Source organism: Mya arenaria, chromosome 4 (genome assembly GCF_026914265.1).
Source record: "Mya arenaria isolate MELC-2E11 chromosome 4, ASM2691426v1".
NCBI lineage: Eukaryota > Metazoa > Mollusca > Bivalvia > Myida > Myidae > Mya > Mya arenaria.
Window position 1 is genome coordinate 25,363,127 of NC_069125.1, and position 131,532 is coordinate 25,494,658.

The window sequence follows — 131,532 nt, forward strand, 5'->3', positions numbered from 1 at the left end:
ACAATTATTAGGATAAATGTTAATATGTTAGACATTGGTCCAATAAATCAGGGAAATGTGTAGACAGTATATCATGGGGAAGCTCACTAGATAAAGTGTCATATAGCAATATGTGAATAATTTAAGTTAAAGAGCTCATAACACAGAAAGACACACTGTGGCTGCAGGAAAGTGTACTTCATATCAAAGCTTCCACCCAGGTGAATGTAATTAGTGAACAAAAATCTTCCATATAGCAAAAGGTGCATACTTATTTTTTAAATGGTATGCCAGATATTAAGCTTGATAGATGAAATTTTTGCATGTTGAAGCATTTCATTATTTTGAAAGGAATGTGTTCGAAAAGTTAATTTGTCTTCTGATGTTGTAATATCTGGTTATCTCCACCTGACTTTCCTTACCAAGACATTTTATTTTTTGGGGGGTTTCAAAACCTGTTTAGTTCATATAACCATAAAATTAAAGATTGACACACCAGATTTTTAAAATACTATGCTTAAAAACAAGCCCTCTTTCACTATCAAGTTGAGACAGCAAACGGTGGTGCACACACCATACGAGATATATGCCAGCAAACGGTGGTGTGCATGCCATATGAGATATATGACAACACACGGTGGGCGCACATCATATGAGATATATGCCAGCAAACGGTGGTGCGCACACCCTAGGAGATATATGCCAGCAAACGGTGATGTGCATGCCATATGAGATATATGCCAACAAACGGTGGTGCGCACACCATACGAGATATATGCCAGCAAACGGTGATGTGCATGCCATATGAGATATATGACAACAAACGGTGGGCGCACATCATATGAGATATATGCCGGCAAACGGTGATGTGCATGCCATATGAGATATATGCCAGCAAACGGTGATCCACTCGCCATACCAGATATATGCCAGCAAACGGTGGTGCACACACCATACGAGATATATGCCAACAAACGGTGATGTGCATGCCATACCAGATATATGCCAGCAAACGGTGGTGCACACACCATACGAGATATATGCCAACAAACGGTGATGTGCATGCCATATGAGATATATGACAACAAACGGTGATCCACTCGCCATACCAGATATATGCCAGCAAACGGTGGTGCACACACCATACGAGATATATGCCAACAAACGGTGATATGCATGCCATATGAGATATATGACAACAAACGGTGATCCACTCGCCATACCAGATATATGCCAGCAAACGGTAGTGCACACACCATACGAGATATATGCCAACAAACGCTGATCCACTCGCCATACCAGATATATGCCAGCAAACGGTGGTGCACACACCATACGAGATATATGCCAACAAACGGTGATCCACTCGCCATACCAGATACATGCCAGCAAACGGTAGAGCACACACCATACGAGATATATGCCAACAAACGGTGATGTGCATGCCATATGAGATATATGACAACAAACGGTGGGCGCACATCATATGAGATATATGCCAGCAAACGGTGATATGCATGCCATATGAGATATATGCCAGCAAACGGTGGTGCACACACCATACGAGATATATGCCAACAAACGGTGATGTGCATGCCATATGAGATATTTGACAACAAACGGTGGGCGCACATCATATGAGATATATGCCAGCAAACGGTGATATGCATGCCATATGAGATATATGCCAGCAAACGGTGGTGCACACACCATACGAGATATATGCCAACAAACGGTGATGTGCATGCCATATGAGATATATGACAACAAACGGTGGGCGCACATCATATGAGATATATGCCAGCAAACGGTGATCCACTCGCCATACCAGATATATGCCAGCAGACGGTGGTGCGCACATCATATGAGATATATGCCAGCAGACGGTGGTGCGCACATCATATGAGATATATGCCAGCAAACGGTGGGCACACATCATATGAGGTATATGCCAGCAAACGGTGGTGCGCACATCATATGAGATATATGACAGCAAACGGTGATATGCATGCCATATGAGATATATGCCAAAAAACGGTGATATGCATGCCATATGAGATATATGCCAGCAAACGGTGATGTGCATGCCATATGAGATATATGCCAACAAACGGTGATATGCATGCCATATGAGATATATGCCAAAAAACGGTGATGTGCATGCCATATGAGATATATGCCAGCAAACGGTGGGCACACATCATATGAGATATATGCCAACAAACGGTGATGTGCATGCCATATGAAATATATGCCAACAAACGGTGATATGCATGCCATATGAGATATATGCCAACAAACGGTGATGTGCATGGCATATGAGATATATGCCAACAAACGGTGATGTGCATGCCATATGAGATATATGCAAACAAACGGTGATGTGCATGCCATATGAGATATATGCCAACAAACGGTGATATGCATGCCATATGAGATATATGCCAAAAAACGGTGATATGCATGCCATATGAGATATATGCCAAAAAACGGTGATGTGCATGCCATATGAGATATATGCCAAAAAACGGTGATGTGCATGCCATATGAGATATATGCCAAAAAACGGTGATGTGCATGCCATATGAGATATATGCCAAAAAACGGTGATGTGCATGCCATATGAGATATATGCCAGCAAACGGTGATGTGCATGCCATATGAGATATATGCCAGCAAACGGTGATGTGCATGCCATATGAGATATATGCCAGCAAACGGTGATGTGCATGCCATATGAGATATATGCCAGCAAACGGTGATGTGCATGCCATATGAGATATATGCCAGCAAACGGTGATGTGCATGCCATATGAGATATATGCCAGCAAACGGTGATGTGCATGCCATATGAGATATATGCCAGCAAACGGTGATGTGCATGCCATATGAGATATATGCCAACAAACGGTGATGTGCATGCCATATGAGATATATGCCAACAAACGGTGATGTGCATGCCATATGAGATATATGCCAACAAACGGTGATGTGCATGCCATATGAGATATATGCCAACAAACGGCGATGTGCATGCCATATGAGATATATGCCAGCAAACGGCGATGTGCATGCCATATGAGATATATGCCAGCAAACGGCGATGTGCATGCCATATGAGATATATGCCAGCAAACGGCGATGTGCATGCCATATGAGATATATGCCAGCAAACGGTGATGTGCATGCCATATGAGATATATGCCAGCAAACGGTGATGTGCATGCCATATGAGATATATGCCAGCAAACGGTGATGTGCATGCCATATGAGATATATGCCAGCAAACGGTGATGTGCATGCCATATGAGATATATGCCAACAAACGGTGATGTGCATGCCATAGGAGATATATGCCAGCAAACGGAGATATGCATGCCATATGAAATATATGCCAGCAAACGGTGATGTGCATGCCATATGAGATATATGCCAACAAACGGTGATGTGCATGCCATATGAGATATATGCCAACAAACTGTAATGTGCATGCCATATGAGATATATGCCAACAAACGGTGTGCGCACATCATATGAGATATATGCCAGCAGACGGTGTGCGCACATCATATGAGGTATATGCCAGCAAACGGTGGTGCGCACATCATATGAGATATATGCCAGCAGACGGTGGTGCGCATGCCATATGAGATATATGCCAGCAAACGGTGATGCGCATGCCATATGAGATATATGCCAGCAGACGGTGATATGCATGCCATATGAGATATATGCCAACAAACGGTGATGTGCATGCCATATGAGATATATGCCAACAAACGGTGATATGCATGCCATATGAGATATATGCCAAAAAACGGTGATATGCATGCCATATGAGATATATGCCAGCAAACGGTGGGCACACATCATATGAGATATATGCCAACAAACGGTGATGTGCATGCCATATGAGATATATGCCAACAAACGGTGATGTGCATGCGATATGAGATATATGGAAATATATGCCAACAAACGGTGATGTGCATGCCATATGAGATATATGCCAACAAACGGTGATGTGCATGCCATATGAGATATATGCCAACAAACGGTGATGTGCATGCCATATGAGATATATGCCAGCAAACGGTGATGTGCATGCCATATGAGATATATGCCAGCAAACGGTGATGTGCATGCCATATGAGATATATGCCAGCAAACGGTGATGTGCATGCCATATGAGATATATGCCAGCAAACGGTGATGTGCATGCCATATGAGATATATGCCAGCAAACGGTGATGTGCATGCCATATGAGATATATGCCAGCAAACGGTGATGTGCATGCCATATGAGATATATGCCAACAAACGGTGATGTGCATGCCATATGAAATATATGCCAACAAACGGTGATGTGCATGCCATAGGAGATATATGCCAGCAAACGGTGATATGCATGCCATATGAGATATATGCCAGCAAACGGTGATGTGCATGCCATATGAGATATATGCCAACAAACGGTGATGTGCATGCCATATGAGATATATGCCAACAAACTGTGATGTGCATGCCATATGAGATATATGCCAACAAACGGTGTGCGCACATCATATGAGATATATGCCAGCAGACGGTGTGCGCACATCATATGAGGTATATGCCAGCAAACGGTAGTGCGGACATCATATGAGATATATGCCAGCAGACGGTGGTGCGCATGCCATATGAGATATATGCCAGCAAACGGTGATGCGCATGCCATATGAGATATATGCCAGCAGACGGTGATATGCATGCCATATGAGATATATGCCAACAAACGGTGATGTGCATGCCATATGAGATATATGCCAACAAACGGTGATATGCATGCCATATGAGATATATGCCAAAAAACGGTGATATGCATGCCATATGAGATATATGCCAGCAAACGGTGGGCACACATCATATGAGATATATGCCAACAAACGGTGATGTGCATGCCATATGAGATATATGCCAACAAACGGTGATATGCATGCCATATGAGATATATGCCAACAAACGGTGATGTGCATGCGATATGAGATATATGGAAATATATGCCAAAAAACGGTGATGTGCATGCCATATGAGATATATGCCAGCAAACGGTGATGTGCATGCCATATGAGATATATGCCAACAAACGGTGATGTGCATGCCAAATGAGATATATGCCAACAAACGGTGATGTGCATGCCATATGAGATATATGCCAACAAACGGTGATGTGCATGCCATATGAGATATATGCCAACAAACGGTGATGTGCACGCCATATGAGATATATGCCAACAAACGGTGATGTGCACGCCATATGAGATATATGCCAACAAACGGTGATGTGCACGCCATATGAGATATATGCCAACAAACGGTGATGTGCATGCCATATGAGATATATGCCAACAAACTGTGATGTGCATGCCATATGAGATATATGCCAGCAAACGGTGCAGTGCATGCCATATGAGATATATGCCAGCAAACGGTGCAGTGCATGCCATATGAGATATATGCCAACAAACGGTGATGTGCATGCCATATGAGATATATGCCAGCAAACGGTGATGTGCATGCCATATGAGATATATGCCAGCAAACGGTGATGTGCATGCCATATGAGATATATGCCAGCAAACGGTGATGTGCATGCCATATGAGATATATGCCAACAAACGGTGATGTGCATGCCATATGAAATATATGCCAACAAACGGTGATGTGCATGCCATAGGAGATATATGCCAACAAACGGTGATGTGCATGCCATAGGAGATATATGCCAACAAACGGTGATGTGCATGCCATAGGAGATATATGCCAGCAAACGGTGATGTGCATGCCATATGAAATATATGCCAGCAAACGGTGATGTGCATGCCATATGAGATATATGCCAACAGACTGTGATGTGCATGCCATATGAGATATATGCCAACAGACTGTGATGTGCATGCCATATGAGATATATGCCAACAGACTGTGATGTGCATGCCATATGAGATATATGCCAACAAACGGTGATGTGCATGCCATATGAGATATATGCCAACAAACGGTGGGCGCACATCATATGAGATATATGCCAGCAGACGGTGATCCACTCGCCATATGAGATATATGACAGCAGACGGTGGTGCGCACGTCATATGAGATATATGACAGCAGACGGTGATACACTCGCCATACGAGATATATGCCAGCAGACGGTGGTGGGCACGTCATATGAGATATATGACAGCAAACGGTGGTGCATACACCATACGAGATATATGCCAGCAAACGGTGGTGCACACACCATACGATATATATGCCAGAAAACGGTGGTGCACACACCATACGAGATATATGACAGCAAACGGTGGTGCACACACCATACGAGATATATGCCAGCAAACGTTGGTGCACACACCATACGAGATATATTCCAGCAAACGGTGGTGCACACACCATACGAGATATATGACAGCAAACGGTGGTGCACACAACATACGATATATATGCCAGCAAACGGTGGTGCGCACGTCATATGCGATTTATGCCAGCAAACGGTGGTACACACACCATACGAGATATATGCCAGCAAACGGTGGTGCGCACGTCATATGCGATTTATGCCAGCAAACGGTGGTGCACACACCATACGAGATATATGCCAGCAAACGGAATGGCTCACAACATATGATATATGCCAGCAATTCCGTGCGCATGCCATTATCATTGACAAGTTTATTTATGATTTTCAAACGGTTTGTTTATTTTTTTTATTTCGGCAAAATATATGATCTTGGTGTGTGTGCTTTGATTTTCTGTAATATATTTTTGCCTCAGTCCTGTTTTGAAGCCGAAAATGGAGTAATTATAGGGGCTGCGAAGCGCTTCTTGACATTACCCGTACAAGCAAAAGTTGCTATTGGCCTTAAATTCGTTTGCGATTTCTTTTCTTCTCACATGTACTGGTGATCTCTCCGACTCCCGCATACAACGCTTTTACCGTGACTTGTAGATGTGATTAAAAAATCAACTTGCATGAGCCTATGCAAAAACTATTACGGTCTGCTACAGGTCATAGGTCTCGCCATAATTCGCCACAAACGCTAGTCGTCTCTCCGCAAACCAGAGATTTTCGTATTTGGATGGAATAAATAATTCGCCATCATTCAGACAGAGAAAATCCCAACGAGTGTAACATCAGTAAACCGTGACAAACAATTTCGTAGAATACTTTCAGATTTCTTTTCGAAACAGCGGTCCGCGAAATGGAAAATGAGTCAGAGGCTTGTGCAAATAAGAAATGTCAACGTCTTAGATTTCAAAGTGTTCATTGTTCAAGAAATTGTTGTATCACCCTTTTCGCATTTGATGGTCGAATAAATCACGCATGTTCATGCGAATACTCTCGTGGTTTGATATCTTTATATCTAAAAACGCAACTAAGTTCGATTCGAAATAGGCGCCATATATGTTTTTTTGGCTTTTTTTTCTATGGTCAGAGATTAATGATACATATATAGAAACGGGCAATGGCAACCATTAAATCATCGGCGACCGGAAACTATGTAAGACAAAATACAAGAGTATTCCCCATGTTAACATATATACCAAATTTCATATTAATGCCTTGGACGGTTTTCAAGTTATTATTAATAAATATAAGACCAATGTTTGTTTCTTAGTTACTAACACAGACGCTATTGGACATTGCTGTATTTTCAAACCATTCCCCAACATTACCAGGACATTTTATGCTGGTTGTACTTTGTTGTCTTGTAGCGTTGTGTCTCTTGTTAAAGGGACTCGCTCATGTTTTATAAAATGCATTTAGTATGATGAAATAAAGTGTGGCAAATCATTACGCATGGAGCCCTTCAACAAATGTTGAAATATGCTCAATTTTTGTCTTTCAGTCCACGATTTTGAACAGCATTAATAACGCTTTACAACAAAGGGGTTTAAGGTTAAATAATCCCTCACTATATCCGAGTTCTCGTGGGCGAGCGGTTTTGTTGTCAGTTTTATCATTTTTTCTTGACTGCATCAGCGTGAGTTCTATGCCAACTAAAACAAGTTTTCTTCTACACTTTTATGGTACTTTTCTCTGCAATTTTGGTATCAAAGAGTATAAACAATCATAATGTAAATAAGTGTTTTCTGATGCATTACCATGAAAAAAATGGTCGAAGAACATAAGAGAGGCGCTTAAAGCGTTTGTTTCGAATTCATCCTACTGCCTTTAAACATAAATAGTGTTTAAATGTTTTAGGCTACTGGGCTTGTCCCTGTAGTTTCCATTGTGGCTTTGTAAAGTGGTTTAGTAAGTCTTAAACAATTGTAGTTCTTCTTGATTTCGTTGCCTTAAATATTAAAGCTGCACTCTCACAGATTTATTTTTTTTGTGCTTGAATTAGCCAATTTGCGTAAATGTCAGGAAACGAGTGATTTAAGACTGCTGACAAATATTAGTTCGCAGTATATTTTGTATATTATTTTCATGTTAGAAAATTAATGTTTTATGCCTTAAACCGTTACTAAAGCTTTAAGAAAAATGCATTTTTCGGGCATTTAACCAAGCAATTCACTGAATTGAGATTTGTTCTATTGTGAGTTCTTTAAAATGACTGAATTGAAGGCAATGATGCCAAAATCAGCTGATTCAGCTACAAAAATATGAAAGTGTCAAAACTTACAATCTGTGAGAGTGCAGCTTTAAACACTGATATCCATTGTGTGTCAAACATCATTTGATTATTAAACAAATAATGTATTGAGGAATGAGCAACCTCTCGCCAGTTAACATGCAATACCTTCACACACAAAAACAACAAATAAGTTTGACAATGCTTACTTATAAGATCAGTTGTTAGGCTATATAAGTGTCTTCTTCAAAGTGCTCTACATTGAAACATGATTGCTCCTCTTTTCATAATATTGTTTTTTGGATGCCAGACCAGAATAACCAAAACTCAATGTTAGACAGACTATATTTTAACCTTTTTTTCTGTAAAACGAAAACACAGTACAGCCATATATTTGATATGATCCAAACTCATGCAAATAGAAGAAAAAGTGCTTTTATCTGCCACTAATCTCTGGATATAAAACTGACTCTCCCAGACTATGCCAAATAAAGCTGTTTATCTTTAAACCCTTCGATATAGAGAAAACATAAGAATGTATGACTTTTGATCAGAAAGACAATACATTCATTCACTATTGGAACCTCTAAGCAAATACGTCCACTGTTTAAGACGTAGAAACTGTAACAAATAGAGAGATAAATCTCAACATGTACCAAAATATAGGTTTAATAAATCAATTTACAATCTAGGGAATCAAACGAGTATTTGAATATTCAAATATTTGAGGGAAAGTATATCTTAACTTTAGATATAAGAGATTCCTTATTTATTTCATTAACACAACATATATAAAACATGCCAAGGCATCAAACTGCATAAAAACATTTAGTAGAAGACATCCCATAATGTGGTGGATTGATTTTGGCTCCTGAAGTAAACAAAAGTGCCTTGAGCAAATTTTTGTCTCAGTCAAACTAAAGATGCACGCTTACTCCCATAGGAGATGTACCTCAATAAATACCATTGTTTTAATTTACCGAAAAGCATGAATAAATATGGAAGAGTGGTTCATATAGAAAGGTGCAGAAAACACAGTATTTCTACCTTATAAAACAACAAGTTGATCACTGTAATCGGCTCTTAATACACGAATCATGCAAATGGAACTGTTTCAATTCCTGAATGGAGAATAGAGAAAATTATAATATTGATTTCATGCTTCCAAGGCACGATTTCCAAAACTTTCAAACCCTCCGACTGATTGAGTTGCGTGAAAATCTTTAAAACTAAGCCATATCAATTTAAATTTGAGGCTGCAGAATTAATAGATTCTATTATTTTGAGATTTCCCTTGGGAAAGCGAAAGAAATCCCAAATCTTGTTTGTCATTCGTCAATCCGTCAAGTTTTCCCTGTGTATATCCTGGATTCCTAATTCAATTAAGCGTGTGAATTGATAATTAACTAGATATGGGACCGTCTTATTCGGCAGGTTCATAAATTGTTCCGGGAAATCTTCGTAGTTTTTATGTTGCAATAGATGAGTTGCAATAGATGAGATTTTCAAAAGAAATGGGATCTGTTTGGGAGAAGATAAATTATGTAATCAAAACTAATGTTCCACTTTTAAAACAGTTCTTTCAAGATAGCGCAAATTTTCAAAGACCTTCATGGTCCGTTTAATTACATTTGTTTTACAATAAAACTCAGAAAGTGTAAATAAAAGTGCTCCACCCTTGAACCACAAAATTTTATGTTCCAATAAAGGTTACTTTATTGATTTTATTGCCTTTAAGAATGCTATTATGTACACATCTACTTTTAAAGTATTTTTTCTGGAACATAGTGTTTGTTAGATTTCATGGAATACTATTCAACCCCCGTCAACCCATCCCGTCCCCCTGATGAAGTTGTGTCACATTATATAACAACTCAAATATAATGCACATGTGTTTTGACTTGGTTATGACTTCATTTCTTTGTTTCTGAAATACAACAATATTTTATAAACTCTCTATTTAACACACAATGTATTTTCTTCAAAAGTGATCTGACAAAAGCAATTGCAATTAAGTTCAGGTATTTTTCATTCTTGAGTATTATTCATTTCAAAAAGTTAACACAAATGCATACAAAATATCGATGGCACCGAATGAAAATGAAAAACCAGTAAATAGATTTTGGCGCAATTTATTTTAATTAACTTTCTTGAATATTCTTAATTTCGCGCTTCTGTTGAGAAAACACTCATTCCAAGAGCCAATCAAAAGGCAAAAAAATCACCATATGATAAAGAGTGGCAAGTGCATTGGATGAATAAAATTCCGGTATTTGCAGGCTTAGCGCAAGACAGTTTCAATTCCATATAAAATTGATTATTACATCAATTTTGTTCGCTTACCCTTAACATTGTTAAAAACAAGAAGACAGGTTCGGAATTTTCACTTATCAGTTTTTTGTCTCTGCTGAAAAGTACCATTTTGGCATTTACTGGTTTTTCATTTGGTGCCATCGATATGCAAATACAAAAAACAACAACATAGAAGTCATAGAAAAACACAAACAGACATAACAGCACAGCAAGTGAAAGATCAGCAGTTTTTAATCAGTCAACCAAGAGGCATAGCTTACAAAAAAAAGCGACTTGAAGAAAGTGCATATGTTTAACGTTCGTCTGTTGATTTTCAGTTAAAAAGAGGCATAACTCGATAATTATTAAATCCAGAATTATGGGCCTTGCTGTACATATGTGAATTGTCAGTCCCAACCTTTGTACCAAGTTGCATTTTAATATCTTGGAAGGTTATTTAAGTAATGGGCAAAGTTAAAAGATTTTGCCCACCAACGAAGACCACGACACCAAGGCTTTAACAATAACTTGCCTTTTTTCTTTGATAAAATGACAAGCTTAAAATTATACAGCCAGAGTTATAACACTTACTTCACACACGTGTAATATCATTGATAACATATATACTAAGTTTCATGGGAATATCTTGAATGTTATTCCCATTTTTCAAATCTTTGCAGATCTCTGCTGCCAATGACACCTTAGCTATGACAATATGGTGGTGAAGTCCTAACTGTGTTCAAGAAAGTCTGAAATGTATCTAAGCAATTGGATTAAAATAACAAGTGATCACAATGCATTCAATTACTTAAAAATAACATCTAAGATTGTTTTCAAATTGGCTGTAATTTCCTGTTTTTCGACAAATTGCTTTGCCACAAATGGAAACATAGTTGTTTCCCCCACATGAATCATTTTCACTGGTGACGTCAGATATTATTATACTGTTAAAAAATTGCAAAGAAACAGAAGAAAGATGATGATTTCAACAGTTTAACAACTAAGCATAACTTAACTTTGTTAGGCCCTGATTTCACGAAACATCTTAAGTTACATGTAAAAGGATAAAGCTATGGAAAACTCACCATTTAACATTTGGTATAGCATGTGATTTTGTTTCGTTGTTCAGTAATTTGTTGACATTTAAAGAAAAATCATTCTCATACACCAGGGTGAAGATGCTATGGTACCATTCTCATACACCAGGGTGAAGATGCTATGGTACCATTCTCATACACTAGGGTGAAGATGCTATGGTACCATTCTCATACACCAGGGTGAAGATGCTATGGTACCATTCTCATACACGAGGGTGAAGATGCTATGGTACCATTCTCATACACTAGGGTGAAGATGCTATGGTACCATTCTCATACACTAGAGTGATGATGCTATGTGTACCACAGATATATCATTATCAAACCTCTGAAGAATAAGAATGAGACAAATATGTAAAAAAATCTTAATAATCTGCTGTTAAAAAAATCAAATTGAAGTAAGTAATTTGGCGAAATTAAATAAACTAATTAAGCTTATTTTGCTTAAGAAATTTTGAGAAACAGGGACCAGATATTATGCCATAAACAATCCACATATATAATTTGCCTTAGATAATGAACACATGAGGTATTGAAAAGATTACTCCTCCAATCAACAAATACAACAACTACTCAAAATATGCGTAGCATTACAGGATTCTTAGCACAAGTTGTTACAAAAATTAGTTGTTGACATAAGCAACACATTGCATTCAAATGATTACAGTTCAATTATTTAAGGGCTGATTTAGGTTAATCCTTGTATTTTGGTCAGTGCAAGGTTATTTAAGTTCAATTAGGCCTTCACTTTTATCTTGGCCCTATATAATAAAACGTTTTCATACGCAGATGAAACCCTATTCTAAAATATGCAATGAAAATATTTTCAATTAATGTTAGCAAAAAAATTAAGTGATCATCCAATAAAAATGGGGAAATGTTTTCATACACAGACGCAACACTAATTTAAAATATGCAATGCAAATATTTTCAATCATTATTTGCAAAATATTTAAGTGATTATCCCACAAGAATGGGGCATGTTTTCATACACAGATGAATTGCTATTGTAAAATATTCAATGTTAATATTATCACTTATTATTTGCAAATTTTCTATGAGGTAATCCAAAAAAAAAAAGTGGGAAAATAACGCTTCAATGATATGAGGTTGTCATAAATATTGGCTGTTCAAAGTGCAGAAGCATCACTGATGTCACATTCATTTTACATACTTAATTATCATTTAACCAAACACAAGCGTCGGTATTGATGTGTCAGAGGTATTCCGATGATGTTGTGTTCTTCCGAATATGAAAGAAATCAGCAGGACTGTTAATATTTAATTCGGACTACAGAAGTGATTTCCTTTACAAATCAAGGGTTCTGCCTAAGAGCTATTCTCGTCAAACATATTACCTGTGGGGTAAGGCAATTATTTTTATAATACATAGGTGGGTGTCATTTTTACTAAATTGGACCCCAAAAAGGGTAAATTTGCTACTGTAGGGGGATGGCATAATTAAGAAGTGCCTTCCCCCCGTGGGTTATATGTCTAAATAAAAAAGCCCTAAGAGCAAAATTAATTATTACACATTTAACACAAACTATTGTGAGTTAAACTCTGTATAAAAATAAATATGTAACATCTCACAAACAAATATGGTAGATCTGATGGTCTTAAAATGATTTTGTACTAATTTCTTTCAATCGTTTGAAAACCAGTCACTCAGCTGCCAGTCGTCTGCTCGATATAATGTCCAAATATAGAAGCAGTTGCCTAGCAACACCTGAAACACCCGCCCTACTATAATGTCATTTGGCAGCAATGACCAGGGCCAGGCAGGTGCGATATGACTACAGCTGTGATCGTACAGTTGGGTAGTGTATTGTGTGACTAGTATTACTACTGCAACTTTCACTAGGAATGGTGATCGCCATGGTGATGAATCCTCGTCTACGTCTGACAGTTCTAGGTCATCATTCTGAAAGTACATGTAATCTCTAAAGAATTTCAAATATTTTCAACTAAAAAATGAAGGCACTAGGGACAATTTTAAAGCTTTTATGGCAGAGACTGGTGTTTTTATTGTTAAACAAATACATATTAATTCTGAACATTCTTTTTATTTCAGACATGACACAATTATTGCAAGAAGCCTAAATGAATTACATACCATTTGGAGTATGATGAAAATTTATTGTTCCCTGATAACATGTTTATTTCTAAGAATAAATACTGCTTACAGACAGCTGTATATTAAATCAATCAAAGAACCAACATTGGAGAAGAGCCAGACAAGCAGATAACAATGCTATTTTGTTTTTGTTGTTTTCTCAAATAGATCAAGGGATATCACTGAACAATGATTTAAAGATGCACTCTTACTCCAAACTAAGATTTACCACAATTAATACAATTGTTTTGATATACCAAAAAGGATGAATAAATGTTGAAAACAATGGTTCTTATGAAGGATATTGAGTTTAGTTTGAAATAAATGTGCTGAAAACACGGTATTTCTACCTTATGAGACTATAGTACATCACAGTAAATCTTTAAGCACCCACCAATAATTTAATATTTTTGTGTTTTCAGCTATTGAAAATATTGTTATAATCTTGTTATCAGTAATTAATATTTCCCATGAATGTATTACTTAGTATTTAAAGGATAATCACTCAAAATGTATGATGGTTATACATGTGTATGTATTGACTTTGAATAAGAGTGTCACTTTAAGTGATAGCTGTAGGTCTTGTTACACAAGTGTGTACTGTATCTTGTAATAACTTTCACAGTTTTAAATCTTAAAGTGACACTTGTATTCAAAATCAATAAATACACATGTATAATAAACATTAATTTTGAGTGATAAACCTTTAACTACTTACTAAATAATGCATTAATTTTATGAAAATATTAATTACTGATAACAAGATTGTAACCATGTATTTAAGAGCTGAAAACGCAAAAATATTAAATGATTGGTAAGTGCTAAAATATTTACTGTGATCTCCTATCGTCTCATAAGGTAGAAATACCATGTTTTCTGCACATTTCTTTCAATTAAACTCGGTATCCTTCATAAGAACCATTGTTTTCGACATTTATTCATCTTTTTCGGTATATTAAAACATTTGTATTAATTGTGGTAGTCTTATAAGGAAGTAAGAGTTCACTTTTAAACAGTGTTTGAAAATGGGCAAGTTTTAAGTTTTGCATGCAGGCTTTAATAATACTTCATCATTTTCATTGAAAAGCAGGTGAGCCGAAATTATCACGCTTCACAAGTTTGTTTTCGCATACCTCAAGACCGCAGTTTCTTATTGTTCTATGCATGAGAAAGACAACGCTGTACAGACGTATGCACAGCAGGGCCATCACCTGAGGGCTGATAAACCGACGGAGAAACAGCATAGCTAGCTTGGCACTGTCTGTAATGTAAAACAGAATTCATACAAAGGCACTACAGAGTGAATACCATTGCTTGCCTGTTGCTTATTTCAGTCAAACTAGGGGCATAATACGACAGTTATTAAAGTGAGATTTATGGGCTTGCTATGCTCACATGTATTGTCTCTGGCAGCTAATTTCATTTAAATATCAGAAATGGTTTTTGAGTTATTGCCACGTTAAAGTTTTAACACAACACCACAGCCGCCACTGCAATTGCAACCTCAGAGAATGTGCACTGAAGTCTCAGGGCAGCACATTTTTTCAGAAATCGTGTTGTTTTTAAGTCTAAATAATTCTCCTACAGGGATACAAAAAATACAAACGATGTCAGCTCAACTGGACAGGCCTGCACTGATATTTTGTTCATGTTATATCCCTGTAAACATTGAATAGCAAAAAATTGTGAATGTCTTTTCCTGTACATTTTTTAAGACAAAATATAAGGAGATTTAAAATGTCTATTAACTTTTATTTCGTCAAGACAAAATCTAAAAGGGTTTAATGTTGGTAAAAACAGAAACTCTTCTAAACTCTTAATTTATCATAATCAATATTCTATAAAGGAACAAATCTTTAGGATAAATTCAACGGTTGAAAGCAAAAGAATCCTAAATGCCAACTAAAAGATGCACTCAGGGATGTTTGCCCTCCCCCTTCCACCTAAATTAGCTCATAAAAACGTCATTTGGTATAAGGGGGATAGGAAATCTAAAAAGGTACTTATTTTTCTATGTGTAAACAGACAAGTTATCTCTTTGCATGCTGTTTAAAGGTAGATTTTGATTTAAAAGCATCTAACATGCATAGGCCGGCAGTTCTTGTATCTTAAGGTATTCAACCCCAGTGTTAAGGTGACATTTGTATGCATATTCATATCAAAACATTCCATGAGTAAAATATGTAATGTTTGACCAAAATAGGTTTACTACACAGCCTTTGTGGCTTTCTTAACAGAATAGAAGGCTGTTTTCATTTTCAGTCGAAAATCAGTATAGAACTGATTTATTCAGATTCATCTATAATGAAATATATTTTTGAAAGTAATTTGCTTCACATAACCCTTATCAGTAAATACTTAATCATTGAATCATACACTTAATCAGTTAACGCTACCCTAAATCTGTTAATCTTTTATCAGTAGACCATATCCTAAAATAAGTAAACCCTATCCTTAATCAGGAAATCCCAGCCTTAATCCTTAAAACTAAATCAGTAAATCCATCCTTAATCAGTCAACCAAATCAATAATCAGTAAACCATAAATAATCAGTGATCCATACCAATTATCAGTGTCATATATTTTCAAAATATATAAATATGTGTTACATGAGTTCAATGGGAACAACTATAAAAACATAAAAATCAACAGCTAATGGGCTTACACAATAATAGGTTTATTTAGGGTTGGAAAACCTTAAAACACAGGCAGCATCTTCTCCATAAATCATCCAAGTCTTAGATAATGCTGTAGCAACTTACATAAACCAGAGTGCACAATGTAAGACCAAGAACTCTGCTTATGCTCAAACTTTAGAATGTTCCTGGTTAATGTCTCAAGAAATCATAAGTGGAATTGTGGTGCATTGAGAGAAAGGCAGGACTGATTAGAAAATGTGTTTTTTCTGATAATAATGCTATAAATATCTTCCTGAACCTATTTACCTGAATGCTAACTGTATGCACATGATAATATTAATAAATAGTTATGCCAAAATAAAATCTGACAGAAACAGCGTAAACATGAGATGTGTAAAATGTATGGATTGCAAGTTTAATTTTTATTATGCTATTCACTATTACATGGGTTATTAAGTTTGAAATTTGGAAAGAGCTGGAATGTGTACATCAAGTTATTTAAGCAAAGTCTGACCAACAAGTATTTGCGATAAATCAGCTTAAAGGGGCCTGCATTAGTTTAATTAATATTATTAAAAGATTATTAAAGTTGTCAGTTTTGGGGACATATGCATCAACAAGACTTTGAATTTGTTTTGTCTTAAAGCAATATGTATTTGCTAACATTGTACACTCTGATTTTGGAAATAATTTTCTTGAAGAAAAGTATTTGAATCAGGAATAATTATATCCCTAAGCGAAGATTCCTATTTCTCCCACCTCAGATAAGTAGATCCAAAAATTTAACCATGCTAGAAATTCTTATCTTGCCCAAGGGCAAAGATAAAACAAGTACCCGTATGGAACTCCTTATTTTATTGTCATAACACAATTACCTCCCTTGTTGAAGACCGTTGTCTGTAGCATTATGGAAACCTTGTCTTGTGGCAATATTAAGAATGCTAATTAATTATTTATTCAAATGGCACCATAATTTTTTTTCACACACACCATTCAAGAAATAATGCTGCACTCTCCTCAGAACTATTTAAAGACCGATTTGACTATTAACATAATCGGAAGCACTGCACGCATATCCATGACAACCACGAATTATCACATATCCAAACGCATTTATTTTCACTACGCACAAAAGAGTTCCAGCAAAAAAATACATTTTTACTTTATTTTGTTTAACTGAGGTGGGTGAAAAAGCATCTACCATAGCCACTCATGTAAGATAGGTTCATCCCGACCCTCACGCAGGGTGTTATGCGGTATCTTGGTAAACCTTGTTTCTGCAAAACACCCTACACTCGGTCAGGATGAACCTATCTTACACTCTCAGCCATGAAAGATACTTATAATCACCCTGCGCTCAGTTACAGTGTTTAGCAAGAGATAAAAATAGATTCCTGTCACAATACTGTCCCATTTTTGCGCTCAGCTAAACACTCTATGATGACACCATAAATTACTACCACTAGGTTACCTCATATATTCTCATATTTAGAATACCCTAACAGCTTCTTTACAGTTTTAGAACACATTTTTGGGAAACTTAATATAAATCTATAATACAGCTCAAGTATTAACATTGGTTAAACTAGTTTCAGTCCCGTAGAGACATGTGTACATTTTACAGGAAAATAATCCATCAAGACGGCTTGATTTTTCTTAAATATCAAAAGACTACTGAACCATCGAAATTACTGATTGAAATACACTATGAAATATATGTTATAACCAACATTTTTCCATACCTAAAGACATATGTACAACTTTGTATGTTTCTGTCCACAACGACCCTTTGGCATGATACCTGAAAAACGAAAACATTATAATACTTATCATGTAAGAAAAACTACAACATGTCATCAATTATACTTGTTATATGAACATTTGCATGGCTGTAGTTTTCTCTCATGGGCTACTGGTGAGGTCGTACCAACAGGGGCTTGTACCAAAGCAAAGTGGCGCCAGATTTAGATAAGGAGTCCTAATTGTATATTATATTGTTAACTGTGAACAACAATATGGTAAAATTATAGGCAACTAGTCATAAAATCAGACTTACTTTTAAGTATACATACATGTTAACATGTTTTTTCACTACTTAACTTTAAATATCAAATGTAAAAAATATAACACTCTTATATTCAGTGATGTTTTACCATGTAACATATAAATGGGACGAATTCTCTTCTAATCCTCTCATGGTTGATTATGTTACATACTTGATGTTCTATTACATGTATGTATATGAACATGTACGTATGAACATGCATGTATATATGTGTATGTTTGTATATGTATGTTGTATATTTATGTACATGTTTGTATCTGTATGTATAAGTTTGTATATGTATGTATATGTACGTATAAGTTTGAATATGTATGTATATGTTTGTATATGTATGTATATGTATGTATATGTTTGTATATGTATGCATATGGATGCATATGTATGTATATGTTTGTATATGTTTGAATATGTATGTATATGTATGTATATGTATGTATATGTTTGTATATGTATGTATATGTATGTATATGTATGTATATGTATGTATATGTTTGAATATGTATGTATATGTATGTATATGTTTGTATATGTATGTATATGTATGTATATGTATCTATATATGTTTGTACATGTATGTATATGTTTGTATATGTTTGTATATGTATGTATATGTTTGTAAATGTAAGTATATGTTTGTATATGTATGTATGTGTTTGTATATGTTTGTGTATGTATGTATATGTATGTATATGTATGTAAATATATGTATATGTATGTATATGTATGTATATGTATGTATGTGTTTGTAAATGTATGTATATGTATGTATGTGTTTGTATATGTTTGTGTATGTATGTATATGTATGTGTGTGTTTGTATATGTTTGTGTTTGTATGTATATGTATGTAAATGTATGTATATGTATGTATATGTATGTATATGTATGTATGTGTTTGTATATGTATGTATATGTATGTGTTTGTATATGTATGTAAATGTATGTATATGTTTGTATATGTATGTATATGTATGTATATGTATGTATGTGTTTGTAAATGTATGTATATGTATGTTACACACAGAGTTCGTACTTTGGGGAATGAAATGTTTTCCAAGTGCCACTACCCTGGACAGATAGGTAGGTAGATGCTATGTATCCGTAATTTTTGTATGTACATGTTTCATATGTTTGTATATGTATGTATATGTTTGTATGTACATATTATGTAAATGCATGTATATGAATGTTCATTTTTGTATATGTTTGTTTTTATTTGTATGTTTATGCCTGTATATGTATGTATATTTATGTTAATTTATGTATATATAGTATTATACAATGTAAAAAAACAAAAAAACTGTGACGATTGCAATTCTAATTTCATAAAATTCATCAAGGCTCAAAACTTAAGGCTCAAAACTTATGGCTCAATACTCAAGGCTTAAAACTCAAGCCTCAAAACTCAAGACTCAATATTGAAGCCAAATTTGCAATGTTATCTTCATCAAGGCTCATAAATTATCTTTTACCATATGAACCCATCATGTGACTCCTTGTACGCATGCATATTTTCATTGTCAGAATTAATTACTATTTTTATCCCAATACACATAAGGCTTTTTTAGTTGTGCCAAGTATTCACTTTTATGTTTCAATGTCGGGCTGGGTGACAAACTTTGTTCACAAGCTGTAACATACGACCATCGTAATCTATATAATACGACCATGGCTAATGACACATATTTTATATCATTGAAGACAAAAATTGCTATGAAGCAGCTTTAAACAATTTAGGCAAAAAGAATATAAATAAGTGAAACTTCCAAGGGTTTTACCTGTACCACGAATTCGGCTTTTGAAGGGGATGATTTGCCAGGGCGATTTCTTCCCTCATCACGTAAACTATCAACATGGAACTCAACGTCACAAACGCCACATCACTAATGATTCCTACATAGAGAAGAAAATCAAACAAATGCTTACAAATTAATTCTCATAAATTAACACTATAAAGTATTCATTCAATGGCTTAAAACATCAAATTAAATTAATTTTCCTATGTTGCGTTGTGTGTCAATGATCAGTTGAAGAGCAAAGTCTAGTGTTCAGCATTTAAGACTCTGGATCAGAGGGTGACCAATGTTCAGTTGCTAGTACTGGATAGGTTAATGAGTATTATTGACCGCCCCGATAACTCAGTGGTAGAGAGTTTGCTTCGGGTTTGGAAGGTTGGGTGTTTAAACCGAAAGATGTTTAAATATGGTACCAGTAGCTCCCTTGCTTGGCATTTAAAGAGTAGTACTGGGAACATGGTGTACTCAGTACTGGTTCAACCCAGAAAATTTGTATCCTGTGTATCGGTGCTTTACACTGACCACATTTAAGAACCAAGAGGTCTTTCCGCAAACAGCTAGGGCATCGCACCCGGATTTTGTGTATCTCGCTCTGTTTCTTCAAGTCTTTTAATGTCTGGATTGGACAGCAGATAGCAGTCACTTCTATCTCATGTCACTTATGGCATTTAAACACAATTTAAGTCATGATGGCATCACAGCTGGGTCAAGCCATAACGCAGCCAATGGGCGCAGGCAGACATTGATAAACCCACATAGAAAAACATGAGTCTTATCATAAACAAATGTAAAGCAAACTTTAACAAGAGCGCCATGGTGTTTCTTATGAATATGTTTGACAGTTTTGAGTTAGGGCCATTCCCCCAAGGTCAAATATTTAGAAATGCTAAATAGTACCTGAACTCTTTTTTTCCAAAAAAACAAATGAGCTAAAAAATTATACATGTATTATGTTTAAAAGCTATAAAAAGAGTGTCCGAGCATAAATGTTACATAAGCTTGTTTGTTGTTAAGAAGAGTAATGTTGAATGAAGGTCACTTATAGCTTGTGATGAAACCTCCCATTTTTGACATACAAACCACCTTGAATTGTTAACAAGAGGTGTGAACAGATATCGAAATTTGTTGTTTTTTATTGTTGGCCAAGAGACATAACTCAACTATCATTTTAGTATTGATTGGACTTGCCACACCAGCATACTTCGTAATTGGTAAACGCTAAGTAGGCTTTGTTTTATGTGAATACCAACATAAATTTTAGTTACGGTAAAAAAATTATGTCTTTGCACAACTTTCCAGAAATATGTTAATCACATGCTCAATACAATGCGTAAATAATACCTGAGGGAATTGGAAAATTATAGTCAATAGGTAATTGTATGTCCAATAGCAGCACAAGCTTTAAGTTAAACATACAAACATCTTTATAGACACATTGAATGTTTTTTGTTTTCATTTATTCATATGCAAAGTAGCCAACCAGTATGCCATTGGTCAGTGGCATGATTTCATTGTGAAAGCAACCAATATATTATCTTGGTTGGTCATAATCATGTGAATTGTTACTCATCAATCTGTCTATTACACGCAGGTCATACATACATGACGACACATAATATTAGTCATCAGTGTCAATATGAGCTTAATAATACTAATACAAAGAAGAAAATTTTTTTCTTGAGTTGACAATACCTCAACTGTTGGTTGTTTTTTTTTAAATATAGCCAAAGTTTTACAAAAATAGTGTTCTTAGGTGAGTAAATACTTGAAAATATTCGAGAAACTGGGGCCCAACCAGCTTAAAACAAGGTTGCCCGTATTAACATACCCTGATGTGACATCCACATCATGTTGTGTGCCGCCAGTAGCACACTGAAGCTGAGAACCAGCATTACCAGCCTGCAAGATAATAATTTGAATGAGTTAAGTTTAAATTAGTTAAGTTTATACTTATATTTTTTAGTTCAATTGTGACAAAAGCTGATAGGTGATATAATCATGCTCAAGTCTGTTTCATTGATAGAAAACAGTACTGATGTCCTTTTTGAGAGGCCATGAGGAAGTGCTTGGGGATCTAACCCAAATCCTCTTTGGTGAGCAGCAGACATATACACCACTAGACCCCTCTTGACATTTTCATACTCACAAACATGCTTGTATTAGAAGGTTGGAATGAAATTTCATTAAGATATTTTGTCACAATTCATGATCATTTTAACCATACTTTCAAAACTTTTGATATAAGTATTTTGATTGGCTTAAAAAATTAAAGCTGTATTCCAACATATCAAATGCATACTCTGTGCTAGTGTATACTTTCATATTTAAGCCTTATTTACCAGAACTGAATGTCCGATCCCTCTGTGAAGATGATAAACACCATGACGGCCAACAACGCGTAGCACCCGGCAGAGAACAAAGTCAGGAGTAACTGTAAAATTGTTACAAATTTAAGTTTTTAGTTCAGACATATGGAAGGGCGCTGCACCCTGTCCTTCTTTGATAGCACTCTTCTGCCTTCATGGAGGGCAGCACCAGCTAAAGTTTGCCTTTATAGAATGAAATGTTTAAGACTGCCAAATATTTCTTCTGTTTCTTCTGTCCTTTTTAAAACATGGCTTAAATCATATAGGTTGATACTTTGGGGACTTAGTATCTTATGGAAAATGAGTTACATGCATGCATATAAAAAAGCACCAAGTATACTACAAGAAGGTCTCAATTAACAGGCAAAACTCCAAAATTGTTAAAGTCAAAGTCATAAGCCCTGATAAAAATACATGTATATTGTCACTAGTAACATACAAACTTACTGTCAAGTGAATATTTTGAACATATTTTAATTATTGACTCATTGGTTAATGTTTGTGCACTAAACTTACACTGACAGTGACACAGTTCATCAACATTTTCTTAAAAAACAACAAAAAAATAACCGACAAGTTAAAAATGTAAGAATTACGAATTCAATCTTCCAGCATCTTTTACCTTCCATTTCCATGCCTCATCTTCATCTTCTTCAATTTTTTCTGCACAGTTCCGACTGAACTGCATCACCAAGTTTAGGGCCAGCACGGTCTCGATGCACAGTAGAACCGGCTCCATTAACCATAGTAACCAACCGTACAGCCACACTGCAGGGTAGGGGATCACGCTCAGAGGTACGCAAATTACCAGAGCTGTTAGGAGGCATGCTTTGCAGTTTGGTATTATGTCTAACTGAAAATACACGCAATAGCGAGCCAATGAAATAATAAAAAAACTCACTCAATGTACAGCTGTTTGTTTTTGCTTAATACCGATTAGATTAATTCCATTTTTAGAAACTCAAGTAACTTGAATGAACAAAAATCACCTCCTTTTTTGTAATTAGTAAACCTGTCAGGTCCAAAACATAGTAAAAACATTGTTTTATTGATCTCAGTCAGCATATTTTTTCTTCTTCATGAACTGTCCAGTCACTAATAATTTTCTTTTTTGTCAGGCTTGGCATCTTAGTTAAATTGTTACAATGCCATGCTTGCTGCATAAAAGACTGGCAGTCTGTTACAAGCACACTGTGCCAAAGTGACCAATAAAAACACATTTTATGTTTTTCTAAGGTATTAATGCTAAAACCCAGTTACTGGAAAAATCAGCCAGACTGTCGGACTGATTTCTATTCAGCAATCAAATTTGCCTGTCATATCTGTCAGACCAACAGCTTTTCGAAAGTCTGCCATAGATCCAAGTGTTCACCTTAGATTTATAGGACAATGCATTTGTGTTCAAGATCACTATGATATTGACCTGCTGACCTCAGAATCAATTGAGTCTGCTAGTCATGACCAACTTCCCTACCAAGTTTTGATGACCCTAAGTCCAAGCAGACTTTAGTTATAACACAGACAAGTTTTTAATTTGAAGGTTACCAAGACCTTGAGCTTTGACAAACTGACCTTAATATCAATATGGATTATCTGCTGGTCATCAATAACCTCGCTACCAAGTTTGAGAACCTTAGGCGCAAGCATTATCTTGTTATCAATCTGGCAAAGGTCTGGTGTCAGCGACCGATTGACAGACAAGTGCATAGCAATATATGTTCAAAGGGGGGGAGGGGGGGAAGGCATTACGATATTTACGCAAGCTCACTTAGACAAAATTGGCAAACTACATTTTTATGTCAGCATAGGAAAACAAACAGACTTAGGCAGTAAATGTGGCATCCTACTCAAAAGTAATAATTACTCTCCCAGCATATTTCATAAACTTAAAGTTCATGGACGGAGTATTTGTGTTAGTTTTTTTTTTATTGATGCAAAACTTAACAAAAACATAATCTGCACACCCTGTTAGTTGTAATAGACGTGTTATACGGGATTCTTCCAATCCCTAACGTCTAAACGGGTTTGTGCAAAAACCGGGGGTGTTTGGAAAATATTGAAATTGCATTAAGTTATTTTGCACAAAACAAGCATTAAATGCTTTAAAACACATTATTTACCTTTCCAATAAAACGAAAGTTTACTGACACAGACAACAATTATGCCAAGCGGAACAAATCGACCCAATCGTAATAACTCGGCCACCTCTGACAAGCTCGAGATAGACCTCGTAAATACAATCGTAACAACTCGGACAAAAGTTTTAAAAGGTTAAAAATCAAATCACATTAATACTTACCCACAGGTACTTGACACAAACTTTTTTTAATGTTCTATATGGGCTATATACTATAATAATCTTAATAAACATATATATAGGCCGATTTTTTATTTTGTGACTTGCCTCTGTGTACTTACCACATACTTCACGTTTGGGATGAATTCTCCAGCTGTGATAAACGCCAAAATAATGATTGACAGTCGTAATATAAGCTCAGTTCCACTGAATGAACCAAAAAAGGGTATAGTTACAAGTAAAACATATGGCAGAAATTCTAAATAACATGAAAAGGGACAAAAACACATTTTCTTTGGTGGTGGGTAATTGTTTACATTTTCACCGGCACGGTTACTTCCGGGTTGACTTTCGCATTTTACAATCTTTCGTTGTAAAAATTGCAATTTACATGGTGTTTTAAGTAAACCAGTCAGCAAAGAAGGCAGCAACCTAGTCTGGTTCCCTGCTTACTGATATTTCAGTTAGGGGAAGGAACTCCAGACTTAAGGAAGTCCAGACTAGCAGCAACCATGATGCAAAATTATGACATTTCATGAAATTGCTTTTTCTTATATATTTCAACTCAACTTACATCATTTCAAGCAACATTTGAGCACTTTAAAAAGTGTATTTTGAACATATATATGTGGTAAGCCAGTTTACAGACGTGTTAATATACATGTATATGTATTGGAATTATATATAGACTATAGTCTACAGCTGAAATGGGAGTGCTCGGTCACCATTATCATTATGGTAGCTAAAGAATTTCAGCGAACACGTTATGTTTAACCTTTTCGGATATATTACTTTTTCTTTACTTTGTAGTAAACATCAAACAAATGAATATCTACATTAAAGTTATGAAAGCCAATACTACCATTATGTAGTCATTCTAAAATGCCGTCCAGGCTTCTTTTTTTAATGATGTTTAGCCTGGACCAGGCTAAACATCATTAAAAAAAGAAGCCTGGACGGCATTTTAGAATGACTATACCATTATGGTACTTAGGAAGTTAAATCAAAGAAAAAGGTGGTTAAAGGGGCGGTCGTGGGTTCGAGCCCCACACCAGGCACACTTTTCTTCCCAGGTTTACTTTAGATATTATTACACAGAATCTGTGTAATCATATCAATGAGACAGATGAAGTCTGAGTGCTTTGACTCATTGGCTCATAGGATTTCAAGGGTATTGCCATATATAGATACATAACATTTTCTATCATAGATTTGGGCATGTTTTAAATTTTAGCTCTGTTTATCTGATTTTCTTGAACTTTTGAATAATAAAATTGGGTTTGTGTTTGTTTTTGGTCGATGAGAATCTAAGGGACTCACTCACTTTTTATAGAAAACAAACATTATGAATTTTAACAAAATACTTAAAGCAATATTAAAACAACTTTGAAAGTTCAAATACAACCTGTATTGTTAACAAATATTAAAAAATGACCGAAAAACTTTTGCCAAAAAGCTTTACTACTGTATAATTTATGAAGCTACAGTTAAACCAGTTTAACAAATTTTTATTGGCAAGTGTTTCATTACCATGTGATGTGGCATTGCCAGTGTACAAATATATTTGTATTTTGTTCAATGCAATTTCCAGATAAAGTCACAGCAAAATGACTACGTTACCAGAGGCAAAAGAAACCGCTGAGGTTGAGACATGTTCAGGAACTTCTGAAGGGTTTATGGGGGCCCTAGCCATTTGGATCAACAAACCCCATGTTGTCAACAGAAGACTATGTGGCTCTCGCACAGATCACCTTCAATCTGTACACAAACCAGAATTTTCTCCAGAAATAGTTGCCGACATCACTGCAAACCTTGGACTTCAATTTAATGTAGATATCGCGGAATGTTCAAAAGCTAATGAAGGTACCAGTAATGATTTAGTTTCATATTTAGAGGGTTCAATGATGGAAATGGAATCTAATACTCAAGAGATTGGAGAATATCATGGCAATCATATAAATTCTCAAGAAGAAAATGAAAATATGGAGTTAGACTCAGCAGCCTCCGACAACAGTTCTCGGTCTGGTGATTTGTTGTCCGATGTTGATGTCAGTGCTATGATTGAGGGTTGTACAGATGATGAAGTGTTAATCATTGTGAGACAGTTGCTGCCAAAACAGCCAGAGCGGCACAGAAATATTCCCGAGCTAATCATTATAGGTAAGATTTATAAATTATTCTGATATGTCATGAATGGTCCGTAAATGATAAAGAACGTTATCACATGCTTTCTGGTGATTTTTAGAGTTTGATCAGTGAAATAAAATGATATTTCACTATTTCAAACACTTTCAGAAATGATTTTATTTCTATTTTATGCATGTAATGAAACAAACAGTTATTTTCCATGTTATTCCAACAGAATGAAACTTAAACAGAAATGAGATTTTAATTTAAATCATAAAATGATATATAAAAAGATATTTAAATTGGTCATTTATATCCATAAGACCACAATTAATAAGGCTAAAAAATGGTTTAGTTGGGGTTACATCCTTTTCAAAAACAGGTAGGTTAAGTACTTTTTTAATTATTTTTTTTACAGGGATGTGATTTGTCCGCAGATTCGCAAAATTTCGCGGATCTAATGGCCCCAGGGACACCCCCCCCCCAAAAAAAAATATTTTTTTTTTTAGCTGATTAAAAAAGATACTAGTGTGCTTTTGGTTGTTAGTGTTGATATACCAGTTTGCTTCAAATTTAAAGTCAGAAGAACCCTCAAAAGAGCTTCTAAAAAGCCAGTTTTTCTTCTACGGCAGTGTGCTTTTGACCCCAAAAGTGCCCCAAGAACCCATGGCCAAAATGGTTTCAGCCCTCCAGCTGCCAATCACATCCCTGTTTTATTAGGCTTTATGTAAGAATATTATTGTTGTCATTGGGGAATGATTTTAAAGATATCTTCAGTATAAAGCTATACAGGTTTTAAACTACCTATTAAAACACATACTTATTTTTTTACCAACAGGGTTGGGTAACCAATAATTACCAAAATAAAAAAATAGGTCTAAATAGTTTTTTGGGCACTTCCTGACTAATTCACTTAATACTCATGACCCAAATTTCTTTTAGCATTTTTTTGTTATGGTAAGATTAAATTTTATGAAGAAAAACAAAAAAGAAAAACCTACATACCTATTCACAACTAAAATGTGTGGAGGGAAAAACCAAACTAACTATTAAAGGGGCAAGACACCAGATGCTCCAAATATGGGCAAATACAGTATATCCTCAAAACAAGCCTAAAATTGTCAATGCGAGCTAGATTGTGGCTGATAAAACGTCATTTTACTTGATTAAAAGAATAAAACAACAATCATGTTGCTGTCTCATCTGAGATTCATTGTTTAGAAATAGCACAACAACCGCAGTAAATTTCAAATTGGGAAATGCTAGAAACTGCAAAAGATGTATGTGTAGTAAGCGATGTGATACATCAGTAAGTAAGATGCAATGCATTTTGCATTGTACACAGCGATGTCAATTTAATGAAAGTTTTTGACAATATTCTTTTTTTCTTGCAATTGTATTATCTAGTGCCTAGCCCCTTTAATTAAATGTTGCCTAATGTTTCATAATCATGTGTATTGTATATATGTGTTCTTTTGCTTCAGACAAAGCCAACTGTAAGGGTACGTTCATTCCCCTGAAAGAGGAAAACTCTTGTGTGGTGCCGGAAATTGTGTACAACTTCTCTTTAGGTACACAGCCAAGTCCATGGTAAGAGTATGGCTCTTTACTTTATGCATTCTGATTCTTTATAGACGTTAATCAGTGATAAATTTTCGATAAACACGTATCAGTGTTAAAAACAATTTAACAGGAAAACAACATTTTCATATCACTTCTGGTTTTGCAACTGTGGCCTATTTGTCTGTCTTTATCAAACATCAGCACGCACAAACCAAAATAATCAGTGATGACATTTCTAGAATGGCTTGATGTCATCATTTGGGTTTTGTTATTAACTATTATTTAAATTACTATTAATTTTAAATGACTTTTAAGCATGAAAAGAAAAGAATAAAAAAAAAAGATTAAACGATATATCAGTTTTATTTCCTCACATGAACACCATATTTTAACATTACTTTTGTGGCTCTGTGACTGGATGAAATAAAATTGATATCACACTGAAACTTGCCCGTTACCTACTATTATTACTCTGTTAATTTGCGTTTCTTCATTGAAATTAAACACGAAGTTTTCCATTTAGCATAATCTTTGAGTAAAAAGCAGCAACAAAATAATAAATATGAACCTTTATAAATCCCAAATCAAAATTGAAAACATATGCAATTAGCAAACAATGGCAAATCCTGATGCGTGTATAACCTTAAAATCTTGATATTAAAACTGATTATATTTTTTTGAATCGTTACTGCAAAAAAATGAAACCAGCAGTCAACAGTATACTCAGAGCTTTTTCCAATGTATGATTAGCTTTGTCAATGAAAATAAGACGAACGAGCATTGAAAGCGGAGACAAACCTTTTCACTTATTGCCACTCGATATGATTTTTGTTGAAACAGAGGTAAAAATGTGTCGGTGAAAAGTACTTATTTATGTTATTTATCTAAAGAATGGAATTCATCCTTTTATTTTTTTCAGCATAACACTCTACACAAGCACAACCGACTGTTCAACAGATTCGGAAAGAAAGCTTTCATTGACCTGGCTTAGGAATCAGCTTCTTCAAAAGCTTGCAAGATGGAGCGAGCAGCCAAGCCTTCGTACACATGTGACCTCACTTAGGCTTGTCAATGTAGCTGAGTACAGTCGCTTGTATAGTGAACTCAAAAATAGATATGGCCTGCATTTTGCTAAGGTACATCATTGTATTGATACTTTAAGAGATCTTATTTAGGCATTGTCATAGCCTTGGTGTTGTCGGCACTCTGGATTGTAAATGTATGTAATTAGGAGTAAAAATGAAACACTTAGTTTAATATTTTTTAATTTGCCCCTATTTCATAGAGTGTATGACTGACTGTTTTGATGGCTGATATATAAGTAACAACCAACTAGCAGTAGAAATATTTGAGAAAAAATATACTAGTTTTGTACATAAGAGCCAGTATTTATTAAATATCTCAAGTAATTTCCTAACTTACATCATTTCCTCAAGTATCTCACTTCTCGTATGATAAACAGTCAAACCCAGTTGGCTTGAATCGCATGGCTCGATTTCTTAGTGGCTCAAACTGGGTGTAAAGGACCGATTTTATTCTGCTTAATGTAAATATTACTGTTTGGCTCAATTTCCTGAGGCTTGAGGTATTGTCACTGGTCCCTGGGTGTTCAAGCCAAAGGGGTTCGACTGAAAAAACAACAACATTTTTTAAATTTGATTTTGAAAATTTAAGGAAGTTGACTCAAGTTTAGACATGACTAAAAAAGTTCTTCCAAGGGCTGCTTATGTATTATCATTATGACTTAGAGTCGACACAAAATAAAACATTAAATTTAATGTCTCATTTTGACCGTAATGATTCATGTATGTTGATGAAATAATCTTGACAAAGATGTCATGTAGGAGTGTATTTTTCAGATTTGGCCAGAGAAAACCAACCCTGAGAAGTACGTTTTTGAGGATGTTGCCATAGCTACATATCTACTGGTAATTATTAGATTTATTTAAGGATTGAAGGCATTTCTTGCGTTTACGTTGTATGAACACACAGTAGGGCACGTGAGCAAATTCCAAGAATCCAAATTATGATTTTTGTAATGTATATCATTGGTTAAAAGGCTTGCTAATCCAATCCAAGTGCAATAATGAAATAAAGAATGAGGTAATAACTCCTTGCATGTTTTACAATGTGAATGTCAAGTTTTATCTATACAAAGGACTAGGCGAATGTAAATATTTTAGTATAATTTATTAACATGCAAACAGCCTACCCTAAATGTCATACAGTAAGATTATTGTACCGACACTGTTATCTTGTGCAAATAGGGTCATGTGGTTTATATACATAATAATAAAATAAAAAATAAAAGTGTTTTTTTTTTACAAAATAGTTGTTACAATCGGGTTTACAAAATAGGGTCGGTTGGGTACATTTTACTGTAGCCACCACATTTCTTTTTTGGGCCTACCCAAACTGTAACCCTAAAATGGCAGTTCAAATGGCAGACCAAGAAGCTTTGTGCTTAGGGGTAGCATTTTGAAATCTTTTACATCAGTGTCTGTAGAATAGGGAGCAAGAGTGTACTAGACAAGATTGAAAAGATTCCATTTGTGGACCTTGGTCATTGTGAAGCTCTTCTGGTTCACATTATATGTAACTCTTGTCGAAAGGATTTATTTGATGGCAGGGTCTTATAAAGCATATTGTATATTTGTTTGTGGAACATGAAGTGACAGTGTACTAGACATGATTGGAAAGATTCCATTCACGAACCTTGGTTGTGGCACTGGTCCACTGGTTCAAAAACTCATGTCAGATGGGTTTATGTGATAGCTGGCTATTATAGAGAATATTTAATTTCATCATAAACAATCATTTGCAGACTATAGTTGTGGAAATAGTCTACTGTTTCTCATACTCCTCACTCCTGTCAGAAGGGTTTATGTGATGTGGGTGTATTATATAACATATTTTATTTCAGTATCTATGAAATTTGGAACAACGGGATACTGGACAAGATGGAAAACAATCATTCGCAGACCTTGCTTGTGGAAAATGGTCTACTGGTTTAAATACTGATGTTAGAAGGGTGTATGTGAGGGGGTTGTATTATAGAACATATTTTATTTTAGTGTCTATGGAATATGGAGCCACAGCGTACGGGGCAAGATTGTAAACAATTATTTGCAAACCTTGGTTGTGGAAATTGTCTTCTGGTTCTAATATTCATGTAGGAAGGATTTATTTGATGGGGGTGTATTATTGAGCATAGTATATTTTAGTGTCTATGGAATACGGAGCGACAGCGTACCGGAGTAGATCGGAAACAATCATTTGCAGACCTTGGTTGTGGAAATGGTCTACTGGTTCACATCCTTATGTCAGAAGGGGTAGGTATTGCTGCAAATCAAGTTTATCAACATCAACCTCCAAGTGTTGTTGTTTTTTACAAATAATTAGATGTTTCATCAGGGCTTATTGTGGGTAAGAAAATTTGTAGTGATTGTAAATAACTTAGATTATAATTATTATAATTATATCAATATTTTTTCTATTATAATTATGATGTATATGAAATAACTGCACAGGATTAGAAATTGTATTAAGCAAGAAAAAAGTTCAAACATTGTGTAAGGTTTTACGTTTAATAATGAAAGTGTCGCTGTCTGAATGGTAGTGGAAACTCAATATGTTGCCTGACTTTTTTTAACAGATAAATGATCTTTTTTGCAAGGATTAAATACAAGTACAGTGATAGTGTTTAGTAATGTATTAGTAATGTAACTATTGAAAAGTCTCATGGGAAGATAATCTAGAAAAGTATATGGCAGATAAAAAAATTAATGATGTCATAATTGAGGATTTTGATAATTATAATATTACTAATATTCATTAAGAGCATTATGCCTTGTATAACCATACCGTAAGTATTTGATGCTAATGGCTCTTTAATGGCCATGACTATACTAGCCAATGTGCATGCACGTATGGCTTAATAACCTGCTTAATAAAACCAGCCAATGAGTTAACAGTAACTTTGCTGGGTTTTTTTACAATTTTTGTTTTTTTTTACCATTCAGTGGTCCATTATTTAGTTTAAATGGACATGTTATGAAGAATGAAGAACAAGTTATAACAACATTATATTAATCTCATTGTACAATGTTATGCCAGTGAGGTCTTGTGTTTTGGGAGAAACCAGAGAAACCCAGAGGAAACCCAATTGTCCAGCATAGAGAATACAAACCAAACTCACTGAATCCATTGGCTGAAACATCAGCGTAAACACTATATCGCTCTATTATCCCCTTTCACTTTCCCTTTCAGCATCCAGGGTATGGGTTAGATGTGAGAAAAAGGAACATTTGGGATCTGTACGGCCCAGGGACGATTCTGAAAGTATGTACTAAGACAGAATAAACACTTGCTCCATCCGCATTTACCAGACTTATCTTACTTTACTTGATATGCAGTCTCTTTTTAGCTTGTGCAAGGAATGTTTGAGGTATAGGCATAGCCGTGGGGTTGTCATCGCTGGTGTGCAAAAACTGGAATGTTGTTCAGAATATGAAACTTGGTACCAGTACACATGTTCACTATGTATGACAAAATGCACTAGCAATATATAGCAAGTCACATAAACATAAAAAAATCTCTTTAATTTAGATTTAAAGCATAGCACTCCCTTGTGATGCTCTTCTTTATCTGGTTTCACAACTCTATACTCATTTATTTAAGCTTGATTGTGAAGCCAGCTCAATCACTCTCGAATCCGCTTCCTGGGCAGAAACCATGATAGTTTCCTTTTTGAAAGTTTAAGAGAACGTTCGCTTAGTGGGTATTGAACTGACACTATCTGGGTGAGAGGCGGACAAGTATACCACTAGGCCGCTCTCACCAAATAAGAACTTAAACATGCATAACTATATTAAAAGCCTTAAATGGTTTTTTCAGGAGGAAAGCATTAAACCCTCAGATGACAGTGTTTTTCCTGATGTTGATTGGCTGATTGGTAACCATAGCGATGAATTGACTCCATGGATACCCTTTATGGCAGCTAGGTTAGTTTAGAATCATCCCATTGAGTTGCTTTGATTAATACATGTTACTGCTATAATGTAGATTGGTCTTGTTTGATCAATAACTTTAGAAGCCTTTGGCCAATCATCACCAAATTTGGTCAGAATGTTTATGGGCAGAATATCTCAGTCAGGCTCAGTCACTCCAGAGTTATGATCCTTGAAATAACAAAAACCCTATGTACAGTGCCCCTCTCTAAATTTGGCTTATTGCCAAATTTTCAATGAACAACCATTATCACCAAATTTGGTGTCCAAAAAAAGGATGGGGATTTCTTCAGGGACAGTTTGCACTCTAGTTAATGTCACATTAACATTTTCTTTTGTATGAAAACAGAATTAGAAGTATATCACATTTAACTCTTGCACCTATCAATATTTTGCAGCTGTTGTGACTTAAGATAGTGTTTGATTCCAATTTACAGGATTTTAACGCACTAGAAAGACCCCATTTTGGGATATAAATTGCGTAGCCTATCTTAAGATATTATATTCTTTGGACAATGCGAGGGATTCTTACAAACCTCCTCTCCTAAATATTAATTAAGACATTAAAAATCTAGTTTTTTGAAATCCTCTGTCAGAGTGAGAATCTTATGTTAAAGGGACTTCGATGTTTTTATGGGAAATGTAAACGAAATGCTTTTTTTTTTGTCATCATGAATAGAATTAAGAGGCAAATTGTTAATACATATTTGAAGATGTAAGCGAAAATGATACCTCTTTCCAAATGGTGTTAATGAAGCTATTGAAAACTATATGATATCTGAGTTTGGATTTACAAGTTGCTGGTTGTTGATGCTAACATGAAAGTTGTGATAGTCCCGTTAAATTTGAGAAAACTGGTGTTATTAAGTTATACTCATATTTCAGGTGCTCCTACACTTGCAAACACTTCATGCTTCCTTGCTGTTTCTGCGATTTAATTCCCGGTTCATTTTTTCCTATGGACAGTGCCGATATGGGAAAAGGCGGCAGAAATTGGGAGGAAATATGGAAGAAAACCTAGATTACATTATAATTTTACTTAACTGCTAAAGTAAAAGGGATTATGGAAAAATGGCATAACGATTGATGGAATACTTTATACATTATATGTTTCAGGTCCTCATACACTTGCAAATACTTTGTCCTTCCTTGTTGTTTCTGGGATTTTAATTCCCGGTTCAGTTTTTCCCGCCGACTGGGCCCCATGCGGGAAGAAAACGGGAAATACAGACAGTACTTGGACTACATCCGGGAAGTTGGGGAAACATGCGGGTTTAATGTGGATGAGGATACATTACGGATACCTTCAACCAAAAGGGTATGTTAACTTTTTTTCTCTCTCTCCCTCTTAGTTTATTTTTTTGTGGAAATTTACGCCTTTTTTTATTTTAGTGTTTAATTGAAATTTGAAAATGATAAACCGGTTTTGCTGTAGTAAAGCATCACTTGATTGATACATACACCAGATTTAATCAATGTTGTTATTTAATACAATTATACTATTAATCTTTATTATATTTTGTAACTAAAGATGAATTTTATATTAATATGCAAGTTGACATGAATATTGCATGGATACTCTTTTAGTTTGTCAGTTCACCTAAACATGATTAAGATTAGAATAGTTGTCTGTTTATGTTTTCTTTTTTTACTTTTTATCCGCTAGAGCATTAACTAACCTTTTGTAAACGCATGTAAAAACCTCAGAATCTTCAGTCTGGAGTGTGTGAAAGCCACAGACCATCTTTAGAATGCTGTGAATGTTTCTTTCAGATATGTTTTGTCGGCAGTTCCAGAGCCTATGAGCAGGCAAATGAGAAAAGTGTGGATGAAATGAGGAAACTTTTCCTTCTTTCTAGACAAAATTCTCAGGAAAACTCAAATCACAATGGTAAAGATAGCAAAATATGTGATCCATCTAGTGAATCTTCTAAACAGTGGATCAACGACTTCAATCCAAGGAGCAAGGTGGAAACTACAAGAAATTGTGTGACCATTAGTGAACAGATTAAATCTCGTGTTGTGCAGACTGTATTCGCAGCTTTGTTGGCCTGTGAAGGTGGTTTGGTGAAATTAGGTCAAGATGGCCACCAATGGAGACTTGGGGGTCGTCTCACAGTGTCCGATGTTGTGGAATTGTTTGAACGAGGGTTGTTGCAAGAGTTGAAATCAGAGTGTGGAGGGCTGCAGACTCTCTTAAGAAATCATAGTCACATATTTCAGGGTAAGCATATTAACAGGAAAATATGTGAATAAAATTGGTGACGTTGTTTAAATTGCACAGTCTTGCAAAGTTTGAAAAACTTAAAATACAAGAACAAAGAAAAGTTTCAAGACTCTACGAATTTGTTTTAATAGAAGTGTTCTAGTGGTATAGGTGTCCATATCAACCCAAGAGGTTGTGGGTTTAATCCCCACCAAGGGGCTTTTCTATTGGCCTCTCAAAATGGACACCAGTTCTGGTTTCTATGCAGGAAACAGACACAAGAATGAATCCATACGATATCTGCTTTTGTCACAATCAGGCTATGATTTTGTATTGTATACTAATGATTCATAAATGGTAACAAAATGGTTGTAAATAAAGCAAAAACTTTGTTCTTAACTACACAATTAGTAATATTTAATAACTAAATTGAAAATAAATGCTATACAAAATGACAAGCTTTGAATTATTTACATAAATTTATTTAATCATTATAATTTTCTTTTCTTCAGCGAGTGGCGGGAATGTATGTCTCCGAGACTTCACATTGGATGACCCATTTGAAGGAAGATATAACAAGGGCCGTAACTCTGACAAAACTGCCTACCATAAGACAACTCTGTGCTGGTTTCATGAAAACCATCCAGATGGCTGTCCTAAAATGGCTGAAAGATGCATGTATGCTCATGGCGCGGAAGAATTGAGGAGTAAACCCAAGAAAACAAAGTCTTGATATTTTAATTAAACGGATCGGATTGGGTCATACATGAAAAAGAATTGTGTTTAATGTAAATAAAAAATAAATATGGTTTGTGGCAGTTTATAGAGATTTATCAGTGAAATAAAAATGATATATTTCCCTGTTTCAAACAATGAAATAACATTTTGTTAATTTTCAATGTTTTGAAATTTAAGCCCGCTATCACCAAATCACATAATACTGGGACACTATTTCAACCAGAACTGACGTTATTTTCATATTCAATTGCCACGGATTTCTTAAAAACTACAGTTAACTGTCATTTCAAACCCTTTTTGGCATAAATTAAAAAGAAAAATTATTGGTTTCTGTGTAAGATCACTATATATATAACTAGTGAACACCTAAGTAAATAATTTCCTTGTGGGAAACCCACTTATGGAATATACATTAGCCTTTGGTGCTCACTCTGTAAAATATATAACGATCTTACACTGATACAAAAATATCCTCTTTAATACTGATAAAATTTCATCAAAAGTTCAGGTAGGAGCTAATAAGTCAGAAAACACTCCATGGTTTAAGGCTTTGGATTTGCAAAACATTGTTCAAATGAGCATCTGTCAGTTGCTGTTTGTTCATAAAACTAAAATAGTTGATTTCAACAATGATTATAAAGAAAATAATGCCTTCAAAATCTTGAAGCGAGTCCGTTTAAGAGTTATTCATAAATTCAAGGATGTGTATGATTAAAACTTGTAAGCATAATTTAGAATTTGAGAAAGGTGGTGAAAAACTAACATTGCAATACAAATTTTAAGATGCATTTTATTTTATTTTTTTCAAAATTGAAAAAGCATGATTATTAAGATTTTTTATTAAGGTATTAATTGTAAGAATATTTCTCTCTGATGAAGTCGTTATTGTGAATATTTGTTTCCAAATAAAATTATACAGAAAACTTTTCAGTTTTTGTAACTTTGAAACAAATGTCATGAATAGAAATATATTTTTTGTACTGCGCACGAATTGACCATAGTTTATTTTTTTGAAAAAAAGTCTTAGAGTTTTTGGTTAATTTTTGACAATTCAAGGGCGATAACTCGGAAATGAATAATGCAAACTGGCTATTGAAAGCCGTCAAGATGATACATCCATTAACATTGTCACCCTAGAGGTCAACTTTAGACAACTCAAGAAACATAGCTCGTGAGTGAATAGTACAATTTGGGGGTTAGTCGATCTTGGTCGGAATATGCCCATAATTTGGCATAAACATCGTAAACGTTTGGTAAAATCGGATATGTACACAGTTGAAAATACATTAAACCATCTTCGTTGCCTAGTGGTTAAGCATCTGCCTACGGAGCGGGAGGTCGTGGATTCGATCCCTGGCTGCGTCATACCAAAAGACGTTAAAAGTTGGTACAAGTAGCCCCCTTTCCTGGAGCTTGGCATTTAAAGGGTAGTGCTTGGAAAAGTGGTGTACTCTGTACTGGTTGAACCCAGGAAAAGTTGTACCCCGTGTATCGGTGCTTTACACCGAGCACGTAAAAGAACCAAGGGGTCTCCTCGAATAAGAGCTTGGGTATAGCACCCGGACTTCATTGTATCCCACCACTGTCTTTTCAGCGTGCTGTCCCTTCAGCAAAAAACAAAGGACCCCGTTGGAAATAAGTGCTTGCACTTTCACGGGTTATCCTTGACCGCAAGGTCTATAGAAATACATAAAAAGGCTTAAGGTGGAACGCGACTATGATTTTTTTTTCGAGTTACTGTCTGAAAATTGGTGTACGAATAGAAGAGCATATGCCCAGTTAGGGACTGTTTTTACTTTTTCAATATTCGGAACAGTTTTGAATCTACGAGTTTTCAAAATATGCCACTGACGTCAATTTTGAGACGTCTCTCATATTTTTGCGTTCCAGCTACAATAACCGATAGTTTCACCAATTTTTCGTTTACCGCTAAGAAATTTAAACCTCAAGTGCGTCTTGTGAAAACGTTCACGCTCATATATTTTTCTTTCTATTGTTTTACGTTATTTATTTAAAATTCGTCTTTAACGTCATTTTTTAGCGGGAAAAAGGGCGTCGTATTTTGCTGAAAAAAGTGCACCTTTCTTTAATTCTTGAAAAAACTGCTCGTTTAATTTTTGATGTTTTTAAATACATGTATTCAATGTTTTATTACAAATCGCCTGATATCAAAAAAGGGTACCTCACCGACTTCGTTTTTGCGCAGTATCAAATAATCTAACCCCTATACCTGTTTCTTTTTTTCAATACGTAGTGTATTTAAACAAAATTAACAGTAAGTTTTGGCTTCTTTTAACTATTATGGGAAAAGGCAACCTCCTGGAGTAAAAGGGACTCCCTCATAGATTGGTACATATTTACTGTGTGAAACATGTTTTTTCTTTATCAGAATGCAAGTCTCGAAATCGTTAGTGTTAGTTAAAAGTTAGCAAGTTACTGAAAGCTTGTACCAGGCAGAAAATATATAGAATAATATGTCCAAATATTGTCTTTCTTGATGACAATAATGCAGGTACTCGTGCTAAATCCGAAACGGGGTTTCTGAATTAGTTCTTATTAAGCGGACAAGATTAAATGTGTTCAAAAGTAGAATTGCGAAATATAGCCATGTAAAATGGATGATTTTTTCGGTGCCAATCTATGAAAGAGTTCCTTTAAGCGTTGACAAGAAGGTGACAACACGATATGGACAGAGCCAACGACGATAATGCCAGCGTTGTTACTAAATATAAAACAAAACATCTTGATATACCCCTCCCAAATCTAATACATGTAACTGCATGCCTTCTACATGTTTATTATCATATTGTCTTGAAATAAATTAATGATGTGTCAACTTTTTTCGTGTATTAATGAACCACATATTAACCTGTTACGAAACTACAATCAAATGTCATTGTTCTATATTTGGCGTGTTCTGATAAAGATAAGATACACTCAAGTAAAGAGACCAAAAGGTTCACACACAGTGCGTGCTCAAGAAGTCAAGTACAGATAAACAAATATGAAGATCGTGCTCGTTTTTGCTTCATTTGCTGTCGGTAAGAACAACTTCACTTTAATTATACACTTCCATTATACAAATATAGTGTACTACTATAAATTATTCTTTTCTCTGTGTTTTTAGCCTTTAGTTGAAAGATGTACGTTTATTTAGCCATGGTCGTCGGCACCAGTGGACGTATCAGTCATAGGTTGTAGGGAATTGTGCGTAGACATAATGTAACCCTCGTAACAAAAAACCCTGGTTCTCTAATAGTGTAAAGCAATGTCACACGGGATCCCTGCCCCCCCCCCCCAGAACACGATTTGAAGCGGGATATCGCCTTTTCGACCACTGGGTTAACAGTTAAGTGTGTTACCACTAAACTACGGAATCCAACGAAACAGCATGGAGAGCTTATTGTGATTCTTTGTGGCCCTCGAGTATAAGCACCGCTCCACCTGGTCATCCATTGTACTATGCGACCATGTGCTAGTATCCAATGACGAAATATAATGCCTTAATTACATCAGACCACTGGATTGACCATTCGCATGCTGTCAATCAAACAATCAGTTGACAATTATGTAAATAAATAAAAGCACATGGTAACATTATGCAATGTATTAATTGGCAAACCTCCACCAAATGATCTCGATATGTCGCAGTAATATTACTTTGGCGACTGGTCCATTGCCTCAAACGGCATCTAAAAATAGCTTGCTCAAATCAACCATACATTTCTTCACAAAACTGATCGTAACCTTGCAGTCATGTTTTTAAGTTTGTTCAAGGAAATGTCACTTATGCACTACTCTGGAAACTAAGTTAACTGAATAAAAAAATATCCCAAATTGCTCCAACCTGCAGCCTGATTTTAAGATTATTTAACAGGTATGTCTCTCTACCAAAGGCGATCGAGCTGTCGCCATTCGTCAAAAACATGATGCATATATAAAGAATGTTTTATTACAAGACCATACAAAATCGTTTCTATATTAAGCGCCCATGTAAGGATATTTTTCGGGCTTCACGACCAAAAAAGAAACAACATTGTATATGATGAACGAAATTCCCGAATATTTTGAATTTCATTTTACTATTTAATATCCGACTTAAGATTAAAGGGTAAAGAATATGCTTCATACGTTAAACTAGGATTCTTAGCATTTGATATCAGAAAGTATCGATTCTGTGTGATTCCAATGATCAGCACACTTAAGTAAAAGTTTTATTTGAACTCATTTGGCTGTGGGAATCTATATAACAATTGAAAATGACCCATAACTGACTGATGGGGTTCTGGTGTCTATATTCTACATAGTATGTCTCATTTAAGATTCATTTTTCGGGGGTTCGTTTTTTCAGGAAAGCTTGATAGGGTTTGTACTAACGGTAGATGCCAAACATAGGACAAAACAATTTGGTATGTCAACAAAAAGCGCAACTTAAACACAAACCGAGAATAAGTGTACATAATGCACAATATATATTTAAATATCCTTGTGCAAAACCAGCCATATATAGTTGGCATTAGCCATTTACGAGTGGTCAATAACCGCAAGTAGAAACTAACGCTCATATGAGAGTTATATACCAGTCAATTATAACCACGTCCCCAACAGGTCCGGGGGATAGCGGAGACGTCAAAGTCAGCCAATCCCAGGTAAAATCCCCGTCCAGGGTGGACAAACTGCTGGTGAAATCCCCGCCAAATGCCCCCGTGCCCCGGGGACATCCTAGGTGAGGCCCATTCCCCGCTATTTTCGGCGCGAAAACAAAACTAACTCATTCACTCGGCACTGCGGGGCCAACTTTAAGGTAAAAACACGGCCCATTTCTAAGGCTACCCCCGTTTATCTCAAGACATAGCGGGATGTGGTTACAATTGACTGATGCATTATGAAATTTAATACACATGTGCATACAACCACTGGACATATACTCAAAACGTTTTGTTGGATAATCCGTAACGGTGTTGAATTATTATCACGGTAAAAGGGTTTGTAAAATGCTAACTACGACGGAGGCATGGACACACTAAAAATACTTACTTAAAGCATAAACACACTATTTCAGCGGCGTATGGCCAGCTCAGTGGCGGGAACTCAGACTGGTACTGCAATATTCTCAAGGACGAACACTGCGAACAACATATCTACGAACCGAGATGTGGCACCGACCACGTTACCTACAGGAACATGTAAGCAAGGCTGTTGGACTTTTTCTAACTATTTTTGTAGAGAATTTTGATAAAAGAAACGATACATGGATTTGTGACAGTTTAAAGGAGCCGAGGTCTCTGCGGAACCGAAATCTATGGTTACAGAAACATGAGTTCTGGTTTCAAACATGTATATACAATGGTTAATTGACTGAATTATGTTTGTATGTTTGTTTTGTCTAAAACACTCAATATACACATGATAATAACTCATGTACTAGATTATAAGCTAATTTTAAGATATGGCGACAGTGTATTTGATAATATAGTATGCGTATGTTCATAAAATGGAATTTTTCGCCATGGTTTAAGGTGCGCATTTGGCAAGGCCCACTGCCAGAACGACACCATCAACCAGCTGCACGTGGGTCCGTGCGATCTGATGTCCAGCACTAGGAGTCCGGAACAGGTTATTCACGGAAGCGAGGTAATTTGAACAGATGCGTTTACCTCTTGTGCAGTTCAAAAACAATTACGAGTAGTATTAATTTTGATTCGGAAATAAAAAAGCCCTGTGCTAAATGAAACAAGTTTTACACCAATGTTCAGCAGTGAAGCGCAACAAACAAAGAAAACCCGAAGCTTGAGGCGCCCCAGTTTCGAACACTTATTAACCATTATAACCATTATTATTATACATACTTTTCCCTAGTATTAAAAACTCGTTTTAGCAATACTATTCACAGAAATAATTCTTTGAAGATTTGAAGGAGGACTTTTATCATATGTAGCATAAAATTAAGGAGTAATCTGTGTTAGCCTAGTTTTTGTCGAAATATCCCCGCTTTAGGTGCTAAGGGAGATAACACCTTATCAAGAACAATCTCAATACTGCGAGACTGCTGTTGAAAGTTGTGCTTGCGAAGAATTTTCCTTTCAGAATGTATATACTTGTGGATAGTATTTCCCTTTTGCAAGCTGGCCCTGGACCATCGGTGCATATCACTTCTCCTTTGGAAGGTGATCCTGAACTTCCGGTTTATAATATTTGTTATTTGCAATATGGCCCAGGACTTTCTATACATACTATTCTTTATTTGCAAGGTGACCATGGACTTGAATTTCCAGTGTATTGTTTCGCCTTTGCAAAGTCACCTGGACTTAAAGTGAATGATATTTATCCTTCGCAATGTTATCTTGATCTTCCAGTGTATGATACTTCTCCTTTGCAATTTTATATTGGACTTGCATAATACTTTCCCTTTGCAACGTGACCCTTGATCTGCATTGTGAAATATATCTGCTTTGCAACGTGACGCTGGACTTGCAGTGTGATATATATATATATATTTTGCAACGTGATCCTGGACTTGCAGCGTCCTTTGCAACGTGAGTGACTCTGGACGTGAAGTGGGAAGAATGTGTCCTTCCTTTGCAACGTGACTCTGGGCGTGAAGTGTGAAGTATGTGTCCTTCCTTTGCAACGTGACTCTGGGCGTGAAGTGTGAAGTATGTGTCCTTCCTTTGCAACGTGACTCTGGAAGTGAAGTTTAAAGTATGTGTCCTTCCTTTGCAACGTGACTCTGGACGTGAAGTGTGAAGTATGTGTCCTTCCTTTGCAACGTGACTCTGGACGTAATGTTTAAAGTATGTGTCCTTCCTTTGCAACGTGACTCTGGGCGTGAAGTGTGAAGTATGTGTCCTTCCTTTGCAACGTGACTCTGGGCGTGAAGTATGTGTCCTTCCTTTGCAACGTGATTCAGGACGTGATGTTTAAAGTATGTGTCCTTCCTTTGCAACGTGACTCTGGACGTGAAGTGTGAAGTATGTGTCCTCCCTTTGCAACGTGACTCTGGACGTGAAGTGTGAAGTATGTGTCCTTCCTTTGCAACGTGACTCTGGACGTGAAGTGTGAAGTATGTGTCCTTCCTTTGCAACGTGACTCTGGACGTAATGTTTAAAGTATGTGTCCTTCCTTTGCAACGTGACTCTGGGCGTGAAGTGTGAAGTATGTGTCCTTCCTTTGCAACGTGACTCTGGGCGTGAAGTATGTGTCCTTCCTTTGCAACGTGATTCAGGACGTGATGTTTAAAGTATGTGTCCTTCCTTTGCAACGTGACTCGGGACGTGAAGTGTGAAGTATGTGTCCTCCCTTTGCAACGTGACTCTGGACGTGAAGTGTGAAGTACGTGTCCTTCCTTTGCAACGTGACTCTGGGCGTGAAGTGTGAAGTATGTGTCCTTCCTTTGCAACGTGACTCTGGGCGTGATGTTTAAAGTATGTGTCCTTCCTTTGCAACGTGATTCTGGACGTGATGTTTTAAGTATGTGTCCTTCCTTTGCAACGTGATTCTGGACGTGATGTTTTAAGTATGTGTCCTTCCTTTGCAACGTGACCCTGGACGTGAAGTTTAAAGTATGTGTCCTTCCTTTGGAACGTGACTCTGGACGTGATGTTTAAAGTATGTGTCCTTCCTTTGCAACGTGACTCTGGACGTGATGTTTAAAGTATGTGTCCTTCCATTGCAACGTGATTCTGGACGTGATGTTTAAAGTATGTGTCCTTCCTTTGCAACGTGATTCTGGACGTGATGTTTAAAGTATGTGTCCTTCCTTTGCAACGTACGTGACTGAGGACTTGGAGTGCGAACTATTTCTATTTTGCAAGGTGACTCTGGATTTCATGTGCATAATATTTCTCATTTACTAGTTGGCCCTGCACTTGGGATTCCAGTTTATAATATTTCTTATTTTCAAGGTAGCTTCGGACTTTAAATGTGTAATTGTTCTCCTTTAGCCTTGTACTTTCAGCCTACAATTTTTCCCCTATGCTAGAAAACGTTCGACTTTTTGTGTGTAATATCCCCCCTGTGCTAAGTAGCTTTGAACTTTCAGTGTAACATATTTCCCCTGTGCAAAAAACCTTTGACTTTCAGTGTGTAATAGTTCCCCTGTGCTATGTAGCTTTTGTTTTCCAGTGTGTAATATTTGTCCTTTATAAAGTGGCACTGGACTCTAGTGTATAAATATTATCCTTTGCAATGTGACCCTGGTCTTCCAGGTATAATATTTCTACTTTGCTAGATCGCTATGGACTACCAGTGTGTGTTGCTAGCCCACAGAGTTTGTGAGGCAACTTTGAATGAGAAACTCTGCGGCACCGATGGTGTAACATACCCAACATTGTAAGTGCTTTAAAGAAACTCTTTCGCATATCTCAGGTTGAAAAAATTATTTCGACTATGTTCAATTTTAACTTATTTGCTTATTATCAAGAACCCACAGTAACTGACCAATACTTATTTGAACATAAATTTATATATTCAAGACTAATTAACACACTTTTGAATTGCGTTGCTACTCTGCTTTTCGGGAAATGATGTATTTTCGGTCACACATGTATTTTGAGATATTCATTTGCGGACTTCAATTGCCCCGAAAATACACAACCTTTGCTTCCACATTATGAGGTCGATACTGAAGATAACTAAGTAACGTGTCATGAGCATTGCATTTTTCTATCTTTGTATAGCTGCGAGTACGAGAAATCTCGCTGCCAGCACAGGGATCTGCACGTCGCTAAACTCGGGGACTGCAACGCCTAACCCGCCCGCTTTGTAGTTATACCCAAATAAAATGTCGAAACATTCCTGACTTTCTAATTTACTGTTAAAAATCTCAAATACTCGCTAAACTGGGGACTGCAACGCTTTGCCAGTCAGCGTTGTAATTATACCCGAATGAATGTAGAAACATTCTCTCTTTCTAATATTGTTATAAATTTCAAAGGCTCGCTTTTCTCGTGGACGGCAACGCTTAGCCAGCCCACTTGGTAGTTCCGAACAATAAAATGACGAATCCTCTTCACGTTCTATTATCCGGGGACTGCAACGCTTAGCAAGCTCACTTGGTAGTTCCAAACAAATAAATTACCCGGGGACTGCAACACTTAGCCAGCCCACTTGGTAGTTCCGACCAATTAAATGACGAATCCTCCTCACGTTCTATTACCCGGGGACTGCAACGCTTAGCCAGCCCAATTGGTAGTTCCGACCAATTAAATGACGAATCCTCCTCACGTTCTATTACCCGGGGACTGCAACGCTTAGCCAGCCCACTTGGTAGTTCCGACCAATTAAATGACGTATCCTCCTCACGTTTTATTACCCGGGGACTGTAACGCTTAGCCAGCCCACTTGGTAGTTCCGAACAATTAAATGACGAATCCTCCTCACGTTCTTTTACCCGGGGACTGCAACGCTTAGCCAGCCCACTTGGTAGTTCCGAACAATTAAATGACGAATCCTCCTCACGTTCTATTACCCGGGGACTGCAACGCTTAGCCAGCCCACTTGGTAGTCCCGACCAATTAAATGACGAATCCTCTTCACGTTCTATTACCCGGGGACTGCAACGCTTAGCCAGCCCACTTGGTAGTTCCGACCAATTAAATGACGAATCCTCCTCACGTTCTATTACCCGGGGACTGCAACGTTAAGCCAGCCCACTTGGTAGTTCCGACCAATTAAATGACGAATCCTCCTCACGTTCTATTACCTGGGGACTGCAACGCTTAGCCAGCCCACTTGGTAGTTCCGACCAATTAAATGACAAATCCTCCTCACGTTCTAGTACCCGGGGACTGCAACGCTTAGCCCGCCCACTTGGTAGTTCCGAACAATTAAATGACGAATCCTCCTCACGTTCTATTATCCGGGGACTGCAATGCTTAGCCCGTCCACTTGGTAGTTCCGACCAATTAAATGACGAATCCTCCTCACGTTCTATTATCCGGGGACGGCAACGCTTAGCCCGCCCACTTGGTAGTTCCGACCAATTAAATGACGAATCCTCCTCACGTTCTATTATCCGGGGACGGCAACGCTTAGCCCGCCCACTTGGTAGTTCCGACCAATTAAATGACGAATCCTCCTCACGTTCTATTATCCGGGGACTGCAACGCTTAGCCAGCCCACTTGGTAGTTCCGACCAATTAAATTACGAATCCTCCTCACGTTCTATTACCCCGGGACTGCAACGCTTAGCCAGCCCACTTGGTAGTTCCGACCAATTAAATGACGAATCCTCCTCACGTTCTATTATCCGGGGACTGCAACGCTTAGCCAGCCCACTTGGTAGTTCCGAACAATGAAATTACGAATCCTCCTCACGTTCTATTACCCCGGGACTGCAACGCTTAACCAGCCTTCTTTGTAGTTCTGACCAATTAAAATTACGAATCATTCATGACTTTCTAATACTGTTTTAAAGCTGCACTCTCACAGATCATATACCATTTTTAAAACTGTTCTTATTTTTTGTCTTGGAAAGAGCAAATTTTTGCGTAAACATTTATTTTGCAAACCAATGATAAAAGATTGCTGACAAAAATCAGACCGTAGATTATCATATTTCCGTTCGAAAATTAATGTTTTATGGCTTTAACCGTTACTAACGGTTTAAGAAAAATGCCTTAAACATCATTTTTTGAATTTAAATATAAAAATCTGCGATCTAATTTTTTGCCAACAGTCTTATATAACTGGTTTCCATGGATTTTCGCAAGAATTAGGTCGTTCCAAGACAAAAAATAAAAAAAAAATGTCAAAACGTTCAATCTGTTAGAGTGCAGCTTTAAATCCCAAATGCTCGTATTTTTATCGCCCACAACACACAGCTATAACAGCTTTGGGATGGTAGTGTATAGTCAACCGCCTTTGTAGCTCTGAAGGAATGACATGATGAACTGTCTTAAGGGTTTTATAACAATTTACAATTGTATGATAGGATTATAAAATGTATATAAACAAACTGTTAGACTGAATTGAACACTGGAGTGTCCTTACAATGTTATCAAAGTTGTGTTGATTTATATTATGTCGGCAGACTTTGACCCCCCCCCCCCCCTCCTCCCCCCCCCCCGCACTCACACACAAAGTTATGGAAACGTAATAATTAAGAAAACATTATTTGTTTTTACCAAGTCTATCGCTGTTTTAAGCAAAATGTTTTACGAATTGAGCTTGACAAAATGTCGACGAATTCATTATAAATGCAGAGGATGCAAAATATACATACAACGACATTGCAAGACCATCCTGACTTGTTCGTGTCGATTTTAATATGAAAAACCTCTAATAGTTAAATGTTTTATCTCATCAATCAATCTACACAATTTTGTTTCTGTAATACTAAATGATAAACGAACTTTTTGCTTTTCCGATACAAACATATGCGTTTCTAAGGAATCAATAAGAACAACATTATTTTGTCGATACCAATAATTCAATTGGCTAATTATAACAGACAGATGACCCTATACGTCTTTTAATATGAACAGAAAATGCATTTGTTAACGAAGAAAGATGGAAACTTATTATCCATATCAACGTTGTTTAAATTGTTTGTATATATCATGAAAGCACTTCTCAAAGAACAGTCTCTGGAAGTATTTTACCTTCGACATTACACAATACACGAACACTCACTAAATATGACATCTTATGTACATGTCTACGCTATGTTTGGCACTAGCCTGCATGTAAACAAACAAATATTTATACGGTCTTGTGTACCAGTGTGTGTACAACTCTGTGTGTATACCACGTGATAAATAACGTCATAAATGCTACGTCGGAAGGCAACACTTTGCTTAAAATAAAGACTTAAATCAAAATTAAATAACTTTTCTTTAAAGATAACTGACAGTCTATGCCGCTTAAAGAGCCCCGCATTTATTTTATTACCGAAATTTGATCATTAGTTTCATCAAACATTTCGACAAACCTGTTTTCAAAACAAATGTTTTGACAGTGCTCCGTCAGACGGCCGTATTGTGAAAAGGTTTGTCGAAGTGTTTTAGGAAACTTAAAACCCTAAATCATACTCTGGTCAAAGACCAAAGGCAGGGCTCCTTAAGCGGCGTAGACTGCACTATGTTTCATTTAAAATGTTGAAGAAATAGTGAAGATATCTTTGTTTAAAGTATTTTTTCAACTCAAAATGTTGCCTTCCAACGTAGCATTTATGACGCAATTTATCACGTGGTATACACACACTGTGTACGGTCTTGTGGGAACACTTGATCGGGTGAACATTCTTTTGAGGACGCAGCTCATGTGTAATCACTTTAAGAACAACGCATTAACTGTTGAGTTTGAATACATGTACTTTTGCAGACGTGAACTTTATGTTAATTTCTCTCTCTTTGTATACGTATTTTCAAAATTGGAATACTGATAATCATGTCTTTATAACTATGTATCGCCACAACTGTCTTATGCTGTGACAAATCATGCTGGCACAATATTATGCCTAACAGACATGTTATTATATCTTAATAAATTGTTTTTATGTAAAACTAGCATGTTTTCATGTCTAACATGTGATTATGTCTAACTGACATGTTATTATGTGCGTCCAACTTGCTACTATGTCTAACTGATTGTTATTATGTCACCGACATGTTTATATGTCTGATGACATTTCATTATGTCTTAGTGGCATGCTTTTATGTTAAAGTGATGTTGAATTATATCCAACCGACATATTGTCAATATCCTTCTTAACATTTTCCTTCTTAGACATTATGTTTCTGATGTCAAAAAAACTAATTATGTCTTATCGATATTTCATCAAGTCAGATTACTATATTTACTTTTCCGATCGATACGTGAACTTGTCTAATTGACATGTTTATATGTCCAATTGACATGGCAGTACATGTATATCTATTTGACATCTTGTCCACAGGGCATTTAATCTTGTTAATTGTTCATGTTATTATGTCAAAAGATGGTTATGTTATTTTTATTTCATTATCACAAAATGTCGATTGTACATTTAACCATGTCAATTTAACATGATAACATGCAAACTAGACAAGTTTACGTGTAATACAATCCCTCACAACAAATCTGGATTCCATTACATATAACAGTTATCACTCGAGGACTTCAACGCTTAGTCGAATCTCAAATGTCTCTAGTTTAACAGACCAAGACATTTAATAAATTGAGAACTGTAACATATATACATGTAGCTTAGATCTTACTTAATCTGTAGCTTTTGTCGAAATATTATTGATTTTCCAATGCTTTAATGTACCTATTTGGAGATGAGAAACAGATGTAGCCATGTCATTTTCGTTCTTTAGAGTAAATACCACTATTACCTTTCACGGGCGTTAGTCTAGTCAGGGCAGGTTGGGTACTGTCTCGTCACAGTTTTAACCTGCCCTACATAACTGCCACGTCTAAACATTTAAGCCGACTTTTGCATCGACTTATGCATTGTATTTTAGGCTATTGTGAATATGATTCATCTTGGGTAAAAAAACTATATATATTTTTTTTTTATAAATATGGGTATTCTTGGTTAAAAAAACTACGCCACTACTTCAAATCTTATGTTTGCAAAATTTCATCGTCAACTAACAAAATCAGGCTTTAATGCGGCATCTTGTGTTGAAGATTTGAAGTGATTATTCGAAATCTCAATTTATTAAAAAGAAAATCTAGAAGTAAGCCTCTAATATGAAATGAATGGGCATTTCTATAAAGTACAATTGAAATATGCCAACTGTTTAGTGTTATCCACTCCTTGGTGAAAACACAGATAATCCAACCCTTATCAACAAATAGTGCATTTTTTGCCTAAAACAGATGACAACACTAGGCAAAATGGTTACCCCAATAATAATTGTTAAAGATACTTTGATGCAGGTATGGTCTCCATGTTGTTTACAAAATAATTTAAAGTGGCACTCATATTTAAAATCAATACATACACATGTATAACAAACGTAAATTTTGAGGGATAAACATTTAAACTACTTACTTAAGAATGCGTTTATGGAAAATACTTATAACTGATTGCAAGATTGTAACCGTGTGTTTAATAGCTGAAAACGCACAAATATTAAATGACTGCCGGATCTTAAAATATTTAACAGTGATTAGCTTTCGTCTCACAAGGTAGAAATACGGTGTTTTCTGCAACTTTCTTTCAAATTAAACATGATATCCTTTATATGAATCATTGTTTTCGATGTTTAGTAAATTAAAACGATTGTTTTAATTGTGGTACATCCTATTTGTGGGTAAGAGGGCATCTTTAAAGGGACTGTACACCAGATTGGCACAAAAAAAACGAATCTCAGGACATTTATTTAATAAATGTTTTACTCTTTGATACCATAATTGTAAAACCCCCATACCAAAATGTAAAAAAAATCGAGTCGGACACCGGCTTCGAACCGGTGTCGCCAAACTTGCAGTTCAGTGTTGTATCCACTGTGCTACGAAGGCTTACCCTAAGCAGTTGGAATATTTAAGCTATATACCTAACATGGTCATATCATGTAATAATATCGACTAGCCAATCACGCATAAGGAATGAATTATACTAGGTAGACATACCTAGTAATCCTTTTTAATGGAAAAATACGAAAAAAACTGCGAAAAATTAATTAATTGAAATCCATGTGGTATTTCAGTTAGTAAGTTTCAATGCATTGTTTTCATTTTTTCGCTGTTTCATCATACGGAGTTCAGCCCCTTTAAAATGTTGCGTGTCTCTCGATCAGTGTCTGTTATGGACAGTCAATTGTAAACACGGCCCCCAATGTCCGGGGGTATACCGGGGATAGCCGGGGAAATGGGCCGTGTTTTTACCATCCCGGTTGCCCCGCAGTGCCGGGTGAATGCGGTGGTATTTGTATTCGCGCCAAATATAGCGGGGAATGTGCCTTACTTAGGGTCCCTGGTGTGCGGCGGCATTTGGTGGGGATTTTACCATCAGTTCGTGCCCGCATGGCGGTTTTTTTTACCCGGGCTTGGCTAGACCGAAAGTCAAAGTCCCGCTATTCCCCGGAACTGGAGGGGCCGTGGTTACAGTTGACTGGTGCATTAGGCCTTGATCAGCATCTATGTTACTAGTTTGACCACTGGCTTTCTCCCTGCAGTTTCCTTTATGTTATTGTCAAAACCTGATGGCAAGAATTGTCAACCATCAGTATAAATATTTTGTTAAACCATCATATTTTTCTGCTTGTGGACCTTTACTGCTGTTTAGTATATCTGTTAATTTTCAAAATGATAGAACATTTATATAACGTGAACATATTAATTAGAGTGCTCCGTTGCAAGGATAACATATCTGCATATGTTAAGTATTTGTTCTCGTCTTATCTTTGTACATTAAACTATGTCAGTAAGATCGTGACTTTTGGCACGCACTGGCGTCAGAACTCACATATCTGATAAAAATACACGACGCAATTATTTCACCAGACTTCTACCATCAACAGACCTTTCTAAACGATCGAAAATGATGCGTGTATTGTGCTTGGCTATGGTTTTGGGTATGTCAGTCTTTCATTACAAATACGTACATTTATCATTATAGGTATCACTTTCCTCATCCCGATCCTCCTCCTTATCATCAAAACTCAACAATCATTACATTCTTTATTTTATGACGGTATATGTTCCGAAACTCCTGTTTCGTTTTTCATCAAACATTGGAAAGGATTTCTTTAAAAATATATGTTTTATTACGACTTTGTGATTGCGAATGGCTAAATGCCAGTTGCTAGATGGACATTTAAATTAAATTTGAACTATTCAGGCGTGGTACTGAGTGAGAAGCCCGAGTTTGGTTCCCAGCATTGCCAGACTGTGCTGGCCACCGACTGTTCGGGATACACACCGGAACCCGTCTGCGCATTCGATGGAACTAGCTACGTCACCTACCAGAACAGGTGAGCTCGAACTAGTGTTGTATTATATGGAGGATATTTGTTTGTTTCAGTGTAAGATCGTAATATATTTCACCGAGTGAGCACCAAAAGCTATAGTTCACTAGTGGTGTTGCCACGAGTGTAATATTTACTATTGGTGTTGACGAGGTGAAATATATAATTGTGAACTAGTGTGATCTTACACTGAAACGAACATTTTTCTCTTTTTATTATATCACTGCAAATGATATTAAATGACAATTTTCAAAAAAGTGCGCCAAAAGGTATGCGAACGTTAATTTATTTCGGAGATGTCGTCTTTGAATTTGTGTCCCAGCCGTGTGCGCGCTATCGTTTGATTTGAAAATATCATAATTTTATTTCACCCTTTGAAACAGTGAAATATCATTTTTATTTCACTGATAAATCTCCATAAACAACCGGAAAGCATATACTACAAGGGCGATCAATCACTTAACACAGACGTCGCATACCAAAAAACGTGAGCAGGACTTAATGGGCGATTATAAGTTAGTTACACATTTGATGGCAGCAACAAATTCACTCACCTAACAGAACAGGCGAAATAGAGCTCATTTAGTTTATGAATAAAGTAGTCCCGATGAAAGTTAAAGGGACTAACGAAATATCGCCCGCATTGAAAAACGTCCGCCATTATGTTTCAAATCAATTTATATCCGATCACTTTATACATTCCATGCATTCCATTCCGGTACTCCTTGAACATAGAGAAATTGCAGATAATGACCAGACGAAAGGACGTTCTGAACGAGAGAAGCAAGCTACAATCGTCTTGTCTTAATACGTTAAGGCGTACTTACTCTAACTCATCGTACTTTTTATGTTTCAACATGCATTGCATTAGCGACTAAATTGCAGTTGCGAGTTCGCCAAGGGCATCTGCACCCACCACGGACACAGTCTTCACGCTGTGCACGAGGGCTCATGCGACACCAGTACCAGCACGCCCTGAATGACCAGTTCCGATTGTTACATTTGAATGAAAAATATCATATAAACATCATTGAATACTTGTTTTTGTCATTTCTAATGATTAACAAATGATAGTTGTAGTCGAAGTTTGCAATGGAATCATTTGATGTGACTAATATTTGCAGAACGAACTTTGAAAAGATCATTTTTTCACAGCAACCCAAACATACTCATTAACTATTATTCATAAATGTAGCTCTAAAAAACACGATATGTCAAGATATCTGCGATACGTTACTTGTCTCCTTAATTTTAGTTTTCTTATTATAGTATAAAGACGTCTCCCTTTCCATCTCGCTCATCAATATGTAACCCCTCAATATAAACACTAAGCAAGGTGCAAACGCTTTCTTCAGACCTATGAAGAGAAAGAAAAACCCCGAAACATCATGCATCATAATAATCAGTAAAGGATTTTTGAACACACATAACCTGCTTGAAACTGAAGCTTCGTTAATCGGATTTGCCACTTAAAGCTTTTCAGAAAATGTAAAATAAATAATAATAGTAATAGTAAGAAAGCGACTGCTTCTTGTTTTCAACATTTTTTTTTTCCAAGCTTTACTGTGTGACATGAACGCGACAACTGACTCAAATTAAGGAAAAAGAAATAAACAACACCAACATATAGTCATATTTATCATATACCAATCATAAATCCACACTCAATACATGTCACAAAATACAGTAGTCCGTTTTTCACTCCAGTGCAATACGGCCGTATTCCACTCTTGTGACGTCACGTCATAACAAGTATCGTTTCGCGATGTTAAAATGACGTCATAAAACAAAATAGTGCGTCGTTAAAATGACATTTATTATGAAAACATGTGGCTTTTAAGTGATCTAACCAGATATGTTTATAATAAAAGGGTTATTAGTACTGCGTTTTGGTCCGGGAGGTTGTATTCGACTCTCGTGATTTTTTTTCAGATTTTGATTTCACTTGGCTATCGCCTCTGCAAAAATCCACTCGAGTCGAATACAACCTCCCGGATCAAACGCAGTACTAATAACACTATTGTGTTGCTAAATTGTCGTGCCACAATAATGTATATAAACTTAGTAATTAAATCGACATTACTGCCAAAACATATCAATCTACAATTCAGACAATAAATGTCCACATGAATTCAAATCAAGGTAAGAACAATTCTGAATGTTTATATTCAAATTACACATAACATCAATATCCACATGAATTCAATCGATGTAAGAACAATGATGAATGTTAATATTACAAAATTACGCTTTACACATAACATAAATGTCCAAATGTTTCAAATTAATGTAAGAACCAGAGGCGGTCCAGGACTTTCTAAATGGGGGTGGGGGTGGGGGCACAACTTATTATTATGGGGGAGGGGAGGCACAAATTATAATAATCACATAAAACCTTTTTGGAATGCATTATTTTAATCAAATAATGATATGGAATGAACATTTGTTTACGCTGTCAATGGTGTTTAGCAGTGCAATTGAATTAAAAAGATAGCATGAAGTGATATAAGAAACACCTTTCACAAAAGAAAATATATCATGCCAGTGAGAAGAATCGAACCGGGGTCGCCGGGATTGAACCAAAGTCGTTTACCACTCGGCCACCTGAGATACACACATGTAGAATAAATACTATATAAACCTACAGTAGCTTTAAGTATATATTGAACTCAACGATACTTTACTTCGGATGTCATTGTCATTTAAGTTAACTGATGTAAAAAACAACCATATTTGTTTACTTTTAATCAGCTGGCGGTGTAAAATGCGGCGCCAATTTATCATTTTCGAATGTTCGGGCCCCGCCATGATGTCATTTTCAAGAGATTAGTGTCGTATACTTTACAGTATTATATTTTGAAATTGGCAATTTACCATAAATACTGGAACACGAAAATCAGATTCAATTGTTTACTTGCTCAAATAATGCTATTAACTTTAAACTGTGAAAAAAAAACTTATTTGTACAGTTAAATCAATAAAGATGTGCCCCCAAAAAACATAACTTGCCGGCGGGGGGGGGGGGGGCGAGGCACGGGCCCTTCGTGCCCCCCCAGTAGATCCGCCACTGAGAACAATGATTAATATTTATATTTAAATTACACATAACAATAATGTACACATGAATTAAACTCGATGTAAGAACAATGATAAATGTTTATATATAAATTACACATAAAAAGCATCTACCATAGCCGCTCGTGTAAGATAGATTCATCCCGACCCTCGCGCAGGGTGATTTGCGGAAACTCGGTAAACCTCGTTTCCGCAAAACACCGTACAATCGGGTTGGAATGAACCTATCTTACACTATCGGCCATGGAAGATACTTATAGTTCACATTAATTCAAAATTAAAATCAATGTCAGAACAGACAATGATAAAAATCTACTAAATAAACCATGAAATCAACTGTAAATACAAAGCAAAACATACACATGTAGTCTAGCAGCAGTAACAAAACTTCTAGCAATAGAAATTCAAGCCTAAAAAAGTGTGCATTGAAAAAATTTCCAAGGTACGTAACCTTGTTGCATAAACCGGTGCAAATGTATGTCCATATATGTGTGAATGACTGAAACACTTTAATAGAATTCATCCGCGGTGTATATCTTTTAAATAACAATATGAAGGGAAAATGAAAAAGAAGCAAAGTTCAGGATTATCATGGGAATTTGGTTTTTAATTCTTCAATGGCTTGTATTTTATAATTTGCGTTTATGTAACTAATTAATATTAGATCAAATCCCACGCAACAAAGAAATGGGAAGGCCTTAGTAATTTTTTTACTCAATGTTAGATATGTTATCAATTGTCACTGATTAATAATTTTCTCTGTTACCTTATGTGACTAAATCAAATGACAAGCTTTGAAGAGGAAAATGTTGAAGCATATTCAACGCTATCAAATTAAATGTTGAATAGGTCAAATAAAGAACTCTTATGTGCACATCCGGTGTAAAGAAGTATTCAGTTACATAGTGCAGTGATGAGTTGAGGTCCATTTCGCGTTCGGATGTAAATTTAGGCAGCTCGATGACAAATCCTTTAGTGTTAAGTCTAAAAGTGAAATGTATTATTTCAGCGACATATAATTCTTCATTATTTAATGCGTTTGAAAATGATAGCTTCATCATTCGTAAAAGCACCACAAGTGGGTGCTAAAGCGCGTGAGCTTTTTTATTTGGAGAACGGAATAATAGATAATTTACTAAAATCAGAGTAATGGCATATATATTAGGAAAGGATACTTATGAGCATGTATAATACGTTTCCTGTAAAGCTTTTCAACAGTTTTTCGGCACCTTAATTTAATTATATCACGAATAATAAAATAGATTTAATGAATTTTCAAAATACAATCATATGAAATATTTCAACTTTCTACACATCAAAATAGGTCTCATGTACTCAGCGAAAGTTTTAAAGTCAACATATAACTGCCGTATGATGTCATGCTTGTATTCGTTTGCTTATTTTACACATATTCGTATGATTAAAAAAATACTCGCCCAATAACCATTCTATATGGGAAGTACATTTACCACAGGTAAAACTTAACAGCTATTATCTTACAATTATGTTTTTTATGATATTAAGATAATACTAGTGAATGCATAATTATATAGGTAATAGTAAATAACATAGCAATATATATATTTATATATATATATATAAATGAATGTGCTAAACTAAGACAAAATATGCGTGCAACTCACTTGTCATAAGACAGCGTAAATGATAAATCCAAAGCCTTTTTTACGTTCGTGAATCACGGTGACGAACTCGACTGTGTAAGTTTATAGACAGATATTGTTTTTACCATAAAACCTGTTTTCATTTGTATTGGTTTGGCCCTTACGGTGCACACAACCGAGAACGCCCATGTACAAATATCGCCAAAACGTATCGTCACCACTCACAAATGAATTTGGGATGGAGAGGGGGAGTATACTTTATACTCTAGTCGAGTTCATCATATCATTCACAAAATTAAAAAAAAAGTTTTGTTTATTTGCACAAGGTATTTATATGTATATGCTTGTAATTTCGGGGACGTCAACAGACAAAGTAAACCAATCCCTTAAAATGGGTTTGAGTATCAGTCATTGTGGCCCAACACAAGGCTAGGAGGCACAAAACCCAGTTTAGTTAGAAATCTCTTGTTGCAAACTGGAATTTCACACTTTGCACAATTCATTCTAGGTGATAGTATATGAATGGCCAGAATTTTCGGACACCTTCGACATTGTTCTTTGGGAAAACTATGTGAACTTTCACATCTGAAACATCCTCCTGAAATGGACAATCACTCATAACAATTAAAATATCCATAATCGATTTAATATTTATGAAAATCATTTCTCAAGGAAATGATAATTATCAAAACAAACAAATACCTAATACTATATAATATTTTTGAACAAAGTTTTATTAATCTTTCAAGAAAAAACTGATTATGACTATAAACATAATTATTAGATATGGTAGCACATTCTTTAAAGCTATTATATTTGCGTCAGTAGATTTTAATATTGTTTTTGCGGAACTATTGTTAATTTTGATAATTTCATAAGAAGTGCAGTTTAAGCTTCTTGTTTTCTCTCTCAGTCGAGCAAGGGGCATGATAATTCCTAAAGCCAGAGTTATGGGCCTTGCCTCAAGTGTGCGTATTGTTTCTAGCAATATGTAAACCATGTCTAAGCTGAATATCTCGAGCGTTTGTGAGTTACGGTCAAGGTTCATGTTTTGACCCCGACAACACTTTGGCTATCACAATACCTCAATAGTTATGCTTTGAACAAAAAACACATAAAATAAAAGGGCCTCGGGCAATAATTAGTTTTTCCCTTTCATGACGTCTGACATTGACAAACAATCCAATAAATAAGTTTGTACTATTGACGAAACCATACGTGTTTGTTACGAAGAAAGGAGTCTATGATGTCCAAGCTTTGGTAAAAGTCAAAGAAAACTTTATCCAAGCGTCCTTGTTCATTTCCACGTCGTTTTTCGAGTTTATCTACACAACGCCCAAGGTTATTTGCGTCCACTATAAACCGCTCTTCGTCCTGAAACAACATGTTACATGTACATTGCATATGAAGCAACACATTCTTGATAAAATTATTTTGACGTTTATATGCATTGAATTTGGCTTTGAAGGAAATACACGAACAACGTAATATAACCATATTGGGGTAGGTAATAAAAACAATCAGAGTAGTCACAGACTGCCATATCCCGCACCGAATAAAGTACAATATCTCCTTTTGCAGTAAAGTAATTGATTGAAGGGCAATATCATTAAGGATACAAAAGCTATGGGTCTGGTTCTATCTTAGTAACATCTATGTGGTTATCTGCTAGTGTGCATTTGCGGAAAATAATCATTTATTTAATTATTTCAATTAAGGTAAAAGAGCTTTAAAATATGTGTAGCAAAATAATACGGACATGACGAATAATTGAAGATATAAAAACATTTAAGAAAATAAAATAAAAAATAAAAACGAGAATATTCGTTGAATTGATATCCCCCGTCTGAAATGCAGATGGACTGATGAGGAGCTGGAATTCAATACGGCTGCAGAGAAATGGATACTTATGGACGTTGGTTATAAGATATGAGTTTGCTTGTATTTGTTTGATATAAATGAATATTGTATATAGTGTAGCTTTTAGATTTTACCTAGTATTCTAGTTTCGACCTCACGTAACCAAGATTTAAACTAATGTAAAAACTCATCAGGGCAAACATTCTGATTAAGTTTAAATTGACCAGAAATATTGCAAAAATGTAGCATCTTGAATGTTTACAAGGTTTATCTAATATAAAACAAAGTGGCCTTGTTTTTGACCCCATGTGACCTAGTTTAGAACAAGCTTTCAAATCTGATGCAGTTTCATGACGATTAGAGCGGATATTTTGCCTCTATTTGTTCACAAGATTTCTCTAAGAGATGACCTTATGACCTAGTTAGCCACCCTATATGACCCACTTTTAAAATCTAGTTAGATTACATGAAGGGGAACTTTCTGACTACAGCCTTAGTATAGTCTAGCCAATTAATACCAAAATTTGGTTCAGGAACATTTTTTATTTAGGATTTGACCAAATGACCGAGTATCTGACATGAAGTAATCTACTTTCTAAAAGTCAATGATAACATTGAAGAAAAAATCTAATTAAGATTCATAAAAATTGGACACTAGATATATTGCCTCTCGTATGTTACCAATAGTTTCTAAGATTTGATCTAGTGACCCAATTTTTGACCTCATGTGACCCAGTTCTACAAGCGGTTGAGAGGAAAGGAAAACATTCTTACAATAACATAGTGTAACCAATCCCTAGCAGAAGATGGTTTAGATGATATAGTTCCAAGCAAAACAGTCTAAGAATTGACCTAGTGAGTTATTTTTTTAATTACGGGTGAACAAGTTTATTTTTTTTCAAGAATTTATCAAACATTCTGATTACGTTTGATGCACATTGGACCAAATACAATGCCTCTTGTTTGTTCAAAAGACCTTTCTGAGATTTGAGTAATTCTAGTGATCTAAGTTTTGACCCCAACTGAGCCAGTTTTACAAGCGGTCGAGATTTGATGAAGGGGAACCTTCTGACCAAGTTTGAACATACTCTGAACATTCCGTACAAAGGTATTTCCGTACATAAAATATACGGTTCTGGTTCCAGTGCAATGCACTTTTAAATAAGATCTATCTGAATATGAAGTTTGAAGTGAACACCTCAACGACTTTTGGAGTGATGCTCCAGTCAAACATTAATTCTAAAATTCAACAAAGCGCAAACACAAAAACAATGTCGCAGCCAGAGTTATAGGTCATGTACACTGCACTTACCCTCAATATGATAAATTTGGTTTTGACGTTAGAATGCTATACATCAAAGGCTTCGAAGTTATGCTCCAGACAAAATAGACAAAAGTGTTAAGGGTTATAACTCAAAACATAATTACAGCCATATTTATGAGCATGTGCACTGCACTTCTATTTAATGTGATAAACTTGTATATGAGTTTAATACCTCATGAATTGTGGAGTCATGCTTCAGATATATATATATATATATATATATATATATATATATATATATCTGAAGCATGACTCGAGATTTGATGAAAAAAACCTTCTGACCAAGTTTGAACATACTCTGAACATTTATGAACATATATATATATGTGTGTGTGTGTGTGTATGTATATACGTATATGTCCCCTTAGCTTTTCGTCGGAGGAAATACAAACCATTGGGCGGTGCCAATCCTGAACAAAGGTTTGTGATTTTAACAAAGGTGGTATATTCTTCTAGCTTGAATAACATACCAAACAACTAGCCAATGAGAAAAGACATTGTTTTTACCTCTGACGGATTATGAGAGCAAAGATCTGGTGGCACAGAGCTCACTTCCTTAAAGATGTCTTCAACATCGTTTGGTGAAACAATGTCAGCCGCATCATAGTTTTGAAAGCCAATTTTCGAAACATTTCGAAGTTGTGCTATAAGTGGTATTCGAGCTTTCCAAGCTGAGGTAACCTGTTCAAGAGATTTAATCTCCTTCAAATGGTTTTCGGGTGTTCCAGTTTCTAATCCTATGCTAACAGCGGCAGCACAGGCGGTCATTTGATCCTCCTTTATAACGAGGTATTTTGTAGATTCATCATTGCCTGTAACAAAGATGATTTCTCAAGATTTCCTTTACAGTCAAATAAAGTAAAATCGCCATAAGCCACTTTGCAAAATCATCATTTATTGCAAAATATTCTAATTTGGGAAATACATGGTTTGACAAACGGCGAATACATATTATACGAAAATGTCATTATTCTGCCTTCCAATATGACAAAACTGGAAGATGGATCTATGAAAAGGCAGAAATTGTCATACAATGTGCTGATAGAAGTAATTGATTTTTGGTATGTTAGATCGACCGACCGACCGACCATAACCAGTGGGTGACTCCACTATTCAAATTCAAATTCACCATTTAAGTTCGTTGTCGGAGGTATAAATATGTAGGACAGGATTATGCTTCTTGCGCTCTCCACTCCACGCATTGTCATCTATGTGCATTTAAAGCTTTATTTCAATCGCTTCAGAATTTTCCAATATATGACTCGGGCAAGCACCAATCTTCGAAAAATAATTGGTAAAGGGGAGTAAACTAAAAAGTGTGCAGGACAAGATTATGGTTCTTGCGCACTACAACGTTCTCATCGCCATATATCTATATTACAAGTTTCATTTAAATCCCGTTGGTACTTTCCAAGATAGTGTCCGGTTTATCACCGATTAAGAAATATGGTTAAGGGGAGAAGTAATATGCATAATAAGAATATGGTTCGTGTGCACTTCAATTTTTCTCATTGTCATCTATCTATATACCAAGTTTCATTTCAATCCCTTCAGCAGTTTTAAAGTTATCCTCCGGATAAGAGTGTGACGGACGGACGGAAGCACTGACAGACTGAAGGACAACGTGGCGACGATATGTTCATCCCGTCGGGGTGCATAATACATTATCAAATATCAACATGTGATCAAAGTTTCATTATAAGCCCTCGATGGGTCATATGGAAAAGCACAAGATTTCTGCGAACATACATACGACTGATAACAAAGGGCATTCCTATATTTCCCTCCCTCTACCAGGTAAATCTCAGGCGAGCCATAACGTTTTATCAAAAAAACTTCAAAACTCACCTAATATTCTTCTAAGAAGGAATTCCCTCAACTGATTCACATTATCGAAATAATTCAGATGGGTTAATTCAATCTCTCCTACAACGCCTTTTGGTGTCTTTATCTTGACTTGAACGGGGACTAATGGGAATTGGTATCTGTAGGCCAGAATGGCGTCAATACTAGAAAGATTTTGTACTGAAACTGACGGGATCTCACGGTGTATCATCATATCAGTATGTTCAATATAACTTTCAATAAATGTCTGCAAGGAGTTCACTGTCAGAAAGTTTCCTATGAACAATGTGTCGGCAATGTCTTTACATCTCGTGCAATCTGTATGTTCGTACAATTCATGTTTGGTTCCCTCGCTTGCCGTGAGTGCTTTGATCAATGCACCAATATACGTGCTTTCTTTCTTTTTAATATTCACTGGTACGGCTGAAGTCATTGAAGTACTACTGTTGAACTGCACTACAGTCTTGCCCTTAAATGCACTTCTTATATCCGCATAACAATCAAAAAGGACAATTTTGTCAACAGTTGTTAACTTCTGTACTTCATTGCTCAATTCAACGTCTTTCATCAATTCATTTTCACTCAGTTTGAAGAGGCTAACATTGTCTTCAATAGCTGATCCTGTCACACTCTTAGGAAGGTCAATTGACTGGTTTCTGATTTTTGCATTTTTTTGTCTAGTCTGGAAACCATAGTTACCCGAGTACACCACTATCAGAGTTTTGAGGTTTTGTTTGTTGAGTTTTTCAAAGGCATTTTGAACTTTGCACCACATCTTGTTGTCTTCCTTGCCTGGTTCATCTGGAGTTACAACACTAACGTTTTCCTCCCTGTTGGTATTAAGATAAGCATGTTACAAGTCACAGTCGTGGACTTTGAGTTAATTGTCATACTGAAGATGTGCGTATATCTTTAAGTTAAGTTTTCAATTTATATGTTTTTGAGTTATTCGAATGATGTTTGAGTTATTGTCAAGATTTAGGAGTGTGCACTATGGTGAAGACTGCGACGCTAACGACACCAAGGCACTTAATTCTATAAGCAAGATAACTTAAAACCCACCTGATACACATGACTGGAACACTTCTACTTGTGATAACAGCTTTAAGTCTATACACATCGTTGATGAATACCTCTGCTAAAATTTCTCTCATGTCATTTCCTGCTATCAAAATCGCTCCCAAGTTTTCCCCTGGAATGCATGCAATAGAGGATAATTGTTAAATGAATCATAGTGCAAGAAATAAATAGTTCAACCACAGAAAAAAGGCTAGGTTTTACAGACTATGTAAATATATAGCAATATTAACAGTTTCTTGGTTAAATCTACGTGAAGCATATTCAAAGGACTCTACAATACTGAATTGAATACCGATTTCAAACCGGAGAACCGAATCAACAGTTAAAATGATAAAAAGTAGCTAAAATTAATGAGCTTAAAAGGGCAATACTAGAAGCTTACCAATTAATGGTTGAATGTTCTTTTTACAAGAGTGACACATAATTGGATTCATGAAGGAATTCCTCATGCAAGAAGCGCACATCCTGATAGGAGACCTACACGTTACGTCATGTTTAAGAAACTTGCTTTCATGCGCTGAAAAACCCCACAAACTATCAACCAAACCTCGTGCAACTTTGAAATCAATGGAAATGATAAACAGAATGTAAACACTTTTGCTTAAAAACTTACAAACTCTCCCAAAATTACAAACTTTTTTTAATTGTTTATATATTTTATAAAACCTCAATAATCTGTCTCTATGTAGTAGGTTCAGTCAAACCTGCAAATACCGGGGATCCCGGCTCGATGTGTTCTGTTTTTGAAACTTTTTTTGGTATCGTTTGTTATTAACAAATATACTTTTTTGTGAAAGTTTTATGAAATTGAGATGTTTAAATGAAATATTCAGTATTACATGATGCGCTGTGCTTCATTTTGCAATTGATGTGCATTTATTTAGTATGTGTTGTGTTGTTATGTTTTTTCGTTAAGTTATTAAAGACAGAAAAGGGCAATGAATATTCACTTACTGTTGCAAAAAGCATGACTATAGCATCACCCGTACTGATTTCAGGTTAAACTATTTAAATGATCATGATTATACTATGTATAAAGAATGTATTCCTAAATGATATTATGAACTTTCGATTATTGTCAGATAGTAAATCGAAATACTTTGTTCCATTCGATTCGATTATTGATAGAAAATGGAGTCCGATTTTCAAACATTTAGTCTAATTACATCAGACTTAGATTCTGTTTTACTTAATATCGAATCCCGCTGTTTTTAAATAATTGATATAGTGAACATCTAACGACAGAAAAAGGGGACGCAAAGCATGCAGTAATTAAGTGAGATGTCTATGACACCACGAAGACAAAGGAGGATTTCGATGGTATATGGTAAATAACAAGTAAACCACACAGGAAACAAACTCATTTTGTAGTAACCTCATAATATATGCCACCTGTACACCAAAACATGTTTGTAATAACACGAGTCATTTCTGAAATCGTGGTTTGTTTCAAAAGCAGTTATAGTATTATATATCTGAGTCACAAAATCACTTTTTTGGACTTTGAATATGTAACTAAATCTCTGCCCAAACGACGTTCAAGCATTTTTTTTCATTTTATTTGATCTAAAAAAAATACCATTCTCATTCATCAGAGGTTTGATAATGATAAATCTTTTGTACGCATAGCATCATCGCTCTGGTGTTCGAGAATGGAAATTACATCAATACCATATTTCTATCACAGGGAATATGTTTTGTGACATGGATTTTTCTTCTATGTCTAAATGACTTATTCAGACAACAATTATAAGCCCTGCTGAAAATCAAACTCTTTAATCAATATCCGAAATCATATATTACCCATCTTCTTTAAGCAGCAATATGCTTTACATTCAATGACGTTTCGCCCTCCATTTCGACGGCCATCCTTATTATTATTGAAAGACAAGCTATAAATATTTTAGTTTGTCAACAACTCTGAGTAAACGTAAAGACTTATCATTCAAATATTCGTAGACGTGTTTCAATCAAATTGATGATGCTATACTACTTTTATTTAATGACTGCAATTGCTTACTTTAAAACACACTCTTAATATTTCTTTCATTAATACATCGGTAGCTAAAACCTTTTCAGGTTTATATGTTCATAATGCATTCACCAATATGTTAAGATATATTTTTTGATTTCAACTGCAAATTTAAGTATGGGATATCTTTAATTAACAAATCATTTTGAAGCACACTCGTAGTAAAGGATTTTACGAAAGGAAAACAAATACTCACCAGCTTGATTCACTAGACACATTTCGCATTCCAACCCTGGACTTCTGGTCCAACTTCTCTCATCTACACCTCGCATTAGTGACTTTAAATTTAAAGACAATAAATTAGGCATACTTTGACAACAGCACTGATTTGGCTGTAAAAGAGATAGTGGTCAAAATACGAAATATAGCCATTTACATACAATACAATACAATACAATACGGGTTTATTTGCAATTAAAGGCCACCGACCCAAAATACACAGGTTCCATATATATACAATTTAAATGTAGATTAGAAGAGATTAATCAACAACATATTGTCAATGACACGTATACTTATCTTTACAAACGTCAATAAACAACATGTATATAGAGAAATGTTATTGCTTTTAAATATATATTGTCTAAACATATTCAATTTCCATTTCGTAACATATATTAAATAATGTTTAAAATACATTACAAGACGTACATACAAAACTAACCGAGTCTTTTACCCTCATTAAAGATTTGCCTCAACATGTTTGCTTTATGTAGAAACTTTGTTAATGAAAATAGTTGTCTCTCTCTAACCTCAGACATTAAATGTAATAAAATGTATTAACATCAAAGCAATTATACAACATTGACCAATATATGTTTTTAAAATGATGTTAGATGTTTGCATGGTTTGAATGAAATTTTGTATTTTTTCTAGATTGTTAAATGTGTGTATGCTGTCTTGAATGTATTTTGTTTTGTACTCTGGCTTAAAAATAAAATGATTTAATCTGTATTATGTTTGTATTGTGTCTTGAATATAAAATGTTTGTATTCTGTCTTGAACTTTAAATGTTTGTATTTTGTCTTGAATACAAAATGTTTAAATGTAAAATGTTTGTCTACTGTCTTGGATGATATTGTTTGTATTCTGTCTAGAATATGAAATGTTTGTATTTTGTCTTAAATGTAAGATGTTTGTAGACTGTCAAGAATATGAAATGTTTGTATTCTGTCTGGAATGTAAAATGTATGTATATTGTGTCTTGGATGTAAATTGTTTGTATATTGTCTCGAATTTAAAATAATTGTACTTCGTCTTGAATGTTAAATGTTTGTATACTGTTTTGAATGTGAAATGTATGTATGCTGTCTAGAAATATATAATGTAAATTTACTTTATTGAATGTTAAATGTATGTTAACTATCATAAATTTAAAATGCTTGTATTGCGAACATAATATGCCTGTATGCTGTCTTGAATGTAAAATGCTTTTATAATGTTTTGAATATAGAATATCTTTATACCGTCTTCAATGTAAAATATGTGTATTCTAAAAGTAAATTACGTGTATAATTGTTTGAATGTAAAATGTTTGTATGGTGTTTTGAGTGTGTTAGTGTGCGTTCCAGAATGTAAACTGTCTTAAAAATTAAATGTTTGTATTATATCAATTACATGAATTCATATAATCTAAAAAGCTGAATCTTTTTCTTACATCCAGCTCCTTTAGCATATCAGAAATCTGGAATGTTTTTGCTGCTGCATGCTGTATCAGGCTTTCCACACATCGTTGGGCTAAATCGAGGAGGGGCGTCCAAACATGTCTTTTCCAGATTGTTGTCTAAAAAAACACAAAAATCAATAAACTATTTGGGAACTGTCTCTGATATATATCATGCATTTCGTAGCAAAAAAATTGGATAATTCCTAAAACAGACAAATAAACTAGAACCATCATGGTTTGTCATTATGGCTCGGAATTATAGTATATTTTACATGGGGAGCAATTTGAAGACATGTTATAAATCAACCAGGGTCAAAAAAACATATGTCTTCCCCCTCCCTATTACGCCAACTGTACAATAACTTCACAATTATTACGACTTACAGGCATCAGTAAGAACAAAATCTTTATGTAAAATATATGTTACCAAATCAAACAGCCAAAACTCAATAAAAAGATTTACTAGAACGATGATCGGGTATTGTCGAAAGTCGATTATTTGTGTCCGAGGTCGGCGATAATCGATTTCATTATTCCATAATCGATTATCGCTAATGTACGACAAAGGGAAGTAACCGTGTTGTGTATGTACTGATTTTCTTTAAAACGGGAAACAGTACGGACTTACACGGGGTTATACGGCAATTAGAAATCAGGGGAGCTAACTCTCGCAACATCCGTTTCAAAATGTCAGCTCCCATGGACGAACGTGTCTTTTTAAAGTAAAAAATCATCTTCATTGTAATATCAAATATAAATTTGTTTATCAAGTAAAAATGATTATTTGTTCAGTATTTCCCCATGTAATATCTTGCTAGAAAAATATTAAATTCATTTCAACATGATGGCATGATAATTGATAAGTAAAAGATTGGAACTTTTTTTAAAATGCTGCATGAAAACACATTTTGTACTACATTTTTGTTCAAAATTATGTAATATCTGTTTTAAAGTGATGAAAATGCTGATAATTATGTAAATAATTCATCAGTTTATGGTTGATCTTTTTAATAAATATAAAACTACTGTCTGGTATATACTTGTAGTGTGGAATAATCAAGTTTTTATTCTCAATTATTTTAGAATTAAGTTATCTCCCAAAAACATTTTACTAAATTATCAATTGTAACCTGTAATGTATAACAAAACAGCATATAAAACATAACTGATTGTAATATGTTTATTCATTTAAAGACATGTATGTACAAACCAACAGTTTTGGATATATTTGTAATATATTCACTTTCGATTATATAATCAATGATTGATTGAAATTGCTCGTCCGATTATTTTCGATGATCGATAATGACTTTGGTCCGATTTTCAATCCCTACTAGCTTTACATGACGATGCCATGCCCAACTGTATTTGTTAGCAATTACTGATGTAAATTGTCAATGATGTTTGGCAAGTGGTTCTGAGAAATAACATGGCAGAAGCAAACAACACAGGGAGAAAAAAAGATGGCGAAATCGAAGTGAATGTTAAACAAATTCTTGAAATATGATTCAGATATATTAATGAAAATAATCAAAACAAGCCAAATTAAGAACTGTCTCAACTCCTTCTTCGACAATGGATTATAATTAAAAATATTACTGCACCAGGGTTATGGTTGTGATACACTGTACTCCTTCTAAGGGAGATTTATATGTATATGAAGATTGAAGTAAATACCTCAAAGACTTTTCAAGTTATGCACCGGACAAAAAATAAGTATAAAAATTAACAAAGAATAAACAAATTTAATGGAAGCCCCAATACAGGAGCCAGTCGGCCATCTTGAATGCAATCTTGGGGAAAATCCTGTCAAACACAGCATCTCTCCATAAGAAATTCTTTCTGTCAAAAAGATGCAGGATAAACTGAAGAAATAGTTTGCTCCACAAACCAGTTAGCCTTTCTAAATGTGATTTTATTTTATTTTTGCAACGCACATAAACTGATTATGTTGGTTCACTTTGCGATGGCAGAAATAATTAAATGTGATCACATTTTAAATGTGATCACATTCTAAATAATTAGTTCTCAAACGAATCTCTGAATCCTCTATGTGTAAACAATCAAAGGGCTATAACTGAAAGAGTACCGCGTGAGAGCATACTGATGTAAATACTCAAATAGGCTTGGAACTTTTCATTACTGTGATGTTTTATCTACTCCCTCCAGCAGATTTGGAGCTTTCGCGCAGGCACACAGCAAATCAGACAGACACACGGCCATCACAACATAACATCGAAATAAATATCGGCCATAGTGTAAAATGTTGCTTTCTTCTCATAAACCTTTTTTCCGAAAAAAAAATTAGATTTGTATTGAATTAATTACAAATGTTTTATTGTCAGTGAACTATTCATGAATTGTGCTAAGATTTGATTATTTATAAAATTCATGGTCTAAAAATTGAAAGTGCTTGCATTCTATGAATGGAGTGGGTGCAGCCATTATGCAAGATGGTCGACCCATAGCTTATGCATCTAAGACATTGACGCAAACGGAACGCAATTATGCAAACATTGAGCGTGAAACGCTAGCCATTGTGTTTGCATGTCAGCGTTTTCACCAATACATATATGGTAAACATGTAATTGTACACTCTGACCATAAGCCATTGTCTGCAATCATGAAAAAGCCTTTGCATGCAGCACCACCGCGTTTGCAGAGAATGATGCTAAGTTTGCAAAAGTATGACCTTGACGTAAGACATGTGAGTGGGAAAAACGTTCCCATCAGTGATCTCTTGTCACGGAAACCTATGTCAGATAGTTCCGAAATAGAAAGTCTTGACCTTCATGTTCATACCGTGCTTTCAAGCATAACATATACTGACCGCAGTATTGAAAATGTGAGAAAGGAAACAAAGACCGACCTACAAATGCAGGCATTGAAACGGACTATTATTCAAGGATGGCCAGATTCTAGATCTGATTGCCCAGAACTGGTGCATGATTATTTCAATCACAGGGACGAATTATCAGTTGCCGATGACTTAATTTTCAGAGGTCAAACCTTGATCATTCCCAAGTCACTCAGACAGCACATGATTGAGCAAGTACATTTAGGTCATATGGGCACTGACAAAAGCCTACAGAGAGCCAAGGACGTGATGTTTTGGCCAGGCATGAGCAAACAAATAATTGACTTCGTTCTGAACTGTAAAATTTGTTTGTCACGCAGAAATTCAAATAAAAAAGAGCCCATGACAACCCACGACATCCCAAAAGGACCGTGGCAAGAAGTTGCCACTGATTTGTTCCACTTTGATGGAAATGAGTACTTACTTGTCGTTGATTATTATAGCAGATATTTTGAAATAGACAAGCTGCTTGACACAAAATCATCGACTATTGTCAGAAAACTCAAATCACGTTTCAGTACACACGGAATACCAATGCGTATTTTCAGTGACAATGGACCTCAGTATACATCTGAGACTTTCAAGACATTTGTCGATGCGTGACACATTGAACATGTCACATCAAGTCCACGACATCCAAGTTCTAACGGACTTGCAGAACGTACTGTACAGACTGTCAAACGACTGCTAGTAAAGGCCAAAGACAGTGGTCATGACCCATATCTAGCATTGTTAGAATATAGGAATACACCCATGTCAGATTGTAAGCAATCACCTGTGCAATTGCTTATGAGCAGAAGAACAAGATCTGTTTTACCTACAACAATATCTCAGCTGTTACCTAAAACGGTAAACTCTAAATCGGTAAGGTCAGCCATCCAAACATCCAAAAGAAAGCAAAAAATAGTATATGACAAAAACGCAAAACCACTTTCAAGGTTGCAGGTTAATGACTTAGTACGATTTCAAGTTGGAAAGATTTGGAAACCCGCTAAAGTAATTAGGATACACAATGACAACTCTTATGTAATCCTAACCCCTGATGGAAGTAGTTTCAGGAGAAATCGCCGATTCCTGTTGAAGAGTAATGAGCGATTAACAGCGATAAATGATTTCACACCCAATGTATTGGCCAGAGATCAGTCAAGTACTGATAATGAAATCAACCCACAGGTACCCAGCTGTGCAAACTCTCAGCAGTCTAATTACCCTGCAGAGATTCCCCAAAACTCCCCTGCCCCTTATCAGACACGATCTGGTAGAATAGTGCAATCAAGTCAAAGATAAAATCACGATGATTGGGTTAAATGAACTGTTATAATTATAAATTAATTAATGCATGAATATACTGTGAATAATATTTTCTATCATATTACATAGATTGTGCAAGATTCAAAATGACTATTACATCGATTCATTTAATAATTAATGTGTAACAATGATCTCTTTTATTTACATGTTTGGAATATTATTAACTATAATATTTACTTTTTCTTTTTAACAAAACAAGAGAGATGTTGCAGATTTTAGAAACAGACTATACTTTATATCTTTATCTCTTTGCATGCTGAGTATTCATGGTCAGTCTGTTGGTGTACATTGCGTAGTGAAGTTCATAATAAATAGTTAGAGAACACTTGTGTTTCTTATTTATTAAATCACATTAGTGAACATTGAACATACGTATACACTACAACAAGGAAAACAAAACAATGTGTATATAAATGGCTTTACCTGAATTTTGTCCTGCAACCTAAGTGATGACATAGTCTGAAGGGTGCAACACATTTCAACTGGACTTATTCCAGTAAGTAGTTCGCTTATCACTGAAATACAATCATATTTAATTATACTATAGGCATCTGTGGAAGCCAGTAACGAGGTTTGCTCAGTAAAACAGTGTGTCCTTTTCAATTCGGACCAAAATATCCCGATTGCTTTCCTTTTGCACTGAGATACCCAAAAATAGATTTCGTGAAATTGTCATCGTTTTACATATGTCTTTGTGTGGTGACCACAAACTAAACTCGCATGCAACCTGGCAAAAAATTGACCCCGAGAAAGTAGTTCCCTTACCTCTGCGCTAACTGGAAAACACATTTACAAATAACCCTACTTGAAACACCTTGCGAGAACCCTCATTATATTCGATGATATTGCAGTATAATATACATGTGCTGACTGATGATAAGTCTTACATTCCGTTTTATGGACTTTCAAAAGTGAAATTTACTGAGACAAATGTGTTTATCGGCTTACAAAATATCGCTTTCGCTAATGAATATTCCATGCAATGTTTTGCCCTGAAAAGTCAAGCTGATTGAAAAGTAAGTGTTAACTAAGCATATAATAAAACAATATTGCAAAAAGTATCATACCAACTCCAAAGTAGTGGTAGTCATGGAATTTGGTCAAACCCTTGCATGTTGTTGTTGGAAAGTAGCCAACAGTTCCAGCAAGTGGAGATGAAGTGACAAAACGTTGAGAATCAGGTTCCTTCATCTCTCTTTCTAATCCGAAATTGATCAATCTTGCATTGTTGTTCATATCCAGCACAATGTTCGAGGACTTTATGTTCATATGCAAGACACCATGCCTGTAAAAAACAAAACAACATCTAGTAAGTATCAAAACAGCGCCACAAGACTAAAGCATTTTGAAAGACTGGGATGAGTAAAATGATGGGGCATTATTGCATAAATTTATTTGAAATTACTTTTTATTTCCATCTCCTATTTGTACATATCTTTTTGTAGTGGTTGCTTTCGTTATTTGGAAACCAGGGTACCACGCGCCATTGCCAATGCTTGTCTGATCTGTTGACTAAGGGGTACACCTCAACAAATACTTCAGCCGTATTTATGGCATTTTGGACAAACATACACGTTACAAGCTATTACCTTCGACTTAATTATTTTTTTGTTTCTTGGAACTATCACCAAAAAAGAGAGGAAAACTCGAACTTCAAGTTAAAAGTTGTGATGCTTTAACGCTTAAAATCAGTCTGATAACAATATTTTCATTTGATCATCCGTATTCATTATTGCCTGATTGCGTTTGATATTATAAAGAACATTCTGACATTAATGTAATTGGACACAATCAAAACATAAAACAATCACTGTTACATGAACGTAACACATCCCCGGAAATACCTGGCTGAACGTATTGTCATTGTAAGTCGGGTCTATATGGACAGATAGCTTCAGTATGAGACATTTTAACGACGCCTATCCTATGCAGATTAGAAACATTGAGGATAAGCAAAGGGCAATGACTAGAACATATCGTTGCCAGAAGTTAATGCAATTGCACTGCACATCTCCTCCATATGAACTCTCTGTATATGAAGTTTGAAGTCAACACCTCAATGACCTTAATGAAATTAAACATATGACAATTATGCCAAAAACAAACAAACGCAAAGTTATTGTTTCTGTGCACTGAACTCCGCCTCAACAACATATATCTGTGTATGAAGTTTGAAGGGCGATACCTAAAATACTTTTATAGTTATTCTCCGGACACAAACGAAAGAGCGAAACATTACAAAGGGCAGTAACTAAAAAAATGTAACAGTCTAAGTAACTGCTCGTAATATTGAAGTCAACTACTCTTTGGAGTTGTGAAGTTATGTTCAGAAAATATATAGGTAAAAAAAAATGACCCAAAAGGCAATAACAGCCAGAGTTATGGTTCTTGTACACATAACTTCTCCTTAATACTAATTATCTATATATGAATTTTTGATTCAATATCTTAAAAGCTTTTATGCTTATGTATGCATCCTCCTGGCCTCATTGAATTAGTTAAATGTATACTATGAAGTTAAGAATATTACCGTTGCAATTGATACAGAAATACAGATAGATATTACAGGTCGGTAAAAGTAGTATGTTATAAGTTAATAATAATGCAACAATGGTCAATTCATTGCACTTTTCGAGAAAAGCAATTTAGAAATTACTCAACGTAAAGCAAAAAAATAAATAAATACCTGTTTTGTAAAATGACGATGACTGTGGTCAATCTGGTGACCTTGACTTTTACTATGTTGATTAAAAAATCAAGAGGGGTGTACTACAGGGGACATCTGCAGGAAATGACCAACCTCCCTACCAAATGTGTGGACCGTATGTCGACGCATACTCTAGTTATCAATTGGAAAATAATTGTTCAGGGTCACCAAGACCTTCCAACTTTGGCCTACTGATCTCAAAACCAATATGGGTCGTCTGCTAGGCACGACCAACCTCCCTTCCAAGTTTGAGAACTTTTTCTAAATGTTTCGTCTACCGACGAAGCAATTTAAAAGTGCAAAATTATTATTTTGCATTTCCCTTCTCAGGTTGATGTATCATTTTTTTTATAAATCTGATTTACACAAATTAAGTAAATAAATCGCTTTAAATGCACTTTTGTTTGTGGATATGGTTAAGTGTTTGCACGACGACAACATAATCTCTGCCATCGAAGACATCAAGGCTATGATAATACTATATACATTTCCTAAGAAAAAAACTTACCTGAAGTCCCCCACAGGGGTATGTAAGTAACATATTGCAGAAGCCACTTGGTTGATTATTTTTAATCTCGTCCTTTGCGACATTCTAACACGGGATGTTTCCTTTCTTAATAAGGCATTTGTGTCTTCTGCAATAGCCGTCATGAGATCTCCTCCCTCGAAATATGGTGACACAAAATAGAAGAATCTGTTAAAATTAAGATCAAAAGGACTGTTTATTACATTTTGGTAAATATATAAAGAAATCTTTAACCATTTTATAAGATATTAACTAAAAAGGTGTATGAGCTAATATCTAATTCCGGCAGATTGTGTCTTAAACGTCTTTTAAAAAAGTGTAAGAAATTTCCTTGAAATAACGTTTGTGTCCGTTTGCAAATTCGAACTTAATAAGGGAAAACCATCAACAATTCATAAATTCCTATATACCATTAAGAGAAATGTTTGACATTTTCGGAAAGTATTAGGCTTATTTTTAAATTTTGTATCAACTAGCCAGACGAAAGCAGTATTGATAGTTACGGATTCTCAGTGCATATACTTATGTGAAAAACTAGCATGCCTTGATAAGGTAACTCGTTATGCAGATTATAAAACACGTGATGAAGAAGGTTTATTCAGCTATATTTTAAAAGTAGCAAAAACGATTAAAGTAACATTTTCAAAAGCAAATGTGGGACTGTCGAAGTGTTTTGTCTTCAAAGTATTACATTCATAATGTTGGGCTGGGGTAATTTATCTGTGTAATAACTGACTAGAATTGTTATATGTTGCTAAAAAACAGAATGTTCTTAAAACTGTTGTTATTTTAAGAGAAACAAATTGTATTTGTTATATTGTGACGTCGCTTTTACCAATATTGGGTTGATTTTTTTCGAAAATGACATGCACTTACAATTTACATTTACCTTGCCATAAGGTTGTGTCCTTGCTGTTCTTATCTTAACGTAGGTGATGAAACATATTTTTAAAGGAAGTTTCTAAAGCAATCCCCGAAGAAAGAAATGTTTTAATACATATGAATATGTACACCTCAACTTGCGTTCCTTAAATAAACTGCCTCACGGCAATTGCGTTTTTCAATCGATGAACGCAACATCTTCGGATATGTTCGGATTGCAATTCATCGCTTAACAATATACATGAACACTATTGGTTATTGTTTGTATTATTTCAGCAGGTCCCGTAAAATATAAATCAGCATTTTAGAAAGTGTTAATTTATTATATTTTAAACGCAGTGTTGCCAAAAGTGTTTTAATTTTACGTTTAAAAGTGATTTCAAGTGGTTAATCTTTTCCCGCGTTATTATGACGTCATTTGAAAATTCGGACTCCACACACTTTGACCAGCCCAATTGCGTTCATACCCCGATAATGACACCAACCCCGCAATTCATCCCTAAAATAAAGCTATCCAAATGTTATTGATATAAAACCATATACAACTGTGGACATATTTGATTTGTTATATCATTTAAGTTTCATTAAATAGTACTCATAAATGCATACGGCTTTTCACTCACAATAACACTTTTATGAGAATTTCAGGATCTAAAAGTATTTTATATGAAAGTGATGGATACGCAATTGACCTCCAGGCTGAAAACTACCGGTTACTCGATCGCTGAGATAACCATTTATCATGCGAGGGTGTAGAAATACCTTAGACAAAATTACTGCAACTTCTTGAATTGTTATGTCTTCATCCATAGGTTTAGGAGGCATTTTGATGTTTATTTGGCATTATTTAATCATAACATATGCTTGACGTTATAATTCTTATTAGCATTCTATTATTAAGCACAATATGCCAATATTAAGCATTCAATAGGAATATCATCATAATAGTCGGATGGCCACTATATGTTCCATACATTTTAACGACGATATTTTCAAACAAAATTTATGGCATTGTTAATTTAGTAGTTTTACATATATCGAAAGCATACACCAAAGAAAGGACTCCAGAAGTATTTGCCTTAGACATAACGCTTTATATGAAAACACACTCAAAATGATCACTTATGTACATGTTCGGCAATGTTTTTCATTGATTTGTATATTCTCACGGTGTTGTGTATCCGTGTACGTTTCGGAGAAACTATATAAACATTTGTTCGGACAACATTCTTCGCAGTATGCAGCACATGAATTTGGCATTCTAATAGCAAGATTTGAATTTTGTGCTTACATATATCATAAACTAAATTTGTTCAATATTGGTCAAATGAGTGCATTTGAATCTTTATCAACATTTGAACATCAAGACCCTGAAGGGCAAGAATTTAAATCAATGGCAAACCTGAGACAGATTAAACTAGTTTGGGGTGTAATGTGTTTGTAGGACTAATCAAAATAGTTTTTCATAAAGAAAACAAGGACGATACGTATTATGAAAAGAAGATAATTCTCCTAATATTCCTAAACTTTCTGTGGTACATTTTCTGTCAAGATACAAACATTTTTTGCTGTATAAGTAGAGGTCATTTCTGATAGATTTTCAAGTCGAACAACGTCATTTTTTTATTCTGGTCGTCTTATGAATTCCCTCAAAAAAGTGAGTTCGTGCAAAACTCTGGTTGCCATTGCAGCCGAAATAGAAAACAAAAGAATTTCACGGAAATGATCCTTAGGAAAAAAATCACAGTTTTTGAAAGTATGACAACGGATGTTGAAAACAGACACACATACAACACATAACACAAACACACACAGATACCCAAAACAATGAGCGGGGCAAAATGACGCAGCGATACAAATCATGTGCAATTCTATCGAAATGAATATTTTGAAGGTCGTTTCCGTGATGAATTTTTTTTCCGTAGCCCTTTCCGTTAAGGATGTATATAAAACTCCATTTAATCAGTTAAACAATAATCAACGTAAACAGAAAATACGAAAAAAAAATATTTGTTATTATTATGAAATTATTGAATGAAATACATGTGCAATTTAATAAAAATGTGCATTTTGCAGATCCTTTCGGTAAGCATTCGTCCTTTCCGCGGAGAGTTGTTTTTCACTCTAACTAGTCATACCGTGGGATAACTAGTCACAATGGTTAAATTGTTCATAATTTTCCAGCATTAAAGTCTTTATTAAGTTAAAATTTATGAGTGATTTGATTTGTTTCGCATTTCCCGAATTACCAACCAATTAAATGCTTGTTTCATCACTAACTGTAAGCGAATGTGCATATATTAAGGGAAATGAAGAATTATATTTAAAAATGAATCGATAGCCTTGCGACATTTTATAAAGACAGTTAGACACACAACATTTGAGATCAAGATATAAATATCGAATTCATTAGAAAACATATGTCTGGCGCAAAAATGTACGTGGACAGAGCTACGCCAATTAATATTTTTGTACGTTATGATTAATTTCCAGAAAAAGGACAGAACTGCAAAGATCGTACCCATGTGTCCTAGACTGATCTTCGTGCAACGCATCATGAAAAGCAATTAATGGAACTATCCCGTAGTGAAGAATCCTTGATGCAAGTCTTGCCTGCGAAACAAACAACAACAACAAAAACACTATCAATATAATGAATGCTATTGTTGTATATTAAAAGTACACCATAATATATATATATATATATATAAATAAAGCTACCTGTACACAGATGCAAATATGGACAAAAATTGCTCTTAATTTTGCTGTAGGCCTTACAATAACACATACATATACTGATATATAATGTATTCTATGCCACTCTTAGTTTTCGTTATTTTAACCATGATTGAGGGGCACCAATGGAAATAATTACTGGTTCAGAAACGTTTAAATATTTGCGATAACCGAACACTCAATACGCAAATCAATCTTCCCGTTGCGGTAGCACTTATTACGTGTCTTGTTGACGATCGTATTGACATTCAACAAATACATTGACAAAAATACATTTAATAATCTTGCAATGTGATGTGACACAAGTGACACGTTGCAAATCGGATTCCAATATAGATCCAGGAAATTTGTTTCTGGGGTTATATTGATCACGTTAATTTAACGTAAAGATTGGCAGATACATCATTCATAATCATTAAGGTGATTAACCACCTCATGATTCAAATTGTGCCTAAAGAAATCGAGTCTTACATTTGTTATTGATCTCATTGTATCAAGATCATCTCTATCGATGTGCAGTTTCTTTATAACCATCTTTATGTTGAAACCGGGAATCTTGTTCGATGCTGAAATAAATTGAAAAATCTTCATAATGGCTGAAGACTCAATAATAGCTCATTCATAAAGGAACAAACCCAACGTACTTGCAAATACTTGAGCACCATCTCTTGCTGCTAACGTTCGTTTGCCGTTCAATATGTCTTCTATTTGTGATTCATTGAGACTAATAAGACGGCCGTCAAGCAAATCTCGTCGAAATGCATTCACATAATTACTGCCATGTCCTGTTAACGCTGAATGTAGTGGTGGCATAGCTAAGTCTAGCTCTTTTGGTGATTGCATAGCTTGAGTTGCTCCAAAACGCGGCTCATTTGTTCCTGGCATAACTCCAGTGCCTCCGACGTTTGACTCATTCCGTGGTAGCCTAGCAGTAGACTCTCTAAAACGCTGCATCACCATAACCAAATCTTTGCTTAGTCCTTCAAATGACGAAATTAAATCACTCAGTGGTGGCATATCTGTAGTGTCTCCAAAACGCGTCTCTTTCTGTAATCGCATAACGAAATTTTCTTCGGAAAGTCCACTTTCAACTCTTTGAGCATGTATCTCATTGTGTGCCCTTGTGCTTGAAGCACCAATAAATAAATAAATTAATATCTACTACACCTGTATTAAAGTGATATGTATAATTATTTTATACTTAATACATTTAATGTAAATTATTTAACATGGATACTTTTTGAGAATGTCAACGCTAGAAGGATGATGGCTTTTGCATCTTAATCTTAAGGAAAAAGTATTATAAGAGATAATATTGCCAACATATATAAATGTAATTTAGTTTCTCACTTTTGTGCCTCAGCTTCCTTGGGTGGAGGTTCAGGATGATTTAACACTTCTGTAAGTTCTTCAATAATGTATAAACAATGAAATAACATTGTATTTTATCACGAGAGCAGCGCCAAAGGTTGCCAAAGCTATTATATACTAGGGGAATGTTTTGAGAAACATTTCTGGGAAGAGCTATGGGACTTAAATACTTGCGTATTGTAAAAGTGAAAATGATGGCCAATTGTGATATAAAGTATATTATATCTTTATTGAGCAATAGTTAACGTTTAACGTTTTGAACAACATTGACGACGACAACAGGCCTGCCCGTACGAAATTTTTCCAGGCGTACTTTGAATAATAAAACTTTTAGTGTTTGAGGCGGAACCCGGCCCCGGCCGGGTTCTTGGGGCGAAATATATAAATAAGGTGGGACGGAATTCAAATTCCGGGCGGAATTTTAGGCTACGGGCGGATTTTTATATTAAGCTTGAATTTTAGTTACGGGCGGAATTTCAGATTACGGGCGGAATTTCAGAAGAAGACGGAAATTTAGTTACGGGCGGACGTTTAGTTTACGTGCGGATTTTCATACAGATGTCACATGCAGTTAAATTGATTTTAATTTTATGTGCGCAATGATTTATACGCGAAAAAATATTCAAAAAATGGAATTAAAAAGACAATGTGAATAACCATACTAAAGCTTGCTCAATTTATTCTACATTTCAAATATAAATACCAAGTATAATAAAAGTTACACTATATAATCATATTGGGTATAAAATATAATTCCAGTCACTAGAACACTTCACAGTAGAATGAGCACTTCCCTATTTTTCATCAATCTATTATGTGTCAACTGTTATCGCGCATACGTGTTCATTTTAGTGGTGGCCCGATTTAATTCTACTTTAGGGAGCGTCATGGCAGCATTTTCCGTCATAGCACATTCTCTGAAAACAAGACATATTTTTGTTATTCAACGGACTCCAGAAACTTTCTTATAATAAGGAAACCGAAAGTATTTAAAAAAGAAAAAGAAAACACCGTTATAAAAGGCAGTTATGAGAAGAGTGCTGTAATGCTGAACTCTGTGTATGGTTAACTAAGTCTTAGGTAGATTATTTTGCACAATGACTTGTCTTAGGGTAACCATGAGTCTTGACTTCTGTCTAATGCTTATATTTTAGGCATTTATACCTAAAATGGTATTTATTAAACTACATGTACTTGTAAAACAGTATCTACCAAGTATTGCCAGTTGTCTATGATATTCTTTGTTTCCTCTCCTGAGCGCGGCTGACCAATACCTGTCTCCTATGAAGTTCGCTAGTTTAATAATAGTGAACACTTGGTCAAGGAGGTCGTACATCACGTAGTTTCTTTTTTGTCCCTTTTCGGAGAGCATTGGTGCATATTTCGTTCTATAAACCACACTGTGAGGTAATAGCCTCACCTGAAAATAAGTTGAAGCCTTGGAGTGTTTGCTTATACTGTATATTGTTAACACAGTTTTAATGGTATCCTTTTATTGAAAATGTATATTTCAAATTTATTTGATATTATTGTATTATTGTATAATTTACACTCCTGAATTGATACATGATGTATGGATAACCCTGTAAGACATGCTGTCAACAATTACAGAAATGAAGTCACATGTAACATGCTGCAATACAAGGCTGACTGAATCGTTTTTCAAATAAATGCTTTTTGAAGTAAGTTTTGTGAAGATTTTTTACTTAGTCACAAATTCTGGGCTTGAGCATTTATATGCCATTATAATATCATAACTGTATGCTTAAACAAACAGGTATACAAAATTTTGGAGTGTTTCTTGCAGCACACACATTTAAATAGTTAAGCGTTTAATGTGGGGTTCATTATTTTCTGATAAATATTGTTTATAAAACATTTTGTTAGTAACTGAAATTTCATGGATGGACTCATTAAGGTAACACCGACTCATGTAACAACCGTTTGATTAACATTCTGTTATTTGCATGACAATAAAAGTTAAGAACATGCTTATGTTTCGGGAAGCCAGAAGACGTGATGACAGAAGGTCAAACAATATTAAAATATTCTTACCACATCAGAGTTGCCTGGGGTTACAGGAGTGGAGATGGTTGACATGAGTTTTCTTGAGAAGTTGACCTAGGTTGCTCCGATAACTGTAAAAAATAGTTTGATTAATTGCAACAATTACCTTATAGCAGTTAAGCGATGATTTACCTTTAGTTGTTTACACAATCCATATTATTTTAATATAACTGTGTTCTTATTTCTACCCTTAACTTTATATAATATATATGGTACATGTACACTATTTGGGCACTTTAGAGGTTCGGTCGAGAAAGCCATTTAATACCTTTGCCAAATCTGTTGGTGGAGATGCAGTCAAATTCTGTGAAAGTGGCTGCTGAAATATCAAGAATATCACATGTATATACAGTTGTTTTTATTTCATAAATTTATTAGTTTGAATATTTTTTTTAAAATTACTACCAAAACCCTGAATTCAGCATAATGTAGAACTTTATTACCATTTCGTTGATTTAACGAACATATTAAAATGAAGATAGTCGGCAGTGTACTGCAAGTTTCATTCTGATAACATCGACAGCAATTGTAACTTCTCGGAAACGTTCGTGGAAACCCGAGGTTAAATGCTGATAGTTTTTTCCTTGCACATATAAATTCCTTTGTGGAGTTTAATGAATACGATTTATGACAGAAGGAAAGGATAGACTAATGTTTTTCGGTTGAAATATGTAACAAGGCAGAATATAAGGTAGACTGGTCGTAAGAAACATGATATTGATAACCAACAAAATATTTTGTAAAACATAAAGCATTCTTAATCGCACAGAACTATTACTCGATGCAAATCAAACAAAATAGTTGTAAAAGTGAGAACAGAAAAACAATTTCAGAACCTGAGTCCTGGTAAAACGAGTAATAGAAAAGTTACCTCCATCTTTCATGACCACGTACTTCTTCGAATTATTGTTGCTGATTATCCACCAGTCTTACACAGCATATCTGCATTTTATTTCATGATTCAAAATTAAAGAATTTAAAAGAAGTCCACGTCATTTACATCAATCACGGCTATTAAAGTTCCATCTTTTGGAAAATACACACAACACATACAGTTTTAACTATAACGTTAGTCACGCACGTTCAAATGTTTTCTTAATTAAAAAAAATATATTTATCCGTTGTTAATGACGGATCGAAAGCGCGGTACATGTATATCTATCAGTAATGGTTTCCGTGTGGGCATCTTGAGAAACTTATCAGTGAGTCAAATAATGTAGCACAGTATTTTACACGATGGCCTCAAATCGAGTGGAAGTTAATTATTTATAGCCGACTGGGCCGAGGTTAGCTCAATTGCTATAAGTGATTTATGTTGTAATATCTCAACAAGTGTCATAAGTAACATTTTAAGTGGACTTTAAAGTTCATAAAATAAGTGTAAATTTATATCATTGGTTCATGTTTTTTTTCTTCCAATAATTTTTACGCCCAGAATCAACAAAAAACATGAATTGATATCGGACGGAATGATTATTCCGTGTCCGAATAATTATTCCGTCCATACTCCAGGCGGATTTCACTGATTCCGCCTCGATTCCGCCCGGAATCCGCCCCTTTATTTCGTACGGGTAATTTCATCAATCGAAAAACAAACAAACTAATAAAGACCATTGCATGAATTCAGTTCTATTCATAAGTATATTGACAGCCCCGACAATATTATAAATGGAGTATACACTTTACCAATGTCAATTCCCAGTTTTCCTTTAATTTCTTCCAAGTCAATGGTAACATTAGGGCATTTTTTTATTTCAGAAAGAAGAGCCCTAAAGGTGGCATTATGTGCTTTCTCCTGTTTCCAATGTTGCAGCATACTGCGAATCTGGTCTAAACTTTTTAAATTGTCAAGTATTATTCGCTCAACGGCAGGTTTTTTAACGCCCAACATGGTGGCCAACAATTGCCATCCAGACCCGATGGTTTGAGCAATGGTGACTAACTCACGTTCACTAGGCACTTTGTCTAGTTTTTCAAATGTGGAAGCGGATCTTGAACCTGAACAAAATAACAAAGCAATGAGGCAATGGTAATATGTGCTCTACATAACATAACTTGTACTTAAAGGCAGGGAATTGTACTAGTGAAATATCAGACAATTAAGCCGATTTTGGTGGAGTGGGTTTACATTGTAACCTGATCAGATGTAAGCACAAGTCAGATAGTGTTTGTTTTCGAAAGATCAATTTCAGCGCTTTAAAATCACATTCTCTAGAATTTGACACAAACCTTACTTTTGGAAGAAAATAACTATATTAACAATTAATTATTGTTGAATTCATGAAGATCAAGGTTAACTGATTTTTAATCGAAATCAATATTGCTTTGATGCACCACATTCAAAAGCTTGTTTCTTATAGACATATACATGTGTGTTAATACGGCAAGTGATCACCCAAACTCAAAGTTTAAAATGGTGCGAAATTGTTTGAAACACTGTGTGGCATGATAAAAGTATTATGCCCGAAGATAAGAAGGACAATTTATTACAATTTTGTACTGTAAATAGTTAAAATAAGTCTGGGCCTGTACAAGTGTTTACAAAACTTAGATAAATCTATTCAGTATTTATTTTGTAAATTGTGCTACATTTCTGATATTGCAAGTTTAATCTAATATTCCAGAAAATCAAACGTTTTTTTTCTCTCTTTTTTAAAAAAAAGGTTTGCTTGAAGAACGTGATATTTTCTCTTCATTTCGTGAAAAACGTTCTATAAACGTTCGTGAATTTCAGTAATTAAACGGGAAATGACGTCATGAACATATTACATATCTATGTCGTCATCTTATTGGGTGTGGCGTCACCATTTAACAGAGACAATCTTTGTAAAAAGTTTAGTGTTTATGTTGTTCGTTACTTGTAATGGTATCACTGAAATAAACAAAAGAATATTCATTCATGTCATGCAATAGAGTACACAAATTACCTGTTTCATTACGCACTCTGCTTTGATCATCGTGTCTTGTAGTCAAATCAATGAATTCCTTTTGATTTGCATCATCATTTCGTTTTCCTATTTCAGTTTGTTCCTTGTTATTTCTTTCTTCTATCTTAGACTTTTTTTCGATTATTTTTTTTCCATCCTCAATGGCTTTGGCTATTGCTTCAACTGAAAAGTTTACTAATTGTTTGATATCACCAAAGAGGGTTTCATCTCGAGCTCTTAATTCACACTGAATGCTGTCACCGAGAAGCTGAAAATCAAATTTCTTTTTGTCTGCCTCTTTTATCCATGATTCCATTTCATCATTGCATAAGTCATGGATATCTTGAATAATTCGGATTGAAATATCTTCAATAACATATTTCCAATTTTCTCCAAGCAGTTCAGGGTGGGTAGTCTTTAGCTATCGGAGGAAATAAGTCGCAACATTTTGTCGTATATCGACGAACAACAAAGCAGAAGCAATCATTATAAAAATAATGTCAGCCGTAAATGTTCAAACAAATGTTGTGTGATGCTGACGGATTGAAATAAGAACCCCTATTATTATTATTATCATTATTATTATTATTATTATTATTATTATTATTATTATTATTAATATTATTATTATTATTATTAATATTATTATTATTATTATTATTAATATTAATATAATTATTATTATTATTATTATTGTTGTTGTTATTATAATTATTTTTCGTCAAATTATGCTTCCTTTTATTAAGATGTTTTTAATCTAATTGGGTTTATTTAGATTCCTTTTCTTTCACCAATTCCATCATCAATGCAGAGCTTGACAAATAATTTACGGTCACTTTAAATGATGTTGGGTGACTTAACAATTCTCTCTTAGGCTTTGGAACTAAGGTAAATGAGATTCTAACCTCATAAAGTTGATTCAATGCTTCTTGAACTTTTCTATCTCCGCTGAATCGTGGTTCATTCAGTAGCTTAGCCAAGTTGTCTATATGACCGTTGGTGGCCTGGTCTGTCAGAGCGCTTAAACACATGCTCGGCATGTGGCGAATCATGTTTGTAGAAACCCGAGCCTGAAAAAAAAGTGTAATTGTGCAATGGATGCTCCGTTTCATGAAAGAAATTTGGTCGAAATGCTGTCACCAAGGAAACCCTTTTGTTTCCGTTTATTCTTAATGATAAATATTTTGGCATGTGTACGGTTAGGCACTTAAAGTGGAGTCCTGTTCAACTGAATGATCCATGGCCGTAAACTTAACGTTTATTTATTACGATATTGTTTTGACCATCTTCCAGTATTGTTGTTTGCCTCTTGTCGAACCATATATATAAAGCCATGATTCCTGTAATCTTAACTAGGAGCATGGTTAAGTTTTACTCAACTTGACTTGTCCAAGTGTATTCTATTGTGTTATTATATAATAAACTATTCAAAGCAACATCATTAGTAGCGACATATTATAAAATAACAACAATACATATGCATTCATTCATCTCAGTATTGCAATGGAATATACAAGGACAAATATACAGGGACAAACAAAACAGCTAAGGAAGTACTGCAATTAAGGATTGATAACATTTTTCTTATGTTCATGCTATATGAGCGTAGATGATGCGAACATACTGGAAGAAGCGCTCTCCTGCGTACATATAGCATAAACACACCGCGATCGATTATTTGGTTACAATTGAAATTATTATTCACCACGATTACAAATAAGTCAAATGTTTTGCAGCGGAGTATTTCTTGTAAAAGAAATGTTAACAACTGCACACGTTTGAATAAAAGAGTAGCCCATACTTGTAACGGCGCATGCCATGTTAATAGACGTCGCACTAATCAAGTCATAGCGTAATATTGAAATAAACAATGACGACTAAGCCATTTACGGATTAATAAATATGAATGTTGGGTTTCCTCTGTACAAACTACTAGCAAGTGTAAATAATATTGAATAATTGCGCTATGTTAAACAGACAACCGCGACAATAAATATTGTCTAGTGAGAGTGGTCTAGTGGTTTAGGTACCGCCTCTCACGCAAAGGGTTGAGGGTTCGATCAACACAAGGGGTACCTGCTCATAGCCTCTAAATATGGACAAAAGTATTGGTTTCTGTGCAGGAAGAATCTATAAGCTGTCAGCTTTCGTCGCAATCGACCTTAAAGAAACTAGTATAAACTTGATACTGTCCACACTTGTAATATATCAATATTGAACAACTTGAGTTTTCATACCTGAACAACTGATGCCTCAACGGAGTCCGGGAAACGTCTGCAGTTACATATAAAGTCTGCAATTCCGTTAAAGTCTGTTTGTTCAAAGCTGCTTTTGCCGTCATATCCAGATGGTGACATAAACAATTTAGCAACTGAAAACGCGTCATTGTTCCAAGTGTTTGACGGAGCGTTCTTCCAAGACGGTGTCTGTTTATGTTGTTTTCTTATTTCATCACGCAAAATGTCATGATGTCCGTGGTCTTGTGAATAAATGTTCGCTTGCTGAGATTGTGCCTGAGTAGCAATATGTGCATGTAAAAGACTTGCCGCAGACTTTACAGAAGGCAATATGGCTTTCCGCGTGATAAACACGGCCTTCCATTGTCGCTGCCAGTTTTGTGCCTCGACGGTGTCGAACACGCCCATAATTCCCGCCATTTTCCTTCACTTCAGTCTCACATCAATCTAAAATATACAAACGACCAATGCTGAATATGAAATTACAAACTGTGGATTTCAACGTGTAAACTGTTGAATCGTTTTATGTTTTTGATAGAATCAATCCATGGAATAAATAAAAACTTTCGAATATTGTTTAACGCGTTTTTGTTAGTCAATGCAAAACAATCTAAGGGAAAAGCCATCTTAGTAAAAAATGTGATAAGTGTTAAAGGATTACGCATTTTAGTAATTAGAAGAACATGTATGCATATCACAACTTCTTTTAAACCCAAAACTAGTCAAATAAATCTCATACAAAAACCATACAACCTAAAACAATTTCAATTCCGTGCATCGAAGGTAAACCTGTGCAGAGAATCCCCCAAACCATATTGTCCTAAACAACGTCAAATATTTCCTATAATAAGTGACAAATCTTGTACGCTTTTCACTGTCAGAAAGGTGAAAGATTAAGCTACAGGAAAGTCATATTTGTATGTGGGGACTGTTACAATTCTTACATAATAAGACGATATGTGACTCAACACTGAACATATAAATTCTGAAACACTGGAGGGGCTCGAAAATCACGAACCCCCCCCCCCCCCATCCCCACACCCTAAACCACGTTAAATACTGACTGACTCGTAACCTGTGCGCATGCATTACAAAAAGAAGCTTGAAAGATCACCCATACCGTTGTGAATTTGGTAAATAAGAACGTATTTATCCCAATCGAACGCTTTTTTGTTGCGATATCAATCACATTAAATCACCATCTCGCACTGCGCACTAGGTTATATATTAAATGAAAGTAGTGTTTTCATTGGCCGGCTTTCAATCGATTGTTTCATTGCTGACAAATGCATTCGGCGTTTATAACGTAAATGACGTGATAAGATGGCTATCACATGAAATTTGAAATAAAAGTTAATTTACCGAATCAAAAAAAATACATTATTTTCTATGAAGACCCGGTTTTGGAAAGAAATCAATTTAGAACTATGAAACATTTTTTATAAATCATAGGATTCGATAACCGGAAAGTTTTAAAGGTAGATAAATTAAGGTTACATGCAACTAATATTTACATTAAAATTAAACGGAATGATGCATTATTTATAAGAACACTTTAATCTGTTAATAATCGAAACAAGTCATGGATATAATTATTTATTAATAAAATTTGCAATTTTCAAAGGGGACTAACTGCCGTGTTGTTACGTTTAAAGCTATCATGTTGTCTACTACGCCTTTTTCACAACAATTGGACAAGCTGTTAAACATGTGGAACAACTCGTTGTAATGTTATCATGTAACGCGGTAAGGAATTACAAAAACAAATCTTTACCTTTTTTACAATATATTTGCTGTGTTATAAACAATTTATCATTTTACTTTGACAAAAAAGATGTACGATTAATTAAATTATTTTTTCATTAATAACTCGGCCTTCTATATGCAGTTTTCAAACCGGCAGTACATACAGAGCGCCTCGTTCCGACGAGGCGCCAATAATACTATAACAATGTAACGATCCTAGCTACTTGTAAAATAAGTATATCTGTTAACTCCTCAATATTGCCTACCTTAGTTATCATCATCTACTGCTATCGAATCGTTAACAGGGATATGCATCAATTAAAAGAATACGTGAAGTGAATACAGTCATTGTACGCAAACCTCAAATTGAGAACATTTGTTTAAAGCAGTAATGATTAATTTAAAGATAAACTGAAGTAAAAATTATTGCAAATATTCGCAGCATTAACGGATCGCAGTGTTATATCCGATTTTTGTAGAGGGATAACATTAGAAAGAATATCTTAGAAACCCTATTAATGATTAAGATCACATTAAATGATTCATATTTATTTGTTTTCAGTTTGACATGATCCGAATTTGCTCAATCTAGATTGCAGACATTGACGGAATAAATGTACACCTCCAATTTAATGCATTTAACAGAGCTTGCGCTAGCCCTGAATTCTCAATCACATGATTCAATTATCCATGATCCTTGAAATGAGTTCAGCTCACAATTAGATAGTCTGGCTCTGGCCGCTGGCCGGAAGGGGAAGTATGGATGGACATTTCAGACACTTCACATCGATGAGACGTAAGTGACACTCACGTATTTACTGAACATTCTAAGTTCCCCATTCGTGACTTGCTGTTACACATTCTATTTTATTTAAGCTCAATGTCGTAAAACCTTATAAGTCAGGGAGTCATTCCAAAAATTCACGAAACATGTTAGGAATGATATACTTTTTTATTTTGGCATTACACATTAGTATAATAATTCACTATAGTTATCAAGGCAATGGACACTCTAAACGTGAACTCCAAGATGGCGTCCAAGATTAACTATTACATTTAATGCGTATCTACATAAACATATAATTGAACATTTAACAGATAACTAATTCAGGTCATTGAAAGGTTAATGGGTAAAAAATATTATTATTTTATGAAATTTTCGACTTTCGCAAAGCTTTACAGTATAGTATAGACATATGAAATAAATACACATGGTTGCTTATTTTATCTCACGTTCTGTACACGGTTTGAATTTTTTTTGAAGAAAAATGAAATAATAATTCCATGATATGGAAGGATTTAATATTTTTGTTTAAATTTTTTGGTTATTTTAGACTCATATGCCGCTAAACATTTAAAGTACATTAAATGAAAAGCTAACGGTCTTCTATGTGTTTTAAACACATGCATGATTCATAGCTTTTCATAAAAAATATGAATACGAGTTTTATCATTCACTGACTGTTTTGCATAAAATATTTTTGTGGATACACACATTTTATTTGAGTTCTTCGAAAATACATAAGCTATAAGTGGTATGAAACACAAAATTTATAATACACGATTTAGTTTAAAGGCACTCAACCGAAATGCTTTTATTCACATATAAAAATGCATATCTATGATACTCAGACATTTGTTAATCAACGTTTAGGTTAGCTTTGCTTTGAGCTGTTTTTGGGGTTTATAATGTTTATTGAAAGGTTGATTCCTAAATATATGATTAGCATTGAGGTTTGCTGGGTACAATGTCTTGTCATGTGGCTCTTCATCGATATTTATCAACTCTTGGTTTTGTTGAGCACCGTGTATAGATGGATGAATAAAGAATAACTGTTGCAAATATTGAACACTGGTATATGGCATCTCAGTGTTTTTTGGCACTGGATGTTATTTCATGGATTATATATGGGACGTTACTGGGACCTAACGGGGCTACCTAGAGCTTAGTAAAATAGTGCATGTGCAGCAGTTCATGTTTATTTTGGTTTCGAACTACACAGACATGTGATGTTGAATGTACATAACTCTGAGCTAGAGTGGGGCTTACTTTGAAATTTGATTTCCATTTAAGATACCATTGGTTTGTTAGGGATCCAATGGAACCCTTTAGAGCAACTTCCACAGTTCTAGGCACTTTTCTGAGTATACTTCTCGAATCAACTCGATGTTACTTTTAGGTCTGCTTAACATAAGTGTGCTATTGTTGAGCAAATGAACACTGTTAATCTGGACTGCAACATTAAATCTGTTATTACCATGTCAAATTTATTATAACAGGTAGTAACCTTAAAATATAACTTAAACTAAATGCAGACAGCATATTTAAGTTCTGCCAATGGTTGTTAATTGGCAGAAAAGACTACAATGGATGATTTATTGTTTGTTTGACTTGGGATCTCTAATCATTGAAGTACTTGGGGTTTACCTTTTCGTTTTTTATTATTATTTGTTTTATTGATAAGTTTCCTCAAGTTAATGCATACTTCGATAAGATTTACATTTTGCGTTTTATCTTTATTAAGAATTGTTGGGATAAGAGTGAGGTTTGTTCACATAAACTGGTTTAAACCCCCAGTAAATTTACATTTTACTGACCGTTCCAAGGCGGTACCTAACAATTATTGATAAACATACAAACATAACAAGAAACATAGAACAGCACAAAACTCTACAAACAGCACAGTGCATAAATACTATATATAAATACTATATATATATATAGTATTTATGCACTGTGCTGTTTGTAGAGTTTTGTGCTGTTCTATGTTTCTTGTTTGTGAATTTGTGTTCTATGTCTTTGGCGTTTGCCCATTGCCACTAAACTTGGTTTATGTTTAAACTTTTTGCTACTGAGCATGTTTCTGTAGCTTTTTGCATATATATTAGTATGGGACCACTATATCTTACAGGCTACATGTCGATGACTTAACTCGAAAAGATTATATCTGCTTATTCATTTAATGACACTTGAAACCCTATGGATTTCAACCTTGATATCCACTTATGTATTTCACAATAATAGAATGCCATATATATAATTGGTTTGAAGTGAAGTGAAAAGTGAAACTCTCACCAATTCCATTTTAGTTTTTACACAGTATAGTCATTTATTGAAACAATTATATCGTTGAGTCACATAACAGAAGTCCTCCTGACTTATATTCTTAAAAACATACATTCCCGCACTTCCTGTAATTGTGCAAAATGTATGCGAAACAAGGTCAGTAGCAAAAAGTTTAATCATAAACCCGGTTTAATGGCACTTGATAAACGCCAAAGGCATAGAACATAAAATCGCTTTTAGTTATTACCATAATCTCGATTAAAATGTGAATTCTTAAATTCTCTATCATATATAAAAAGGTGTGTTTATCAAGGATTGTTAGGTACCGCCTTGGAACGGTCAGTAAAATGTAAATTTGCTGGGGGTTTAAACCTTGGTCAATTTCGTTTTTGTTTTATATCCTGGTATGATATAAAGCAACACGACACTTTGTTCCAGCAAATATGTAGTTTTGCTGACAGCTCAAGTGATATCAAACTCTGACTAGCATCCTCGGTTTACATACAGGTCAGCAAAATTACATATATTATTATTGTTACCAAACAAAATCCATGGTGTATTATTGTACTTTGGTAACCTTCAGAAATAAATGTATACTATATTAAATATTCAAATAATAGTCCAGTCAGTATATAACCAGCTATAACTGCGATTAGGAGGTAATCTTTCCTAGAACCAGAGGCCGAAACTGGATGGAAGCTCTTGGACATTCCGTAAAACGGGAAGAGGGCGACAATCAAAGTCCGTGCCTCGAAGCGAATTCTTATTCACAACTAAGGGGTTTATACGTTAGCGAGCCCAAGTATAGATGACAGCCACGATGAAGGATCTGCATGGGCTTCTAAAAGGTGTTTACAGTGCTGTAAGAATAGAAAGGGGCCTAGCGAACACAATTTCCTGCGGAACCAAAGACACACAGGGAGGGTGACAGGCGAAATTGAAGTAGCTGCGGATGCAGCAAGATGGAGATTTGATTCAAACAACTTGTAATTTAACCGACAGAGCAAAAATGTACTGTCGGAGCCTATAAGAGACCACCACAAATCCTATGAATACGACTTTGAAAAACCCGACCGACAGATGGAGTTTGGCAGACAAGGAAGAAGACAGCCGATGCGGAACAGGGGCGATAATCAACCGATCCTGAAGCCTCCACTTTAGGAAAATATAAGCAGAAGTTCTTAGCAATTTCTAGGTATTGGATACTGAACCGACTTGGCGACAGTTTGTACATTACATCCGCGGCAAGGTGGGCGGCGTTCCGGTTACGTTTATGGCGCGAACAGGGGCAACGAGGATTGCATATCATATTTGCCGCGTGTATAGCAAGATAAGTGACCGAGAGCGACGGTAGGTAAGAGGATCAACTTGTCTTCGCGGGGCAGGTTGGTCTCCAATATGAGAAGAGTAAAGGCTTGCAGTGCGGAGATATACGACAAGGAGCTACTTGTGAAGGGAAAACTTACTAAAAGTAAGAAAAGTAGTGGTCGCCGAAAACTTCTATATGCCAGAGGACAGAGAAAGATGACTAAGATAATAGAGCGAAGTACCTGTTCGAAGAAACATAATCATTATAACCGCAATAGCCAAATAATGGCATGTACGTCTCTGAAACAGGCAAAGTGATAATCCTTGAACGCTTTCCTTTGTCGAAAATTCTAAAACTCGATGCGGAGATAGTTATAGCTGAGCAAGTAAGGTGTTGTAAGTGTTTTGACGTCGAATGAATATGCCAAAGAAGAAAGAAATGCAAAACGGGTCAAGAGTGTACAGACCAGCCAGACTACTCAAGCAAACAATTTATCAAGGTTCCCGATAAATGTATGATGGGTCGGCAACAAATATTTAAGCAAGATCAAGTACGCGTTCTTTAAACATTAGTTGGACCAGGGATTCAAATACCTTGCAGACATCCGTATCAATACGGGCGACGTCAAGTCAAACAGCGACCAAGACGAGTACCAATCGCATATGCAGACGAAGAGAAAAGACGGTAGAAATTGCAACAATAAGGGATCCTACGCGAGAGTACATTCTCATTGGCTCGCCCATAGTTTTATTTTTGGCAGGCGCAATACGACCGTACGTACACTTCCGAAAGTTCAATGAGCTGCTCAAACTGAATGGATTTCATTTACCCAGAATTCAAGACTGTCTTGACACAATGGCTGACTCTATCACATTTAGTAGCTTTGACTTGACGAATGAGTATATTCAGCTGTGTCCTCTTTACTGGGGCCAATGACGCGATCGGGCATGTTCAACCAATGTATTGACATTCATTTAAACATGACTGTAAACGATTAAATTACTTTAATCACAAATATTGCCACTTTGTTCCAACGATCTCTTAAGTACTAAAAGCATATAAATTGACTTTCTATAACCAAAAGAGCAATATGCTAAAGACGTTCAATTCTCTCTTTCACGAACGTGTACAATTGTGTAATTTCTTACAGCTGTTGCGATTATATATCCGTTCTTTTACATTCTTCCCACGCAAGATAGCACTGCTTTTCGTTGTCGGCCATATTTGTTTTATTGTAAATGAATGATCAAAATGTTTAAAGTATAGCATATCAGTTTATCGACAAAGGTTCAAGTTTCAAGTTTTGTACTCGTGGCGATGGGAGAATAAATCGTATGGTATAACGATAGTGAATATTTAAGGAAGATCACAAATATTTACCGCTTGGTAAATGATGAGCAAAAATGGCACAAAATAAATAAGAAAGAAGTCTCAATGAAATTTCAATTTTATGGTTTTAGCACATCGAGGTAGTTTAATCAGTATGTTTTCACAAGCTCAACTCATGTTATGTCTAAGGTTCAAAATGTTTTGATAAATGTAAAGGTTAATATTAACATATTTCCGTCTTTCATTTAAAGTTTTGACTACAATTAAAAAGTCAAAAAACTCATCACCTTATTCTTGACTCTGTGCTAAAGGTGAATTAAAATTAAACATCACTACTCCAACTTTGTATATTCTGCTCATACAATGATATTTTTTACATTATTCTTAAACGAATTGAAATCATGAATATTCTGTTTGATCCAGTACTCTGATCAACCATTGGTTTAAAGAATTTTCTTTATCTTGACAACTCATTCATGATGTACAATACTTGTTAAATGTAAATTATACTTTGTTTGATATATAATTGTATTTATTGTGTCCTTTTTACCATTTAAAAGTCTGCCAATCAAAATTAAACATTTTTGAATAAATCCGATTTTCAATAGGACAGGTTCCGAATTCATCCAATACTGTACTATCAAACAACTGCATTTGTATATCAACAGGTTTCTTAAGTCATGACACCAAAAGTAGCATAACGTGCTTGGTCTGTCAATTAGTTTTGGTTTTGCCAAATCTACCATTGTAATTAGTTTATACAGTATTTATTTAGATAAACAATACGATATATGGTATACAAACATTTAACATAATCAAACTAGTGAAAACGCAAACTAGATTAGATGAACAACGCATGATGTTGGTCGAAATGTAATGACAGAACTAAAAGCCTAAACAAAGACTCGTTTTTGTCGTTTATACCAGCTGCTTTAAAATGTATAGTGTTTTGTATTAACTAAGTATATTAAAATGTAGTTACATTATTGGATAGTGTACATGGTCATGACTCGTATTTTAAATTGAAACGGTGGTATGACATTAAGTAAATAACAGAGAATATACGTATTACCGGGGGTATGCAATGAAGTAAATCGGAGAGTATAAGTGATTTTGGAAAAGAGAGAAATGAAATGTCCAGATGTAGATGGAAGAAGTAAGATCTGTTAAAATGATGTTGTTGCAGAGTCAAAATCTGTTGGTCTGGTTGATAAATGTTTGAACACATTTGATACTATTATAATTGAACATCACACCTAGGTTACTAGAATCATCTAAGATATCAGTGTGAATTTCACAAACAGGCTTAGTTCTCATTTTCTCTCGTGAAAAAGTAAAACTTCCGTTTTTTCAGTGACTTATAATTTGACTCACCGGTATCTACCCTGCATCTAATAATAAAGTCATTGGGTGCGGTAAATCTAATCAGCTGCAAACTTAATCATTTAAACATGCACATGTTCTAATTAAACACTTCCCATTAATTTAAATACTTTGTTGTCAACATAATTTTAGATGACCAGTGATATATTGGCTAATAATATAATTAGCATGCATAATTGCAATTCTGATGTTTCAAGGAAAACATACAATTAGACAACCCTTTTTTAGTGGATACCATAACAAATAAGTTCCAATTTTTATTTTTAGCAGACAAACAAAATGAACTAATTATCAACAGTTATTAAGCTCGAATGAAGCTTTTTGGGGGTTAAAATTTACCTTTTGACTTTAAAAGGCCTTGACATTAACAAATTACCCTTTCAAAAATAATTATTTTCCAGTGGACTGTACTAATAGACATCACACCTTGAAGAAATAAGATCATCTATAGCTTCTAAGATATCATTGTCGAAAAAGGCTTATTACTCAATTCCCCTGGTGAAAAACTACAATATTAGGTTAATCAGTATTTACAATTATATGCCATAATTTACAATAAAGGTATGTGCAGTAAAATGCCGGTCGAAATACAGTTTCTATCCAACAGTCGTAGGTTAGGGTTAATCTATCCGGATTTAATATTTTATCATTTAAACATGTATTCGTGCATATTAAACAATTTTCACACACAATCAATTAAATACTTTGTTTACAACATATATGTGCAAAGATAGAAAGGCTAAATATTTCATATATAAGGAAACATACAATTAGACTTTCATGGCTTTGATGCCTCATTATTTTTATGAATACCATTGACAAAAGGTTCCAATAATTTTTATTTCAGCAAACAAACAATATGAAGTAATTATAATCAGTAAACAAGCTCAAATTAAGCATTCTATGGCTACAATTTGACCTTTGACTTTTAAATGACCTTACTATTGTAAAATGCTTCTTTTGAAATGTATTGTATTTGTTTAAACAGTTCACACCACATATATTTCGACTTTAATAGAGCTTTTGGCTTTTTCATTGATGGTTTGCTGAAATGGCGGCGTTTTAACACAACATCTATGTTTTCTCAGCTATGCAAGAGATGTTCAACGTAAACTTACATTCATTTTTATACAAAAATGTAACACAGGTTGCCTCCTTGACTATTTACAGTCAAGTTGCAGTGTTAATGAAAAGTTGTTTTCTAATCCTTTACACTACTTCCGTGTTCTTCATATATGAGTTTATAACCGAGTTTTAATATTTGCCCATTTTCCTTAATGACAAATACGAATGATTATCAAAAATATTGTAAAACATCAGTAAAATAACTTACTTTTTGCACGGAATATGTCTGGAATATTTATTGGTTTTCTCAGCTATGCAAGAGAGTTTCAGCATAAACATCCATTTTTATACAAAACTTTGCATGACAAAAATATTACCCATGTTGTCTCCTTGACTATTTATAGTCAAATTGCGATATTAATGAGATTCTTTTCTTATCCTTCAATCTACTTCCGTGTTCTACATATGTGAATTTATAAGCCGAGTTTAAAATTCGACCATTTTCTTTCATGATAAATACGAATGAATATATATAATATATAGATATATTGTAAAATTCAGTAAATTAACTTACTTTTTGTACGCAATATGTCTGTGTTTCCTTTTAAGAGACACTCAGGTAAGAGACGGTGTTCTAGATAAAAGTTAAATATATCCCCAATCGGATGTAAATCGTTGCTATGATACCTGTGTAATACAGGGGCTATCTCAACATTTCTGTTTTACATCTAGGTGACAGTAATTCAGTTTTTTTTTTTGTGTCATTCCAAATTGCGACTTATGATATAACATTTGTCGTTGGTAACGTCCGGCGGCGGGTGAGTCAGCGAAACCTTGAACCGACAATAACTAGATTATTTATAATTCCATCGTGATAAACCATGATACCAGTGTTTGTCGGAATATTGTCTGGACCATATTCTGCTTGCAGATAAATACCCTCGATAATTCCCTTTCACAATAAAACAATAATGGATCTATATCTTGTACGAACAATTACTTATTTAAAATCGAAACATCTCGAAACTAAATGAGTGTTTGTGAGCAAAATGTCAATGCCAGCTTTTATCGTCAGATAAATCACTAGCAGAAAACATAAGGGTCATCAATAAAAAATCGAATGAAATATATGTTTTTTGATTATGAAACTATTCACATTTATTTACTATTTAGTATCTCATAAAAGTTTAAGTGCAATTAGACGTCAACAGTTTGAGAAAACTCATTTATCCACGGTATAATTTGACACCGTTCGCACAGTTGGTTTATTGCTTTTTTCCGAAGAGTGCGTTCTTCTCGGCGGTGAAAGCTACCCAAACAGGTAAGCAGTCAATGATTCCATAGATGACAGCACTACCTGTCAGGAAAGTGCACAGAACACGACAAAATAAATATATCAGACAATATCGGGTGTGCGTTTCGCATCCCAATGTTGAGCTTAAAACAAGTAAGCATTGGTGGGCATTGTAGTGTAATCCTAGGAAAAATGTTTAAAACGTTGTTTAAATATCACCGTGTCCAACCGTAACAAGGTGAAGTGGTCGAAATAACGGTGGTACGTGGTTGAATAACGCAGGGTTGTGGTGGTAAACAATGACCAGTGAAAAATAATTTCACTAATGTTATCGAGAAATCGAAATGATTTCTTTACAAAGATACGTGCAAGATGACCACATATATCATTGATTCCATGTATGAATTTTATTTCCTCCGCAATTTCGCCAATTCATCCATAATTCGGTGTGATGTATTTGTGTTGCCGGGACACGGTGGTTGCATCGTGTTTTGTAGCAAATTTCCAACATTATTCGTTTATTCTGCCCTAAACCAGCACACCATTGCTCTATCTAAATCAAATAATTTAGAATGATTTGTTAATGAAATGCAGTCAAATATCTGCTTTCGAATAGTGTAGCATGTTCACAGCTGCTCCAACTGAATATATTGAAATTAAACTGGTTATTCATAATCAATATAGTTCATTTTTTGATAGTCATCTATTGAATTTTAATAGCATTCATTATTTTGTTGATGCGTTATTAAAAAAAATTGTGTTACATACATGTTTTTAATTTTAAAATCTGATTTACTTGTTTTCAGTACACGATGTCATAAAGCAGAGTATTGAAGAAAATACTTTATGCTTGTTAAATTTATAGTTCAGGTAAAATATCCAACTACATTAAGCATTCGCATGAAAAGATTTGTTTGAGCGTACGTCTGTTTTGTCTATTCAAAATTTGATCTGTTTATGAATCGTTATATATATTTAAAATTATCTTTAAGAAACAAAAAAGAACCTGAGCGTGAAATAATTTACCATTAAACTCGCGGAAAAACGTCAAACATCTGTATAAGCATGGAGGCGCATTTATAAGCATAAGCACGATTAGATAGTATTTCTTATCCTCTGAGTATTTCATATTCCGACATCCAGAAAAAATAAACTGCAAAATTGACAACCATTAATTCAATTGTTTTGTCCATAAAATAACTGATATAGGATATGTATTCCAGGAACTACGCATCTGATATAGTAAACTGAAAACATCCCAACTGAAAATCCGTTTTGGAAGAAGTCCAGGTCCGTCCGCCTCTTCTCGTGGTGCGTTACCCGTGAGCCAACATCATTGTAGGGACAAATGGATGAGTCAAATAAGATATGTCAACCATTTCACCTGGTAACGAGTTGACACAGTGAATATGTCCTTCTCCTGTGTGTTTACAGGAAAGATTTAACACAATTATGTTATCTATTTTGCCTTGTTATTTTTCAAAAAATAGTTTGAAAACTCCCCCAGTGTAACTTAAGTACTTGATATTTTGCTTAAAGTTAGCATAATAATCGTCACCTTAGTGCAAGAACTCAATATCTGCTTCTGTTTATTTGTGCAGTTATTGAGTTTTTGCACTATGGTGACTATGTATTAATTACCCTATTCTATGTATAATATTTCGAATGATCTTGATTTCCAAAATTGCTATTCATGGCATTGCTAATTAAGTTGAAGCAAATACTTTTACATTTGGACTTAAATTGACTAGCCGTAGTTTCGAATTATTCTATTTAGTTGAAAAAGGAACCTTTTCACTGAAATACGTTTATTAGGTTTACTATTGTCAGATATTCTTTCTGCCGCTTGCATACCATATTGCGCCACTTCATTCTCTGCGTTGAATCTACCAAGGACCAGTATTGATTGAAGGACATGGTTATATATATATAATACTATCCATGCCAAATAATGACAAAACGTGTACTTTTAATCAGATTGAGAACTCCCCAAATATTTGTAACAGCAGTAGATCTTGATTGGGTTGATGTTGCTGCTGTTGTTGTAATAACAAGTAGTGGCCATTCGGATGGTGGTTAGCAAGTATTTGTTTCGTTTAAACATTAAAACTCTTACAATGGTCGAAAATGCACGTTAGAACGTAAGGTCAGTAATCATTATACTTAATTAAAGGATAACGAAACAAATAAAGGGAATCTAGATCACTCACCGATTTAATCCTGTACATATACTCATGTTTACGGCATTTTCGAACAAACTAAGTATTTCCTGCCTGACCTTTAAATAATCAGCTATAGGTCTTTCATTTCCACTTCAAAAGCCGACTTACCATTGGTAAGGTATGAAATATGAAACTGTCAAGAAGTGTAAAAAATATATAAACACAGTGATCAATAATTTGTTATGGTAATGCGCAATATAAGCACGTAGCGAATGTTATAAAAGCTTTCATATTCACTGGACATTTTTTTTATTGAGTATTAGACTTTGATACTACACTGTTATTCGAAAACAACGTTTTGGTCATGTGCTAATCGAAAAGTCTATGTCCTATATGTTGTTGACATTCTACCCAATCGTGATCGAGACTGCTAGCAACATCGGACCCTCAAGTGTCTCTACGCAGTCAAAGTATATCCTGGAATAAGTGTGCAAAAGTGCATTTGGCAGTTGTCGCACGTGCATCGCTCATTTCTAATATTGTACAAGATCTGCACGTGCATCAACATAGAACACTAAATCAACTTCTGAAAACTATCTTGCATGAGGCTTCAAAATACTTGCCTAGCAGAACATTAATGAGCACGCCATGCCATATGGACGCCTATACATGTTCACGTTTACAGAGCTGGGTTGTTAAAGACATTCCACGTGGCCCAATCCAGCTTTAACCTCCGTTATCTTGTAAAATAACATACACACCCATTCATGATAGTCCCCATATAGTGACAAACGAGAATAATCATCCTCTTTATAAAGGTGGATGCAAAATTCAATACACAATTCCGACCCCACTAGTTATCGGTCCCTTTTAAAATCAAAGCGCTGAAAGCGCTGCAAGGCTGTCGGTGATGTCACTAAAGCAAGCAAACACTATCGCTAAGCTCTTTCAAATAAAACGTGATCAAATGATTTCATACAAATGATTAATACCCTTTAAAGTAGATGAAGAAGGATAAATGTAATTATAAAAAGCACAAATATATTGGCTTAAATTAATCATATATCCAGCTATCAAGATTCTTAATTCAAGTTTCCTAAGTTTGAACCGCTTTAAATCAGTTAAATCATATTCATTATGTTAGAAATGCTTCAATATATGCTATTTGACGTCGCTTATAACAGTTTTAGTAAGCAATTACATACCTTCATTTCATTAGGGTCTGTTGAAGCCAATGTCTTTAAAATGCAAATACAATACAAACTATACCCAAGATTTAAGGGACATAATAAAAATATAACTTTAAATGATGCTCTTTCAAGCCTAAAATGCCTCCCAGAACTTTTATAAACAGATTCAACATATATACAAAATTTGTGCTCTAGAAACTTTTTTTGAAATAAAAGTGAAAAATAATCCGCATGGTGTTGTGGCATCATACCAAGAAAAACCTTACATCTTCAAAATGTGCTTTCTAGTTTGTTTTAATTATAAAAGTGAATATAAATCTGCATTGTGCAGAAGAAAAATACTAATGTCCTAACGTTCAAACCTGCAGCATTAATTAGCGCCATGTTGTCAAGAATATCTGGACAACTGAATGAAATATGCATGAACCGAAATGATAGCTGTTTTTTTTTTCATTAACAAAAGATGCCTTTACAGTTTTAAGATTATGACCATTTAAAGTATGAGAGTAGTTGGTACAATTTTCAATCATATTCAGATGATGGCTAATACTTGCTGAGAAATATGTATCCTCTTAGCAGCAGGGAATAAGTAAATGACAAAGTGTTAATGACCAATATTGGAATTGTTACCTTGACCTACAAATCCAAAGGGGTCATCTGCTGGTCACCCCCATCATAAATTTCAAGTTTGAAAGCCATGGGTGCAGGCTTTGTCAAGTTGTCACACATACAAGCTTTATGCGTTTAATGTCTCTGCTTTAAAGCTGCACTCTCACAGATTAACCGGTTTTACAACTTTTGTATTTTTTGTCTGCATTTTTTAAGTGAATAAACAACTCTGATTTGAAAGTAACAATTGAGACGTTATAGTGAAGGATTTGCCATATCATTTTTTTTTAAACGTAAAAAAGTCCGTCAACGTACAAATATTTGAACTATTCACTAAGAGATGTAGATCAGATGTTCCTTAAAATTTTAAATGAGAATTGAGCCAAATCAAAACCTTTAGTCATTTAAAGCTGCACTCTCACAGATTAACCGTTTTTACAACTTATGTATTTTTGTCTACAAATGTTTTTCAGTGAATAAACAACTCTGATTTGAAAGTAACAAATGAAGACGTTATAGTGAAGGATTTGCCATATCATTTTTTTTAATCGTAAAAAAGTCAGTCAACGTTCAAATATTTGGACTATTCGCTAAGAGATGTAGATCAGATGTTCCTCCGTGTCCTAAATCAATCACTTCCTGGCAAGTCAAGTAATATTTATTTTCTGAAGTCGGATGTCATAACAAGTCACATACGCTCTTATGAGCTTTTTACACCGACTTACATACTATCACATGCATAGTTAATATAAATGTTCAAGTTAAGAGCTAAGTTACTAAAACTACATACGTGTTACAATATGAAATTAAGCCAGACAACATACAACAATCACAAGCAAATAGCTTCAGTAGCATACAGTCAACTAGATAGCCCATTAAAAGCCCATTAAAGGCAGATAAATAGCTCATAAATAACGCATAAATTACACATAAATAACAGAACAAGCGCAGCAAGCATTGGCAGCATAGATAATAACAATTAGGGTAATGGACAAGATACATGCTGATATGGGTACAAAAGACACAGAGGCGAGCAGATTAGAATAACTGAGCTTAAGAAATCCAGTATGTTGCCGCCAGTTGACCATGGGAAGCTGAATTCTTTATGTAAATCCACACGATGAGCAGGAGCATTCATCTCCCTGCCAAGTAATAATTAAGGCGCGAAATTGGTTAAAGAAGTGGCATTTCGAAAGTCATCTTAATGCTGATTCCATAGTTTGGCGGCAGCATACCGAAAATATTTCTTGTCGTACCTTTCTGTTCTTGGTTGTGGAGTATCAACAATGTTTGTGTGTCTAAAATGATAATTAACAGGTTTATATTTCATAAGAGCATTCAAATATTCTGGAGACATATTGTTCAAAATTTTGTATGTTTCTAAGGCAATTGTTCTTAGTCTTTTAACTTTCAAAGAGATAAGACCAGATATTACAAGTAACTGTCCATAGCTGCTAGTAAAGACTTTATAAACAAATCTTAGTGCTCTATATTGAATTTTCTCCATTTCCTGGTGTTCGATTCGTTAGTAATAGAATGCCACCTTAAAGGGCAGTAGCTGAAGTTAGACATCACAAAAGAGTAATAAATTGTTAATCTGCCTAATCTATTTATATGTTTATCTATTCTTTTTAAAACTTTCAGTTGTCTGGAGGCTTTTCTACACATACTAGCAACATGTGAAATAAAATTTAGCAAAAAGTGTAGATTAACACCAAGCAGCTTCACTTCGTCGTCACATGATATTTCTATGTAATGGAATTCAAATTTAACTTTCTGCTGGTGTGTTTTCTTGCCAAGAGCTATCGCGTGAAATTTCTCCGGGTTTGCCTTCATCTGATATTTTGAGAACCAGTCTATAAGGGTTAAGCTATCATTTTCTAATGTACTTATTAAATCTGTGAACCAGTGACTTGAGTAAGAAAGAGTGTTATCGTCTGCATAATTGTATAGCTGACTCCTGTTAATGAAGTAGAAGATATCGTTGATAAAAATATTAAAAAGTATCGGACCGAGTATTGAGCCCTGTGGTACACCTTTAACAATGTTTTGATAATCACTAGATATGTTTCCAATTTTTGTACATTGCTTTCTGTAAGAAAGGTAAATTTTGATAAGTCTTAGAGATTGTTCAGAAACACCATAGAATTTCATTTTCAATAACAATAGGTCATGGGGTAAACAGTCAAAGGCCTTTGAGAGATCCATCAGAATTGCTGCCAAATACTGATTTTTGTCTAAGAAGGAAAGGGTTAAATACTTTGTCACAGAATGACATCAGTTGTTCATAGATGGCTCTCAAACACCTTTGACATCACAGGTAAAAGGCTGACCGGTCTATGGTTACTCTTATCTAAAATGCTATTTTTCTTGTGTATTGGAACAACTTGTGCTTTTTTCATATTGTCTGGGAAAGTTGACTCCACTAGATATCTATTCATCATCTCAGTTAGTGGTTGTGCAATAACAGGGGAAGCGATTTTTAACATTTTAAAAGAAATTTTATCATACCTAGTTGCCTTTTTATACTCATATTTCTAATTTGTTTGTTTACAAAATCTACGGAGAAAGGTTTAAATTATAACTCTTCAGTAATACGGGTAGTTTCCTTAATGTTATTGATACTTACATGATTGTCATCACAATGGGTATTACTGTCACCTATATACTTATCGATATAAAAATCATCAAAAACATTACTGAGTTCAACTTGGTCAGAAATAAGTGAGTCATGTTCACTAAGCACAAAATTCTTTTGAAAAGTAGTACCCTTGTTATTGAGGAAAGGTTTGATTGATTTCCAAGAGTCAGTTTGCTTACAGCCTCCAGAGCATCTGTCTAAGAAATAATTTTTTATTGATTTTTTCTTAATTTTATTATCTTGATTTCTCATTTGCCTGTAGTTTTCCCATTTGGTTGCATTGTTATTCCTTAAATATTTATTATATAACATTTTCTTCTTATAACTGGCTTTTCTTAAGACAGAATTCATGAAAGGGGCAGGCTGTAAAGGTTTCTCTCTCTGCTTAATCGGATCATGTTTGACAAAACATTCAGTCACTACTGTTGAGAATTTGTCAGAAACTGAGTTAATATCCTGTAGCTAATCCACCTTGCTTTATATTTTGGTACTGTTAAATTTAGAGTAAGACCAAGCATGTTATGGCTGTCACTTATGCCACAGTTAAAATTAATAACATCAGGACATTTTTTTGTTACATTAGTAAGTTTTACAGTGGGTGTATGATTTGCAGGATAACAAGTAGCTACTTTGACCATGTAAGTCAGGTCGAAAATATCCCATATCTCATCTATATTTGTATATTTGTCCTTCACAAGGCAGTCATAGTTCAAATCCCCTAGGAATATATAATTATCATAATTTGCAACACTTTTATCTAAGGACTTGTAAATCATCAACAGATTCAGTATCATTCATACTTGGTATGCAATAAAGTCCTTAGATTAACCACTTAGATCGTTCTATCATTACCTCAATACAGATATATTCAACAGCACTGAATTCTAAATGTTTCTTCCGATCGCCGGCTAAGTCAGATCTGAGAAAGGCTGCTATCTATCCACCATGTGCGTTCCTGTCTGCCCTCCAGAAGTGGTAGTTGTCAACTTGAAATTGAGCATCGACAAAACTATCGTCAAGTTTGGTTTCAGAAATAAAAAGTAGGTCAACAGAGTTTTTCAATAATAGTTCTTTTATATGTCTAAACTTGTTCGGCAGGCTATTGATGTTCAAGTAGGCCGATAAAAAATTGTTTGGATGTTCCTTGCGGAGTAGATGTAATTCGCCAAAGATGTCACTGTTGTTTTGTGAGTTTTCATTAATAGTCTTTTCCATATCTTTGGAGGTAATTGACTCCGTAGTATAGTCGCATATATCACTTGCAGCCGAAAAGAAAGAGTCTGAAAAATGAAAAATTTCACATGTTGCATGTCCAAGATTCCGAGCTATTGCCGAGTCTAATGTATTCTTGTGGAGCAATATTGGCACACTTTGTGTGAATCCATTTGTAACAAGCCTCACTCCCCAATGCTCTGCGATTACTAGCCACTGGTCGGTTGCATTTGCCACATGGGTATTCGGTAGGTCCAGGGTTAAGTGCAATATCTCCAGCCAATACTAACAGGTACCTTTTATTACACTGCCTTATGTTGATAGGCTATGACTGAACACGTCGTGTATATTTCAGATGAAAGTAAATAACACTATGAGTGTTCACACATATTGTTCATCGCCAATTTGACTTTCTTTGGTTGTGCAAATGAAATGAAAGCACAAAACAATATCGACGGAAGTATTTTAGCGGCGGATGCCATATTGGTTGGGCACTATAGCTAGGCGCTTTCCAGGTGATACAGTCAAGCGTCTGATGGCACTGACTTTGGTAAAATATTTTCAAATACGACAAGCAATGATAAAAAATGCATGCGATGAGTTAAGGTGACATTTATAAAAGTATCCTTGGTTAAAAAGTTCATTAAAAGTTCCAGGTATCGAAGAAATTCAGTTTTTCTTGATGGAAATTCACCTACGCATGCGCAGCTCATTTCTGGATTGTCTCCATCCAAATCAATATCTTTAGACGCTTACATTGATGCCATTTTTGCTTCGACTGATGTTGAAGCAATAACACTAAATACGGGTTGGTTATTTTGTAGAGAAACGTGTTCGAAGTAACTTTCGATTTCATTTCCGCATAATCGCCGCCATATTGTATGACTTTAAAAACTACACCCTATAGTACAGAATAACAATAGGCATTACGTTGACACACTGTGATAGTATAATCCGAATAACTTACTCAAACAAATAAATAGTTCAATTCCTGTTGAAAAAAAATCATTTGAAACATAAAAGCTATTTAACAAAATATTACATGACATGAACTCGTTAACCGCGTATGATTTATTTCTTAATAGCTTTCAATCATAAAATATGTTCTTTGCCGGGTCATTCTTGAATGCCGGGATATGTGTGACGTCACACGGGGTGCAAACATGTGGCGTAGCTTACTATTGGTTGTAGTGTAAAATGAATTCGTATGTAAATGCTATATTTTCATTTTTTTGTTCAATAGAACTCATCAAACTGCAAGTACAACTATACTAAGAGTAACACGTAATGTTTTGTCATGAAAAAATGCAATAACGTGTTAAATACGCAAGTACTTGACGCACCACATTCACGTAAGTAGTTCTGTTGCTAACAGGTGGTGTTTATTAATATCTTCATGTTCAATATGTCGTGTCAGGCGACTATTCGCGTTTCTAAAATACCGCTCTCAAATGACTGTCGGCTTAGAGCCGACAGTTTATAAATGAGCAACATTGTTTGCAGAAGTTGGGTAACAATTTATTTCGTTGAGCAAAAAAAAGGAGGCTTATAATAGTGAACGTAACGTCTACTGTTAATGCTTAAAATAGGCCGACCGGATAAAGTATGCATTTTTTTTAAATAATTCAAACGTCTTATAATATTCTGATTTCTGATATCGTCAGATATGCAGGATATGTATCAAGCCCATTCGAAATAATTCGAGGACGCGCCTGTCAAATTGTCGAAGTGTTCAAACCATGTTCATGTTGATAAACTCTTTTTAAAATTCAGTGAAAGCCTTTATTTTGGTCAATGGTCATGTCCGCCGTATGTAGTAGCCCGACTAATACCCAATTTATACATCAACTTGTTGCTTCCAGCGCTTAATTGAAATCGTTTACCAACAATCCCGCACGTGAAACATAAAGATTATCGCATACAATCCGAACATAATAAAGCAAGTAGACGTTGATAGCAGGAATTAAATATGGACCCCCGACATACACGTGTTTACTCAGGACTTAGAAATATAATAACTTTGAATAAGATGAAATATTTGATGATCTTTTACAAAAAAAGCCAGAAACTCATTTTATCATATGGTATGTCGAGGCGTACATCCCTTTGTAGATGACTTACTGGTGTAATGAAGCCTCAACACCAAACGTGTCCTTTCTACACCTTTTTAAGACGCTGAGCTATAGAAAAACACAACAGCGTCTGTTAACGATGACCTTGACAAGTTCCAACACCCGGTTGCCAAGTAAATACAATGTTTAACTTTGCGGACAAGATCTGTACGACATGACCATATCTGTGGACGCTTTATATGGAATAAGCTCGGAGGTGTAAATAAGAAAACTATTTCTGCACAAAATACTGTCACTTCCAGAAAAGCAAATAACAAAAGAGATCTTTAAAGGATAAAAAGTGGTTTACCTTTGGCTGAATATCCGATCTATGTAAATTACTCGATATATACAATCGTTGTTATTGATGTGCATGGACATTTGCGACCAAAATTATATATTGGAGTTTCGTTTGTTTCCCGTCAAAAAGCTCGTTGCCGTTACCTGTCTGGTCGTGTGCCTACAGCGATAATTTAAATAAGGTTCATGACGTTAAAACTGTGAGCTCATAGTGTGTATTATTTTCTTCAGCATTTTCCTCTTCAAAGCCCGTCATTTGAATATGTCAAAGTATGTTCAAGAGACAGCCATTTATAAGTGACTAACGTTCAAACTTCCTGTCTCCCATTTAGTAAAATACTACTAAGGTCACACAAAATTGGTATTTTTTGACCGTCTGATTTATTTAAGCCGAGAAAAGTTAAGTAAATAAAACATATATTTTTCCATCTATTTGAAGAACAGGAACGGGTGAATTTTAACCTATTTTCCCATTAAACGATTATCCTGTTCATTATCCCTGCTAAAGTGACACTCAAAATCAACATAAATTTTGAATGATGAACCTTTAACTACTTCCTAAATATTTTTTACAGAAAATATTAATTACTGATCTTGTTAGATTGTAACTGTGTATTTAATAGCTTCAAACGCAAACATGCTAAATGATTGGTGAGTGCTAAAAGATTTGCTGTGATCTTCTATCGTCTCATAATGTAGAATTTCCGTGTGTTCGGCAATCAGACATTGTTGTAACGCCTTAAAGTTTAAAACTTGTAGAGCAATACTACAGCCTTATTAATATCAACAAGTCTGTATTTGATTCGGGTGGATGATATGAATATTATATGAAAAACAATAGAAACAGTTTATATTGAAATGCCTTCCAACTTTGTGATCGTTTTTTAAACTTTACAAACCTTTTTCCTAATTTAAAACTTAAGAAATAAATCCGTCTGGCAAAATCTATATCCAGCAGCCAGACATTTTCAACCATTTCGGAGTTACTCTTCCTTTTTCCTTTTGCCACAAATGAACTGCGGAAACTTGGCTGTGCAAATATAAATGATTATGCGCAAGGGTATTCAAAATATTAAGTGGTTGTAGATGTAAGGGCATAACTATTCCAAGGTTTCAAACTGCACGTCAACCGCTTTAATGTAAACACGCAGTTAATTAATTCGTGGTCAAGCTGTTAAGATATTGTTTAGATTTATAATCCGTATTGAAAAAAATGGACCTCACTTATTTAGTGAAAATAAAAAAGATGTTTATACAAATATTGAATAATAAATGCTGTGTATATAAATTGTGATGGATGGTCGTTTATATTCCAATAACGATGTTCAACTGTTCTATAAAAAGGGCAGTTGGACGAGCTGATTTATTTTATAAATATAAGTCATTCAATAATAAGGTCAGTAAGGATAAAATAATATTCCCCTCTCTTTGTTTTGACTGTAATTAAGCAACTTATAAATTAATGCAAACACATTTAAGATACAACTTCCCTAAATAAACACTAACCACAACATCCTTTAGCATATTGTTTTACGCACTCATTTCACGCAGATTTTTTTTATTGCTCATGAATGCTATCAAACCGGGTTTTTTTTTGTCCATCGGATTAGGCACACGTCCAACGTAAACAAAACAATATATGTACAAGAATTGTTTCTATGCAGTAAAACTGGGTGGCGGTTCCTTTTGGCGGTTTTGTCCACCAAGATATGTTTTTTGGGAAACTTTTCTAAAATACCTTCTTAGTAACTTATCAACATATATTGCATTTTAATAAATGCCCGTTTTTCAATCAAACGGTGTTTGTTTTCCTTCAATCCATACTAGTTCGACGTCCTTGTACATATGTAACTTTGACCTAGCTACATAAAATACATAAATGCAATTTTATGCAAAAATAAAATTATTTATAGCGTTGTACAATTATTAAGCTTTATTTCTGTACGTCCGTGACACGGGATTTAGACAATATCTCGGGAATTAGCTATACGCTCACTTTATCCCAGAAGCCAATCAACTCCCCCCTTTCCGTGTCACGTGACGCTAAAGGCCAATCAGAAGGCGTCTGCCATTCTTCTTTGTATTTTCTGGCGTATGAAAAGCGCTCGCCAGTCTCTGGAATTTATTTTACCTCCACCTCCACACACCCACCACTTTTATTAGTAGCGTTTTTGTAACCCACAAGGTCACCCTATTTCTTTTCTCCGTTTCTTTCACTTAAAGGCTCCGTACCTTAAGACATAACACTTTTTCTGAAATACCTTCTAAGTAACTTATCAACATTTATGGCATTATAATAAATGCCCGTTTTTATTCAAACGGTGTTTGTTTTCTTTCAATCCATACTAGTTCGACGTCCCTGTACATATGTAACTTTGACCTTGGACAATATATAAAAGCTGTACTCTGACGTAATGACTGTTTTGAGAACATATTTAATTCTTTGTTTTTGAATGAGCCAATTCCTGCATTAATGTCTGAACACCAGTGATACAAGGCTGTTGACAAAATATCAGATCGCAGTTAAAATCAGCTAATTATGAGACAAAACTAAAACAAATGTTCAAACTGTCAATCTGTGAGAGTGCAGCTTAAATGTTTTCAAAAGGTTATTATATAATCAGAATTTTTTTTTTATAATACCTATTTAAGACTACTATTGATATTCCGTTTCAATCATATACTTTTCTTCTTTCATGCATGCATTAAGTGAATGTTCAGTTCACTCCTTTAAACAAGTAAATGTACGTAATACCATGTATGACATCTAAACACATTATTGAGAGAATGATTAAATGATTAGGTTTGACTGTTTATGTAAAGTATTTATTTATAAGAGTTTGAGTACACATGAATTGTTATGAATTAAACTAATTCCCAGCAGACACACAACGTTGTTTTAACGTTGAAATAATTTAAGTTACGCGGTAAGTAGGTGACCTGATATGGGATATACGGGGCAACGGAACAATATCTGGTGAGAGCGAAGCTCGAACCAGAATATGGTTTCCATCGCCCCGTTTAGTACAGTATAGTATTGGTCACGACGTCGATCAACAATATCTTAACATTGAAACAACGCCGAAGCATCAAGGTTGGAACACAGTGAAAAGATGAAAAACTGGCCCTCAGTAGCATTGAGTATGAGGTTTTAGACCAAGTGCGAATGTTCATTTATTAATTGTTATTTAAATAATACATAATCTTTTTGAAAATGGCTAGGAACTTTGGTTATCCCTTTTTACTGTTATGGCCGCAGGTGAACTCCTATAAAGAGCCTTTTCATACGAGCTTATTAAATATTGTTTGTATTCACATTCCATGACATGTACTTCTAAATACTTAAATGTTTACATTAATTCTCGTCAATATATTTAGTGTGGTTGATTGTTCAATATTCAATACAATCATAATTTGTATTACGCACTTGTCCATGTTACACGTTCTAAGCCATTGCCTTTTATTTCCCTTTCCAAAACTGAACTGCGCATGCAAGTTTCTCATACCATGTATAACAATTAATGTTCTAGAATGTGCATATCTTTAGCTTTAGATGTTATGTAATCTGCATGCTCAGCAAAAGAAAATACATGTTTCAAGTTTAACAAGCTGAACCACTTTGCGCACAGTGTGTGTAAATCACAAAATGACCATTAAGCTCAAATAATTATTGGAAAAAGGATCCTGACGACGGCTTTCAAAACGTGAAGGATGTAATCACAATCTCCCCTGTACTTGCATATTATGACCCTGTCAATTTGCCATGTGACAGTAGGAAAGCAGGTTTAGGTGCCACTTTGTTACAAAAAGGACACCTAGTGGCTTATTCGTGAAAATCAATGACAAAAAGCGAGAAAACTATGCTCTAATTGAAAAGAAAATGTATGGCATTCTATTCGGTTGTCGTAGGTTGGAACATATATCACGCCAGAGTTATCATAGTTCAAAATGATAATCTCACCTTGGTATAGATAATGGAAGAAAATATTGTATAAGGCCCAGCTAGATTGCAAAGACTGATGTTAAAATACAAAGGTATAACATCAAACAACAGTTTAACAACGGAATAATGTACCGTTCGCAGATGCTCTATTTAAATAATCCGTAAAGGAACGTTCGCTAGCCACTAGAAAGTTAAATGAGATAAGGAAAGAAATTGAACTAGACAAATGTCTTTGGACAAACAATTATGTCTGTTTGGCCAAACAAGAAAAATGTCCTAAACAGGTTACTGGAATTAAATGATTGTATCCATAATCTTTTGATGAAAGTCGTCATACCAAACTCCCTAAGACATGATCTGCTGAAACTGTCCATATTCGACATAGAAACATGTTTGCAAAAGAGTTAGAAAACTAGTCTATTGGCCTAGCTAGGTTAACTTCAAAAATCAAATACACTATAAAAGTGTGCACAACTTGCTAAAGAGAAAAGGAACTCTAAAAGAAACTTGACAACCACGTGAGGCGCCTCTATAGTTGGAACATACCGTTTATTCTTCTCAATAATTACATATATTGAAGTCGACTATTTATGCCATTTATGCCATTACTTATCGGTAGGATGAAGTGCATATTTGGTAGATTTGGTGTACCATATCAAGCTATTCTTTAAATATTTTGCTTCGTCACATTCGGGACACCGTCAGGTTGGCTAAATACTTTCGCAGTAGCAATAGTATAGTATTTAGATGCTTGACAGACATTTTATTGCTCGCAGTTTTGAATAAGGCAGCACTTTTATATAACAGCTAAATACTTCTCAAATACTTCTCATGAGCACCAACAGCGGTTGCAACAACAGTCTAGAATATCAGTTATATAATAATATCAGTGTAATGACATTTCCTACCAATATACAAATAGGATGCCCACGTGTACCACGTTACATATACAGTTTTAACAGTTTCAACTTGACTTATCACCCAGGGACCGTTCATGCGACGACATATAACATTTTGAAGGTGAAAAACGAACCAATGAAATAAGTTTAATGACTTAAAATACAATTTTCTGAAAAATACAATTGCAATAATATGACATGTTTTTTGTTTATACATATTCAATATTCGCCTCATACACTCAGCGAAAGAATCAAGGTCAGCATAAATATGCTATAAAAGTGCTAATTTTCAATCGTTTGCTTCTTTAAATGAAATACTTCCTCAATATCAAGCATACTTCACTGGGAAGTACGTTTATCAAATTTTAAATTAACAGAAATTATTTTACAAGTAGGTGTGGTGATATGAGGATAATAACAATAGCGACTGCAAATCCAATATGTTGCAGTCAATACTCACACTTACCCTGAAACAAAGATACCAAGTTCATATTGCCCTCTTTCATGTCAACGGTTTTTCATTTAAACAACAAGATAAGCTCGTTTATACAACCTAGTATTTATATTTGTCATGTCAGATTGTCGAGTGTTTAAGGTCTGTTCTTACATGGTCGGATACGTTAATAAATATAATTATAAAATTTAGAAACTAATGCAAACGATATTTAACTGTAATAAGTATGTCATCATCATAATATCTTATTCCATTATTTAATTTTGTTATAAATTCAAGTCCGATATATACTAAATGAATAAAATTGAAATGTATCTGCAATGTAACACAACTTTTTTATTATAACTATCATTTTTGTCTTTTGAACTTTGTTTAAAAAATTAGTGTGTGCCTTCTCCTTAACATGTATGAGTATGTACCATTATAAATATTTGTATATATTGTGATTGTCCTCATGGGCCGTATGGCTTATTTGATGTGAAATAAACCATCTTCTTTTAAAAAAAAACTGGTACCAATACACAGCAATCTGCAAATGAAATCTCAATCATGCATTCAGTATTCTCCTGAACTTTATTATCCCTGCAAACTGTTCCAGTTCATGGAAGTTCTCATTCCAGGACATTTTCGATATTTTTTGTTGGAAAATCTATACGAACTTTCACATTTGATACATCCTCCTGAAATGGAAAATTTATAATGACGACTGTTGTCACATTAATTTAATTTTGTATTATCTATTTTAATAAATGTAGGCTCATGTAATTAAAGATCTTACGACAATTTACTAATTAAGTAGTTATGATATTTTTCATAAAGGAAGTGAATAATAACAATACCCCAAACTATCGTATACTATCTAAAAATACATAAACATGGTTTCATTAACATAAAATTATTAAACACATACACGTAAAACGATACAACTTGCGTCTGCATATTTCTAGACCTTCGGAAAACTAATAGAATCGAACACAAACGTTTGACTGTTCAAAATTAATAGGAGTCATCTGTTTCTGTCTCTCTCTGTCAGTCGAATTAGTGATATGTCATGATAATTTCTAAAGCCAACGGACCTTGCTACACATGCGCGTTTACGAGTTTACGTGTTACGGTGAAGGTTTCACGTTTTTAACACTCTGACTATGACAACATGGCTACCACATACCTCAACATTCCTTCTTCAAAACATAACGAAAGTAATGTGTACTATACATGTTTGTTTCGAAGAACAGTGTTTATATGATCCAAACTTTGGTTGAAGTCAAATAAAACTCTTTTTTTTAGTTTTTGGATGCATTATAGAGTTCCTCGAATTTCGTGACACAACGTTCAAGGTAATTTCCGTCCATTGTAATTCTCTTCGACCCCTGACACAAACATGTATGTATTACGTTATGTGCAAAGAACTTGATAGTTATTGTTCTCGGTAAACTTAAATGGAACGATTATATGTATTATTATTGGGTAAAAACACAAACAAGCCAGATAATCAACCACATTGGGATAGAGTATTGCAAGAGAGTCATGATGGCCCTGAGTCGTGTGCACCTGAGCTGAGAAGAAAACAATACTGCCTAATAACATATTTTGGGTCGTACATCCAATTGACATGCAGTAGGTCATTAGTCGGCTCGGCGCCCCAGCAAGATTATTTGATATTGTCAAATGAATAGTTTAAGATCACTACCTAACAAAAACTAGAGATTGCTTTTTTGAAAAAGCGCTTGTCTCGCCTATTGTGTGGTCGTAGCTGAGAAAAATAAATGATGGACATGCAATTTGTAATTTTGGACTGCAGACAAACCAACAGTGAAGTTTGGTTTATTCACACGTATTAAATAGTGAAGAGAAAAAGTGTTGTTGATTAATCTTGGAAAATGTAAATGAAGTTCCTGGGCTCCAGCTCAACCCAGAAACAGACTATAAACATGCTTTTTCCGCTAAACAGGCGGTCATTTTTATTCCCGACATAATAAAAGCACTCGATGATACTGGTTTTATCTTAAATGTAAGCTTCTTGAGTGAAATTCAGCTGAAAATTGGTTAAATTGGTTCTACTTTCATATATTTACAAAATAACCGAAATACGTGTGAAGATTAAATATATTTATATGGCACTGCATTTCCCGTTTTCTCAAATAAGCCCTCCTTAGTGTGATATTATATAAAACAAAACGAGTCATACTTACGGTTTATGATGATGTCCGTTCTTTTGCTCTAGCTCGGAAGTGTCATTGGCTCTTTTTTTATACACAGCTCCTTGAAGAGCTGGAGCCACTGTTTCGCACCCGTGAACCTTTCTGACAAATTTCCTGGATATTTGGGCTGAAAATGTAACCTGTAGAGTATTAACAAGGTTTTTCCATATTTTAGCTCTGTGACCTAGATATTGACCCCAGATGTCCCATATTCGAACTTGAGCTATAAATCATCGAAACAACCTTGCTGACAAATTTCCAGGATATTTGGGCTGAAATTGTTACATCTAGAGTGTTTGCAAGGTTTTTCCATATTTGGGCTCTGTGACCTAGTTTTTGACCCCAGATGACCCGTTTTCGAACTTGGTCTAGAAATCATCGAAACAACCTTTCTGACAAATTTCCAGGATAGTTTTGCTGAAAATGTTACCTCTAAAGTGTTAACAAAGTTTTTTCAATATTTGGGCTCTGTGACCTTGTTTTGACCCCAGTTGACCCATATTCGGACTTGAGCAAGAAATCATCGAATCAACCTTTCTGACAAATTTCCATAATTTTTGGACTGAAAAAGTAGCCTCTAGGGTGTAAACAATATTTTTCTATTTTTTGGTCATGTGACCTAGTTTTTCATCCCAGATGACCCATATTCGAACTCGTCCGAGTTATTATTGGAACAAACATCCTGGCCAAGTTTCGTGACGATTGAGGCAAACATATGACAACTAGAGTGTTAACACACTTAGTGTAGACGGACGACGGACGACGGATATTCATCGATCCTAATAGCTCACCCTCAGCCTACGGTTAAGGTGAGCCAAAAAGCAGCGACGTATATTTTTAGAGGGGATAGTATGGAACCCGTTTTGATTCGACCGGCGTTTTTTTTTCAATTTTTCATCATTCGCGCTCTTTCTGCTTCGAACTATTTCTTCTGTAAATCTGTACAAGCTGACAAGCTAGGGTGTAAACAATATTTTTCTATTTTTTGGTCATGTGACCTAGTTTTTCATCCCAGATGACCCATATTCGAACTCGTCCGAGTTATTATTGGAAAAAAACATCCTGGCCAAGTTTCGTGACGATTGAGGCAAAAATATGACAACTAGAGTGTTAACAAACTTAGAGTAGACGGACGACGGACGACGGATATTCATCGATCCTAATAGCTCACCCTCAGCCTACGGCTTAGGTGAGCCAAAAAGCAGCGACGTATATTTTTAGAGGGGATAGTATGGAACCCGTTTTGATTCGACCGTTTCAGATTTAGACGTTTTATTTATTTATTTCATTATAACAAACTATTATTTAGGCAGCGTTTCCTCTCTCACGCACGATGGTGACAAAAACACAACGTCAACGAGGTCAAAAGGAAAACATATCTGACGTTCTAATTATATTTAATAGAATAATTAATAAATACTTGGAACAATCATTCATTAAAGAGTGGTGGAACAGTTGTTGGCTTTCTTGGTCTTCGGCGTTTTTTTTTCAATTTTTCATCATTCGCGCTCTTTCTGCTTCGAACTATTTCTTCTGTAAATCTGTACAAGCTGACAAGCTAGGGTGTAAACAATATTTTTCTATTTTTTGGTCATGTGACCTAGTTTTTCATCCCAGATGACACATATTGGAACTCGTCCGAGTTATTATTGGAACAAACATTCTGGCCAAGTTTCGTGACGATTGAGGCAAAAATATGACAACTAGAGTGTTAACAAACTTAGTGTAGACGGACGACGGATATTCATCGATCCTAATAGCTCACCCTCAGCCTACGGCTAAGGTGAGCCAAAAGGCAGCGACGTATATTTTTAGAGAGGGGAGTATGGAACCCGTTTTGATTCGACCGTTTCAGATTTAGACGTTTTATTTATTTATTTCATTATAACAAACTATTATTTAGGCAGCGTTTCCTCTCTCACGCACGATGGTGACAAAAACACAACGTCAACGAGGTCAAAAGGAAAACATATCTGACGTTCTAATTATATTTAATAGAATAATTAATAAATACTTGGAACAATCATTCATTAAAGAGTGGTGGAACAGTTGTTGGCTTTCTTGGTCTTCGGCGTTTTTTTTTTCAATTTTTCATCATTCGCGCTCTTTCTGCTTCGAACTATTTCTTCTGTAAATCTGTACAAGCTGAAAATCACCATTTTACTCTCTGCACATTATTGTAACGTTGCATTTTGTAAGTATAAAGTGATTCTTTCAGTCATTTTTGATTCAAACACTCGGTTATACTATGTTTGTGGTATAGATTTGTGTTAAAATATATCAATATTTTATTAATTTTTTATCTGTATGTAACAGTTAGATGACATGAAGTGAATTCTTAATGATCAAGATTGGGCGGAGTGAGCGTAGCGACGGAGTCCTTTTTAATAAATAAGAATTCACTTCATGTCATCTAACTGACTTAGAATACTACCTCATTGGCTGATACATATACAAGTCAACGCAAAATCTGACGCAGGGACTGTGTATTTGAGGACTGTCAGTAGGTGGATCTTTAAACACGCGCGGAAGTTGAAATTCTTAATGATTAAGTCTACTAGTTAATGACTGTCTATCTGCAATTTTATTGGCTGTAGGTTGTTTTCTAATGACTGTTTATAAACAAATGAGACACGAGCTTGAACGTACCATTTTCATTTGATGTGTCTTATTAAAGAATAGTGGTATGGATAGTTTTATATTAAACATTTGTATATTGTATTGTAAATGTTAAGCAATGTGATTAGCACGTCTCAGGGTATATATTTGCCGAACTATCCAGTCCAGTTGTGCCTGAGAAATAAACACATGCACATCGTAATCACATTTTACAACCCCACCGACCGAGTAAGCAGGGTTTCAGTACCCTGTATTGAGGTCAAAATGCACAAATTGTGAGAATATGCATTTATGCTTTATTCCATTTAAATTGTTTGCAAATAATCCATTGACTTATATTTATATGCTATAAGCACACGTAGTTCTTGTTCAGCCCCCGCTTTTAAATCGAAAAGGGTCTCATCGACAGTCTCTTGCCAACGACCAATATCTGAAAAATTATCGTAGCCTACAGATATGTTGCCGTTGCTGTTCTCAGACTGGTTTTAATCATTAGGTAAACATATATCCCCATATTCATTCATGTCAGACATCACGTCTTCATTCGAATCTTGTTTTTTTAAATAAAAATGCGCAGACCTTTTATGTTGAAACCTATCATCACGTCTTCTAAAACTTTTAAAACAAACACGATTCAGTGCTAAGGCCACAAATTGATCATTTGTTCTACGGATTTTGCCAAAAAAAAGTAGGAGCGAGCGAGCGAAAAAACCAAACTTTTTATTAAATTTAAGGCAATTTAGAGGCGAGCGCAAAGCAAAAAATTAAAAAAGTTTCTTTCTTACCAAATTTATTATACAATTATGTCAACAAATGCTTTTTAATTGCAAACATATAGGTTCTCAGTTTTGATTGTATTACATGAAAATCTGTCTCAATATTTAACAAATGGCAATAAGATCCAGTGCTTTACTATTCAATTTAAACGTGGATATAGGGTAAAGACAACATTCCTCATAGTAGCGTGCAATTATCCGAAGACCAAAAAGAAAACTATTGTATTCATTCCGAAACTTACTATTACAAAAAACATTTTACACTTGTAAGAGTAATTAATCATTTGAGCATTTCCAAATGTTGGGTCAGGTATAAATTTGAACCTCTTGAAGCACATGAACAAATTCTAGTGACTTTGACATTGCAGAAGATCGAAAATGTACATAACACAGAGAACATTTTTTAAAAAAGACACTGTGGATTAAATTGCGGGACAACATAATTGAAGCAGTATCAAACAAATCTGCAAATGTGGCACCGGTCATTATATTAGAGCAGGTGGTGGAATAAAGATGTTTCCCTTTCAAAACCTCACATTTACCACGAGCTTATGGTTCATAGGTCCGTGCCTTGAAAAGAATAACATGACGGCCTCGATAGCTTCAATGCCCGTAAGAAACAGGCCACTTTAATAACAGGCCACTTGACTACAAATCGATCAAAGAAAACAAGTGGATAAGAACAAAGAATTGAGAAAAATAAAACAGTCATTTTACTTATAAAAGGTTGTATTTTCTGATTTAACTGATTTTTTTTTATACTGTGCATGTATGTGTAATGCACTAGTCAATTGTAACCACGGTACCCCAAGATCCGGGGAATCGCGGGGACTTTGACTTACGGTCCAGCCAATCACGGGTAAATCCACCGCATTCCCTGCGGGGCCACCTGGAAGGTAAAAACACTGCCCATTTCACCAGCTATCCCCGGTATAACCCCGGACCTGGGGGGGGAGGTTACAATTGACGGGTGCATAAATACAGACTGTTTCTATAACATTTACAAGACCTTCTATTTTGATCTGTTTATAACAATTATGAGTATATGAAAACTAAGAAATGCATTTTAGATATTAATAATAACTCATGAAAACATGTTTAATTGTTGTAAGTCGTGTGTCCGTGTATATAAATATAAGTTTTGCACTCAAAATCCGATTTAGTTAATATTTAACACTACATTCTGAATACAAAACAATGAATTACTTAAAACACACATAAATAATTGCCTTCGGCGCTGTGCAACTGTTGTTGTTTACTGAAGACTATAATCAATTGACAATGACACTGATTTTCATTTAAAACGTGTATTTTACATTACGAAAAGTGAAAGTAACCTGAAAATTAATACCGAAAATAAATAACAACGGTGCGTCCTGCAAAATATTCCCGACAAAAAGACTGTCAACAAATATCGGCTGTTTTGCGGTTACCCGGACCTGATTTTGTCCTGACACAAGGAAAGTTTGCTCGCGAAAAATGTAAAGCATGGAAATACTGTAACATCCGCCTCATACGTTTAGTTTAATAATTAACTGTCGAATATATGTGGTGGATCACTGCTTACACCAAGTATTTTACCCGGTAAGCAAAAGTATTTTTTATTGTTGATCACTGCTTACACCAGGCCTAGTGCCTGGTGAGCCAAGGTATATATGTTTGTGCTGAGTCACTGCTTACAACAGGCCTAGTGCCTGATGAGCCAAAGTTGAAGTTGAATTCACTCGATTTCAGTCTATGTAGTTTAATAATGATCAGTGTTGAGTATTCGAAAACGCAAGTCCGTTTCTCAATTTAACGTTATTTATTCAAGTTATTATCAATGCAACAAAGCTAGGTCAATTATTACAATGGCGGACATGTTCGGTGGACAGTTGACGAGTTGATTAATAGTTTAATGAAGTTAAATTCAATGTAATTATAATGATTATTTATTCTTAAATTAGTTTAAATAATATGCGAGGTTCATTTACTTAATAAACAATGCGCGTGGATTCATTTATAATACGTTTCAAAAGAATATACCTCGCATGTTTGTTTACAAGATGTTGAAAATAGTTCAATCGTAAAGTTTCAGAAATGTCAATTGTGCCAAGCTCGAACTTGACACTTCTTATATACCCGCAAGATGGTGCAGCAATGCTGCAAGGCTTTTGATTGGTCTGCAGTGCTGCAGCTCACATTTGCAGGTGAGAAGAAGGTGCCAAGGCTCGAGTACAATACAACAAGTAAATATGAAAAGTCTTGCAAGACAATCATAATAATATATACATCAATCGAACGAGAATGACAAATTGCATCCTATTCGAACACTTAATTAAGCAATCTCATTTTAATAAAACAAATATCTTAATGCTGCAGAAATAATATTATCATTCATCCGCGAAACAGTGTCATAGCAACAATCGAATCAAATAGTGCGCTTGCAGCATTGTATTTGTAATCTTTAACATGAGCACATTTATATAAAACATACGGGAAAAGTTCACTCCGATAAATAAATATAACTGCGCTGTAACCCAACAGTTAAAATGGCGGACATATTTGTGACAGTCGTGTGTACTGCAAATTTATAAACGAATTAAACAGCTTCGATTCAAGGTATACTTATGTAATTTATATCTGAATTGAAATTATAATTATCAACATATTCATTTACTGCAAGACTTCTGGAATTATCATAAAAGAAATGGAAACACAGCGACAAGAAAACAGACTGTAAGTAACTTCGGATATCCGGACAATTGTTAAAATACAAGGGGGTACAACATATTACAATACCTTCAAAAAAGGCGAAGTCGACGTTGCAGGTTTAAATTCTAACTAAAAGAAATTCAGAAAATAGAGGAAATTCAGAAGTAAAAAAACAAAAATGCTCGGCCAAATAATAGTATGTGAGGGCAAATAAGAAGGTTTTTTTTAATTTATTTTTAGTTTTCGAATTTTAGGTGCGGCAAATCCGAAGAACAAATGAACAATGTGTTGTGGCTCAATGAGAAGGACGTTGATAACAGACTTGTCTGAAGTTTGTCCCGGCGTTTTCTCCCTAGATGGCGCCACCTTTCTTGGGTACTTGTTATCCTTATTACCCAAATGTATCCGCCCTAAAACCTCAGCTTATGTTTTTAACTAGGATATTAAGTTCTTTGAAATTCCAAGTCGATCAAAGTCGACTGACGATCAAGCATACTCTTGTTTAAAGCTGTCGTCATTTCAGCCCATCAGAACTGAAGCTTCATTAAACTGCCTCTTCACTCCTTTCTGCCTCCTTTAAGCTCTCTTCTAATAAAGTAACACATTTAAAACGTTATTGTTAAAAAGATTAGTCTACGAAAAGTTGTTTTATCCAATCAAGTTTAAATGTTAAGTAAAAAGGCCTGCGAAGCTTTTTATTAAAAATTTGATAAACTTCAATTCTTTAATCTCATTTAGTTATCAAAAGTTCAAGCTTAAAGCACTGAACAATCAGTTCAAAAAGTTGAACAAATAAGTTGTCCCTGGATTGTCACTACAATCTGCGTTTTTTTATTTTATTTAAAATCGTTACTAAATTTAACTTTAACTTGGACGTCAAAATAAACTCTCCAGATTTCTTGTTGATATGATGCTCACCCGATACTCACCTCCACCGGCTGCTTATCGACTCTACCACTATGCTACTATACCAATGTTTGAGCAATGCTGGGATCCAAACTTCCCGTACGAAATAAAGGGGCGGATTCCGGGCGGAATTGAGGCGGAATTGACGCGGAATCGATGAATTCCGCCTAGAATATGGACGGAATCATTATTCCGCCCGATATCACTAAAAGTTTTTAGTGGATTCTGGGCGTAAACAAATTACGGGCGTATTTATATACTTTAACATTTGTGTGACACGGAATTACGTACTTTTTTCACCGAAACCTTTGGGACGGAATATCCTACTTAAACATTGTAGTAGAGCGTAATTTCGAACTTAGCCTTATATTTCGAAAGTCATGAAAATTATTGAATTGTTTTTGTTCCCTTTATCATTTACATTTCACATAGCGAGTTAAAAGACAAACATCTTCCATGCTTTCATCTGAACACCACATACTCCTTGTAATATAAAAGATGCAACACAAATAAAAATAAAACTACAAAGGGAAGTCAAACACATAAAGGAAAAACAAACATGACCCCATGATATAAATTTACACTCAGCTTTTATGAACCTTAAAGGCCACTTTAAATGCTACTTATGACACGAATTGGGATATTATAACATCAACCACTTATAGCAAGTGAACTAATTTAGCCCAGTCGGCTATGAATAATTGTCTTCCACTCGATTCGATGTCATCACATACAATACTGTGCTACAATATTTGACTCACCGATAAGCCTCATGGGCTATCAATGGGGTACAAGATCAAGGTGTTAATAATTACTCGCCTTATCGTGCGCAAATCTGGTCGGATTTCCCTTTGTGAACCTTAACCTTTATGAAATCCGGTCATGTGTTTTACAAGATGCCCACACGGAAACCATTACTGATAGACAAACATGTACCGCACTTTCGGTTCGTCATTCATAACGGATACCCAGAAGTTCATATGTGCAACGAAAAAAAGACATCAGCATTAACCCTCGGCTTTCCGCGAAAGTTTCCGAGTAGTTACAAATGCTGCCGGTGTTATCATAATGAAGCTTGCCGGAATCTACCGAGTTCACATATATTCATTTTAATATGTTCGTTTAAACAACAAAATGTTAAGTTCTACATTATGCTGGAATAACGGTTTCAGTCTTAATTTTAAAAACAATCTTTAAATTAATAAATTTATAAAACAGAAATTACTGCATATACATGTGTTCTTGATATTTCAGCAGCCACTTCACAAGCAGAATTCGACTGCATCTCCATCAACAAATTTCACAGCAAAGGTAATGGCTTTCTTGATTTAACCTCTAAAGTGCTTAATTAATTAATGTACCATACATATTTTATAAAGATGTAATTCATGATAAAATAACGGTATAAAAGACAGCAGTTATATTAAAATAATATGGATTGTGTGAACAGCTAAAATAAGTCATCATTTAATTGTTATAATTGTTGCAATTAATCAAACAACTTTTACACTTTTACAGTTATCGGAGCAACTTAGAAGGTCAACTTCGCAAAGAAACTCATGGCATGCCAAGCATTTTCACTCCTGTAACCCCAGGCAACTCTGTTGTGGTAAGAATACATTTCAATATTGCTAAACCGTCAGTCATCACGTCTTCTGGCCTCCCGAAACATAATCATGTTCTCTACTTATTTTGTTCATACAAGTATCAGAATGTTAATCAAACGGTTATTTCAGGAGTCGTTGCTACATTAATGAGTCCATCTTTGAAATTCCAGTTACTAACAAAATGTGTTATTAACAATATTAATCAGAAAAGAATGAACCTCGTTTTAAATGTGTGTTCTGCAAGAAACACTACAAATTTAGTTATACCTGTTTGTTTCATCATAATGTTATGATACTATAATGGCAAATAGAACCTCACGCTCAGAAGTTTGTGACTTTGTAAAAGATAAATAACATTTTCTTAGCTAAACTTACTTTAATAACCATTTATTTGAAATACAATTCAACCAGCCTTGAACTATGGCAAGCAACTGAAATGGCATGTTACGTACGACTTTATTTCTGTAATTGTTGACTTGTGTTACCGGGTTATCCATAGATCATGTTTTAATTCAAGAGTGTAAATTATACAATACTTTCAAATAAACCTGAAATAAATAATTTCAATAAAAGGAAATCATTAAAACTTTATTTACAATATACAGTATAAGAAAAAACTTTCCCAAGTTTCAACTTATTTACAGGTGAGGCTAGTACCTCACAGTGAGGTTTATAGAACGAAACATGTACCACTCTATCCGAAAGGGGGCAAAAGGAGACAACTTGATGTATGACCTCATTGACAAGGTGTTCACCATTACTAAACTGGCGAACTCCATGGAGAACTGGTATTTGGAAACCTCGCCCTGGTGAGGCAAGTAAGCATATGCTTGGCCACTAGCAATACTCGAAGGTAGATACTGTATTACAAGTAGACTGCCTAAATATATAAACTTAAGACAGAAGTAAAGGCTCATGGTTACCCTTTTACAAATCATTGTGCAAAATTATCTACTAAATATAGCACTCGTCTTATATCACTTTTATAAGTGTGTTGTTGTTGTTGTTGTTGTTGTTTTAGAAAAAAACACTTTCGGTTCTCTTATGATAAGAAAGTTTATACTTTCGGTTTAATAGAAAAAAATAATGTCTTATTTTTAGAGTATGTGATATGACGGAAAATGCTGCCATGACGTTCCCTGAAGTAGATTTAAATCTGGCCACCACTAAGAGGAACACGTATGCGCGATAACAGTTGACAAATACTAGGCTGATAAACAATAAGGAAGTACTCATTCTACTGTGAAGTGTACTAGTGACTGGACTTATATTTTATAGCCAATATGATAATTTTACTTTAATTATTCTGCGAATTTGTATTTGAAATGCAGAATAAATTGAGTAAGCTTTAGTATGGTTATTCACATTGTTTTTAAGTCCGTTAATTCAACATAGTTTTCGCATGTAAATTATTTCGCACATATAATTAAAATTAATTAAACTCCATGTGACATATGTATGAATATCCGCCCGTAAACTAAAATTCTGCCAGTAACTGAAATTCCGTCTGAATATGAGATTCCGCACGTAATCTAAAACTCCGCCCATGACCGAAATTCCATCTCATTCTGAATATCATCCCGTAATCTGAAATTCCGTCCGTAGCTAAAAATCAAGCTAAATCTGAAAATCCGCCCGTAACCTGGAATTCCGCTCGAAATTTAAATTTCGTCCCACCTCATTTGCATATTTCGCCCCCAAAACCTGGAATAAACATTATATTATTCAAACTTCGCCTGGAAAAAATCTCCACCCGGAACTTATAGTTAAATTACGTGTCAATTCCGGGCGAAAAAAATCGTACGGGTACATAAGATGATTGACTCTTGTGATTATTTGTTTTGTTCTGGATTGTTCTACAGCTTTCAGATCCTTGTATTACAATTGGAACTGTTTATAAGTTGAAGCCAGGTCAATGACTATGAATCATGATTATATGCCTCATGCCATAGGCAGGGCAACTTAAATGAACATTTGAGATACTAATTTGATATTAAGCGTTTATAAAACTCAGTGCAAAACCAGGTGGAGCAAAGGTAAATTTTGTCTTATGTAATAACCCGGCTCTTGTGACAGCGCTTAATTGTTACCGTTTACCAATAATGTCGATCATGACAAATAGAGATTGACACAGACAAATCGAACACAATAGCAATCGAAAATGCAAAAGGCCGCCGACAGCCCCGGAACCATATGTTGAAAAATACCCCACCCCCACCAGAAAAATGCTTTTGTTCACTTAGGAATGCTACAGCAATCTTGAATTCAACAGGATTGCCTAAATACGAAATTCCATAAGCTTATTTTAACCTATGGTATCTCGAGCCATTCACACATTGAGAGCTAACCCATCGGTGTTTTTAAGCTTCTACAGCAATGGTTCTGAGCTATGGAATGATAAAACGTAACATCTTCCGAAAACGATGATTTTGGCAAATGTCAACACATGGTAGCAAAGACAAAAGCAATGCTTTACTGTGCGGACAAGATCTGACATAGCAAAATGTATGCTCCCAGGCAGATATTTACGAAATTAATTAGTTTAATAACAGGATCAAAACTGGGATATCTTGGCCTTTTTCCTGATATCACTATGTAAATGCAATCGTTGTTCATGATGTGCCCGGACATTTGCGACCAATAAAAAATGTTGACATTCGTTTTAATGTTCATTTTCTTATGAGGAAATGTCTATAAATAATTCTTGTTAACTGAAATCGGTAACATTGATAATTCGAAACAAAGTGAGTAACTGTGTTAACCACATTCCATAATCATTTCTAGATATCTTTGAGGGGGGTAAAATCATATAAACAGACTTTCTGTTAGTATAAAAAGTGCAATTTACTGATGATTTAACCAAACCGGGCACTGACAAGCTTTTAGGTAATGCTGTTTTGCCTGTGCATAATTGACAATAATTTAATTATCTCTTTTACTAACATGTATATGACTTGTTTTGTGTAATTTCCGTAACGTTTAAAGTTCTAAATCTGCGCAAATTTTGTTTGTGAAGGTCAGAATTCATAATGTATAATGTGACTCATCGTTTTGTTTTTCGTGGCATGCAGTCCGTACTTCAGCTTTCAATCGGAACACATCAATGTTAAACGATTACGTTCAATAAATGAATTTTCAGATTTAATTGGTACTGAAGATTTGAATTATAAAAATTTACAGCATATAAACTATAATTATAATAATTTTAACATCTTTTCTGATAATTTATATGTTGTGCACGTTTATGTACGGATACGCTATTTATTAACGATTGTTTACTTCAGATTGATTTCATATCGCCAAATAGACGTGAGCGTCTACCTACATGTACATTGTCTAAATCAAAGGGCGATAACCATCTTCTGCCAGTTTTAACGATAGTTTTATATTTTATTAAGGTTTTTAAAATTATCAGATGTGTGAAATCTAATGTGTAAAAATATATGCGAGCACAAGTGGAGTTTTTTGTTTATTTTGTGCATCATAGAGTACAAGCACACATATATTAAAATACAGACAAGAGATAAAGATAGGGACCGAATCGGTCGATGTGGATAGCTCGACTGGCCAAAACTGCAGTCTAAATACCAGATTCATGTTATTACTGGGGTCTTACTGTTGTTAAGAATATAACATCAAGATAATCACCCGTGTTTCGTTTATCGTGTTTTTGAACACAGTCCATCTAGCAAAAGACTGACATTGTTGTAGACCTTTAACAGTAAGTAATTTTAGTTGTGACAATTCTAACACGGTCTACCGAAAGGTACTGACGCACGTTTTGGCCAACCAATACTCACACTTTGACCCATGAGCTGTGACTCCTCCGAGTTTTAATTTTTGATATACCTAAACGGGTGGAGTATACCATTTGCATACGTATCTTTCAAGAGATTTTTACCCTAGAAATTTACTGCAATAGCTCCCTAATGACTTTAGGAGTCAAGTGAAACAGATTTTTGGCTTAACAATTATAGTTATATTACTTGTTAATATTAAACCTAAAAATAATTACTTTCGTCAACGGAACGCCTCCACTTTTCAGCCCGCCAATATCATGGACTACTTCTGAGAGAAATTACTCTTTCACCTTAAATGCAACTGTTAGAAAGTTAATGGCTATGTATAATTGTGATGTCAAACAAGCCCAATAATTTTATTCAGTAACTTACCGTTGAGTGTGACCTTGAGCTTAACCTAAATGCATGAGTTTTGTACTCCTTATGGTAAAAATTTGTGCAAAGTTACTTTAGACGTCTCCTTCATTGCCACGTTGCAGCTCGCACAGGCCCAAACATAAGGGATTTTTAAAAATGAACCTATAGAGTGTGACCTTTGACCTATAAATACGAATATATATATGCGACACACCAGTTGTTTTAAACCCACCAATGCATGACCAAGTTACAGCCCGGACAGACAAAAACCGGACGGATGCATGCAGGGAACATATACACCGATATGCCATTGTGACGACTTTAGCAAGCTGACACAAAAAACGTCAACAAAAACGATAACTGCCATTGTCTCGACTATGTCCATCTCAGACAAAAAGGGTCAACAAAAGCGATAACTGCCATTGTCTCGACTATGTCTATTTCAGACTAAAGGCGTCATCAAAAACGATAACTGCCATTGTCTCGACTATGTCCATTTCAGACAAAAAACGTCAATAAAAACGATAACTGCCATTGTCTCGACTATTTCCATCTCAGACAAAAAGCGTCAACAAAAACGATAACTGCCATTGTCTCGACTATGTCCATCTCAGACAAAAAACGTCAACAAAAACGATAACTGCCATTGTCTCGACTATGTCCATCTCAAACAAAAAACGTCAACAAAAACGATAACTGCCATTGCCATTGTCTCGACTATGTCCATCTCACACAAAAAAACGTCAACAAAAACGATAACTGCCATTGTCTCGACTATGTCCATCTCACACAAAAAACGTCAACAAAAACGATAACTGCCATTGTCTCGATTATGTCCATCTCAGACAAAAAACGTCAAACAAAAACGATAACTGCCAATGGCTCGACTATGTCCATCTCACACAAAAAACGTCAACAAAAACGATAACTGCCATTGTCTCGATTATGTCAATCTCACACAAAAAACGTCAACAAAAACGATAACTGCCATTGTCTCGATTATGTCCATCTCAGACAAAAAACGTCAACAAAAACGATAACTGCCAATGTCTCGACTATATCCATCTCATACAAAAAACGTCAACAAAAACGATAACTGCCATTGTCCCGATTATGTCCATCTCACACAAAAAACGTCAACAAAAACGATAACTGCCAATGTGTCGACTATGTCCATCTCAGACAAAAATCGTCAACAAAAACGATAACTGCCATTGTGTCGATTATGTCCATCTCCGATAAAAAAGCGTCAACAAAGACGATTACTTTCTTCTAAACTATGTGCGAAATCCTACAAACTGTTTCCCTGATGCAGTAACAGAGCACCAGAGTTTAAAGTCTGATGCTGACGGGCTTCTCGTAAAACAATAAAATATGAGGTTTACTTTCAGAATATACAAATATGCCATATATGGAACAAAATAAAACACTGAAGATATTTTTTATTATAATGTTCTCTACTAAATGGATTATTTTTTCTGTAAAAAATCATCAATCTACAAACTAGGCTAATCGCAAGTCGTATCGCAATCTACAATGCTTTAAACTCCCAACGATCAGACTATCGGAGAGGTGTGGCTTAACAGTTCAGTACCCGATAACTGAAATATAGGGGCTCAATAAACAGATTGTAGAACTAAATGTACACAAGTATGGCCTAGAAATGATCCAAAATGTGAAGTCTTTAGCCCTGACCAACTGACCCATGCCGAAAGGAACAGTTCATAGATTGAATGGATGGTATATCTTTCGAAGTAAAATTTGCATTTTTAAATTAAATCTTGTTTCATTGCTTTAAAATGTTACACCCAATTCTATAACCTATGATCTTGAACATTTTCAAAGAATCTCAGTGTAGTGGCAACGAATACCACATGACCAAAATAGCATATCTAGCAGAGTAAGATATAAAAAGTTCTGGTCAATGTTAGATCGCAGAAATGCATGAAACAATCAAAAGTATTTCAGACAGAAAGCTGGACTAATGCAAAGGGACAATGTTGACGAGACAATCTTCAGAATGCAAAGACAAATAATGCCAAGATGTGTACTTTCCGAATTCGTCTGATCAAAATACCCAAATCCAGCTAACATTACCATAATGATAACACCGTGTTATATTCACTGGAATTGAAGTAAAATGCGTGACAAATACATAATTCAAACACTGATTCTAGATAGTGTTTTTTCCCATCTCAGATAAGTAGATCCAAACATTTAACCATGCTAGAAATTCTTATCTTGCCTACGGGTAAAGATAAAACAAGTACCCGTATTGAACTCGTTTTTAATGGTCATCACATTGTAATTACCTCCCTTGTTGAAGACTGTCTACTGTAGCATCATAGAAACCTTGTCTTGTGGCGATATTTAAAATGCTAATTAATTATTTCTCGCTTCAAATGTCACCATAGAAAAGTTTTTACGCACCTTACAAGAAATAATGCTTCACTCTCCTCGGAACTTTTTAAAGACCGGTTTGACACATGTATAACAAACATAAATTTTGAGTGATAAACCTTTAACTAATTACTAAATAATGCTTTTATGGAAAATATAATTAACGATGGCAAGATTGTAACCGTGTATTTAATAGCTAAAAACGCAAAAATATTAAATGATGGGTGAGTGCTAAAAGATTTACCGTGAGGTAGAAATACAGTGTTTTCTGCAACTTTCTTTAAACTCGGTATCCTTCATAAGAACCATTGTTTTCGACATGTATTCATCTTTATATGATATATTATAACAATTTAGCCCAAAAAACACCCAATTTTAAGAAAATATCAGGTTAGAAGATAGCTTGGAGATGGCTAGATTTTCAGGGTAAGATTATGATTCCTTTCACTTCACTTTCCTTCCTCTCATTGCCATCTATCTTTTTTTCAAGATTCCTTTCCAGCTCGTAAATAACTTTTTTCCAAAA

At 35.0% G+C, this 131,532-nt stretch overlaps 4 protein-coding genes and 1 long non-coding RNA gene across 7 annotated transcripts; 2 read left to right on the forward strand and 3 right to left on the reverse strand.

Moving 5' to 3' along the window:
• Positions 1-9,351: 9,351 nt before the first annotated feature.
• On the reverse strand, positions 9,352-25,599 carry LOC128232907 (uncharacterized). Its single transcript, XM_052946710.1, has 8 exons — positions 25,385-25,599; positions 23,589-23,819; positions 22,940-23,031; positions 22,429-22,499; positions 20,583-20,697; positions 18,484-18,542; positions 15,236-15,363; positions 9,352-13,910 (listed from the first exon to the last, which is right to left on the reverse strand). Exons 1-8 carry the CDS (start codon positions 25,550-25,552, stop codon positions 13,632-13,634), a joined length of 1,143 nt encoding a protein of 380 aa, XP_052802670.1. The 5' UTR covers positions 25,553-25,599; the 3' UTR covers positions 9,352-13,631.
• A 148-nt stretch (positions 25,600-25,747) lies between these two features.
• On the forward strand, positions 25,748-37,822 carry LOC128232725 (probable tRNA (uracil-O(2)-)-methyltransferase). Its single transcript, XM_052946437.1, has 11 exons — positions 25,748-25,893; positions 26,854-27,422; positions 28,874-28,979; positions 29,872-30,088; positions 30,812-30,880; positions 32,177-32,284; positions 33,222-33,293; positions 33,849-33,955; positions 35,078-35,279; positions 35,735-36,185; positions 36,680-37,822. Exons 2-11 carry the CDS (start codon positions 26,870-26,872, stop codon positions 36,898-36,900), a joined length of 2,106 nt encoding a protein of 701 aa, XP_052802397.1. The 5' UTR covers positions 25,748-25,893; positions 26,854-26,869; the 3' UTR covers positions 36,901-37,822.
• A 2,023-nt stretch (positions 37,823-39,845) lies between these two features.
• Positions 39,846-45,676, forward strand: LOC128229909 (agrin-like). The gene is made up of 5 exons (XM_052941813.1): positions 39,846-39,946; positions 41,968-42,091; positions 42,425-42,539; positions 45,136-45,236; positions 45,584-45,676. Exons 1-5 carry the CDS (start codon positions 39,910-39,912, stop codon positions 45,654-45,656), a joined length of 450 nt encoding a protein of 149 aa, XP_052797773.1. The 5' UTR covers positions 39,846-39,909; the 3' UTR covers positions 45,657-45,676.
• Positions 45,677-54,431: 8,755 nt separating this feature from the next.
• Positions 54,432-97,505, reverse strand: LOC128231953 (uncharacterized). Of its 3 annotated transcripts, none has more exons than XM_052945243.1 (20): positions 97,406-97,505; positions 86,933-87,379; positions 85,601-85,765; positions 84,696-85,116; positions 83,455-83,766; positions 79,681-79,729; positions 78,975-79,456; positions 78,802-78,896; positions 78,116-78,207; positions 74,695-74,880; positions 72,547-72,764; positions 71,903-71,994; positions 67,303-67,428; positions 65,842-65,923; positions 63,996-64,130; positions 63,596-63,725; positions 62,537-63,363; positions 61,196-61,500; positions 58,723-58,878; positions 54,432-58,102 (listed from the first exon to the last, which is right to left on the reverse strand). In XM_052945243.1, exons 2-20 carry the CDS (start codon positions 87,350-87,352, stop codon positions 58,004-58,006), a joined length of 4,392 nt encoding a protein of 1,463 aa, XP_052801203.1. In that variant the 5' UTR covers positions 87,353-87,379; positions 97,406-97,505; the 3' UTR covers positions 54,432-58,003. The 3 variants fall into 3 exon arrangements, with proteins under 3 accessions (XP_052801203.1, XP_052801201.1, XP_052801202.1); XM_052945241.1 differs by having other exon boundaries at positions 79,681-79,738; XM_052945242.1 differs by lacking the exon at positions 97,406-97,505 and adding an exon at positions 97,100-97,213 and having other exon boundaries at positions 79,681-79,738.
• Positions 79,745-82,689, reverse strand: LOC128231954 (uncharacterized). Its single transcript, XR_008260467.1, has 4 exons — positions 82,037-82,689; positions 81,757-81,839; positions 80,914-81,121; positions 79,745-80,618 (listed from the first exon to the last, which is right to left on the reverse strand). It is a non-coding gene; the product is annotated as an uncharacterized LOC128231954 (long non-coding RNA).
• Positions 97,506-131,532: the final 34,027 nt, after the last annotated feature.

Coding starts and splice junctions, on each gene's coding strand:
- LOC128232907 (XM_052946710.1), bottom strand. CDS start 25,552: ATGTGTTTTTGTCCCTTTTCATGTTATTTAGAATTTCTGCCATATGTT. Junction 23,820..25,384: donor TCCCAAACGTGAAGTATGTG/GTAAGTACACAG, acceptor GTGTATTTTCAG/TTAGACATAATACCAAACTG. Junction 18,543..20,582: donor AAGCCGAATTCGTGGTACAG/GTAAAACCCTTG, acceptor TTCGTTTTTCAG/GTATCATGCCAAAGGGTCGT.
- LOC128232725 (XM_052946437.1), top strand. CDS start 26,870: ATGACTACGTTACCAGAGGCAAAAGAAACCGCTGAGGTTGAGACATGT. Junction 27,423..28,873: donor TCCCGAGCTAATCATTATAG/GTAAGATTTATA, acceptor CTTTTGCTTCAG/ACAAAGCCAACTGTAAGGGT. Junction 28,980..29,871: donor GGTACACAGCCAAGTCCATG/GTAAGAGTATGG, acceptor TATTTTTTTCAG/CATAACACTCTACACAAGCA.
- LOC128229909 (XM_052941813.1), top strand. CDS start 39,910: ATGAAGATCGTGCTCGTTTTTGCTTCATTTGCTGTCG. Junction 39,947..41,967: donor TTTTGCTTCATTTGCTGTCG/GTAAGAACAACT, acceptor ACACTATTTCAG/CGGCGTATGGCCAGCTCAGT. Junction 42,540..45,135: donor AGGTTATTCACGGAAGCGAG/GTAATTTGAACA, acceptor CTACTTTGCTAG/ATCGCTATGGACTACCAGTG.
- LOC128231953 (XM_052945241.1), bottom strand. CDS start 87,352: ATGGCGGGAATTATGGGCGTGTTCGACACCGTCGAGGCACAAAACTGG. Junction 85,117..85,600: donor CATTGAATCAACTTTATGAG/GTTAGAATCTCA, acceptor TTCCTCCGATAG/CTAAAGACTACCCACCCTGA. Junction 58,103..58,722: donor CCTTTCTTCGTAACAAACAC/GTATGGTTTCGT, acceptor TGTCCATTTCAG/GAGGATGTTTCAGATGTGAA.